The sequence below is a fragment of the Serinus canaria genome, chromosome 24 (assembly GCF_022539315.1).
Source record: "Serinus canaria isolate serCan28SL12 chromosome 24, serCan2020, whole genome shotgun sequence".
Classification (NCBI taxonomy): Eukaryota; Metazoa; Chordata; class Aves; order Passeriformes; family Fringillidae; genus Serinus; species Serinus canaria.
Window position 1 is genome coordinate 1,846,215 of NC_066337.1, and position 132,031 is coordinate 1,978,245.

The window sequence follows — 132,031 nt, forward strand, 5'->3', positions numbered from 1 at the left end:
CGTCTCCAATCACTATTTTTAAGCTCCTGCGGTTTGGCCGGCCACAAACTGGAGAGTCTGGGGGTGAAGATGAGGCCCCTTCCCACAAAAACCTTTGTGGCTCTTTTTGTACCACAGAAACCTCAGCACAGTCCGCAGGCAGCATCCCCAGTCACTGCCAGCCCTGGGGCTGAGAGCAGTGCTTCGGCCCTCGGGCTTTTTTCCTGCCATCGGTGAGAAACTATTTATTGTAGCCTAAATATTTATTTTAGCTCCAGCAGTAACTGCAGGCCCGGGGCTGAGGCGGAGGGGCTTTCGCCGGGTGCAGCGTTTGGAGGCAGCTGCCTCGCAGCCTGAGGCGCACAGGTGGGTGCTGCCGTCCCGTGGTGCGGGAGGGAGCAGGAGAGGGAAATAGGGAGCAAAAGCCGGAGTGGTCATGGTGTCGCTGTCACGGTGATGGTGACATTAACTGGGTCATCGGTGGTGCCTGGTGCTGCCGAGAGCGGCTCTGCAAGGGGTGGAGGAGCCCCGGGTGGGCGCTGGTTCGGCGGGGCAGGTGGCTCTGCCCTCAGCCCGCCCCGGTACCTGCTGCCGTGCCCGGCGCAGACGGGTCTCCCTGTGCTGGTGTTGCTTCGGCCCCCGCTGCCGTGCCGGGGGCACACGAGTCTCCCTGGGCTGGCCCTGCTTCCTCCTCCCCGCCTGCGGCTGCTTCAGCATCCTCCGCTGTCCCCACGGGCTCCTGGGCGCCAGGACCGGCCCTGCGGGGACACGGGGGGCTCGCTGGTGCCCGGGCACGGGAGGGCTGGGGTAGAGGGGTTTGGGCACTCACGTGCGGAACAGGAGGTCGTGCAGGCCTGGGGAGACAGATGGGTGTGAGGTGGGGGGGGCAGGGGTCGGGCCGTGGCCCCCGAGGAGCCGCCGCGGCCCCGGCACTCACGTGGGAGGGTCTCCCTGTGGCGGGCGATGCAGTGCACGGTCAGCAGAGAGGCTGCGGTGGCCACCAGCATCCCTGCCACCGCCGCCCCCGTCACCGCCGGGTAGGCCTCGAAGGGAGGCTCGGCTGGAAGAGAGCAGAGGGAACATGGCAGGCAGCAGGGACGAGCAGAGCCCAGAAAGGCCCGGGAAGGTGCGAGCCTGTGCCTGAAACCTGCTGACGGCTGCTCACACTCGGCTCCTCAGCTCCACCAGGATGGAAACGCTGCCCTTCTCCACTCAGCCCTCGCTCTGCCCCCACGGAGCAGCCCCTGCCCACTTCACCTGGCGTCTGCACCTCGGAGGGGTGCCCGGCCGTGCGGTGGTTGACGGCCAGGACGCGGAAAGCATAGAGCACCGCGGGGTCCAGCCCCCCCAGGCGCCGGTCGCGGGAGTGAGGCTCGATGTCGCCGGCGGCTGTTTCCCAGGGACTGGGGGTCTCCCGGAGGGGCTTCTTGGTTTGGCGCCGCTGCACCACGAAGCCGGTGAGGTTGCCGGCGCCCTGCGTCCGCCACTCCAGCCGCACCTCGGTGCGCGCCCGCGTGTACCGCAGCTTACTGATGGTGACGTTGGGCGGGGCTGGGTACCCTGCGGCGAGATGGCACCCGGCAGGAGGGGCTTGATGCCCCCAGCCCACCCTTGATACCCCCAACCCATTCTTGCCCTTCCCAGGACTCACGGTCCACGCGGAGGCGGACGGGGAGGCTGGCGGTGCCCACGGCATTGGTGGCGGTGCAGCGGTAGATCCCACTGTCTCCTGGCCACTCGGCATCCCGGACGGTGAGGTTGACCCACGCTTCTCCCTGCTCCAGCTGGTACTTTGCCAGCCCCGGTGTCACCTCCCTCTCCTTTGGGTCGTACCAAGCCACCGTGGCACGGAGATTAGCACTGCTGCCGCGTTGCCGGCACGCCAGCAGCGCCTCGCCGCCCTCCAGCACCGCCACTTCGCTCTCCGCCTGCAGCTCGGGGACCTCTACTCGGCGAGAAGGGGGGACACTATCGGCCGGGACGTGCCACCCCGCCGTGGCACGGTGGGGGCGCTGGGGACGGGTCCGGCTTACCCAGCCGCAGGCGGCACTCGGCGGCAGCGGCCCGCAGCGGGTGCGCGGCCACGCAGACGAACTCCCGGCCGCCCAGGCTGCCGTCGGTGCTCAGCACCAGCACGGCGGTGGAGGGCACGGGGTCGCCCAGGGTCCGGCCCGCACTGTCTCGCCAGTGCAGGGTGACGAGCGGCGTGCCCCCCTCCCACCGGCACCGCAGCATCACGTACTCGTCACCCTGGGTGGCCGCCGCCGCGCAGGTGGGGCTGCCAGACGGGACCCCTGTGGGACAGAGCGGTGTCGGAGTGGGGCACTGCCGCGCTGTGCCAAAGCACCCCCAAAAAGGAGATAGATTCCCCCCCCACCCAGGGCGAGGGGGGTTCCGCAATCCCGGCCGTGCCCCAGCGTCCCCGTTTTGGAGCAAGCTGGAGGTGCTGAAGGTCCCAGGAAAGGCAGCAGCACCCTGGAGTACCCGTCCATGGTTTGGCCACGGCACGGGGTCATTGCAGCTCTGCTGTGACATCGGAGGGTCACAAAGGGGGCTGGGGGGCAGATGGGCCCACTGTCACTCACACAGGGTGGTCCCACATGCAGCCCCCAGTGGCAGAGCGGGGTGGGAGGCCAGGCAGGAGAAGGAGCTGCCGTTCCTGGTGGCTACCCCTGGCTGGATCCTGGTGGCCATGGAAAAGCTGGTCCCCATCAACCCCTCTTCCTCCTCCTCTTCCTCCTGGGGGCCCACCCAGCGCAGCCGAGCCAGGGGGAAGCCCCCCAGCCAGCGGCACCGCAGAGCCACTTCGCGCTGATCATCGGAGGCCAAGGCGGAGCAGCTGGGGCTGCCGGCGGGGGGATCTGCAGGAGACCATCGGCACTGGGGGAGAGCGTGGGTTCCCCCCAGCCCCACCCTCCCTCCCACATCCTCACCAGGGAGCTGCGCTGGTCTGTCTCACCCTGTGGGGACCTAGGGCCCCCCCGCGGGGTTACTTACAGTAGACAGTGAGGACGATGGTGGCTTGGGTGCGGGTCTGCAGGTGGCTGTTCTCTGCCAGGCAGGTGTATGTGCCCGCCTGGGCACGGGCGATGGCAGTGATGACGTAGGTCTGGCCGACGTGCACCTGGGAGCCGTTGTGCAGCCAGACATAGCGGCTGGGGGGGTTGGAGGGAGCCAGGCAGCTCAGCACCACGTCCTCCCGCTCGCCCGCCGAGAAGCCCCCCTGTTCGGGGGAGAAGGGCTCCACACGGATGGCCGGCTCATCGGGGCCATCTGCGGGGACACGGGGCCCTTTAGACAGGATCAGCCCCATAGAGGGTACACAGCCCTCCCTGGGGCTTCCTCTTGCTGGTGCGAAGCTGGGCAGGAAAAGCCCCTTAGCACCATGAGGGCTGTGAGCACACCATGGCACACATTTGTCACAGATGCATCGTGGTGACAGCACACAAGCTGGCCATGGTGGCTAGAGAGGCATTATGCCGGTGGGGTGTGTGATGGCCATGAATCCATCAAAGCAGCAAGAAGCCATACCGTGGTGGCCACAGAGACAGTGGCGGCCACAGAGACATCACGGTGGCAGGATACATGATGTCCATGGCTGTTCCATGATAGCTATGGACATACCATGGTGGCAGGGTGCTCAGTGGCCATGGATAAACCACGCAGCATTGTGGTGGCCACAGACATGCCATGGATGGCACCAGCCCTGAAGATGCCCCCCCAGCTGGTGGCTGAGGGCCCCCCGAGGTGGGTGGCGCCCAGGGCACTCACAGACGATGTCCAGGTAGACGGGGTCGCTGGTGCGGTTGTTGACCTCGTTGTGCACGGTGCAGATGTACCAGCCCGTGTGGCTGCGGTTGGCAGGCGTCAGCTGCAGCTCTGCCCTGGAGCCCCCCAGCCCTGCAGGAGTCACTGAGGGACCCCCCCGGGGCTCCTGGTGCTGCCAGGAGAAGCTCAGCGGCTCCGTCCCCTCCCGCACGGTGCATGTCAGGGCCACCGCCGCCCCCTCCGCTGCCGCTGCCGCCGTCGGCCGCACGAATGGCTTGGAGACAGGCACTGGGGGCACAGAGTGTGAGCGGCCCCCCAGACACCAGAACGTCCCGGGGACCACCCATGCCCCCTCATGCCCCTCATGCCCCTCACGCCCCCCACCCAGACAGATTGTTTGGCTAGTGAAGTGCCATAGCAGCCAGTGGCTAGTGAGGACACCTGCAGGCTAGTGAGGGGCGTGCTGGCTGTGGGCACGGGTACTAGCTGGGGGAGCTACTGGGACCAGTTTGGGGTGGGGGGATGCTTGGGTAGCCAGGGCTGAGTGGGCTGCTATGGTGGCTCGTAGGGGGCTACACTGGTTCGAGGCAAGGGAAGTTTGCTGGCTGATGGTGTTCTGTGCTGGCTAGTGGAGTTGGCTGGTGGAGCTCTGTCTGGGTTGGCTGATGAGTGCTGTGCTGGCTTGTGTTGAGCTGCCTTGGCTGATGGGATGCTATATTGGCAAGCGGTGTGTTATGTTGGCTATAAGGATGCTTTGCTGGGTAGTAGCAGACTACATTGGCAAGTAGGGTACTCCACTAACTAGTGGGGTGCCTGGTTGGTAAATGGGGTACTACAGGTGCTAGTGAACCACCATGTTGGCTATTGGGACTCTGCATTGGCTACTGGGGCACTTTGCTGGCTTGTGCTACACTTTATTGACTTGTGGAGCCCTTTGTTGGCTCGGGAGGTGTTTTGTTGGCCAGTGGATGGTTCTGTTGGCTACTGGGCAAGGGGCTGGGCTTGACCACGATCTAGGAGAGTGTGATGCTGGCTGCTGCTGGCCAGCAGGTCCCCCCAGGTTGGCCACAGCCAGGGACTTACCCAGGACACGGCAGGAGGACGGCAGCATAGCCCACACGGAGCCGGCCCCGCTCTGGGAAGAGCCCCTGGCAGAGGAAGCGGCCCTGGGCGGCCATGCGCAGCTCCCGCAGCTCCAGCGTCCCGTTGCGCAGCGTCACCCGGCCCAGCATCCCCGTGCCGGGGGCCATGGCCACCTCCCTGCCCGAGCCCACGGCCACCGCCCGCGGGAGCCCCTCTCCCTGTGGCGTGAAGCTCCAGAAGACCACGGCCGGCGGAGGCTGCGGCCGCCGGCCCACAGCTCAGCTCCACCGCCCGGCCTCGCACGCCCGTCGCCCGCCATTCCTCGTAGGCCGCCTCGCCGGCCGCCAGCGGCTGCCCTGCGCCGGGGCAGAGCGGCCGTCAGGCCTCTGCTCGCCCCCCACCCGGGACACACTGGGACAGGTCGGTGCTCACCCCCCGCCAGTGCCGGCAGCAGCACCAGGATCCAGGGCCCTTTCCAAGGCGGTGGTGGTGCCCGACCACGCTCCATGGCGCCATGTCCAGCACCGGCACGTCGAAGCAGGGCTGCGCTCTCCGGCACGACCTGCTCTCTGGTTACCCCCAGGTAATTAAGCCCAGCCCTGATTAACTGTTAATTATTTATCAACCTGCCAGCACAGGGGGAACCCGACGCCACTGCCGCCTGGGCCCCTGCAATCTCAGGGCTGAGGAACAGTGCACTTGCTGTGGGAATGGCAGCATCCATGCATTCCCCCCACGTGGGAATTTAATCCCTGAGTGTTCCCTCCTCCACACAGTATTTTTTGGCTAAAGGAGGAGAAAATAAACTGCCACTCCCCTGTGATCAAAGCTGGGGGGTTTGGAGCTGGGGAAGCCAGGCAAGGAGCAAGGTTTGATATTTCATCTCCCACTGTCTGCAACGCCCCAGACCATCAAACATTCATAGGGGCGGCTGTGCCGTAACGCAATGCCAAGGGGCTGGAGTAAGCCAGGGGAGATTTGGGGGTGCACGTGGTGAGGGGGATCAGGGAACACCCAGCAAAGCCTGGAAAACTACCTTCCATCTCCCATCTCCCCTCTGATCCTTTAATTAGAATTACCAAAATCACACTGTTAATACTAAATGTGTGTACTCTCCACAAGGAGGCTTGAAATGCCCCAAAGGGTTAAAGCTGGCAGCAAGGAACTGCAGAGCCAGGGCCAGGCCCCCTCCTGCTACCACCAGGTCCTGCTTCCACCTCTGGCTGCACTCTCATCAGTTTTGGTCACTTTTTGTGCCCGTTCAGGTCAGGTTTGGATACAAATCTGGATGAGGAGAGCAGGGTACAGTAGCCAACCCGATAAATGACACCATTGTCAACACTGACCTAATCGAACCTCACCTGCAGGGGTTGATATATTTCAGAATTTTGGTAAAGAAGGAGCCACCCTGGTGATTACAAACAATTTCATTTATTAAAGATTAACAAAGGCACAAACACAGTCTAGTCCCTGAGTCCAACTTCTGTCCTCACACTGCTGGGACCCTGAACATTTGGGTTTCAGATCCCTGGGGTCCAACCTCTCTCCCTCACCGATGGGATCCTGAACACTTGGATTTCGGAACCCCCGGGGGACCAACCTCTCTCCTGCACTGCCGGGACCCTGAACACTTGGATTTTGCCCCGGGATCTGGGATGGCAGCAGTGGATTCCTGCTGCCATCTAGCGACACAAGGTTCGCTCCAGCCTCTCCTCAGGCAACACAACAAAACTCAACAGCTTCAGGATACAAGAGAACCGGGAAGTCTTCCCCTGTAACTTTTCCTCCTGTTTAGAACTGCAACTTAGATTTGGGAGAACGGATCCCTGCTCCTCACTCAGCTGCAAGCTTCTCCAGCTCGTCCATGTCGTATGGATCCAGCTGCTTGATTGTGGTCTCTGTAGGAAGGAAAGAGCAATTGTTGGGATGTGAGTGCAGAGCTCGCTCCCCTGCATGCTGTCTGTGTCACCTGAGTGCCCCACGCCAGCTGGGAAGCTCCTGGAGTGCTCACTGCAGCACTTCTCTCTTAAGGGAAATCAGCTGGGAGGAAGTGCAGGAGAAATGGGGTCAGCAGGGAAATCAGCTGGGACAAAGCAGGAAGGGAAGTGGATCAGGGCAGCAGGCAGCAAGCACCAGCAGCAGCCCCACAGCAGCAGCATGCAGAGCTCAGCCTCTGATGTACCCCTGCTCCCTGATCCCACCTCCACAGCCACGCAGGACAGGGAGGGTCTGTACCCTCCAACTGCAACATCACAACATGAAAAGCACATGAAAGTCAGATCACTGTGGGTTCATCCTCACACTAGCTCCTTCTGCCCATGGCTGTGGTTGGGCTCATCCACATGCTAGTTGTTCCAGCTGCTCATTGCTTCTACTCCACGGCAACAATCTTTGCCAGAATGTGTGTCTCATGTTTTCTCTGCCTGGTGTCTGCCTCAGGCTCACTCCAGGTTCCAAGGACAGGTGGACATTTGATGGAACCAAGAGGGCCAAGTGGCTCTGAGGCTGGAGATGTGGAAGGGACAGTTTCCTGCCCATCAGAAGGCTTCTATAACCTTCTTTCCTCTAGAAATCACAGGGAAAACAGGCACTGGGATTAAAAAAACCATCAGTGCAGCTCTGGCATCTGGCAAATCCCATGAAAATCCTCTTGATGTTAGGAAGTGACAATCAATTTCCACTCAGGAAAGATTTCCACAGCTGCCACCTCCTCTCCCACAGCCAGGGCTGAGCTGAGCTGGGGCACCAGGTCCCCTGGGACAAGCGCTTGCAAGGAAAGGCAAAAAAATGCCTGAAAGAGGGAAAAAAAGAAGGTGCTGAAGCATCCTGGGTACCGGTAACATCCTTTGCAAGCTGCACACAACCTCCAGGGCTGCTTCTTGGGAAATTTGCTAGCTGGGGAGCAAAAATCACCCTAAAAGCTGTATTTGTCACCCAGTGAGATGACCCCTGGGCAGGGGATCAGCCCGACAAGGACTATTTGCCAACAGGAAATGAGCTGCAGGGGATCACAGTCCCAGCCCTGCCTCTGGGAGTGGAGGATCCATGTGGATACTCACGGAAATACTCCTCAATCTTGTGCACGAGCCGCACGGTCTCCCTCTGCACCACGCTGAAGGCGATGCCACGGTGCCCGAAGCGTCCCGCCCTCCCAATGCGGTGCAGGTAGGTCTCAAAATCCGGCTCGCCGTCCTGATCCACGGGGAGGCCAAAGTTCACCACCGTGGTGACCTGCTGCACATCAATGCCTGGAACAGAGGGAAAGGATCCTCTTGGGATACCTTGTCCCACAGGATTTGCTGCTCAAGCCCATGTGGAAGAACAGCAGGCCTGGTGCATTTCAGGCCATCAGAGGGGCACGGGGTTTGCCAGGATACCTCTGGCACAGACGTTGGTGGCGATGAGGACCTTCTCCTTGCCCTCACGGAAGCGCTGGATGACGCTGGCCCGCTGCACCACCGTCAGCTCTGCTGTCAGGATGGCCACTTGGTGCCCGTCCTGGCTCATCTTCCCCGACAGCCAGTCTGCCAGCCTCCGGGTCTGCACACACGGGGAGAGGCTGAGGCCAACAGTTCCCTCTCCAGAGTCCCCTGCCCCTTTTGAGGGAGCTCATGGCAGTTTTCAACACTCCCTTGGGGTCTGCTCCCTTGTTTTGGGGTCTTGGGAGGAGCCACTGTGCCCACACTGTAAAATAACTCCTTCCTGCTATTCCCAACGGGAGAGGGGCAGTGCAGGGCTCTCCCAGGCAGGCCCTTTACCTGGCAGAAGATCATGACCTGACCGATGGTGAAACTGCCATAGAGGTTGCAGAGGGCCTTGTACTGCTCATCTGAGCTCTGGCACACCATGAAGTACTGCCTGATGTTGCTCAGGGTGAGCTCCTCCTCACGCAGCTTGATCACGATGGGGTCGGGGATGATCCGCTCCGCAAAGGCCCGCACGGGCTCCTTGTAAGTGGCTGAGAACAGCAGCACTTGGCAGCTCTTGGGAAGAGCCCTGGGGCAGGGAAAAAGCTCTATCAGCCCCGGAGAGCAGCTGCTGCTGTCCAGGAAAAGGACAGAAACCCTAATTTAAACTGATTTTGTGTTGCCTTCAATGGAAAGGGAAGCGAAGATGGCTGACAAGAAAGATGGAGAGGGACTTTTTACAAGAGTCTATAGTGACAGGAAAAGGGGGGAATGGCTTCACACCGAAAGAAAACAGGTTTAGATGTTAGGAGGAAGTTCTTCCCTGTGAGGATGGTGATGCGCTGGCATAGGTTGTCCAGAGCAGTTGTGGCTGCCCCATCCCTGGAAGTGTTCAAGGCCAAGCTGGATGGAGCTCTGAGCAACCTGGTCTAATAGAAGGTGTCCGTGCCAATAGGAAATGGTGGGAACAAGATGGGCTTCAAGGTCCCTTCCAATTGAGGCCATTCTATGGTTCTGTGAGTCAATCAAAGAACAGCTCAAAGGAAAGCTAAATAAGGTGAAATGTCTTCCTGTGTGTCCAGTGCACGCAGTTGTACAGAAAGACAGACCTGTGGACAAGCCTCTTTGGCACCATGGGCACACTCTCACAGCCCCTTGGTGAGACTCCTTTAAAGCTACAGAAGAGAAGGGAAAGTAGGGAATCAGGACAGCAGCTCTCAGCAATCCTCACCTGTGGATGCGGATGCTCTGACAGGAGAGGCCCTGCGTGTCGATCATGATGTCAGCCTCATCCAGCACGAACAAGGAGATCTTTGTCAGGTCCAGGATGCGTTGTTTGAAGCACCAGTCCAGGGTGGTGCCCGGTGTTCCAATGATGATCTGCTCCTCCAGCACTGTGCCCTTCAGAACTGCAAGGGGGCAAAAGGCATTTGGCTGCCTCCAGGCACGGAGCACTCTGCTGCTCTGTGTTTTCCCTTGGCTTGCTCAGACTCTGGCTGCTCAGCAATGCCTTCAATGGGTCATCATGACACTTCCCTACAGCCTTGGGTCATGGGAACCACCCCCATATGGGAAAAGGGAGTCTGCAAGCAGCCAGCGATGATGGAAAAGCCTCCTCAGCAGGAGAGGGGGACAGACACTATATTATTGCCCTTCATGGATGTCTGGGCAGTCCCTGGTAGCTCCAGGCCCTAAGAGATGATCCCTGTGCTCCCTCCCTGTTTCTGCAGCAGTGCTGGGAGCTGTGCTGGGCTGCACTCACCTCGGTTTCCCCGGACAGCGTAGTTCACCTTGATGTCAGTGCAGAACTTCCCAATGGCGCGCACCACCTGCCCGATCTGCAGAGCCAGCTCGTAGGTGGGAGCCAGGCAGAGGCACTGCAGGAGAGCAGAGGAAGGAGCTGTCAGGATAGGGCACAGGGCTAGAGGAGCTCAGGAGCATCCCACAGCACTGAGGCACAGGGGATGGGGCAGCATGGCACAGCTGGAGGTTCAGGAGCTGGGCTGTGTTCCCAGCTCCAGCCAAGGGGGCAGAAAGAAGTTGCTGCTGCTCTTTTTGAGGAGGAAATCAGTCTCTCAGAAGTGTGGTGCAGCTTGTTCCTGTGCCCTAGTTCAGCCACACTGTCCACACATACAAAAGGAGATCTTACATAGCTGGAAACAGCTGGCAAAGCTGATTCTGCACTCAGAGGGGGGACTGGGAGTATCTGACCACCAGAAACCAGAAGTGTCTGCAGCTGCTCCTCAAAACCTATATTCCAGGGAAACTGAAGCCTGGATTGATCTACTCTGGCAATCCTGAAGTGGGCACCATGCTTTTGGTCCTACCTGCCATTGGGCCCTGGTGGTTTATCATCCCACTCCAGTGGGTAAAGTCACACAGGAACTGAGACAAAGCTCAGAGCTCTGCCCCTGGCAGTGTCCTGGGTGCTTGGGCCAACCCCTCCTGCAGCAGCTCTCCCTGTCCTGCGTTACCTGCGGATATTTCTCGCTGGCACTGGCTCTGCTCAACATGGCCAAGACAAAAGCTGCTGTTTTCCCTGTCCCTGACTGGCTCTGGGCAATCAGATTTTGGGGCCTGCAAGGCAAAAGCAGCTTAGTGCAAAGCAGGGGTCAGGGCATTCCTGCCTGGCACCACAGCGCTGGGGTGCCGCGAGGAGCAGGGGCTCAGCCGCCTCCGCCGTGTTCCTACTCACGGGTATGCCAGCATCAGTGGCAGAGCCTGCTCCTGGATTTTGGATGGTCTGTTGAAGCCCATCATATAAACCCCCTGCAAGAGCTCCTTCTTCCTGTGGAAACAAAGCATCCAAGGGCCCACGTGAAGGAGGCTGGCATGATGGAGCATGGTGGGGCTGGGGGCTGCAGCAACTCACAGGGGCAGCTCCTCGAAGGTCTTGATGGAAAAGAGAGGGGAGCTGGGGTCTCGCTGCAGGATCTCCACATGCTGCTGGGACTCCACCAGAGACGTGTGGATCAACTTGTTCATCAGTGACAGCTCTGCCAGTGGCACTGAGAAAGGCAGTAACTCCGTAAATAAAACAAATGGAATCACAGAGTCATTAGGGTTGGGAGGTATCTCTGGAAATCATTCAGTCCAAACCCCCTGCCAAGGTAGGGTCAACTGGAGCAGGTGACACAGGAACGTGTTCCTGTAGGTCTGGAATGTCTCTAAGGAGGGAGAATCCAGGACCTCCCTAGGCAGCCAGTCCCAGTGCTCTGCCACTCTCCATGTCAAGAAGCTCTTCCTAATGCTAAGGTGGAACTTCTTGTGTTTTAGTTTACAACAAAGGGCTTGTAATGAAAATTCTCTTCTCTCCCCAGAGAATTTCTTATTTTTCTGTGGGTTCATTGGAAACACTGCAGGCAACATCCATTATTCCACATTTACTATCACCATACTCATAAATGAGCATCTAAACACACTGCACTGAGCCCTTCCCTCCTCTTGATTAAACACCCTCTTGATTAAATTACGGCTAAATGCCGTGGGCCGCCCCTCCCCCGGGACCCCGCGGGGGTCGGTCCGCGCTCGGCGGGGCTCGGAGGCGGCTGGCGCCGAGATCCCCTCCGGCACCCACCTCTCTCCTCGTCCTCCGGCTCGGGCCGGAGCGCGGGCGGCGCGGGGGGCGCGGGGAGCAGGCCGAGCCCGCGGGCCGTGCCCCGGCCAGGCCGCTCGGGCCAGCGCAGCCCGGGGCAGCGGGAGGCCGAGCGGCGCGGCGCGGCCCCATGCCACGGGCAGCCCGGGCCGGGACCGCCGCCCGCCGGGCCGAGCCCGCGGAGCCCGCGCTCCGCCCCCGCCATGGAGCCGTCCCACAGTGCCGGCAGCGCCGGATGGGGCGGGAACATCCGGCACCGGCGGCGGCGGGAGCGGGTACGGCCCGGGGAGCCCGGGGCAGCCGCGCGGAGTGCAGAGCCCGCGCTTGGGTGGGCGTCCTTGGGGTGCTGGGCACCGGCACCTCGTGGGGCGGGGAGGGTCCCCTGCTGCACACAGGGACTCCGTAGGGTGCCGGCACTCGTCCCTGTAAGGTGTAGGGGGCTCCTGGGGCACAGAGCCTGTCGCACAGGGTGCTGGGAAGCTCTGCGGAGTTGGGGACAGGGACCGTGGAGGAGGGAGAGTCCCCTGCTGGAGACAGGGACCCCGCAGGGTTTGGGGGCTGTGTCGCCCTCCCGTAGGATGCTGAATCCTGGGACACCAAAGGGGAAGGAGGTGTCCCCAGGATGATGGAGATGCAGGGATCCCATGGAGTTTTGGGGGGTCCCTGGGGTGTTGTGGAACAGGGACCCCATAGGGCAGTGAGGGTTCCCAGCTGCACAGAGGGATCGTACATGGTGCCAGCACTGGTCCCCATAAGGTTTTGGGTGTCTCTGAGGAATGGAGACTGTCCTATAGTGGACATGGTGGGGTCCCTGGGGAGTTGGATGACAGGGACCCTCTAGAGCAGAAAGGGTCCCCTGCTGCAGTCAGGGCCCTCACAGGCTCTGAGAGGGGAGGGAAGGGGCCCTTGGGTGCTAAAGGAACAGGGAAACTGTAGAATTGGGGTGCTGTCCCTCATAAGAGTTTGGGGAGCATTTCAAGTATTCTGGGGCACAAAGACTCCTTCACAGATGGATGAGGATCCACCGGGTGCTGGAGAGTCAGAGACCTCCAACCTGGAAGGTCCCCCACGATGCCAGAACCCCTTCACAGTGGGGTGACAGCCAGGTCCTCAAGCTTCTTTGTTCCCCATCTGGGATCACCTCCTGGGGAGGTTCATGGCAGGGCTGGGCACAGAATTCCAGGCTGTAGCTGTTACATGCTTCCCATCATCCTACTCTCTTTTCCAGCCATCCCACTGAGCTTTTGGGGACCCTTTCCTGCGCCAGAACTGCCACCTTTTCAGTCCATTCCCATATCTTGGAAAAGAATTAACACTAGGAATAGTAATAACACTGTTAGTAGTGCTAATAATACTTTGCTTCCATCCTAAACCTCCTTTATTTTAAAGATGAGGTAAAATAAGGCAAAGGCAGCAAAGTTAGTTGATGCAGAGATAAGTCTGGAATAATGGATGTTACCTGTAGTGTTTCTAATGAACCGACAGAACAATTAGGAATCTTTGCAAATGCTTTATTGAGAAAGGTACTGCTGAGACATTGCAAAGAAAACCTCCTCCACACCAAAACTTAAGATGCTTGAAGTGCACCAGAGGGATTTTCCAGATTACGGAGGATGTTGAGGAGCAGAAAGCAGCGGGGCTGTGGCTTTAGTAGGTGGTGTTCCGGCGGGGCATATTGCAGTGGGCCAGGTCCCAGCGCACGCCGAAGCGCAGGGAGTCGCGCTTCTTCGTCGTGGGCACCTCATACGTGTTGGGCACGAGGTGCTTCTGTGCCCGGCGCGGCAGCCCCGACTGCAGCATCTGTGTCCGCATGGCCCAGCGCAAGCCCTGGTGTGAATCCTGCCCAGGAAAGCGGAATCTTTCCCAGTCTTGCCTATATGCATTAAGTCTGGCCACTGGGTCAGTTCTCTTCACTCTCTCAGCCTGTGGAGCAATGTAAGCGGGCACCCTGAGCGATTGCCCACGTGGCAGTCGCCCACGTGGCAGTCGCCCACGCGGCACTGGCACAGAGCGCTCGGATACAGTGTCGCTCCCAAAATCCCCCCGGAGAGAGTAGGGCCTGTCCTCAAGGAACCAGTCATCATCCTCATCATAGTGCAGGAAGTCTTCCAAGGTGCCGCTGGCGGTTTCTGTTTCCCCTTCGGAGATGGTGCCATCCCTATAAGTCCTGGACTGCCTCAGGTTCCATGGATAGGTGTTCATATCTGACTTGATGCTTGGTGACTCATCGGAGACCTCTACCCTTCCATCAGGTCTGTGCCTCAGCACCTTCCTCTTCATCATCAACCTCCTGGTTTCCCTCTGATCCATGGGAAGGGCTGGCTGTGTGCCAGAAGCGATGGATGAGTCAGCATAGGGATCATCCTGGAAACACGATGGCACGTGGCTGCATCTCTGCCAGGAGCTCTGTGGGCTCAGATCAGCTGCCAGCTGCTCCTCGCGCTCTGCTCTTAGCACCTTCTCCATGGTTCCCACCAAACTGGGTGGATTCTGCAGAAAAAGAAACCAGGATTAATTTTTTGCAGAACATTCAGGTTGGCTAAAGATGTCAAAGGGGTTCTGATGCTCGATGCTCGAGTTTTTGGGTTCGGGGGTATTGATTTAGGTTGGGGGTGTTCTCAGTGCACTGTTAAACCTCCTGCTGCCAGCAGAAGGCTCTTCCCTACAGTAATACAAACACAATCCCTAAATTTCTTCTAGAAAACTACACTAAAATTAATTAGGTGATAAATTAAGTACTCATGGAAAAACAGAGGGCAGGTTCCGTGCACTGGGTGAGAGATTAATGGTCTTTGCTTGTACCTCTGCTTCTAAACCCACAATATTTAGTTATAATTTAATCAAGAGACATCCAAGAGGTTGTTTTACTTCCAGAGGAGGGAAGGGCTCAGTGCAGTGTGTTTAGATGCTCATTTATGAGTCTGGTGATAGTAAACCTCCAGCCCTGTGACAAAAAGGGATCCAGACACAGATTCCACTCTCAGCACAGGTTTAGGATCTCTTTAAGGCAATTTGAAAAGCCGCAAGTGTTGCTGGTGCCGCTGGGAACAGTGGGAGCAGATGGCGGGGCGGGATGAGTGGCAGCAGTCAGCAGCGGGGATGCAGGTGTGAAAATGACAAGGGCTCCGTGACGGCTCGCCGGGAACGTGCTGCTGCTGACGGAGCAGATCCCATCAGCTGGGGGAAGAGGAGTGTTTGAAGAGCCCAGAAAAAGAGATTTGAGTGAAATGAAGCTGCCCAAGCTATGCACACAGGCCCTGCCCTGCTTTGTGCTCCCCTGGGAACACCAAGGGGCTTAGACAATAAAGACCGACTCTGTTGGTAACAGTTATTTTGCAGAACAAGCCTAGAGAGCTAATAAAAGCCACATAAAAATGCAAATCCACCGTTTTTTTTCTTTTCCTGCAGACCCCAAGGATCCATCAGCAACAAACTGACACTCCAAGGTAGTGGCTATGGCTGAGGAGAGCACGGCTACTGACCATGAGCAGCTCCTGAGGAGGGTGCAGGAGCTGGAAGTGGAGGTGAAGCGGCTGCAGGAGAAGCTCCAGGAGGACAAGGAGGGTGCTGGGAGGAGAGAGGCTCCTCCAGCCTCTGGGAAAGCCAGGAAACGCCAACAACGGCCCTTTGATTTTGGTGCCCACAGCCGCAGACACGTGGCACTGCGCATTGCCTACCTGGGCTGGGGCTACCAGGGCTTTGCCAGCCAGGAGAACACCCCCAACACCATCGAGGAGAAGCTCTTTGAAGCCCTGAAGAAGACACGGCTGGTGGACGACAGACAGACGTCCAACTACCACCGCTGCGGGCGCACGGACAAGGGCGTCAGTGCCTTTGGGCAGGTCAGCATCTCCATGGGGGTTCCTGTCCCTTTTCCTGGGGGGGATGGAGTTCTGATTACTGCTTGGATTTGTTCTTTAAAAGCTATCAGCTCTTAACCCTGGAAGCAAACCTAGCAATGGATTCCTGCATGTGCAATGATGATTTCAGACCTTTGAAGCCTTTTTTAGTGCCATTTCCCCCCCCATATTACTTGTTTCCAGGGTTCTGTTTTAAGAGGATAAAATGTGGTTTAGGCTGCAGATTCCCCAATAGCTTGGTGATGCCCTGCCCTCGGCAGGGCCCTCTCAGCTGATTTAACTTGCCAGCCCTATAAAAACCCAAGATCTCGGGGAACCAGCTCACTTCCTGCAGCATCAGGCAGCTGAATTCCTGCACAGAAGGGTCTGAGGGGAGCTGCAGCCAGCGGAAGGGAGCGTGGGAGTGGGAGCTGGAGGGAGGGAAGCAAGCTGGCCTGCTTGGTGGGCATAGAGCCATCAGGCTGGCTGAGACATTGGGGAGAGAGCAACCTTGGTGGCTTCACCATAGGGCTGGTTCTCCTTTCTTCCCTCCCAGCACAGAAAGCAAAGCTGGCATAGGTTTAACTTCAAATGGCTGCTCTGCTCTCCTTCACAGGATGAGCTACATGTAATGAGGGCATTTGGTGCCTTCTCTTGCACCACTTCAGCACACGGCACCCACGGTGGGAATGAACTTGTTCCCACACCAGGCTTCCCAGCCATCCAGGCTGTTACTGCCTTCAAGTCATCACCTCTAGCTTGAGAAAAAAAAAAGCACATTACAACCCCGCGACTAAAGATTAAGCTGTTCCGAGACTGTGCTACGTAGGCAGCCTGCAACTTTCCCTGTTTTATTAATGGAATCCATGGCATCTGCTCGGGTCCTCAGAGGCACTCACAGCTCTGCCATGGCAGGATTGCCTGACTGAAGCCACCTTCATCTGTAGGAGATCCTGGATTTATTTTCCTAGAGGTGTGGGAAGACTTGACTCCACATGCTGCTGCGCCCATCCATCCGCACTCTAATCCTGGCTTTCCTCATTTCTGCAGGTGATCTCCCTGGATCTCCGCTCCAGCCTGCCAGAGGGGCAGCAGCTCAATGGCCATGAGGGTGAGGGGCAGCGGGAGGAGCTCCGCTACACCCACATCCTCAACAGGGTGCTGCCACCTGACATCCGAGTGCTGGCCTGGGCCCCCGTGGGGCCAGAGTTCAGCGCCCGCTTCAGCTGCCTGAGCCGCACCTACCGGTACTTCTTCCCCTGCGCCCAGCTGGACGTGGCCCTCATGGACACCGCGGCCCAGCACTACGTGGGCACCCACGACTTCCGCAACCTCTGCAAGATGGACGTGGCCAACGGGGTGCTCAACTTCCAGAGGACGATCCTCAGCGCCAGAGTGACGTGGGTGGACAGGGGAGGAGAAGCCAGGCCACGGGATCCCTTCCAGCTGTGCCAGTTCGAGGTGACAGGACAGGCATTCCTGTACCACCAAGTCCGTTGCATGATGGCCGTGCTGTTCCTCATTGGCCAGGGCATGGAGAGCCCGGATGTCATTGATGAGCTGCTGAATGTGGAGAAGAACCCTCGGAAACCACAGTACAGGTAGGGATTGGTCTGGAAAACCCAATGGGCTGCTCTTCAGAGCAACATCTGTGCCTGGAGTGCTGCTGGCAAGACATGCCAGCACATGAAGCAGTCTCTCGCATGGAAACAGACTGCCAGTGGCCTCACTGGAACATATCCACAAGGATCTCTGTTTTCTTGCTCTTGAGCGAAGTTTTGATAGCTGTAGTCCTTGGTATTTGGTGAAAATTAAGTTACTTTTTACTCAGAAAGGAAGTTCCATGGAGGTTAGGGCTGGTTTTTGGCAGATCCATTGTTCTTGAGCCTTTTTGTGGTCCCTCATCCTGTCCTTGTCCCCAGCATGGCAGTCGAGTTTCCCCTGGTCCTGTACGACTGTGAGTTCCCAGACCTGCAGTGGCTCTATGACCCAGAGGTGCAGGGCTTCAACGTGACACATTTGCAGCAGCTCTGGGCCAGCCATGCCATCAAAACCCACGTGCTCCGGGACATGTTGGCAGGGCTGGATGCTGCTCCCGTGGCCACCAGAAAAGGTAAAGGGAATATGGGGGGAATAACTTGGAATGCACACTGACAGACAGCCAGGTTAGATGGGATATTGGGAAGAAATTCTTCCCAGGGAGGGTGGGGAGGCCCTGGCACAGGGTGCCCAGAGAAGCTGTGGCTGCCCCTGGATCCCTGGCAGTGTTGAAAGCCAGGCTGGACAGAGCTTGGAGCAGCCTGGGGTAGAGGAAGGTGTCCCCTCCTGTTGCAGGGGGTGGAATGAGATAAGCTTTAAGGTCCATTCCAACACAATCATTATGGGATTCTGGGAATTACAAAGGATTATCTGCTTAAGAAAAAAAAAAAAAAAAAGAAAGAAAAAACGACGGGATAATTAAATGTTGTTTTTCCATGATGTCACAGGTCCAGAGAGCAGCCTGGTGCCCTGGGGTGAGCTGCAGCCCCCACTCCACAGCCAGATCAGCGGCTTCGTGGAAGGGGTCCAAGCCCGCACCTACAAGCCCCTGCTGGCCCGGCCCCGATGTGAGGGGCTGGAGGCCCGGATCGAGCATTTCGTGCGGAGGGGCCGCATCGAGCCGCCCCAGCGGCCGGGGCTGCCGGGGGACTGGGCCGGGGAGCCCCCTGAGGGCAAGCGGGGCAGCAGCGGAGCCCCCGAGCAGCTGCCCAAGAGGATCTGTATGGACCCCGAGTGACGGGGCACCTCGGCATAGGGGCAGCAGACGCTTCACCCTTTTTTAAAATTACTGTAATGGAAAAAAAAAAAAAAAAGTGCTTTTTCAGTGCTATTTTTTATAAATCTCAAGAAAACCGGCGTAGCGGTGTTGTGTTCTGGTTTGGGGGCAATGGGAGGCGGCTCAGCGCCCCCAGCGTAGTGAGGCAGCGCTGAGGGGATGGCCGAGGCTGTACGGGCTGGGATCCCCCACCCCGCGCTCTCCCCGGTACCTCCGGCCCGGCCGCGCCGCTCCCGCTGCTTCGTTGTAACTCGCAACTGCCGCCGAGGTTTAAACACCCCCCACGCGCCGCCATTGGCCAGCGCGCTTGTCGCTCATCAGGCGGCACCTTTCTATTGGGCGGGCCCTCCGCGGTGCTGCACCCGCGGCGCCGCCATTGGCCGGCTGAGGGACGTGGAGAAGGAGGTAGAAGATGGCGGCAGGCGGCGGCACAGCGAGGCGCTGTTGGCGGAGTGGCGTGGGGCTGGTCCAGGCCGTGCGTGGCGTTTGCAGGAGCGGACGGGCGACGGCGGCTCTGCGGGCGGAGGAGCTGGCGGAGCGGCTTCGGAAGAGTGAGGAGCAACAGCGAGAGGTGAGCGTAGTGCGGGCTGCTGGGCCTGAGGTCTCCGGACTACAACTCCCGGCGTGCACAGCGCGGGCCGGTACCGGGAGCGAGATTCGCGGGTGAGGGATCGGGTGGGATGGGAAAAAAACCCATCCAGTTCCACCCACTGCCAGGGGCAGGGACACCCTTCCCTAGACCAGGGTGCTCCCAGCGCCTTCCAAACCTGGCCTTGGGCACTCCCAAGGGTGGGGCAGTGCTCTCTGCAACTTGTGTCAGGGCCTCACTACCTTCACAGGGAACGTTTCTTCCCAGTATTTCCTCTAATTCCCTGTTTTGTCGGTGTGAAGCTATTCTCTCTTATCCTGTCACTCCAGGCCCTTGTCCCCCGTCCCTCTCCAGCTCTCCTGGAGCCCCTTCAGGCCCTGCAAGGGGCTCTGAGCTTTCCCTGGAGCCTTCTCCTCTCCAGATAAACACCCCCAGCTCTCCCAGCCTGGCTCCAGAGCAGAGGGGCTCCAGCCCTTGGAGCATCTCCGTGGCCTCCTCTGGGCTCCAGTAGCTCCAGCTCCTTCCTGTGCTGGGAGCCCCGAGCTGGAGCTCTGCAGGTGGGGTCTCACCTGGGGGGCAGAGGGGCAGAATCCCCCCTGCCCTGCTGCCCAGGCTGGGGATCAGCCCAGCACAGGGGGGTTCTGGGCCAGGGCCTGTCCAGCTCTCCCCCACCTGCACCCCAAGTGCTTCTCTCAGAGCTACTCTCCATCCCTTCATCCCCAGCCTGGATTGATCCTGGGGCTTGCCCTGACCCAGGTGCAGCACCTGCCCTTGGCCTGGTTGAACCTCATGAGATTCCCCAAGGCCACTGACTGAGCTTGTCCCAATCCCTCTGGATCCCAGGCTGTCCCTCAGTCATGGAGCAGGAGCACAGGGAAGGCGAGCACATTCCTGCAGGTGCCAGTGCAGGTTTGTGTGAGAGCCAAGAGCTGTTTAAACCCCAGCACTGGTGTCTCCTTCTCTCCTCAGATCCCCAAGGACCCGACACGGCGATGGCTCCGGGAACTCACTGCAATGAGCCAGCATCTGCAGCAGGTTCACCCCAATGTCCTGGCCAAGATCCTTAAGCAGAGAACTCTATACCAGAATGAGGAGATCGTGGTGATAGACAAACCTTATGGGCTCCCTGTGCATGGTGAGGGCGAGTGAGGAATGGAAATGGCTCCGTGGTGCTTTTGGGATCCTCTGTCCTTCCTGTTTTGGTGTTTCCCTTCCCAGGGAGAGTTCCAGGGGCTTGGTCACTGTCAGATCTTGGTCACTGTCATGCCTTCCTTGGCATTTTGGGGTGATTTAGGGTGCATGGGGAGTACGAGAGGTGAGACTCCTTGCTGCCCTGGGTCACACAGGTGGCCCCGGCATCAAGAACTGCATCGCTGATGTGCTGCCCATTTTGGCCAAGATGCTGGAAAACATGAAAGCTGAGCCCCTCCACCTCTGCCACCGGTTGGACAAGGAGACCACGGGTGTGATGGTGCTGGCACGGAGCAAGGAGGCAGCAGAGAAGATTCGTCTGCTCTTCAAAACCCGTCAGGTGGAGAAGATCTACTGGTAGGAAAGGCTTGAGTGAAGATGGGGGCTGTGAAAGGCCTTTAAAAAAAGGGTGAGGGGACAATCCCTGGGGTCTGGGGGCTTTGTGGAAATAGGGGGGGTGTTGTTTATCTTCCCCCTTCAGCACCATTTTATGGGACTGGATCGTGGGAAAGGGGCTGAGGGGAGGGTTCCCCTCCTGTGAGAGCACCACCCCATAGACCTCTGCTTTCCGTTTCCAGGGCAGTTGTCCTGGGGGACCCGGACCCTGTTGAGGGCATTGTGGAGATCCCCATTGTGGAAAAGGAGGTGCAGAGCCACCAGTCCCACTACAAGGTGAGTCCTCTGTTCCCTCGGCTGCCATTCTGGCCAGGCAGGCCCAGCATCGCCTCCTGTCTCCCCCAACTCCCCCTCTCACCACCCTTCAGATGACGCTGGCTCCCAACTACCGCCTGTGTCCGGAGGATGGCAGGGTGGTGAAAGCCCGTGGGAAGCGGCACGCCGAGCGTGCGGTGACGCGCTACCGCCGGCTGGCCGCTGCCTCCGCCTGCTCACTGCTGGAGCTCCAGCCCATCACTGGTGAGTGAGGCCTGTCCCAGGGCTCAATCTGCTCTCTTTGCAGCATGCAGCAGCTTTGGAAGGAGAAACTTGTCATCAGACAAGACTTTGTCCTGTTTTTGGGACAAAGCTCTGGGAATGAGCCCTGCTGGGGCGATGCTTTGCTGCCAAGCTGTTTGCTGGCTGCCAGCGATTTCGGCACGGCTTTGTCCAGCACTGAGGGTGAAGCCTGGCCCAGCCGGATGTCAGCTTTCTCTTTTTCCTCTTTTCCCCTCAGGGGTGAAGCACCAGATCCGGGTTCACCTGGCCTATGGCTTGGGATGCCCCATCCTGGGGGATCACAAATACTCGCACTGGAGCAAACTGGCGCCCCAGGTAAGGCAGGTCTTGCACTGGGGGGCAGCTGGAGCTGGATACGGCCCCTTGTGTCCCCCAGCTGCTCGTGGGCTGGGGATTTCAAGTCCCAGCTGAAAAGCTGCAGTTTTGAAGGGAACATTTTCTGTCCTTGCTGCAGAAGCTTCCTGAGCTCACCCTGAGGAGGCTGAAGCTGGAGCAAAGCAAGGCTCGGCACCTGCCCCTGCACCTGCATGCCCACCAGCTCTGCCTGCCCCTGGGCCAGCCCTTAGACTTTGTCTGCAAGCTGCCCCTCTTCTTCCAAAAAACCCTGAGGAAGCTAGAGCTGGACATCCCTAAGGACTGACGAGACAGGACTGGAATGGTGCCATGTATCTCCAGATCTCCAGCACGTGGCAGCAGCTGTGCCCACCTTGGAGCCAGTGGTGGGGTGAAGCCTGCAGTCTCTGTGCTGGTGCTGATGTTGCTGGATTCAGAGTGGGTGCCTACATGTGCTTCTGGCCCAGGAAAGCAGCTGAACACAATGAGGAGCCTCTAGTAGAGACGAACAAGGCTGGGTGAAAATTGGGCTTTGCCTGATTTGTGTTTTAAACTTGTGTCTGGGCAATAAAAGTTCTAGTTCCCTTGAGGGAAGGTGGTGTGTGTCTCTGTGCTCTGGCCGTGTGGGACTCAGTCCTGTGTAGGTTTGAGCAGACCTGGTTGCAGCCCCTTCTGGATTGTGGAACTGTCACTTGTCTCTCCAGAGTTGTTTAGCTCTGATTTGGAGAGTCCCTTCACTGGAAAATCCATCGAAAGTGCAATTTGGCAGTGGCTCTGGTATTTTTTTGCTGTGCTGAGACTGCACAGGGAGTTCCTTGGTTTGGCTGGGCTGAGCAGCTCTGAGACTGCCCCTGCTCTGTGCTGCCAGCAGAATTGCTGTGGGTTTCTCAGCACTGTGGTGCTGGGAAACTGTTCTGTAACTGCTCCTTCAGTTACCCTATTCCTTATTTTTAGAACCCTTTATTGGGGTCCCCTGCCCTTGGGAGCTTTCCTTGGAGACAGATCCTTCCCTCTTTGCCCTGAGAGGGAGGCAAGAAGAAGGATTGATGATTTGGGGAATTGCAGCTGATGTTCTGCCTCAAGCTTACCTCATTTGGTGTCTCCTGACCTGTCTGAGGAGCTTGGGGCTGGGCAGCAAGATGTTCTCTGGCCCCTCTGGCTGGTTTGGGTGCTGGAAAGGGCTTTTTATACCCCCCAGAGCCACTGTGTATCTGGCTGTGGCTTCTTGCTGTGGGAGGGCCCAATCCCCTGGCTACCTGCTGAAAATAGCTGGGGACCCCCATGCCCTTGGGCCACAGCGCCAGAAATCTGTTGGCTGATGAGAGAGGGACGTAAAACCACGGGGAGCCAGGAGCGGCTGCGGCCGGGCAGGAACGCTGCCCTGCAGGAATGCTGTCAGGGAGGAAAGCTGCTTTCCTAGCCTGCTGCCTTCCCCATTTGCTGCTGCGGCTGTTGGGGTGGGTTTTTCTATTTCTGTTTGTGAAAAGGCTTCCCCTGTAATTACGAGGTGATTTAACGCCATGCCTGAGCTGTCGTTCACAGCTGCCGGACACAGCGCTCTGCAGGCTCTCGGCAGGGACTCCTCAGCGCGGCAGGGACTCCTCAGCCCGGCAAAGTTGCTCCTCGAGCCAGCCACACCTCAGGCAGCCCTCATCAGTCTCTTCCTCACTTCAAAATGTCCCTCTCGCACACGGCTGCTGAGTACATGCTCTCTGATGCTCTGCTCCCGGATCCCAGCAGTTCCCGAGCCAAGGGCTTGCGGCTGGAGCTGCCGAGCGACCGCCTGCTGAAGTTTGTCACCGTGGGACTGCCCCTCTTCCTCGTCTCGCTGGCTTTTGCCCGGGAGTTCTCTGCTGGTGAGTTGTGGCTTTTCCAGTGTGTTCTTCAGGTCGTGGGCAGGTTTGGTTGTTGTGGCAAACCCCTCGTATTCTTGATGGTATTATGATCCAAAGCAGAACAGCCTGGAAGTCCAGTTTTAGGAGCTGTTCTGCCTCATGGGCGTTTATTGATTGTTTTTAATGGATCATAATTCATTGGGAGAGAGTGGGAACAGCTGAGCTAACCCCAGGAGCAGCACTGAGGCAATGCCCAGCCTCAGTTGCTTGCGCCCAGCACCTTTGGGTGCCATGGGCTTGTTTCCAAGGAGGAGGAAGAGAAGGAGAAGGTTGCCAGCAGCATGGAGAGATGCATTGTGACCTCAGGCTAAATCTGGCCTTGGACAAGATCTAACTGCTCTCCCTGAGGACTTGGTTTTACTCCAGTTTCTGGCTAGTTAGTCTATAATTCCCTACACTGTGTACACACTGCTACACACAAAGGGTTTGTGTTTGGGAAGAGATGGAAAAGTCCTGGCTAGAAACACAGCAGCTCCAAAATGACCATGAAAAAGGCTTTTTTTGATTCAAAGCAATGCCTGAGATATAATTACTTTCCTGTAAGGCATTTGGTTGTGGCTTTGGAGTGTTCTTCCACCCTCCATGGCTTAGATTTGCTCTCCTCCTCCTCACCCCAGGCTCCCAGATCAGCTGCTTCTCTCCCACCAACTTCACGGGGAAGCAGTCCGCCTACACCGACACGGCTTGCTGGGACTCCCTCATCCACCATGGCTTCGACGCCGAGGGACGTGCCGTCACCAAGTCCCTCTGGGCTCTCAAGGTAGGGTCAAAGATGGGTGCCCCTGCTGTGGCCACCCTGGATGTCCACAGCAAGAGTGACTCCACATTCTCAACGACCTTTTGTGTTCTTTGCCCAGGTCTTCCCCTACTCACTGCTGGTGGTGGCGGTGTTGATGTACCTGCCGTACCTGCTGTGGCGCTACGCTGCTGCCCCTGCCCTGCACTGTGACCTTCTCTTCATCATTGACGAGCTGGATAAATCCTACAACCGCTCCGTGCGCCTGGTGCAGCACATGAAGAAGGTCCAGCAGGCCAGTGCTGAGCCGGAGCAATTCTGGGAGGAGTACGAGAGGTGAGGCCAGGCCAGGTCACCGTGGCCCTTGGAGTCCCTCCATGTGGTGTTGTGGCTGCACCCAGGATGGACCAGGGTAAAATGGGGGGTGGCTCTCACTCCCCCTGTGTCCCTCCACCCCCAGGGCCCGCCGGGAGAGGTATTTTGAGTTCCCATTGCTGGAGCGGTACCTGACCTGCAAGCAGCACGCCCACGCCCTTGTGTTCATCTACATCCTGAGGAACCTGCTGCTGCTCCTCTTCTTGGCTGCCACCTGCCTCTACCTGGTCTTTCTCCACCTTAACATCTTCTTCCAGGATGAGTTCAGCTGCTCCATCAAAACAGGGTTGCTTGAGGCAGAGCCACACATCCCATCACTCATCCCTTGCAAGTTGGTCTTCTTCTCCGTGTTCCAGCTCATCAGCCTCTCAGTTGGCAGTGTCTATGTCCTCCTCATCCCTGTTGTCATCTACAACGCCCTGCAGCTGTGCCAGTGGGACAAGGGGCTGCTCTCTGTCTATGAGATGCTGCCTGCCTTTGACCTGCTCAGTCGCAGGATGCTCACCTGCCCCCTCAACGACCTCAACGTCATCCTTCTCTTCCTCCGTGCCAACATCTCCGAGCTGACCTCCTTCAGCCGCCTCAACGCTGTCAGCGCCCTGAGGGAAGCCACTGCCAACAAGGAGGACATCGATACTGTCATCGACTTCATGACGCTGCTGGCTGGGCTGGAGACCACCAAGCCCAAACATCAAGCTTGCACCCCCGAGGCCGAAGGCAGCACAGCCCTCTCCAATGGTGCAGCCCTAGGTAGGCTTTTTGGGTAGAGACAACTTCTTCCCTCTTCTCTTGGCTCCCACACCATTAGATCCCACCCTCAAAATGTGGCTGGACCACCTTTGCCAAGACCTTAACGGGTTTGGGGCATAGCTGGGGGTCACTGTGAGGGCTGACAAATCCTGAAAGGGGTTCTGGCATGCAGAGTGTGATGCTACTGCGATCCAAGGTGTGGGCAGGGGTTGCTATAGGAACAGCAAGCCAAGAGATTGCTGCTTAAATCCAAGCTCTGGGCAAACTGCAGGGCTGGGAGGGTCCCTGTTTTTGGCAGCTCATCCTGCTGGGATTGGGGTTGGGAGTTTTAAATCCTGGGGGGCTGATGCCAAGGATGCCATGCCCGCCCCCTTCTCCCATTTGTATGGCACTGGTGGGCACAGTGGTGCTGTGTGTGGAGATGGAGAGGGGTTCCAAGATAACATCACATTCCCAGGACCTGCATTGCTCCCTCTCCCATGTGCTTTGGGTTTTGGGGAGCTGTATGCCTCCTCTGGGGTCTCACAGGGACCCCCGGCACCCATGGCAAGTGGTTTGCAGGCTGTGTGAGACAGCCCAGCCCCACAGGTAGGAGCTGAGAGGCCTGGGTTTCACTCCTGGCCCTGAACACACAGTCTGAATTGTGGTTAAAAAAATCCACAGACTGAGCTGGATTCTGCATCCTCGTTACTATGGCAGCCCAGGACCAGCACAGCTGGCTCCTGGGCCAGTTACTTGGTGCTGGAAAAAGCCCAGATCCTGGTCTGCCATTGCCCAGATAATTAACTGCCTGCTCTTCTCCCCTTGACTAGAACCAAAGCCTGGAGTGGAAATGATGGGAAAAGCCTCACGGGACTCACTCGGCTCTGCCTGACCCAGAAGGAGGCAGCAGGCAGGAATCCCGTGATCCCAGGATCCACTTTTCTGACACAGCTCTACTGCAGCAGCCAGGCTGAACCCACATGTGCTTCCTGCACCTGGCCTTTCTCTACTTATGTACAATTGTCCAACAAAAAAGGGTTAAACAATCAATATTTTGTGCAGAACTTCTTGGGTCTCTTATTTTAAGTGCTGGGTGCTACGCTGTGCCTATTCCACACAAATTTCCCAGGTCTTCTGGCAAGAAGTGGGGCATGGAGGATTAGAAACACTCATCTGAAGGAAAAAAAAAGATCCAGGAATAAAATGAGAGATCCAGGAATAAATGAGTTGGTTTATTAACTTTTTATTAAGAGAGGGAGGTGGAAGACACTCACAGCCCTCCACAGCTCCCTGTCCCAGCCCAGTGTTAGTGTTTGGCCATGGTTTTTTGGCAGAGCTCCTCTCTCCTCCTCTCCACCCTGCAGCTGGAAGCTGATCCCTTGATCCTGTGAGAACCCTACCCTGGGGATTGGCGGTCTATGCCCAGAGAAATGGGTTGTCTGGGGGGCCAGGATAAGCTCCATAGGTAAGGGAGCAGCAGTGAGGGGTTCAGCTCCCATTGGTGTGTCCTGCTGCTTCTCCTTACATAATTTTTCATATATTTAATTGTAAATTGGCTTTTCCCCCTTCCCCCACCCTGTAGCCTTGGCTTAGTCCACAGAGGAGCTGAAAACTTGTTTAATTAATAAGGTAGTAATGAAATCTCTGATTCCCTGGCTTGGGAAGGGACAGTGCCAGGAGCCATGAATGCTTTGCCAGAGGTCTGAGCTCACTCATCTTCCTTATTTAGGGGGAACCCGGAGCCGGGGAGGAGCAGCAGCTCCCTCCCTTCAGCAGTGCTCCCTGCAGGGAGGGTGTCCAGCAGGAAGGGGGGTGCAGGCAGCCCCTGGGGGTTGTAGAAGGGGCAGGCCTGGTACTCACAGGGCCACTCAGCCCAGGCATAGCGCAGGCCCAGCACCAGCGTCCTGCAACCACTCAGGGCCAGTGTCACCGTCCGGGACCCCACTGCCACCACTGGTGCCAGCAGCCACTGGCATGGGGAGGCCTGGCTGGAGCAGCACACCTGGGGAGGGGAGAAACCCCCATCAGTGTTGCCTTCCCATTTGCAGCTCTTTAGAGAGGATATCCCACTCCTCACCTCAAATGCCTGTGCATCCCTCTGACGCCAGATGAGCTCCTGGCTGTAGGTGACATTCAGCAGTCCCCTGGTCACCTCCAGGACAGCCCGGGTAGGAAATGGTCCCTGGAACACGAGGCCCTTGTCCCCATAGGCCACAGCCATGGCACCCAGCAGCAGTCGGTGAGCAACGTTCTGCTTGTCCCGGGGATGGATACTGCCCAGGAAGAGGAGGAAGATGGAGCTGAAACCCAAAAACTCCATCCCTACCCCCTCACCCTAGCCCAGGACTCACCTGCCATAGGGAGAGTGCTCATCACCCAGATCCATAGCTACAGCCATGAAAGTGCTGGGCATCCTGGCATTGGGAACAACCCCCAGGTCGGCTGTCTGGTGCCAGCGGAGCCGGGCGAAGCTGTCGTCTGCACTCCCACGGCGGTATGTGGACAGCTGTGAGGCACAACGGAAATGGGGGAGTGGCTCAGATCCCCAAACTGGCCACTATGGTCCCTGCCAGGGATTTTCAGCACTTGGCAGGATGCATATGTGTTTACAGCATCCTCTCTCTGAGCATCCCCCAAGGACAATGAGGGATGTCACCCCTCTCACCCCCTGACACCTGCACAAAGCCAAAGGGGAGAAGTGGCTCCGTCTGTCTGGCTGATCCGGTGTGGAATGCCCAGCGCCAGTCAGCAATGAGTGCAGGGAAGGTGCAGTTGTACTGGTCAGTGTTCAGGAAGGTATTGGCCTCACCTGTCCTCCAGAAAGAAGGGCTGGTGAGAGCTTGGTGGGACAGTGGGGGCTGCTCCACCCCAGGGGATAGAAATGGGGGCTCACCCTGGTACCAAGCAACACCCCGTAGGGTCATGTTGAGCAGTGGGTGGACCATGGCATTCCAGAGCACGGAAGGTATTTGTGGGCCAGAGAGATGCTGATGTGGGGAGGTGCTGGAAGACAAAGCTAGGTTTAAGGGGGGCGCAAAGCACAAGGCAGCCTTTGGGTTAAAGCAAGCACCACGGCAAAGGGAGATCTGGGGTCCCTCTCTTCTCCCTTTACCCACCCAGATATGAGTGCTTATGCTCTTGGCATGGGAGGGGTTTTTATCCAGAGGGGGTATAATGATGCATAGAGGGGGCTGTGAGGCTCTGGGAGAGGAGGTGGGGTGGGAAGGGATGAGGATACTCCCCAAAAGCAGCATGGTACAGGGCAGGAGGTGTTTCCACAGCACCTTCTCTCACCTCCCCGTGTCCTCTGGGAGCCCACATGCCTTCAGAACCCGGTGGGAGGACCAGGCCTCGATGGGGGTCCCCCCCCAGGCCACCTCCACCAGCCCGATGGGGGACCCCAGAGCATCATACAGGGAGCGCCCCAACAGCCAGCACACGGCTGAGAAGTAGGTGAAATTCCCATGGCCCAGGTTTTCTGCTCAAGAAACAGCAGGCTGCAAAGAGAAACAATGGGAAAAAAACCATTTCCAAGCTCTCTTTTGGAGGCCCATTGTACTCACCAGCTGTTGGAATGGACCACGGCAAATCAATCTGCTCCAGGTCCTCCAGCTCCACACTGGAGCGGGCAGGCGCTGCAGCAAAGATACGGACGTAGGGATAGCGAGCGGCGGCGGCAAGCTCCTGGCTGGCATTGGCCACCTGAAGAAGGGCCAGGAGCATGCAAGGCAATTCCCTGCCTGATCCCTACCTGGTCCTGCCTGATCTGTGCTGTGGGGTCTTACCTGCAGGACTGTCATTGCCATGTTGCTCTGCCCACTGCAAAGCCACACATCTCCAAAGTAGATGTCCCGCAGTGTCACGTTCTCCAAGCCCTGCTCAGCTGTCAGTGCATAGGGACCGCCCCGATCCATTGGCTCCAGGACAATTGTCCAAGTCCCAGAAGGTCCTGGAGGAAGAGGATGGTGCTTATCTTCCACGACCCTTATGATGGCCTCAAGACCTTCACCAGAATGTTGGATGAGCAGCCATCAACCAGTGGTGAAGGACAGGCAACAGGGAAAAGCTTCTCCACCACAGAGACAGGTAGGGGAAATGGATTTCAGAAGCCCTCTGGCATCAGAGGGACCTTCCTCCTGCAGGAATTTAGGGGTTAAAAAAGAAAACCTGGAAAAAACAAATGTGTGTCAGAGCAGAAGCTGCTGGGAGGAACTGGGATTACAGGAGCAGCTTGGTGTGTGTGACACTGAGATGTCTCCAGCTAATTTTAGAGGCGCCAAATTGAAGCGTAAAGATATTCTGCTGGAGCTTAGCATGGATTTTCTCGCTGGATCCTGCAGATCTCCTGGATTGCTGCTTTCCCACAAGACACCTCCAGGCTCTTCATCTTATGGAGGTGCCCTGCAGCACTTTTACCCTCCAAAGGTGATGAGCTCCCTCCCAACTCTTCAGGCAGAGATGTAGTTGGGATTTGAGGTGCTCCTGAGCCCTCCCAGCTCCAGGAAGTTTCTGCTTGCAAAGGCAACATCCTTTGTGGCTTAGAGATCCCAGAGGATTCTCCAAGGGGGCACAGATCTACAGAGAACCTGGAAGTGCTGTGGAGGTTCCTCAGACCTGGTTTAGACAGGGAGAGAAGCTAAATTCCCCTTGTCCCCTCCACAGCCTCACTGCTCGGCTCAGCCTGTGCAGTGCCACCCACTCCAGCAGCAGCTCGGCTCCTGCTGGGCGCCCACATGATCCACTGCTGGCAACCAAAGTGAGCAAAGGCTGGCACTGCTGGGGAGGGGCATGGCTGAGCCCCCCAGGTCCCCTGGAGAGAGAAAAGCATGAGCTGGAGATGTCACCAGCACCTCTGTAGCCCCAGGGCAGCAGTATGACAAACACAGGATTGGTGCCAAACCCTAACCACCCATCCCACCATTGGCTCTGATTTGGGCTCAGACAAGTTCTTTGGCCACCAAAACCATCAGTGAAAGTCTGGGACTGACCTTTAACCTGGGCTGTTTTCTCCATGATGACGAGGCCACTGGCACCTGAGAGAGTCAGGGTCACCATGGCCCCCAGCTCCCCATGGCCCCACACCACAGCCCCTGATGGCTTCTGCTGCAGCACCATGTGGTCACCATAGTAGGAGGCAAAGCTGAGCAATCCCCCTGGAATCAGCAAACAGGGCAAACATCAGCTCCGAGAGAAAAACACCCTCAGCATGGCCTCTGAGGGCCGCTCTTAAATACAGATTATTTGAGATCCCACCTAATTTACACATTCCTGGTCAGCTTTAAGGTGGTTAAAATCAACACAGAGCCAGGGAAGAGGCAGAATTTAAATTCCACAAGAGGGAATTCACCTCCTAAAGTACAGGGACCATGTTATATCTTGTATTACATGGATTTGGATACAGATTTTGGTAAAAAAATTCCTCTAATAACAGCATGGGAGTGTCTCTCCCAGTCCAGCCTTGCTAATAAATGTTCTGATGTATTTTTCCCTTAGAAAAAGGTTTGTCAAGGGGTGGGATGGAAAACATCAGGTGTGCAGCACTGGCAAAGGCACCTTCAGTGGGGATGGAAGGAGAAGGCTCAGCCCTGGCACCCCCAAAAACCCCATTTTTGCAGTGTGAAAAGAAAATTCTATCTGAAAAGGGGGTCAGAAGTAATGTGTGAGGGGTGATCTGGGCAGAGAACCCCAGTGACCAAATCTCCCCAGTGACCCCAGAGCTCATGGAGCCTCATCTCCTCTGCAGCTCATCCTAGGCTGGGTTTTAGGAAGGAAAGGAAAGGAACAACATCCTTGGCCCCTCAGGAGTCAGCTGCATCGCTGGTCCTGCTGCCTCATGCCACAAGGCTCCGGGAGTTATATAAAAAACAAGTCGGAGGAGAAAAAAAAACCTAAAACTGAGACGCCAGGGAAGAGTGGAAGCTATAAAAAGCAGCTGGGAGGAGGGAAGGGAAGAAGAAGGGAGGAGGGAAGGGAGGAGAGCCCACGAGACACCACCAAGGAGCCACATGCGGCTCCCACCTTACGTAAAGCATCGTCCCACGGCAGCAGAGCTAGGCCAAGGGCGTTGGGGAGGGGCTGGGGGTGTGAAGGGCATCAAAGTGGGACTCAGGGTGTGCAAAGGGCATTGAACTGAGGCTTGGGGAGATGCCACGCTTGTCAAAGTGGGACTCAGGGTGTGCAGAGGCTGTCAAACTGTGGCTCTGGGAGTGCAGAGGGCATAGAAGCAAAGCTTGGGGGTGCAAAGAGTGTGAAAGATGTGTGGGGGGTAACAAGGGCATCAAAACTGGGCTAAAGGGGATGACAAGGGCCCCAGAGTGGGTCTGGGAGGGCACCAAGGGCCCCAAAGTGGGGCTCAGAGCAGTGCCAACGTCATCAAAGAGGGTCTGGCAGTTCAAAAGGTGTCAAAGTGGGGCTGGGAGGATTTACAGGATGTGCCAAGAGGGGCTCCCGAAAGCGGGGCTGGGAAAGTGCCAATGCACATACGACGCTCGGAGTGTGCAAAGGGCACCAAAATAGGGCTTGGGAGGGCTTAGGGAATTCCCTGGGCATCGGAGCCGGGCTGCTGTGATGCCAAGGGGTCTGGCCGTGCCAAGTGCCCCGAAGTGGGTCTCGGGGGGGTCTCAGGGGAGGCTCGCTCCAGGGCCCGGCTGCGGAGGATGCCCGCGGGGCTGGGGGTCGGAAGGTGACCCTCCCCAGCTCTTTACCTGCGGCCGCCGGAGCCAGAGCCAGCAGCGCCAGCAGCGCCCACGCCGCCATCCTGGGGGCACCACGGACTGCGAGGGAGCCGGGCCCCCGCGGTACTCCCGGGTCTGGGCCGGTACCGCCCGGTACCCACCGGCGCCCTCCGGAGGGCACAGGAGGGCCCGGCGCGGGGGGCGTGGCCCGGGCACGCACCGCCCATGGCGGGGGGGGGGCGGTTGCCAAGCGACGGCGTCCGCACCGCGGCCTGAGGTGCCGGCGCGGGCCCGTCCGGCTCTGACGGGAGAGGCCGAGAGGAAAGGCCGGAAGCGCGGGTCCAAAGGTTGCGGGGGGAGCCGGGGCACACCGGGGAAGAGGAGCCTGGGCACACCGTGGGACGGGAGCCGGGGCACACCGGGGGACGGGAGCCGCGGCCCCCCGCACCCGCTCACCCCGCCCAGGCCGGGGCCGCGCGCGCGCAGAGAGAGGCGGCCGCGCGCGTGCGCGGCGGGCAGGGAGCGTGTCTCCCCCTAGCGGCGGCTCTGGCCCCCTCAGACGTTGGTCCGTCGGTTCGAGTCCCGGTGCTGCCCGGTGGCACCGGGCGCTGTGTGCTGTGGTTAATCCCGGGCTGTGCCGCTGCAGAGGGTCCAGGAGAAACGACCATGTCCATCGCCGCCGCCAACACCAGCATGAGGGTGCCCGCCGGCTTCCGGAACCTGCTGGAGGGGCTGGCGCGGGAAGTGCTGCGGGAGCAGCCCACCGACGTGGTGGCTTTTGCAGCAGAGTACTTCCAAAAACTGCTGGAGCAGAGAGAGGGTGAGTGGCCTTGCCCAGCAGCCACTCCCACACTGCCGTCCCCTGCCCCACGCTGCATTGCCTGCCCAGCCTGCTCTGTCTGCCCATCACCAGGGCGTCAGGCCTGCCCCACATGTCCCTTGCCCAGGGTGTCAGTCCTGCTCCCCGTGCCCACCATCTACAGCATCAGGGCTCTCCTGTGTGCCCATCACCAAGGCATCAAACCTGCCCTTGTGCCCATTGCCCATGGCCTTGTGCCTGTCCCAAATGTCCACCACCAATGGCCGTTGGGCTTTCCCTTTGTGCCATCACCCAGGATGTTGTGCCTGTCCCATGTGCCCATCACCTGTGGTACCAGGTGCCCATTGCATGTGGCATCAAGCCTCCTCCTTCCCCAGCTAGGGGCATTGACCCAGTGGCGTGGGGAGCCATGCTGGAGGACGACCGTCTCACCTGGCCCCCTTCCAAGGTAGGCTGCCCTCCATTCAGGTGCCAAGAGCCACACTGGATCCCTGCTCCTACCCTGTCCCTGCTACCCTTGTGCCACAGCATCTAAATTTTCTTCTTTCCTCCAGGACCTGAAAGAGGCCAAGGACATGGAGGGGGAGTAGGCAGCACTGGGGGGCAGGCAGCACGCACAGCTCTGGATCACTGTGATTCCGCCCCAAAATGTGTGGAGAGGAGCCAAAGGGGAGCATGTCCCCATAACCCTCATGAACTGGGACACCTCTCCGGAGATGCAACCGCAGCGCTTGCCCCAAATCCCCCATTTCCCACTGTCCAACCCCAAAACTAAAAAAAACCCCTTGGTCCTCCCCTGGCTCCTGCCCTTTTCCCGTGGGTGGGTGCTCCACTCCCATCCTGCCCCTGCGGTGCTGTTTTAATGAGAAATTTTATTAACGAGGTCCCCGCTGTTATTAACGACGATCACCTGAGATTTCTCCCCGAAAAATCCTGGGTTTGGGGCTGAGCTGAGTACGGGATGATATTTTTAGCCTCTATATTTAGGCCCCTGCATCCCTGGAGGATGGAAGAAACATCACAACATCCCAGCGTGAAGGAAAGATGTGACATTGCTCCTCTCCTACCCCCCTTCATAAGCTGAGATACCTCCATGGAATTCTGGGGGGCACGCAAGGGCCCCTCAGTCCTATATCTACCTGTGAAATACATATTTTCCCACACAGTGTGGTTTCAAAATCCCCCCCCAAAAAGTGGGGTTTGCGTCGAAGCCGGCTGCTCTATTTTTGGAGAGAGCTGAACCTCCCCATCCATGCTCACCCCGTTTTTACCCCCTCTTTCCTGTTTTCCATCGCCATATGTGGTGCTCGCCCACGGCATGGGGCATGACAGCGGCTCCCCCGGGAAAAACAGGAAGGAGGGATGGGGAAAAAAAGCTGGCGGGGACCCCGTGCCGGGGCTGATGCCAGCCAGCTACGCCTTGACCCCCCCTCCAGCACCGCCTCGCCGGCTGCCGGCTCCTGCTTCGGCAGCCGGCAACACTGCCCGCCCAGGGCATCATTCCAGCATCCAATTCCCTTTTCTTTTAAGGATTTTTTCCCTGTTTTTAAAGGATTTTTTAACACCTCGATGCCACCATCTCAAACCACGACGGCGGGATGTTCTCAGCAGGTCTCGCCAGCTGCACTTCCCATTCTCCCCTTCCAAAATCTGAGTTGTTTCCTTGGAATTCAAATTTTGGAGGTGCTGGAGCACCTGAAAAAGCATCATCCAGATGAAGGGGTCCAGGGAGGAAAAATGCAGAGCCTGGAACAGGCTCAAAACCGCCATTAATGATTAGAAATGTTCTGGCATTTCGCGTCCCTCCTCCGCAGCCGCAGCCTGCGGGAGACGGCGGCGCTTGGCGGCTCTGCCAGGACCCGGCTGCCACGGATGGAGCAGATTCTGGGGGCTAATTGAGGGACTAATCCTAATTTTGGGGCTAACTTCTCAGATCCATGACCCCAAATGATTGACTCAGATCAATCACCCAAAAACCCTTCCCACTTAACAAACACCTGGTTTTCTCTCATTGGAGCAGGCAGTGAGGGATGTGGAGGGTCTAAAATCCAGGGAAAAGGATCTCTTCCCATCAAAAATCCCAGCAGAGCTGCCAAGGCTTCTCCTGGAACCTGCAGCAGGGTTTTCTGGAGCAGAGCTATTCCCACCCCCCACCCCCACCCACCCTGGTGTTCTGGTGTAAAGAAGCGATGGTGGAAAAGTGGCTCCAGTGGGAGAGCTGAGTGGCTCACAGGGGAATTTGAGGGATGCTTGGGAGCATTTCCCAAGGGGGAGTTTGGGTGCCTGGCATGTGCTGGGGCAGGGTGACCCCCATAAACCTCCAAGAGTGGGTGAAGCAGTTGAGGGAGATGGCAGTGGTTGGATGTGCCTGGGATGGGGTGGAGTGGGATGGGGAGCAGGGTGTCCCAGGAGCTGGGGTGTCAGGGGACAAGAGGTGTCACCACCTGCACCCAGCAGGAGTGGCCCTGGAGAGAGATGGAGATGGATTAGAATGGGAACAAGGATGCACAGGGCACAGGGCCACAGATGAGGATGATATTGGGGATGGGGACAGGGACAGGGGTGAGGGGGTTGAAGCTGGGAATGGGAGCAGGGATTGGCATTATGAAGAGGATGGGGACAAGAAGTGGGATAGGGATCATGACAGGGATGGTGATAGAGATGGGGACAGGGATGATGGTGGGGATGGAGAAGGTGGTGGAGGTGGTGGGAAAGAGGCCAGGGATGGGGACAGGGCTGGTGGCAGCAGACGGGAGGGTGCCAGTTCCAGTGCCAGAAACAGTGATGCCAGTAGGACAGGGATGCTAATGGGGATGATGATGATGGTGGTGGTGGCAAAGAGGAAGGTCAGTGCCACCATGCCCCCAAGCAGGATGACCGCTGTGAGCAAACTTAGCCAGGGAGAGCCAAGGGGGCCCAACAGTGCAGGTGGGCCGGGGGGTGCTGTGCCCGCCTTGGGGGGGCCAGGCTGTGTTTTGGGGGCTGGCTGGAGCAGCATCGGCGCGGAGCCCACGGGCGACTTGTGCGGTTGCTTAGCAACTCCCAAACCCGGATTAGAGGCGAGCGAGGCAGGCGATGGGGGGGCTGTGGGCTGCAGCCCCCCGCATTGCCCTGGGGGTCCCTCCTGTTTCCCAGGGTGCCCCAGCTCACCCTGCCAGTCCCAGCACCTCGGCGTGGTCTGGGGTGGCAGCAGGGTCTGCAGGGAGCACTGAGGGCTGGGAAAGTGCTGGGACTGTTCTCCCCTGGTTGGAGAACACCCCAAATGTGGGGGGTCAGATGCTCCTATGAGTAGGGAAGGGACCCCCAGACCCCAGAAGTGGAGCCCACTCCTCTGCTTGGAGCCTGCAGCTGGACACATCAGCCCCGGGGTTCTGCGGTTGCTTGGTAGGATGCTGTGTCCCACCATGCCCACCCTTCCTCACCATCTTCATCCTTGCCATCCTCATCCTCACCCTCCTTCAGGACCAAGTCCTAAGTAGGTCAAGAAGGATTTTTCCCCCCCGTGCAAACCAATCTGGGGGGCAAAATCTGCCTCCAGCATCACTGTGAGTCATGTACCCCCCAAATATGAACCCGTTACCCCCATTTGCTATAGTTTTGTCCCCCAAAACACCCTCCACGCCGAAGGCAAGGCTCATCACATCTTGGCTCGCATCCTCTGCATATGATGTTGTGTTCCACGAAACTCCAAAGCGAGCTGCCGGCTCCTTTAAGTGTTAGGAGGGAGTTGGAGGCTGCAAAATAAAATTGGAGGAGGGAAAATAAAAAAAAAATTAAAAAAAAAAAAAGAGGCGAAAGGGAGGAAAAAAAAAATAAGGCACCCCTCCTTCCCCCCCAAAAGCCTGGCAGGGGTGTCGGGCTGATAGGCTCGCCCGGAGGAAAGCGCATTACGTAGGCAAGCGGCTCCGCTCAACTTGCCACCTGCGCCGGGAGAGCTGCCGGGGAAGCGAGATCCTGCCGGAGCCCCTCGCCCGCCGCTGGCCGCCCACCCGCCCTCCGCCATGGACTGCTGCAATGTAGGTCCCCTTCCCCCGGTGCCCCTGCACCCGCTCCTGCCTTTAATCCGCTATCCCTGCTCCGGGCTGGGGGTTTGGGGTGGTGGGGGCGGGGGGTGCGATGGGCACTGCAGCCACCAAGAGCTCAAACAACTCCGCGACCCCCCAGCGCTGCTGCAGCCCCCAGGCTCTTCTTTCCCCCAGCCCCCCCCAAGTCCCCACTCCTGCCTCGCACCAGTACGGACTCCATCCCACTGGGGCCACGGCACGGCCAGCATCCTGCACCCCACAGCCCACTGAGCAAAGCCCCGTCCTCGAATCCTGCTTTTATTGAGCTTTTTCTTCCCCCCACCCCTCAATTGCTCTACAGGTGGGATCGGGGGTTGCATATGGATAAAGGGCTTAATTGGGGTTGCACCCCTCTCTCCTCACCCGAGGGTAATCTCCCTTCCCTCCCGGCCACCAGCCGGCTTGGGGAGAACACCACATCTTTTCCCCTTTCTCCCTGATTCCCTGACTTTTCCTGCCCCTTTCCCGCTTTTCCTCCCCCTTTCCCCTTTTTTTTCCCCTTTCCCCACTTTTTTCTCCCGTTTTCCTCCTCCTGCTAAGACAGCAGCACAGGGAAAAGCCCCCATCTCTCCTCCTGGGCACCTCCAGAGAGGCAAAGCCCACCCTGGATATAGGATTTTTCCTGCCTGGATATAGGATTTCTCCCGTACATATAGGACTTTTCCCTTCATATGTAGGATTTCTCCTTCTGAATACTGGATTTCTCTCCTAGATACAAGTTTTCATCAGCTGCATAGAGGTTTTCACCCCATGGATATGGTGTTTTTCCACTGGATATAGGATTTCTCCTGTGAATATAGGATATGGCCCCCTGTTTATGGGTTTATGGGTTTTCTCCCCTGAATATAGGATGTCTCCCCTGGATATAGGATTTTTTCTCCTAAATGTATGTTTTTTCCTACCTATACACAGGATTTTTCAACTTGGATATAGGTTTCTGCCACCTGTATGTAGGATTTCTCCCCTGAATATAGGATTTCTCCCCTGAATATAGGATTTCTCCCCTGGATATAGGAAATGCCCCCACATATATAGATTTCCTCCACCTGTATATGGTATTTCTCCCCTGGATATAGGATTTCCTCTCTCCTAATATAGGATTTCTCTCTTGGGTATAGGATTTCTCGCCTGGATATAGGATATGCCCCTCCATGTATAGGTTTTCTCCTCTGACTATAGGATTCCCTTCTCCAGATATAGTATTTCTCCCCTGGATGTAGGTTTCTCCCTCCTGTATATAGGATTTCTCCCCTGGATATAGGTTGTTCTCCCCCACCTCTGCATATATAGGATAGCTCTCTTGAATATAGGATTTCTTTCCTAGATATAGGATTTCCTTTCCCTGGCTATAGGATTTCCAGCCCTGGCTATAACATTTCCACCCTGGACATATCATTTCCACCTTGGACCCGTCCTCAGTTTTCACAATGGTAAAACAACCTGAACGACTTGGTGGAGCCATGGCACCTCCAACAGGATGAGCTTCCTCCCCCCCTAATCTACAGCCTCCAAATAAGCCCCCCAAAACTCCTTTAAGTCATTTAAGTGCTCGTGGGGCAACACAAAGGCTTCATCCCCACAGCTGCTGGCACTGGATCATCCAATGCCAGCTCATTTCCACCTCATTTCATTTTCCCGTGTTTTTCTTTTTTTCCTGTTGAACTTGGTGCTGAGTCCAACTGCTCTGGTGGGCTGTGGAAGGAGGGGAATGGGTTACAGTGATTTGTCCTTGGTGGGGCTTTTCCTCCCTTCTGGCATCACTGCTTTCCCAAATTTCCTGATGTTTCCAACCAAAGCCCTGAGGAGGGATGCAGGAGGATGCAACAGGCTATGAGGAAAGGGGAAACTGAGGCATGACCAGTTCATTTTGTGCAGGATGGCCCCCAGCCCTCTGCCAGAAATACCCCCCAGACCCCATTCCCTGCTCTCATGGATTTTCCTCTCCCTGCATCATAACCCTGGCTGGAGTCTGGCTTCCTGCAGCCATGTGGTCCAGGGTTGCCATTTCCCCAAAACACCTGCAAGAGACCCTGAGTTTTAGCAAAACCCATCATTTTTAGCAAAGGAGCCTAATTTTTAATGAGTAAACCTAATTTTTAGCAGCCTTCCACCTAATTTTTAGAACAGGGGCTCATTTAAGACCTTCTTGAACGGATTCATTTGGGGAGGGGGCTGCGCTGTTTGAGGTCCCACCAGCTGTAACCCTGCCATTGCCACCGTCAGGAGGGAGCCTGCACAAAGCTGGACGAGGACATCCTGGACATCCCTTTGGACGATCCCGATGCCAACGCGGCAGCTGCCAAGATCCAGGCTAGTTTCCGTGGCCATATGACCCGCAAGAAGATCAAAGGGGGTGAGATTGATCGGAAAACCAAGGACGCCGAGTGCGCCAACAGCACCCGCGGCGGCGACCTCCGCAACGGCGACTAGGTACACCCCAAATCCCGCTTCTTCCCCCCACAGCTGGGTCATTTCTGTAAGGATGCTGCTCTGAGTGTCCTTTGCTCTGTTGATTTGGGATGGGGCATCCTTCCCCATGCTGATTTGGGATGGAGCATTCTGCTCTGAGCAGATATGGGATGGAGCATTCTTCCCTGTGCAGATACAGGATGGAGCATCCTTCCCTGTGCAGATTTGGGATGGAGCAACCTTCCCTGTGCAGATTTGGGATGGAGCAACCTTCCCCACACTGGTTCAGGGTGGAGAAGGGGTTTTTCCTCCCAGGAGATGGAAACACACAGGCAGGCAGCCCCTGCCTTGCCCTAAATTTGGGTGCGCGCCGTAGTAGTTGGGAAGGATGGGAAGTAGGATGGGAAGGCGCAGCCCTAGATTTGGATTGAATCTCTCCCTTAGCAACACCACCCCGAGCGCCTCGCCTCAGCACATGCTATTTTTAAAAGCCTGTGTCACAGTCTCCTGGCAGGAAAAGGTAAATTTAAAAAGCGCCCACGGTGCCGAGGCCGCGTGGCATTGGAGCCCGGGTGGTGGCTGCACCGTGCCCAGGCCGTGCCCTGCGCCGGGAGCGCGGGATGGCCCCGGATACCGGCGGGGCCGGCTCGGGGTTAGCGGCGGGGACGGCGTGCTGCCGGCTCGGCCACGTGAGTGTGGTGGGGCTGGTGGAGCTGCAGCTGGGATGGAACTGGGATGCAGTGGGGATGGAGTAGGAGTGCAGTGGGGATTCAGTGCAGATACAGTGGGGATGAACTGAAGATGCAGCGGGGAGGAAGAGAAGGATGCAGTGAGGATGCAGTGGAGATTCAACAAGGCTGCAGCGGGAAGGAACTGAGAATGCAGTGGAAGGAACTGGAGCTCAGCTGGGACACAGTGGGAATGAACTGAGGGTACAGTGGGAACAGAACTGAGACATGGGGAAGCAATGGGGATGCAGTGAGAATGCACTGGAGATTCAGTGAAAATGCAGTGAGCATGCACTGAGGATGGAGAGGGAATTCAGTGGGGCTGGGATGAGAATGAATAGAGGATGAAGTGGGGATTTTGTGAAGATCAGTGGGGACAGTGTGGAACCACAGTGAGGCTGCAGTGGGACTGCAAAAGGGGGATGCAGTGAGGATGTGTGGGGATGAACTGGGGATGCAGTGGGGAAGCAACAGAGATTCAGTGAGGATGCAATGGGAATGAACTGGAGATGCAATGGGGATTCAATGGGACTGCAGTGAGGATTGAGTAAGGATGCACTGGGGCTGCACTGGAGCTGCAGTGAGGAGGTCAGAGGGCTGCAGTGAGGAAGTAGCTGCCAAGTGCAAGTGCTGTGCAGCTTCCTAGGGCCCAGAGACTCCTTTGGGATGCCTTGTTAGGGGGGCTGAGCAGGTTGGCAGCAAGGGAGCCAGGTTCCCCTCCTTCTGCCACGGTGCTGTGCCTAGGTGGGTGCATGCAGGGGTCCCCCCCAGGTTCTTGGGCTGGTTGAGGGCAGAGTGTGGGCAGCAGTGGAGGCAGGACAAGGGTGCAGGCAGGGTATGGGTGGGCTGCAAGTAGAGCACGGGCAGGGTGTGGGCAGGGGGAGGGCATGGAAAGGGTGCAGGCTGCAGAAGCAGCACGTGAGCAGGGTGCAGGCAGGGTGCAGGGCGTGGGCAGGGTGCAGTCAGGGCACAGGGTGCAGGCAGGGTGAAGGCTGCAGAGTGCAGACGGGACACAGGGAGCAGGCAGGCACAGGGTGCAGAGAGCACTAACGGTGCAGGCAGGGCACAGGGTATAAACAAGTGTTCAGTGTACAGGCAGGACACGGTGCAGGGAGCAGGCAGGCACAGGGTGCAGAGAGCACTAAAGGTGCAGGCAGGGCACAGGGTACAGGCAAGGCTCAGGGTGCAGGGTACAGGCAGGGCCAGGCTCAGGCTGACCACTCGCTCTCTCCTTGCTTGCAGGGGCCACCAGCTGCTCACCGGAAACCCCTCGCCACCAACTCCCTCCCACCGCCGCCCGCCGAGGCCCAGGAACCCCTGCTTCACCCCCTGCCCCTCGCATGCATCCCCCGGGGTTCCCCCACAGCCAGGCCCTGCCCCTGTCCCTGGCTGCCCCTCCCCACCCCAGACACCCCCTGCCCCAATAAACGCCCCTGCCAGAGCCCCGGCCTGTCCTCGGTGCCTTCTGATGTCACCGGCAGAGCGGTGAGGTCACAGCGGGCAGGGATGGGAGGGGTGTGGGGCAGGTGGTGCCAGCAGTGATCTCCCATGTGTATGTGCAACATGCTGCAGGCACGTGTGACATCACTGCCAGGCGTGGGATGTGACATCAGGGTGTGCTGTGACACCACTCGTGGGTGGGAGATGACTTGTGAGGTGCTGGCCTGAGATAGGTGGTGATGTCACTACTGGACAAGTGACACTGTATAGGTGTGTGTGACATCACTGCTGGATGTGTGACACTGTATAGGTGTGTGTGACATCACTGCTGGATGTGTGACACCATGCAGGTGTGTGTAACATCACTGCTGGATGTGTGACACTGTATAGGTGTGTGTGACATCACTGCTGGATGTGTGACACCATGCAGGTGTGTGTAACATCACTGCTGGATGTGTGACACTGTATAGGTGTGTGTGACATCACTGCTGGATGTGTGACACCATGCAGGTGTGTGTAACATCACTGCTGGATGTGTGACACTGTATAGGTGTGTGTGATGTCACTGCTGGATGTGTGGCACCATGCAGGTGTGTGTGATGTCACTGCTGAATGTGTGATGCCATACAGGTGTGTGTGATGGCTGGAGTGACATCATTCCAGCCATCACACACACCATCATCACTGTGTGTGATGTCACTACCAGGCGTGACTGTGGGTGTGACATCATGCAGGCACACATGACATCCCTGATGGACATGTGACATGCCTGTATGGCATCATCTGGGCACCAGTCAGGTGCTATGATGTCACACACTCATTGTGGCATCATACCTCCTGATACAGGGAGTGACATCACAGTCGGGGGTGTGACAACACGTGTGTCATGATGTCACCTCACCCTGAGGAGCTTGGCTGGTGCACTGTGACATCACCCTGCCCTATGACATCACCCAGAAGGTCGTGGGACATCCCTCCCCGCCTCGAAATCCGCACAAACTCACCCAAAGCACCAGTGCTGGGCAGCGCAGCAGCTTTTAATCAGAAAATCCCTAAAAAAAGTGTGTGTGTGTGTGTGTGTGTGTGTGTGTGTGTGTGTCCCCATCACCCCCCCTCCCCCACTTATAATGCTCTTTTATGAAAAATCCCTCATTTCACCTGATATATAGATATAGAAAAAAAAATCACAAGAAGGGGACCCCCCTGAGGCAGGGCTGGGGCTGGTTTGGGGGGTGATATTTATGGGGAGACTCGGTCCCTCCAAACGCAGAGAGCCCCTGCACCCATTAAATACACCCACGATGAGTCCAGCTGCTCGAGGCATCTGTTAAAAAGAAAAGGAAACCCAAAAAGGGACCAAAACCACCCCAGGAAACAGGGAGTGGGATGGGCTGGCTATGGGCACCCCTGTGTTTTGGGGGGTGCTCACACCAAGGAGCCAGCCCGGCTCTGTGCTGGCACCATGACTGGAACGGCACCGGCTCGTGCCAGGCTGGAGGGGGGCAGCGACCCTGCGGGGGCGGCGGCGGGGTCCGGGCGGCGCCGGGGGGTCCCGTTAACGGCTGGGGGTGAGAGGCTGGGGGGCCGCCCCCCTGCCCGGGGCGGGGGTCCCCGGTAGCTGCCGGTGGTGGTGAGGATGGAGGCGGTGTCGGAGGGGGCTCTGGCTCCGTAGGCTTGCCGCGTGCCGGCGATGGAGGACAGGGTGCTGGTTTTGGACATGGTATCTGAAGCTGGCCTCCTCGCCCATGATGGGGTTTTGGGTGCCACGGCGTCTTCCCTGCCAAGAGGAGAGAGTGTCAGAGAGATCAGCTCTGGGAACCCTTCCATCCCCCCCCACAGCGTACTCTCCCTGAGCAATGAGGTTGTGCAGACATCCTGGACCCCCAAACAGAGGGACAAAAGGGAAAGGAGAAAACAGAGGTCGAAAATGCCCTTGTTAACACTGAAACCTCATGACAACTGGCCAGAGGTGGAAACTTTCTTCCTGATTGTTGCCTCTGGAGCATATTGATGACTGGCCCCACTATTAACTCTGAGTCTGAGAAATGAGGCCAGAGGTGGACACACTCTCCTTGCCCATTAACCCTGAAACCTAATGATGATTTGAACCCCCTCCACAGGAAGAGCGCCTCACTTGATCTCGTTGGCTCCCTCCTCCTGGCTGTCACGTTTTTTCCTCCTGTAGCCAACAAACTTCTGGGCAAAGAAGATGATGGTGGCAAGGGCACCCAGGGAGCCCAGCACGGCGCCGGCAATGACTGCTTTGGTGCTTGCTGCCAGAGAGAGACAGAGATTCCCTTATTGCCTTATTCCCACAGGGACCTCATGGGGACTGTGTCCCCCTCCCCAACCCTGTGGACACGTACTCACTTGATTGTACCTCCAGGACAATGCTGCAGTTCTTAGAACCTGCTTGGTTTTCAGCCCTGCAGACGTAGACCCCCGACATTTCCAGGGAGAGGTTGGTCAGCTTGAGGGTGCCCCTGGCTCGGTCTGCAGGTGAGAAATTTGGGTGCTGCCTCACAGTCGCTCCTACACCCTCCACCTCCTCGTGCAGGAAGTGGTCAAGGGGATGAAGCCAAAGCTGAATCTTCTCAGGGTATTCCAGCCCATCCACCCACCCCACTCCCCAGCCCCACACTGGTGCCACCTTACCCTGGGCAGGGGGAAAGAAGACCTGCAGGGTGGGCGGCTCGCGCTGCCACTGGTACATGGGCGAGGGCTTCCCCTTCTTGGAGGAGCAGCTCAAGGTCACGTTGGCCCCCACGACGGCGTTGCCATGTAGTTGGCAGGTGGGGGTGGCTGGCGGCACTGTGGGCACTGACGTTAGTCCTGAGGGGCACCATGGGGAGCTCCAAGGGAGCCGGGGGGACTGGGGGAGCCTTACCCAGGACGGTGAGGTTGATGAGGCCGACGTTCTTGTGCATCCTGATGGTGTCATCCACCACATTGACGGTGCACATGTACTGACCCGAGTCTTGCTCCCGGGTGGCATTGATGAACAACGAGATGTTGTGGCTGAGGATGGGGTACAGGAACCCCACGCGGGACATCAGATCTGTCTCCTCCACCTTCACAACCCCGCCTATGAATGACAGGATCTGCATAGGGGAAAAACCACATGCTTTCACTTCCAGATTGTGCTGCTGGAGAGAAAAGCCCCTCAAATCTCAAATTTTGTAGAGCAGAGGTTGCTGCATAAGCCACCTCCAGCCTTACCTCCACTGAGCACCCTGGACATGGGAACTGCAGGCAGCTCCCCATCACAGGCACACGGTGCCCTGGTATGGGCACTATGAGCAACTGTCCCATCATGAGCATCTCCCCATCAGGAGCACCCCAAGTAGTGCCCCACTGTGGACATTTTCCCATTGTAGGCACCATGGGCACCAAGGACATCTCCCCGCCATGGGTATCTCCCCATCATGAGCATGACAAGCTCCTCCCTATTGCAGGCACCCTGGGCATGACCCCAGTGTGGGCATCTGCCCTCATAGGCACAATGAGCACCTCCCCACCGTAGGCACCTCCTGATCATGAGGACCATGGTCATCTCCCCAGTGTAAGCATTTCCCACCACGGACACCACAAACACCTACCTGTATAGGCATCTCCCCATCTTGGATGTCTCCCCATCTTGTGTCTCTCCCTGCTGTGGGCACCACAAGCACCTCCCTACTGCAGGCACTGTGGGCATGACCTCATCCTGGGCATCTACACATCACCATGAGCTCCCCCCATCAAGGTGGGCACCATGAGATTCCCCCATGGTGGACATCACCCTATCATAGGCACTACAAGCAGCTCCCTGTGGGTATGGGGATGGCACTATGGGTATGTCCCCATCATGGGCACCATGAGCATGTCCCCTATAGTGGTCACCTCTCCATGGTGGGTGCCATGAACTTCACTCCATCATGGGCCAACTCTCCACCATGGGCACCACAAGCATGCCCCCACTATGGGAACCCCACACATCTCCCCATGGGCACATCCCCACCATGAGCACCTCCCATTTGTGGGCATCATGGGCACCACGTCCTCACCATGGACATATACATTGTGGGCCACCATGAGGTTCCTCCCCTCATGGGCACTTACCCACTGTGGGCATCTTCCCTACATGGGCACCATGAGTGCCATCCCATCATGAGCATCATGGTGGGCACCATGAGCTTCCTTCCATCATGGCCACCTCATCATCATGGGCATCCTTCCACCACAGGCACTGTGGCCACTCCCCCATGGTGGGCACCATAATCTTCCCCCCATTGTGGGCACCACCAGCACCCCCTCCATGGTCACCGACCAGCTTGGCCCCTCCATCTCCAGTCCTGCAGCCCCTGCCCTCTTCTCACCTGGAAGGGAGCAGGTTTCTTGTTCAGCATCCAGGTGATGTAGGGCTCATTCTGGGAGTTGCTGGTGTACCAGACAGGCAGCACTGCCTGCTGCCCCTCCACGGAGAACACCAGGCTCGTCCCCACATGCACCTCCAGCACGGCCAAGGAGACACCTGCCCGTGGGAGAGGGAAGAAACCGGGAAATGACTCAACCCCAGGTGCTACTTCTCCACAAAACCTCACTGACTGTGAGAAAAAACCCCATTCCCAAGACAAAAACAACAATCGCAGGTTATCACCAGGAAGCTCGGCCAAGAGAACATTTTGCCTCCTTCCCTGCCACAGGAAGGGCTTTCCGCCTGCTCCGGAGGATGCAGGACATTGCTGCTCCCTCCCATCCCAGCTTCCGCCCCACACTCAGCTTGGGAATTCCTAAGGCCCGAGTCACCCTCCCAGGAGACAGCCAACTCCAGCAGGCAGACACCCCCCTTAGCTCAGTATTGGGGTACTCCCAGCCTCCCACGATGCTGCACCAGATCCCATGGGATTTATTTGTAGGGCTCCCCATGTGCACCCCCAAGCCTTTCCCAGCATCCAGTATCCCCCATTTTTGCTGCCAGCACTAAACTGGGATAATCCATCAGTGGCTTCCTCTGGTGCCCCATCTCATTTGACCCCAAATATCCCGTCCCAATCCCCTGTCACCATGTCCCCTGCATCCCAGCATCCCCCCCAGCCCCACTGAAGGAGGTGATGGGGTAAGAGCGGTACCACGGACTGGAGAGGGATGCTCAGCTCCTGGGGGAAGATCATTCCCCAGCTTTGCCCGTAAGGCTCAGCCAGAAAATTAATCAGCCCAGGCAAGGCTGAGTTTGTGCTGGGGCTGGTTTGTTTTTCCCAAGGGAACATCACCAGGCCCTGCATCCCAGCAGCTCCATGCCTGCATCCACCCATCGATCCGTGACCCCGGCTGGCCCTGCTCCTGCCAGCGCCCCAGGGATGCCTCACATCGGGATGCAGGGGGGAAAGGATGATGCTGCCCTGTCATCCCAAACCCTCAGTTTGGGGGGGAAAAACCCCTGGGTTTGAAGGATTTCGGGAGCTTTCAATAACCTCACACTTTTCCCTAAGAGCTCAGAGGTTTTAATTGGATTTTTCCGGGGTGGGAAGAGGAAAACAAGGAGCTGGGGGGTATTTTTAGCCTCCTCCCTCATCTGTTCATCCCCCCTCCTGGCAAGGCATTGGTGCCATTTCCGGACGGAGCCTTCCAGCTCCAGGCAGGAAACTCTGCTCCGGCTGATAAGTCTTCTCAGGAATTAAAAAAAAAATAATAATTACATTTCCTTTCTCTGGTGAAAAACTGGGAGAAATAAGGCCCAGTCTGGTGAGGATGTGTAAAAATAGCTCACCCGGGCTAAGAACATAAACCTTTAAATCCTGGAGGGTTTGGGGGGGGGAAGATGCTGGAGGCGCCTGCGGGTCCCAAATCATTGATAATATTATTTATTAAATACATAAAGCTGTGGTATCAGATCCAATAGAGAGTATGGAAAAATAATGGTAATTATAGTGTATTTATATGTAATTATACAGATAATTGTATTAAATTTAGAGAAAGTGGAGAGAAATATGGGATGGTGACTCGTTAAATTGGAATTTCCAGAACAAAAATAGATCATTGAGAACATATAATTTATAACAGTTATAAATATAGGTATATTTTTGTAAGAATAGGGACAATAGTGGGTATGTGAAAGTGATAATAGTGCTCAGAATAATGAGAGTAATAATCAAAGAGAGAATAATAATTATAAAAGTTGGAATAATAATGATGAAAGTTATATTAATAATAATAGTGATTATAATAATTATAACAATGATTCCAATAAATAATGATGACAGTCATAATAATTATAATACTGATAATAAGAATCGAAATAATAATAATAATAATAATAATAATAATAATAATAATAATAATAATAATAATAATAATGTTCATTAATTATGCAGATGGCGCAGCCCCTAAACCTCCCTGCATTCCCAACAACTGGGAAAATCCAGGTGTTTTCAGCCCAGATCCTCCATCATTAAAGTGTGTTAAATTGGGATAATCTAGAAGAAAATAGATTATATTCAATAATTGTATGGTAATTTCTATTAGACATATAAGAGATAATAGGTAATAGACCTGGTTGAAGAATTATAATTGTAATTTAATAAAAATAATTCTAACAGTAATAACAGTTACAAAAACAATAATAACAGTGATTATAGTGATATTAGTAATAAGGAGTTGTAAGTATAATTATGATAATGATAATAATAAAATTATTAATAATAATGATGCAGATGGCATCAATAAATGACTTCGCAGCTTCTGCACCCCTGTGCATCCCCAGCAGCTGGGAAAATCCAGGTTTTTCATCCTGCCTCCTCCATCAGCAGTATTTTTTGGGCACAAAAAAAGTGCTGGGCCAAAGGGTGCTGGGGATTCCTGGGGAAATCCAGGCTCCAGAGAGGGAAAAGTTCTGGCACCAGCCCGAGGATTCCCATCCCACCCCGAGGCATCAAAACAGTCCCGTGTGCCTCAGAGCTGCTCCCGGTTGCAAACCAGGGTGTGCTAACCCTGAAACCTAATGAGGAGCACGTTAATTATGTTAATTGTGCTTTGGGGCTGCAGCTTTGCTCTGTCATCCTTAAAACTCCTGCGGCAACAGGAGATCCCGGCTCCATCATCTCTCCTCCAGCATATGGGGGAGAGGGAGATGGATCCAGATCTGAAGGCTGCTCGCTCCCCAAAATCGCCTTCTTCTTGCAGAATTCACCCAAATTCCTCATCCCAGGCAGATGTGACCCCAAAAAAGGCTGGTGGAGCTGGGTTTGGAGCTGCAGGCACGGGACAAACCCCCTGGCACAGCTCTGGCTTTGGCCACCTCGACGCTCCAAATCCTCTAATGCTTTAACCAGATCGAAAAAATTAAGCTGCTCGTGGTGCTCATACTCATCCAGGGGGGCCTGGGGCCCTCAGCCCCTCCCGCTGCTCTTTGGGCTCAAAACCTGGATTTTTATCCAGCTGCCCTGAGCTAAACACCTGCCCGGGTGTTTTCCCCCTGCCCCAGCCCATCTGCTGGGGGTTTTTTTGCATATGGAAAAACAGAATAGACTTAAATTTACCTTTAAAAATAGCTATAATTTTTTCCCCCTATGGAATAAATATCTTACAATTTAGCATTCTAAAATACTTTAAATTTTCCTGTGACAAAAAATCTAAAAACAGCTTTAAATTTCCCTTTGAATTTATTCCCTATGGAAAAAAATCACCTTTAAATCCCTGCAATCTTAACATTAATCCCTGTGCTGATATCAACCACCCTATCCTCATCTAAAATTGCATCCTTTCACCCCCCAAAAAAGCTGTTTTCTGGCTCTGGCGCAGCCTGAACCCCCCAAAAAAGCAAACTCCTCCTGCAGCCCCCTCCCCAAGTCTCTAACCCATTAACTGCAGGGGAATTAAATCCCAGAGGCGCTTGGGGTTTGATGACCCTGGCTGATAGGATTAAGGCGCTGGAGTCATGTGAAACCCAGACCCAAATTAAATCCCAAAAGACCAAGCTTGGGATTTAAAATACACAGCGGGAATCTGGCCGGAAAAGGGACCCTTGAAAAAGCTTGGAAAAAGGTCAAGGAGCATCTCAGCACTGCAAGGCAGCCAGTCGCCTTCCCCTTTTTTTAAAAATTATTTTTGGGGAATTTTTTTTCCTTCTCTTCCCTTAACTTTGCCTATTTATAAACGGGCAGATAGGAGATGGCGAGCTGTGCAGCAGTGTCCCTTGGGAAAATCCACAGCGGCATTTCTCACGACCCCGGGGGCGGGGGGGCAGAAAGTGCCCTATCCTCCAGAGAGACCAAATTTGGGGAAAAAAAATTAAATAATGCAATAATCATATGTGGCTTTGCTATAGATGGAAACGTGCTTCACCCCTGGTGTGGGAGGGAGAGGCGGAGATGGGATGGGATGGGATGGAGATGGGCAGGGGATGAGATTGGGATGGGATTGAGGAAGGGATTGGGGTTGGGACTGGGGATGGGACGGGATAGGGACTGGGAAGAATAAAGGGATGGCAAACATCCTTCATTTTGCTTTTCCCCATCACAATCTCATGAGGATCCCACGGGACAAGGAAGTATTGCTTGAAAGCAAGACTAAGGGAAAAACACACATTTGGGGTTCAAAAGGGTCTTTTTGCTGCATTTTTGAGCTGTCAGTGCCTGTGATGTCACATCCCAGGGCACAAGAGCAATTTTTTGGTGGGAATCCATCATGATTCCAAGCAAAAAATACCATTGGGATGCGGCAAAGGAGCGCCCTGGTGGGATTTAAGGGCTGAGTGACCCCCATGCCTCATACAAACATGCTTTAATTAACTTTTATCGAGGAAGAAAACCTTCAAGGAGGAACAAGAAAACCTTCAAGGCGGCTCCAGGACCCCCACCCAGTGTTCTGCTGGAAGGAAATGCTGCTGCCATTGTTTTTGGGGCCGTTTCCTTTCTCCAAAGGCCTCTCCTTCGCTGGGAACGCCAAAGGATGTTTTCTTTTGGAGCAACCGTCGCAAGTTCCAAAAAGACTCAATAGGGTGGGAAATTAGGGGTGGAAGAAGGGAAAAACCCATGGACAGAGAAGCGTTGAGATCCCTCACCTCAAAACCAGCTGGAATGGCTGTGCAGCACCAGTAAACAAAGGAAAACAAGTGGATTTTTTCCTGCCCAGTGCCACGAAGGGAGGTGAACTGTGGGCTCTCTCTTTGGAGTCCCTGGTGTGTTCCCATATGGGGGCACATCGGCTTTGGGGGTGCTGGAAGTGGCTGTTTGGCAGCTCCAAGGTACAAATGGCTTTTCCCGGAAAGACTCAAATTTTCTCCCCTCCGGGCACTCCTAATAGGGGAGGGGGTGGATCTCTCCCCCCCTTTCCCCCCAACCTGCCTGCTGGGATAGGGGACTGGGGGCACAGAGACAGGTGGGTGCTGAGACCCCCACCCGTGGTACCCCCATGGTCCTTCCCGGTGCCACCCTAAAGCTTCCCAGGTCCTGCCCGGCAGTGCCGGGCTCCCGGGTGTCTTGCTCGGCGCCTCCGGCTGCTCCCACACCCTGCCCGGTGACCCCCTCGGTATTCTCCGGGTCCTGCCCGGTGCCCTCCCAAAAGCTCTCGCTCGTCCTGCCCGGTTCATCCCGCTTTTCCCGAGTCCCGCCGGGCGCACCCTCGGTACCACCGCGTCCTGCCCCGTACCCGCCGCGCTACCTCGCGTCCCTCGATCCCCCCGCGCCTCGCCGGGTGCAGCCGCCAGCACCGCCGGACCTCGCCCGCTGCATCCCGAAATCTCTCCCGCGTCCTGCCCGGCATCCCCCGGTCCCCCCGCATATCGTCGGGTGCCCCCCCGGTGCCCCCCTCGGTGCCCAGCGCGGTGTCCCCGGAGCCTCGCGGGTCCGCGGGGCTCACTCACCCAGCAGCGCCGCCAGCGCCAGCGCCGCCCGCCGCAGCGCGCCCATGGCCGGAGCCGCCGCCGCAGCAGGTGCCGGGGGGGCCGGGGCGGCGGGGGCGGGACCGCGCAGGTGGGGGCGGGCCCGAGCCCACCACACCCCGTGGGGGTGTCCCGGCCCCGCGCTGACCCTCCCCCAGGGGTCCGGCCCAGCCCTCCCCCCACAGCGCCCAGTTATTAATTAGTAACATGGGTTATTATTAGTTATATTAGGGTTAAGCGTGGGTTCAATGCGGCACCGTAATGTCAAATGTCGCCCCCCCAGGGGAGCACAGGGATCCCAAACTCTCCCATTCTCATCCCTCCCACGCCGGCAGGGGGGAGCATCCCGTTCTGCATCCCTCACACTCATCCAACACCCACCGCCCCTCAGATAAACGCATCGATCCTGAAAAATAAACAATATCCAAAAAAAGGGTAATTTTGACTACCTGGTTCTCGGGAGCCTCGGGTGGATCCTCCCCGGCTCAGCCAGGGTTATCCCGGTCCTCGACCAGAGCAGGGTCAGACCTCGAAGCCCCAGCAGAGATTAGACACCGGCGGAGGAGGAGGAGGAGGCGGTGGGGGCAGAATTAATCCCTCCTCGCCCTCGCCACCCCCCTGTAAATCCAGCCTGGCCTCCAGCACTGCAGGATCCCGGCAGCAAGGAGGCTTTGGGGGATCGACCTGGCTTGATCCCACCAGGACCCCACCACTCCCTGACGGCATCCTCACCCTCGGCTACACCCGATGCTTCCAACTCGGCAGCAGCTCCTTGGGGAACTCACCTCGCTGTCCCTCTGCCTGAAGGCTGGGAGCAGGGAGGGTGCGTTGGTGACCCACTGGTGACCTGCTCCCCTTCCTCAATCCACCATCTCAGGGCTCAAAGGCAATGCCAACTTCCAGATGGGCACTGATCCTCACTTCTTTCAAGGATTCTGGGAACCTCTGCAGGGAAAGCAACCGGCTCCTGCAGTGCTCACCCCTCATAAAAAAAATCAGCAACTCCTCTAACAACGACCCCAGGAGCAAAGCCCTGATGGGAAAATCCACAGAGAAGAGCTTGGCACCTCCCCAAACTGCCCCAGAGAAGGAGAAGGATGTGTGGAAGGCTCTGTACGTGTTTGTTTGATTTTATTAGGACCGACACATTCATCGTATGTCACAACGTCACCGATGGATGAGCTCCAGGAAATAAAACCCACCGGCCCCGGCAGCGGCGCGGGGCTGGAGCAGGAACACGCTGAAAAGGCATAAATGCGTCCTCCCCCACCCCCCTCCCACTCCCTCCCCCTCCCCACCTTCCCCTTCTCACAGCTTTGATTGTATCCATAAGCAATGGGTCGACAACAAAACAAATAAAAATAATAATTGTTTTTTCCCAGCTGCCAGGTTGTTCTCACAGAGAGTTTTGGAACTCGATTTAAAAAAAAAAGAAAAGGAAAAAAGGAAACTGAAAGGAGAAGAAGAAAAGACAAAAAAAGGGTAAAAAGTGAAAATAGAAATAATAAAAAAACACTAAATGAAAAGAAGCAAAAGAAAAAAAAAGGAAAATGATAAAGAAATTAAATTTTAAAAAACAAACAAAAATGACAAGATAAAAAAAAGATAAAAAAGAAAAAACAGGAATAGAGAAAAAAGAAAAAGAAGAGAAAAAGGAGAGAAATAAGAGAAAAAATAATGATTAATAAAGACAGTAAAGAGAAAAATAGGGAAAAAATAATGAGGAAAAAATAAAGAAAAAATAAAAAAGCCAGGAATTATTTTAATGTTATAAAAATAAAATAAAATAAAATAAAATAAAATAAAAGCAGATATGGCAACGCTACTAAGGATGTGGAATACATCACGGAACCCAAAGTCTTTGCAGGCAACACTGTTTGGAGAGAGGAGAACACTCGATGGTGAAAAAAGTGAAGTTCTAAATTATATACAAGATATCTAAGGGTGGCTTTGAAAAACAGTCCCCGGGCTGGGAGTTGGGGTTTCCCTCGCCGTTATCTATTGCTTATTGAGTCAGATCCAGAGTAACACTTAGAGACAGATGCATCCAAATGAGACACCGTGGAATAAAGGAAAGACCAAACCCTCAGTTCTGGTATGACAACGCCGTGTGCACGAGCCTGTCCCATGTGGAATGTACCGACGGTCCCGCGGGCCGGGCACTGCTCCCGGCCCCGCCGCTCCGGCCGCAGCCCCGGCGGGTGGGGAGCGCCGAGCTCCTCGCGGCCCCAGGCGCTGCCAGGCGGAAAAGTCCCTGTGCCCCGATGGGAACGGACAGGATCCGAGTGAGATGGAAAATGGGGCGGAAAGCCCTGATCCTTATGAAGGACGAGACTCAGTTGTTAAATTTTAAGGGGTACCCGATGGCTTTTTCCAGGCACTCTACCAAAGAGCCGGCAGACAGAAAATCCCTCTCCACTTCCACAAATTTGATGTAGATGGATTTGGGTGAGACACCAGGCTCTACGACGCAGTTCTGAGATAAAAAGGCGTTGATCCCGACCCAATCTTTGCTGAAGGTTTTGGTGTTTGCCTGGAAGTGTAAAAACAGGCACTGCTGGAGAGTCCGGACCTCGGCGATGCCGAGGTAACAGTAGATAATCCGGGCAGATTCCATATCCACCCGAAGGGAGGCCTGTGGAGAGGGGACCTCGAGCTCCCCTGGAGTCTCATTGCCGGGGTCAGGTGCCCGGTGCTCAGCCAGAGGGGAGGGGAGCTTCTCGTGGCACTCCTCATATCCAATGGCATACAGGCCAGGGCTTTTTGGGATCCCTCCTGGTAATAAATACTGCACCACGTTCCCTCCGGTGGGTTTGGAGTGAGCGATGGGAATCCAGTCGATCTCCATGTGCAGCTCCAAGCATCTGGCTTCGCTGATGGTGATCTCCAGGAATTTGTAATAAACATTTTTCCAGTTCATTTTCTGTACTCGGGTCATGATCACCCGACCCTCCGGTTTTTCCGAGTTGAAATATTCCCGGAGCCGCTTGCCCAGGGGCACCTGGGAGCTGATCTCCGCGTAGTGGTAACGGATATCCTCCTTCCAGCGGGTGTTGTACCCAATGCCAAAAATGGCCAGTTTGTTAGAAAGGTGGAGCCTGGAGAAGTCCGTCCAGCTCTGAAACAGCTCCCACTTCAACTGGACCGACTCCAAGATTTGCATAATGTTCTGCATGACGTCACGCTTCCTGGAAATTAAGAAACAGGGAGAGAAGGATAAAGGCATCAGAGCTGAAAAACCTTCCCAAGCAATGCACCAACATTCAGAAAATATTAATCCCCATCAGCTTTCTTGCCTGACTTTTCTTACTACTACATTTCTGGGGCAGTTTATGGGTCGTAATAACGTCCTGACGGGGGAATTTTAAATGAATCTTGACAAAACAAAAACAAACCCAACCACAACTCCTCCTGATATCAAAGCATCTCCAAGGAAGCATGTATCTGGCACTGCTGAATAAATACAGACTTAACAACTGGGTCATTCCTTACAATCCTGGGCTTCTGTCGGCACATGGTTCATGAGCTGCATCCCAAACTCACAACCGCCACTCAAAACACTTCTGCCTCATTGTTATCCCCAAATTAATGCCAGCAAATGGGACTGTAATTGTAAAAACCCCAATGGAAGCATGAAGCCACTCCCCAGGGCTCTGTCCCAGTGCTGGGGTAGAAACACAGCTCAAGGGACCAAACCCCTGGAGCAGAAGATGCTCCCAGACACATCCCAGATGCTGTGGGATGGACAGTGACAATCCCTCTAGACAGCCAATTCAGAAATCCCCACACTCCCAAAAATGTGTTTTCACTTCCAGCAGCAAGGTTTCAGAGAGGGATTTACATCAGGAGAGAGCATCTGCGTGCACCTGCAGCCAGCTGGAACAGCTTCCTCCAGGATAAATGAGACCATCAGGGTGTAATTAGCTGGTAGGGAGAACTCCTAATTTGGGAAGTTATTGTCCTATAATCAAAGCTGTAGAAGATAATGCAACTCGTTTGCTAACAGAGAAACCTCTCTTGGTCCAACAAATGGGATGTAAAAGATCTTTCCATGCAACTCTCCTTCCTTTATCCGTTGTGCCTCATCTGAAAAGCTGAACTGGGGAGGCCACTGTGCTCCCAGGAGGATTTCTTCTCCTTCCACATCCCACCAGGAGGACATACTGTACCATGTGACACAGGTCTTGTGCAGGGCACATGCAAATTTCCCTGCAGATTCCTCAAGATCACTTGAGCTCCCAAAATCCAGCCCTTCCCAACAGAGTCCTGCACCAGACTGGTGAGGGACACGAAGACTCTAAGAGCAGACATGACACCCCACAACCAAGGCTGACTGTGGCAGGTGCATTCCTGCCCAATAAATCCCTACGGGGAGTAGGTGTTCTTCCATCACAATGTATCTAAGGGTCCAAAGAAAACTGGACTGGGAGCTGCAGAGCCTTCCTGTGGTGCTGGGGAGGCCCCACTTTAGAGCTTTTCATCCCAAGAAACCTTTTACAGGTCTAACTCCAAGGCACGTGATTCTGACAAGGTTCTCCAACTGCTGGGTGTCCTCTGGGCTCAGGACACAGAGCTCTGGTTTGACATGATGGTTGGTGCACACCATCTGCAATCCTCACCTGTGCTGTCCAAGCCCCCCCCAAGCCTTTCTGAGCATCCAGGCTGGGACAGCTCCCTCCTCACAGTGACACTGGCACCACATCCATCACCATCTCATCAACCTCACCTGCCTTGTAGCACCAACCGTGTCAGAAATTCCCTGAAAAGACCTTCAAAGGCATTTTGGGAAGTACATTTCCACCCCAACTGGAGTGTAACTGAGTTTCTAAAGCACTGAGGAAGAACAGGCTAGACAAGCAGAGCCCAGAGGTTCTTAAAAACACTGATTCCATCAGCACTGAAGTTGTAACTACAAGTTATTCTGAGGAGTCAGTTCCACTACCTGGCAGCAATAGAGAGAAATCCCAGACATGTTTACCCCAAATCCATTTCCATTTACTCAAACACTGTGGCAAAACTCATTTAAAACTTCGGTGATGCTTTGCCATGCTTGGAAAATATCTTTTCTGAAGCTTCTGGAAGTGCAAGTTTACCTTCTGGGCACAAGGGGGTAGGACAGCCAAGGGGACAGGGCAGTGCTGGAGCACAACTCGGTGTCTCAGCACTGGCACACACGCTCCACTCCTGACAGCAGCTGAGCTCCAGTCATCCCCTTCCCAAGGCAAAGACAGGAGAGCACAGCGTGGGCAGGTTTTCATTCAACAGCTGAGGAGCAGAGTGAGGAACTGAAAGCAAAGCCCCCACCTTTATTAAGTGCACTATAAATACTCTGCTCGGTTTAGCTCGGCACAACCCAGACCCGAGCTTGGCTGCATTAGTCACTGCAACTGCTCCTGCAGGGAATGGGAATCACTGCATGAGAGCAGAGCTTCAGCAGCAGACTGAGAAGGGCTTTCCACAAAGTACCAACTGCTTCCAGCACAGAGGAGAACAGGGAAAAATGAATCTTAAGGAGTTTTGCTTTTCAGGTTTAGCATCTTCTCGCTTTTGCCAGGACCTGACTTGGCTGAGCTTTGAATTCCCAGGCTGTATCCAGGATCTTGACAACTTAGCCAAGCAAAGATATCATAAGCAGTAAGAATTACTATTATTGAATTATTAATTTCAAATGTAATTTTCATTCATTTAACAATTAAAAATTATTTATTAAACATGTACTTATGTATTTGCTTTATTTGTATTGTTAATATGATTCATTTTTCAGGAGGACAATGGGAGCTGAGCAGAGAGTTTAACCTGTTGTGTGTCTCAGGACAATCTCACTTTTCAGCTGCAGAAGGTGCCCTAGAGCTGGATTTTCCTTCATCATCAAACCATCACCTCCCTGCTGGAGTCTGGGACCTGCATTTCTTCCTCCTTGGAAGCTTTTGCAATTCAAATGAGGAAAATCTTGAGACAAGAGTAGGCGCAAATTTGTTCTAAGGCGCTGCTTCCAAACCAGGCAGACTTCAAAGGGCCCAGAACAGCTGCTTGCAGTAAGATCCACAAGCTTTCTCTAGCTCATCTTCCCAAAGCCAGCAGTGAATCAAACCACTTTTTAAAGTCTCTAAGTAGCATTTCACTTTTCAAAACTCTTTATTTGGAGACAACAGCCAAGGGCAGGCAACAGCAGAGCTGACATGGGGAAGGATCATCCTGATGGAGGATGGGACACGTACACAGGTTACATACTGCCCCTTGCTTCCCATACTGTCAAAAATAAAGTGAAAGTTGGGAAGTCCCTGTGTGTCACAGACTCAGAACACTTTGGCCTGCAAGGCACCTAAAAAGCCCATCTCATTCCCATCGCTACCATGGACAGGGACAGCTTCCACTAGACCAGGCTGATCCAAGCCCCATCCAGCCTGGCCTTGGACACTTCCAGGGATCCAGGGCCTCCCCACCTTCACAGGGTTATTCCTTCCCAATAACCCATCTAACCCTCTGGCAGTGGAAGCCATTCCCTGTGTCCTGTCCCTCCATCCCTTGTCCCCAGACCCTCTCCAGCTCTCCTGGAGCCCCTGCAGGCACTGGCAGGGCTCTAAGGTCTCCCTGGAGCCTTCTCTCCAGGTAAACACTTCCAGCTTTTCCAGCCTGGCTCCAGAGCAGAGGGGCTCTGGCCTTTGCAGCACCTTTACCATGTCTCCCTAGAGGAGCCCATGGCTGTCTCTGTGTCACCTGGAGACACTGCCTGAGTGGGGCAGCTGTGCTGTCCAACATTGTTGGGAAGCTCAGAGGACATGGGACACCTGCCCTCTGACACCTGCTGGAGCCCAGAGGAGGCCATGGAGATGCTCCAAGAGCTGGAGCCCCTCTGCTCTGGAGCCAGGCTGGGAGAGCTGGGGGTGTTTATCTGGAGAGGAGAAGGCTCTGGGGAAAGCTGGAGAGGGACTTGGGACAGTAGATGGAGTGACAGGACAAGGGGGAGTGCCTTCTCACGGCCAGAGGGCAGGGATGGATGGGATATTGGGAAGGAATTCTTCTCTGTGAGGGAGGTGAGGCCCTGGCACAGGGTGCCCAGAGCAGCTGGGGCTGCCCCTGGATATCTGGGATGGTCCAAGGCCAGGCTGGACAGGGCATGGAGCAACCTGGGATAGTGGAAGGTGTCCCTGCCATGGCAGAGGATTGGAAGGAGATGAGCTTTAAGGTCCCTTCCAACTCAAACCATTCTAGAATTCTGTTTCTCTATGTCCAAAAGCACACAAGTTTCACCCGGATTTGAATGATTTCTGGAGACAATTTCTGCTGAAAATCTGCCCTTGACCAAGAAGGCAGATGAACCCAACTTTGAAGTAGGCTATCTGCATTTTACAATGCCGTGCAAAGAGGTGAAAGAGTCTGACAACTATTTATCTACTGTGGCTTTTAGATGAAATTGTATTTTTTTAAGATAATGAATAAATAGCCAGCTTATCTTTGTATCAGCTGTGCATCTTCTGACTGCTTTTAACCTACTGAGTCGGAGTTTACAAATTCCTTCTCCTCACAGACAAAGGGAAAAGCAGCTTTTAGCAAATCCATGCATTGGAAAATGCTCTGTGCTTCCACTCTGCACGTAGGATGAGTTTATCACTGGCTTCACAAAATGCCCCAGAGTTCAGAGACTCCACTGCATTTTAGAGGGAATTTGGGGGGAAAAATGAACATAAAACTTTAAAAGGTCTCATTTACCAAAATCTAATTCAGCTGTTCACATACACATTAAAACTTGGAAGAGAAAATTCATGTGGTCCAAGCCTTTGCCTCAGGAAATTCAGGATTATTTGCTATGGAGCTCCTTAAAGGTAAAACTACTCCACAAGAGCATGAAGAAACTGTTCAAAGTGGCAGTAACAAAGTTTATATTGAAAAAGCTATTTTTCTCCAGGTTGTCCCTGAGTTGTTAAAAGGAATTTGCTCCATGTAAAGAAAAAAAGTCACCTTTGGCTACGTGAGTATACACTTGAAGTGAGGAGTCTGCCAAAGCTGCACCACTGACATGGAAGCATCTTGCTAATTATTTTTCTTTTCTTTTTCTTTTCTCAAGTTATTTTATTTTAAATTTATTTCTCTTTTTACTTATTTATATTTTTGTTAAAATTTTTAGAGACTTTTTTTTTCCACTGAGTTATAGTACAAAGCCTCTGTTCTTTATGACTCATCAGGGATGTTCTGTTGCTGTTCCCAGTGCTGGTGACCTCCTACCCTACAGCAGCTGATTTTCTACCATGGAAAATCCCAGAAACACTAAAACCCACTGGTGTGAGGGTTCCTGTGAGGATCCCCAAAGGATCTGTGAGCCTGGGCTCACTCCCACTGCAGACAGACACACAACCACCCCTAAAGGCTGGCAGAAAGCTGCCCTGGAGAGAGTAAATACAGCAGAGTTCCTTTCATTTTTGGGAATGCTCTGTGTTATTGTTGGAGAGGCAAGGGAGAGTCGCATGCCCAAAGCATTCAAAAGGCTCCAGTGTTTGCTAGATTAAACCTAGCCAAAAGGTTACCAGTAAGGTCTGGAAAGTTATAAAAATGAAAGTCAGAGACTCCTAAGCTTTGGCATGCCTTCCCACCAAAGAAGGGAGCTGCTCTTGTGGATTCTATCCGTGGTCTAAGTCCTCACACCCATGTAGTAAGTCTCGTTTTGTTTGCTGAATGGCAAAGCCAAGGAGAAACAGAGTTGTGAAGCTTTTCAGCTGTTCTGAGGTAATGGGAATAATGCATAAAGCAGATTCAACTGTATGAATAGCCTTGCACAATGTATTTATAATTATAAACAGAAGTTTCAAATATCCTCCCCTCCTGCACATTATCCCCAGGGAAATACATTCCAGGGTAAAACATTCATAAATTACTTACTGCGTGTCTTCTGAAGATTCCTGTTTTATCTTTAATGTTCTTTTCGTGGTAGGCATTTCATCTGAAAGGTAAAATTCCAACACATAATTAGATTTTAAATAATGTTCTTAGGGTTTTTTTTTTTTTAAGAGCTTGAAATTAAATAAAAAATAAATCTGAGTTGCTTCCTAAGCCAGGCAGTCTGCTGGAGTTCTGCATGAGGCAGCTCCAGCTCCTACACGCTCTGTAATTGATTGTAATTTGGAAGAGATATGTTTAGTTAAGATCTGAATCTCTCTCAAAACCTTTCATGGACAAGGCTCCAGTCCCATCCATTAAATCACACATTGACAGAATTGAAAACTACATTGTTTCAAGGAAAAAAATAAGAAAAAGCAATTCTGCTTCTAATGGCACATTTCAAGAGGAAGCAGCAGCAGAGCTGCATCTGTGTTCAATTCAGCCGTTGTGTGCCAAGTGCTTTGCTCACAACTTCTGAGCGTGAAGGGCATCGTCAGCCCAAGCGCACGCAAATGTCCCTGAAAGTGGTGACAAACCAGGAGATCCCAGCCTGACTCACCACAACAAGCCACACCAGACAGAATTAGCCATCATTTACATACGTTTTGTAACGTTTTCTTCTCCCCACTGTTTCTCTCCTACATATTTCTGACTTTTAAAGCCCCCAGGGAAGGAGTCTGAGGAACTGGAACGCGGTTAACAGCCAACTTGCAAATTTTAACATTAAACGGCGATCTCAGGCTCTTCCAAAGCATCCTGACTCACCAGTCCCCCAAACACAGATGTGTACAGATACCCAATTGCATCTCCTCTCCCTCTTTCATCCTATAAATTGGGAAATTTATAGGAAATTTTTCTCCTTTAGGGGAAAAAAAAAAGCCTTTATACAATTCGCCTTCTTCACGTGCATCTCCAGTGGATCTGATTAACTAAAAGCTCCTGCTGTGAAAAAAACCCTGCTCAGGCAAGGGAGGAACACACACCCATAAGAGCAGTAGCTTCAGAGAAATATGCCTCAAGAAACCCACTTCTTCCCAGAACTGCTCAGATTGGAGAGTGCTTTGCATCAGGGATGTGGTACCCTGATCTGTTTAACAAAGTTCAAAAAGCCATGAGCAACAATTAAACCTCCAAATTAATTGAAAATTTGACTTTCAGGCAGAGACAGCAATAATTCAGGCAAGAAAAGTACATAGAAGTTTGGTTTAGGTCTCAAAAATCAAGTGTGAGTTTGCTTGCTATTTTTTCATTTTAAAAAAGGCCATACCTCTGAATATAGATATACTGACATGCTTAATATCAATATATCAAGGTAAATAAGAAAGAGCAACATTTTTTTACAGTTGTTGGTGTTGCCAGCAGCAGGCTGAAACCCTGTTCACAATTAAAGCAAATGGTGTTTGAATGGTAACACCCAGGTACCACTGGGAGGGAAAATATCTCCTGAATCCCAAGAGGGAAAGTAAAACTGGGAGTGAAAGGACAGACAGGGAAGCTGTCACCTCTGCTGTTCCTGGGCAAACAGCCCTTCTCTCCTCCAGTCCTGATCCATGGCTTGCTTTTGATTAAGTGAGGAATTTCTGCCCCTTTTCTCCCCAAGGATGTGTTTAGCCCAGCGAGCACATTCTGTCCAAGAGGTGAAAGCTGGTACAGAGATCTGTGTGTGCCAGCCAGCCAGGAGCACAGGTGAAGCCCAAGGAGGGAGATGTGCCAAGATGGGATTTCTTACCCAACTCCTGCTCGCCGGTCTGGTAGCAGTGAAGATCCTGACTGTGGTTTCCCCAGTCCTCCTGAGAGTATTCCTCCATCGTGCTGCCATCCGACTCCAGCTCCTGGTACAAGCCACTGCTGTTGATGAGGACGGGCTGGCAGGGCTGGGAGTCCCATCCTCCCTGCCCAAACACCTGCTCCAGCTGCTCAAACGTGTAGCTGCTTTTCCTCTTGCCAACGCCGTGCTCCTTCACGCGGCTGTAGCACCTGCGGAGGGTCTGAGAGAGAGAAGCAGCTCAGTCAGGGCTGTGGGGCTGGACAAGCACACAGGCACTCACACACAGTCACACAGGCAGAGTTTAGGGCTTTGAGGGTTATTTCTGTTGGTCATATTTGCCCCACGCTCATGAGCAATGCTGCCAAATTAATCTACACCCACCAGGAAGCATCACATAAATCCAACATTCCCGCTTAGCGTTAACATCTATGACACAGGACAAGTTGTGTAGCAGCTACAGATTCCTCAGATTTAACTTGGGTAATTTATTCTCTTTCTCACTTAAAAAAAAAAAAATCCCCAGATGTCCTATGGATGCAGGGAAAAAATAAAATAAAAATACCAAGAGCCCCCCAATCAGAGACACCAATCAGCCAGGAAAATGCACACCTACTATGAGGAGGAGTAAGCAGAGCTGGTGTTGTGCCCACAGCTTGGAGAGGGGAAAGCAGGGAGGAGAGAGAAAGGAAAACAGAAAGATTTCCCCCAAAAGCAAAGACAGTCCAACCTTCCTTACTCTGGTAAGAAGACACAAGTTACAAAATGGATACGCCTAAGCTATTCAGCTAGGAAAATATTTATTACTTACATATTTTTGCATTCCTTACTAACTCACTCTGTCTCTTGTGAAGCTGCTGAAATTTAAAAGAGGTCAAATCAATAATGCTCCCAGTTCCCAGACTTTGATATCAAGCATCAAGTAAGTAACAGCACTGAGGTGGCTTGGTAAGAGCAGTCTCTCAAACAGAGCTGGGGCAGAACCTCCCACAGAGATGCCAAAGCCTCACCCACTTCTGGTGATCCCTTTGACATCCCACATCAAGGGCAAAGCCACTTCATTGCTGCTGGATAAGCCTATGGTTCCATCCATGTTTTCCCCCTAATCTGGAGCAAAAAGACATCAACTTGGGGGTAAAAACCTAAAGCTTTCTACACAACCCTCAATGTGGTTTTAATTCTACCACTGCTCTGATTTTGAAAGACAATGATATGCCCCAGGTTTTCTGGGTCTTGGGTATTTTTTCAGATTGATAAACTGCTAGAAAACATTAAGTTTTTTAAAAATTAGATTCATCAGATTACTGAGGTTCTAAGTTGAGTGGCAAAGCTGTCTCCAGAAATCAAGAGAGGCATTAATTTGGGAAGGACTAATCCTGCTCCCTTGCTTTCTGCAGGAGGACTGTAATGGACACATCATTACAAAAACTACTTGGTGTTTTTTCCCCCCAAAGAAAGGAACTTTTAAAACTCCAGAAAGCTGGAACCTACCTAATGCTCCTCATACACTGGTTTAACAGCATCAGCAGCAAAGGGATACATTTCTAACCAGTTTCCTCCTGAGATTCAGAGCCCTGGGGGCAGAAGCAAAACCGCTAAGCAGCAAGTCAGTATTACCCTGCTGTTTTAAACAAAAACACACGAAAACAACACAAAATAAAAAATAACCCAGATAAACACACAGGCAACAACAGGCATGAGTTATTCCACGGTTTAAGGTGGAACCCTTCTCACGTTTGCCATTACTACCTCAGGAGAAACAGGCAGATCCTCTTTGGATGGACACCAGCACATTTTAACTTTCTGTCTGTGAGCAGGGTGGAAAACAACCTGCTGTGGCAACCCAGCAACAGAAACCTGTTGGTATTTGCTGGTGCAAAGAGGGTTCCCTCAGGCTGGGGTATAGATACACTTGGTTGTTAGAACTCAGCTTTCTCACTCCAATTTGTCCACTTTCAGCTCAAATCTCACTGATCAATAAGGGCAAAGTCATTTCACTCCCAGACTCTAAAATCCACCCAAGTTAGATTTTTTAAAATATATTTCCCAGGCCCCAGTTCTTGTACCTGTGCCAGCTTCTCCATAGGAGTTAAACATGGATTTAGAGCCTCCAGCTGAATTTATTAGCAGCCTTCAAGTGAAAGAAACTGTTTCCAAAGCATCCCTATGCTTGGCCAAGCCCTCTGGGAATGCCCCACACTCACAGTCACTCTACTTTCACACCCTATTTTCAGCATGTGCTTCAAACATCTCTCCCCACCAATGAGGTTATGGAGAATCCCACACTAGGTTGTAGCCTAGTTGTAATTAATTATTTCAGTCAGTCTGCAATCTGGCTTATTTTACTATCAAAATAATTTAGCAGCAAGTCAATGCAGACAAGTAGAAAAACTAAAGGGAGCAACAGAGGAAGGGGGATGAAAATAAATGAGCAATAGTGTGACTGCTCATAACTCTTAAAGGTGAAGACACTTTTGGGGGTACTGCCCAGATGCTCACCTGGTTGTGTTACCTCTGCTTCTGCAAGCAGATAACCTAAAATTTGAGGGAAATAATCTCAAATGTAGGGATTTCCAAAGCACCAAAGGGCCTGTGGCTAAGCAGCTGGTGGCTCCTTGGTCTTGTGTGCTGGACAATCAAGATTCCTGCTAGCTCTTTCTTCTTGGAGGCTCTCCCCACTGTCTCCAACAGGCAGTCCCTACTACTTCTCCTGATGTTCCCTCCAAATACCACGAGTCAGCCTTGCTTCACATAAGTCTACAGGCTTCTCTTCTGAGAGCCTGGTAAGAACTAAATAATTGCTCAGACCTCAGGAAACCTGGACATTTTATAATCCTCAACCTTTCTCTCACCATTTTATTCTGCTCTCCAAGATCTAAGATCTGGTTTTTCTTACGCACCTCCTCTACTCCTCCCGGTGTCCAGCTCAACTCCTGCTCCGTGGTTCCTGAAGTGCACATACACAGATTGATACAGATACAGAAAGCAGGAAATTTAGGACAAGTAACTGAAAACAGACCTGATCACTGCCCAGTGACTGCTCAGACTGGAAGAGACCGAGGCTTTTGCTTATTGTTCTGCAACACTGCCTGCAACACGAACACACATTATCCCCACTTAATTTATAATCAGGAAAACCAAAGGAGGAGACAGTCACAAAGCTCATTGTGGATTTTCTCACCATTTCTAACTCACGAGTCCTCATCTCTACAAGTGAAGCCACCGAAGAACCTGGAGCTCTGCAGAACTGCAGGATGAGGATGAGAAAAACCTTTAGGAAGGCTGCAGACATGGTCCTCCTCCCAGCAAAAAAATAAGATGAGGGAGGACCAGACCACAGCAAGCTTTTTATATATAACCTAAGGTCATTCAACATGGAATTCCAGATCCCTGAACTGAGACATGCTTTACTCAGAGAGAAGCTATGGGCTCTGCAGAGCAGTTTGGTGGCCTGTGGCTGTGTGTACATTCACCTGTTTAAGTTGATTCATTTATAGCAGCCTAAAGGGGTCCAGATGTCCCAGAGCACCACCTAGCACAACACTCAGCTTCAAAGAGGCTCTTTTACTTAAAGCAGAGGAGTTCTCAGCTTTATATCCCGAATAAAGAACAGCAGTGCCAAACAGCTCCCTCCCTCAGCATGCCAGGATACTCACAGCAAACACAAGACGAAACTACACTTTTCAAAAGAAAACAGCTTTTGAAGCCTGGAGTGGTTGTAGGGGACAGTGAAAGGTCTCAAAGCCTCCATTTTTAAGTTCCTGGGAGCAGAAGGTAACAAATCTGTGCAATAACTTCAGCTTGTGAACTTTTAGGTTAAAAGCTATGTGCAAGGTAGGAGAACACAAGACTTACATGGGGTACTGCCTCAACAAGCCCCATTTCTGTGGTTTATCAAAAACAAAATGAGAAAAGCAGCATCTCAAACTCTTGGGAGAGCCACACACCACTACAGGAAGGCAGCTGATGACACCAATGCATCTCCAGCATGAGGCCCCAAATAGGAATACCCTCTGCAGAATGTGAGAGCCCAGCACCCAGACCCCCAAGAGCTCAGGGTCAGTCCCAGGAGCTGCTGCAGCCTAGTCTGCAAAGGCTCCAGCCCCACAGCTGGCTGCACATCTGCACTGTCCCCAAGCACAGCACTGGGGCCATGATGGCTGTCACAGTGAATCACTCTCTATATCAACAGCAAGGCCTTGGTTGTGTCCTGATTTACCCAAACACACAAGGACTTCCTGAAGGATTTGGCTCTGGTACAGCGGAAAAGTGATGGGAATGCCCTCACAAGAGGGGAGAAGGGCTGGGGGTAAATATAGACAAGCTGATTGTCTTGACTGAGGTAAGAACAAATCTCTCTTTGGACCATGAAGAAACCAAGTCACCCTGGCAGACACAGGGAGGGGGATATCAGCTGAGGCAGGGCAGACTCGGGTTTTTGTCAGGGAGAGCTGGAACTGAACAAAAAACTCACAGCCACCACTGCCAGTTTCTAAACCACAATTAAATATAACACAAAACAAACCCCTCTTGCCTGGACAGGAATTATTTACAGAAGCTCCACAGCCAATTGCAGAGGTCAGCCCCCAGGAGACAGGACTTAGCCAAGAGTGAAAGAAGCTGGGGTTTAACAGGCTGTGTCCCATCAGGGTGAGGAAACCAGTGACCTGTGGGGCTGTGACAACAGAGCCCACAGTGCTGTGAGCTCAAATCAACCTCCTGGGAAGATGCTCCACTGCTTGCTGCTATCAGAATGCTGAGGATACTCAGACCCTCATCAGGGATTTGTTGCTAATTGAGTCAGACCCCTAGAGAGGAGACTCCAGCACTGCCTGCAGAAAGGCTGGCAGGTGGGCACCTCTGTCTCTCGACGCTCCTGGTTTTCTTAAACCCAAACTAGATGAAAATAATAGGAATGAACTTGTTAGAGCTTGAGAAGGCAGAAAAGCACCACTCTCCTCCAGATCCACCAAGCCAATGACTTTGTAAAGAGTTTGGATGTAGTGGGTGATCCTCCAGACAGAGCTCAGCTTTCAGAGATCACTGAATCACAGAATACCCCAAGTTGGAAGGGACCCACAAGGATCATCCAGTCCAACTCCTACCCTGCCCAGACAACCCAACAATCCCATCTTGTGTCTGACGGTGCTGCCCAAATGCTCCTGGAGCTCTTGCAGGATCAGTGCTATGACCATTCCCTGGGAAGCCTGTGTAGGTACCCAACCACCCTCTGGGGAAAGAACCTTTTCCTGATATCCAGCCTAAAAGGATGAGATGTCTGAGTAAGCTTCAACCTGCTCCTGGCACAACCTGTTCAAACATTACTTACTTTGGAGCAATGAAAGCCACACCTGAGCAGGTCACCTTGCCTTTGGAAACAAGCTCATCAGGACAAACATCATTACACCACTAACAAAACCAGGAAAACCCAAACTGCAGCAGCCTGGATGAAAAGAGGTCTGAGATGTACTCCAGAAGCCATGTCTGTGCAAGTCTCAAGAGATCAGACTCAAATCCCTGCTGGTCCTCACTCTCAAGTGAATGGAGGGAGACCAGAAGCCCATTCAGCAGAGGAAGAGCAGCACAAATCATTCCACAGGTGGGAGGGAAAACACTCCTCTCCACAATAAGCTTTGCTGAAGTGGCACAAAGCATCAGCATGGGCAGCACCACAAGGGAAATGGCTTCTGTCATTCAGAACCCTAAAACACTTGACATCCTTGACATCCCACACTGTCCCAGCTGTGTGATCCTGAGGTCTCTACAGGAAGGTCCACATCACTTCAACTGTGCTGTGAAAATGTCACCAGGGAGACCTATCCCTAAATCCATGGGAAAAGCTGGAACTGAAACACCCAAAGTGACTCAAATCCAAATTTTCACCACAGGTGGTGAAAGGTTTGGTAACAGGTGAGACCACAGCAGCCCAGAAAGCTTTGTCTGCTGGGCCCAGACAAATTTACATACTCAGCAAGAGAGAGGTGAGCAGGAATCTGCCCCTGTGACAACACCTGAAGCACAGTGCAACAATCAGGAGGATTTTTAACATCTTCCCAAGTCCTCCATGGTCAGAGAGCACTACAGGAAAAAACTGTGTGTGCCCAGTCTAGGATTTAATGTTCACAAATCTCCCTCGACGAGATTTAATGCTCAAGTTTTGCAAATCTGTCCTCCTGCAATGAGTTCCTGACCATCAACTGTTTCTGTCTTAACAAGACAACCTCCCAGCTCCCTCTGGGAATCATTCTGCACCCATGGAACGAGCAGTGGATGGCCCAGGTCCACCAGAATGATCAGACCAGAGTATTACAGACACACTACAGGACTGCAGAAGCCACTGGATTGTAAAGACACTAATCCTGTATGTGCAATTCAAGCCAGATTCTTACCAGTTCTTACCACAACAGCACTCTGCAAATACCCCAGCTGAGAGCAAATCCAAGAGTGTTCATTCCACATGACACTCACATCCCAGAAATGCTCCTCTGCCACAGACCCACAAAGGATTGAAACAATTAAATCTGCTTTTTGTCACTGAAGGATTTATTTTTTTCTGATATAAATGTCAACAAAAAGTTGCTCCCACCTACCAGAGCACATGGGAAGCTGGGCTGCTGGGAAGGATTCAAGGAATGGCAAGAAACAGCCCAGCCTGGAAAAGCCAGCACATCTGAATCTATTTAAGCCAAGGGAAGAAGGGGAGGTAACCTGAAGACTTACACACATGACAGCCCAGGGAGTTAATGGGATGGGGACCTGGGACTGAGATAAATTCAAGATAAACACATCACATTCAAAAGAAATAGAAACCCAGAATCATGGAATTGGGTTGGAAGTGACCTTAAAGCACATCTTGTTGCAACCCTCCTGCCATGGCAGGGGACACCTTCCACTATCCCAGTTTGCTCCAAGCCCTGTCCAGCCTGACCCTGGACACTTCCAGGGATGGGGCAGTCACAGCTTCCCTTAGACAGCCCATGCCAGGGCCTCACCACCCTCACAGAGATGAATTGTTTCCTAATATCCAATCTAGCCCTGCCCTGTCACTGGGAAGACATTCCCACTTGCTCTGCCACTCCAGGCCCTTGTAGAAAGTCCCTCTCCATCCTTCTTGTCAGCTCAAATCAAAGGCAAAGTTGCTTTGAAGGTGGAGGGTTGGCAGGTTGCCATGAAATGCACCAAGGTTCCATCATTTGACATTCTGGAATCACAAAGACAGCCCCTCCACTCACTGGACCCAAGGAGGGAATGCTGCTGAAATCCTCTAATGTCCAGCAGCTCACACTAGATCACAGCAAGCATTGCTTCCAAGACAGTTTAGCTGGAGCAGCTTTTGCTGCCTTAAAAAACAATTCCATGCAAGGTTTACAGATTGTTTACATCACAGAGCAGCTAAAACCACAGCCCCCTTCCAAACAAGCCCCACCATCATCATGTTTGTGTTGCCTAAAGCAAGAAATACCAAGAGCTGATAGTCAGGTGTGATTTTCCATCCCTTCCCATTTCATGTGGGTTTGTGGCTCCCTTCTTCGATTTGTTCTTTCTGAAGCACTCAACCAGCATCTTCAAGGTAAATATTTTCCTTCTGAAAAACAAATTACTTCTGTGGACAACCACAGCCCATCCAAAACCTCCAGTCACCCATCTGGAGGGAGGAGGAAGTTGCTACACACAAAAAAAACCCAACAACAGTGGAACTGGATTGGCAGTGATACTTGGGAATTCCTGCAGTCAGGAGTTCAGATGATGGAACTGCTTCTCTTTGAATCAATGGGCTGGCACTAACTCTGGGAAAGGCAAAATAAAAGCAGAACTCACATTTCTGCAGTAGCTGAAGAAATGACATTTTAAAAATGCCCTGAAATTAGTTTTAACAGCAACTTCTAAGAAGGGATTTGTCTCTGCTGGGGAAAGGCTCTCCAGCCAGAGGATTTCCAGCCCTGAAATGCTCTCTCAGCCCAGCTGAGCAATGTGCCATCAGGAGGACGAGTCTTTGATTCCACCTTCCATACAGATGCAAGCAAGAGAAGCAGAAAATCTCCAATGGGTTTTAAAAAAGACCTAAAATCTGGAATTGAAGAAACAACTGGAGCCTGTTATTTCAAGAACATTCTTTTAAAACAAAACAAGCCTTTACTGCCTGAAAACAGCCTTTGACTCACACAGCTCTGACTGCAGCACCTGAGCTCACCTGGGCCTTCCCAGAGCATCCCCTCCCTGCAGCACCTGGGGTGGCTGGAAGAGGATGAATTGATGGAGTTCCAGCACACTGAGGGAACATGTTCCATGGACCCCATGGACTGTGACCTCCAAGCTGTGTGGCCTTCACACAACATCTTCACAGCTCAAGGCAAGGGCTCATTTTCCCATGCTTTAATTCCCAGCAAACCTCCTCCTCCTTTGTGGAAGCATCACCCAGAGCAGAGCACAGGATCCCAGCAAGGCTGGAAAGGGTTTGGCCAAATTCTCCATCACCTGCCTTAAAATCCCAGCTCTAAGGTCAAACCTGAAAACAAACAGCTCTGCATGTGCTGCTGTGGGAAGGTGATGAGTTTCAGGAGAGAAAACCAGGCTAAATCCTTGCTCAGGTACACAGGGAATAGGAAAGGGCTGGATGGAAAGAACAGAGAGTGTCACTGAACAAGGATTAAGGACAGGACACGATTTGAAGGGATGAGGATGCTATGGCACACAGGACAGCTTTTCTGGGAATGCAACAGGCAGAAATCAAGATGTTCCATTCTTCCTGCAGTTCCCAACTGCAGAGCAACCCAAGCCACAAATCTCAGAGCCACCAAGTCGGACTCAAGGTCTCTCTCCAATGAAAAAGCTGCTGGAACAGTTATATGTGAATCCCTAAATTTGAAACAGACCCTCCCAGAGTGGCTCCAACCTGACAGCGGCCTCATTCCAGCTGCTGATGTGCAGAAAAGCAGATGCAGATGGTGAGAGACAGGCAAAAATCTGCATTGGGACCTTTCTGCACACCCTGTTTGAATTAAGAGAGAATGCACCCATGCCATACAACTGGAAAACCCTCTGCTTACAAGCTGACTTGTTCCTTCCCAGCTCAGCTGGCTGTTGAGACTCAAGATTTGGCTGTGTCCAGGGAATGCAGGTGTTGCCAAGGAAAGCAGTATGGCACCCTTGTCTAAAATTCATTTAAAAACTACCTGAACCTGGAATGTTTGAAGCACCATTGATTATCCAGCAGCAAAGCCTCAAGCTTCTGTCCCCTGATGGGCATTAAGCATCCTACAAAATCATGGAAACACAGAATATTTTGGGTAATAAATGGAACAATGCAGCTCCTTCATCACCATCTCCCCAGTTCTGTTTTCAGTGTGGAGGATTCCAAGGTGCCTGTGCCCTCCTCTTGTTCCTGCAGCACATAACAGTTCTCCTGCTCCATCTCAGAAAAATCCATGCATGACCCCTCCACATCCAGGAGTAACTTTTGTTTGTGGTGGACCATGGAAATGTCAAGCAGCCAATCCTGCCTGGAGTCTTACAAAAACTGGGACTTTAGGGTTGGCAACAGCTACCACAACTATCTTGATAATCCCTGTAACAAGGGAAATTCTTGACACCCAGGAGAGCTCACAGCTCTCAACAAGGGCTCATTTCCCAGCAGTTCTAGGCCAAAACCCACTGAGAGCACAGAGGGTTTGGAAAAGCCACATTTCTGCTGCTGCAGATGACTGTGCTGAGGAAGGCCCTCACTGTGGGGATTCAGGATATGCAAAGTTTGGGAGGATGGTGCCAGAGACAGCAGCATTCAGGCAGCTGTTCCTCCCCTGCACGTGGCCTGATGAGAGGCCAGGCTGTGCACAGGAACACTCATGGATGGAAGACAGATAACTCCCTTCCAGCTGGGCATTACAGTGTTGAAGCAGAGCCCACCCCGATGTTCTGCAATCTAGAAACATCTAATAGGTCTGTCAGGAGCTGCTCTTGGTGATAAATATTAGCCTTGAGCTCTTTTACTGCTCTTTGATGGGTGGTTTCTTCCAAGCTTGAGCATTTTAGGAGCAAAGACAAGCTCAAGCCTCACTTCTGAAAGGAAAGTGGGAGAACCTTCAGCTACAAGCAGCTCAGATGGATGGGAATCACCAAAATGCTCCCAAAATCAGCTCCATCGCACAGCACCATCCAAACCCAAACAGCCAGTTCTGGGCTGTTCTGACAGCTAGGTGACACCTCACAAGCTGCCAGCACACCCCAAAACTGGGGCTGGGAGCCTCAACAGCACTGACTCCCATCACAGCCCAAAACCACTGGACAAAGACTGAGCACCTCGAGGAACTTTTCCATCATGCAACTGCCTCTGGCAAAGCTCACAGGTTTGCGTAAGAGCTGATTCAAGCAACAAGCACCTTGAGAGCCACCAGGAAAATTCACAGAATCACTGGGTTGGAAGAGACCTTCAAGATCATCGAATCCAACCCAGCCCAAACACCTCAACTGAACCCTGACACCCAGTGCCACATGCAGGCTTTGTTAAACACACCCAGGGATGGGGACTCCACCACCTCCCTGGGCAGAACATTCCAGAACTTTATCACCCTTTCTTCCTGATATCCAACCTAAACTTCCCTTGGTGCAGCTCAAGGCTGTGTCCTCTGGTTCTGTCAGTGCTGCCTGGTGAATGAGGGACTCCAAGAGGCTTTGCAGTGCAGCAACATTCCTCTCCAGAAAGATTTGGGTGTGTTCAAGGGAAAAAGGTCCCTGAGCAGCAAATGCACAGAGATGAGGGAAATACATTCAGAACACAAAACTTCTACAGGAAGTGAGTTTGTTTTGAGTATCTATTTCCAGGACAGGCTGCTCTAATCAACAGGCATCAAAGTGAAAATCTCTCACTCTCGGACATTCCTGATGCTGCAGCATCCCTTATTCCATGTATTTTCCAAATTAAAGGCAGCCCAGGTGTACACACCTGAACAGCCCCAGCTCAGTTTGGCTACCAGGTGTTTTTAAGGGATGGGAACAACCACTGAGCCTCAGCAATAACAACACATTTATTTCTCACTCCATCAGCATTTGAAGTGGCTGCAGGAGCCTAATGGGTCAGGAAAGGAGAAATCAGAGCCAGAGGGAGGGATCCTCCCAAACATCATCCACATTTACAAACTCAAACCCCACAGTGATTTCCACATCACCCAAATGTCTCCTCTCTCTAAAAGCAGGATGCACAAAGCAGGAACCAAACCCAGTCCTTTTTCCCCAGGGAATGATGGAACTGGAAAGGCCCCTCTGGAAAATACAGCCCATGGGGCTGTTTATCAATTACTCAAGAGGTCTGTGAAGCCACCGAAAACGTTTCTGTTGAGCCAGACTCTACAAAACAGCTCCACAGGAAAGGACAGAGCCAGGAGTGCCAGAGCAACCAGAGCCACCCCTTCTTACTGGGGGAACTGGGAGCCCTGTTTTCCCAAGGGGGCTACAGGGAGCAGCCAGGGCCAGACCCTCATAGACAGAGGATGCTGAAGGACACAGGAGGGGACAGATCCAAGCACAGCACCCACAACACTTGGGGCCAAAGGAGGACACCCACGGGAAAGATCCTGCTGGGGCTGTCCCCACGAGGGGACACAAACAACTGGGATGGTCTGTCCCTCCCCACTCAGGACCACGGGATGCTGCCAGAGCCCACCCATACGAGAGGGACTGAACCCATGGGAAGCAGTGCCTGTGTCCCAAAGGTGCTGCTGGAGACCACAGGGGCAAGGGAGGGACCCAGAGGGCATGGCAGCCAGGAGACACCAAGGGAACCAGGGGATCCAGGCAGCTGAGCCAGGGAATGGGACACCCTGCAGCCAGGGCAAGGGCTGCCCTCCGTGCTGGGGACAACCGTGCCACGGCCAGAGAACGCTCCAGAAAACTGCAGCAGGGACACCCTGAAAGCCAAGCCCTGGGGACACGGTGCTCCCAAAGCCAGGGCCAAAGGACAGGCTGACAACCAGAGCCAGCGCCAAAGGATGCTCAGGACAGATCCTGAGGGACTGAACTCCCGGGACATGATGCCCCAGCCCCAGGAGAAGAGAATGCTCGGGAGAGCAGCTCTGCGGGGAAGCGACCCCAGAGCGCCCCGGGAGCTCACCCAACCCGCGGGCGGGCGGCCGAGCGCGGAGACCCCCGGCCAGCCTCCCCTCCCGTCCCGGGCCGCGCCGCCGCCTCCCCAGGGTACCTTGATGCGCTCCCGGCACTGGGACGGGGTGCGCTCGTAGCCCAGCTCGGCCAGGGCGCGGGAGACGCGCTCGTACATGGCGGGCCCGGGCGCTTTGCTGCCGAACACGGTGCCCGCTCCCTCCAGCTGCTGGTACCGCGCCTCCACCAGCCGCTCATTGCCCCACACGGCGATCAGCGCGTTGGTCTCCGCCGGTGTCCAAGACATCCCGCGGCAGGCGGCGGCCGCGGCGGCGGCGGCGGCGCCGCCGGGCGAGAAGGAGACGGAGGGCGAGGCCCCGCCGCGGGCGCCCAGCGCGGCCCCGCCGGCCGCCGGCCCCGCGCCCAACGGGGAGGCGCCGCTGGGCGTGGAGGGGTCGGACAGGCTGGGGTTGCCGTCGCTGAGCGCGCCCGGTGAGCCCGGCGACAGCACCTCCATCTTGGGGACGCGGAGCGGTGGCTCGGCCGGTGGGAGCTGCGAGGAGCCGCAGGGCGCCGCCATGATGGGGGTGCGCACCGAGCGGGCGGAAGTGACGCGACAGTTGGGGGAGAGACTTCCGGCAGCACGGGGGCGGAGCGCACTTGGGAGGGGCGGTGCCAGAGGAGGCGGTGCCGTGACGCAAAGAGGGGGCGTGATCGGGGGCGTGACCATGACAAGGGGAGAGTGACTGGCGGGGCGGGGGGCGTGGTTCCGCGGAAGAGGCGTGGTCACAGGCGGGTATGGGGCGGGGCACAGGCGTAGTAGGCGCGGTTATAGAATGGGCGGGCACACAGTTTGTGTGGGGAGTGGGCGTGGTCTGTTAGTGGGCGTGGCTCATAGTCTGTACCACCCGAAGTGGGCGTGGCCCTGTATGGGCGGGGCCCCCAGCGGGCAGGGTCCCCTCAGACCCCTCAGGGCAGGGGCCCTTCGACCTCTCCCTCCCATCGCCCGGGATTTGCCTTGGCCCGAGGACCGCAAATGTGCGGCCGAACATCCCAAACAAGTTTAGCCCCGCCAGCCTTGGAGAGGAGCATTCCCATCGTACTGGAGCTGAGCTCGCCCCTCCGGGCGGGGCACCCCCGTCCCTGGTGTGGGCACCCCTGAGACCTGGGCTTCCAGAGCTCCAAACGTCGTTATTGAGCATCCCCCAAGGACTGAGGCTGAGTCCGGGGAGCGGGGACCTCTCTTTTCCCACCGCTTGTCGGCCGAGGCCCTGGTGCCTCCAAAACCCCGGGACCCCAATTAATGGTGACCGTGATTGATGAGCCAGGGCGCAGCTCGCGGGGGGTGGGGGGACACCCCAGCTGCGCCCCAACTCTTCGTTAAGCCAAGACTAACGAGCGTCGGGGAGATTCCACCTCTCCAGACCCCCTCAAACCCCCCCATCCAAGGGGGGTGGTTAGAGAGGCCCTCTGGGACCCCCGCCCGGGTTGGCTAATTAAACGCTTTAATTAGGGCCGTGTTGGTTAAACAAATGGTGGGGTGGCGGGGGAGAAGGATGGAAGGGGACATCCCCCCTGCCTCTGTCTGTCCTGCCCCTGCCGTCCCCGCCTGCAGCGGCGCGAAGCGATCAGGAGTGTAATTATACCCCTCTAATTAGCGGGATTAGGGGCTAGCGGCGGAGCGAGGCTGCGGATGTGGGGGAGGGACCCCACACTCCATCCCCCACCCCGACCGAGCTCTTTGTCACTGCTGTCCCCAGGGAGTGTCCACAAGGGACGTCCCCAATGCCTACATGTCCCCAAACGGATGTCCCTGCTGCCACCACATCCCCGAGGGTGTAATGAGGCGGCGTGCCCCCAAAGGGATGTCCCAATGGCAGTCCTGTGGCTTGTCCCCAAAGGGTTGCATCTGCCCCTGGCATGTCCTCGGTGCCACCACATCCCCAAGGGGTTGTCCCTGTTGCCAGCATGTCCACCCACTGTCACCACTGTGACATGCCCCCAAACGGACACACAGCTGGCGCCTTCCCAGAGGGATGTTCCCACTGCCTGCATGTCCCCAAAGGGGTGTCCCCAATGTCAGCCCCGCATCATGTCCCCAAAATTATGTCTCTGCCACCACCACGTCCCAAAACAGAAGTCCCCACTGCTGGTGTAACCACAAGGGGATGTCTCTGCTGCCACCATGTCCCCAAGGGTATGCCACCCACTTCCCCGGAATGTGCTCAAAGAGGTGCCCCCACTGATGTGTCCCCACTGCCACTCCTGAGGCATGTCCCCAAAGGGATGTCTCCACAGCCAGCTCTGCTCTGTGTCCCCAGAGGGCTGCACCCACCGCCACCCACCCCAAGTGGGGTCTCCGGAAGGGTGTCCCCGCTGCTGCTGTACCCTCAGATGGCCATGCCAGCTGCCAGTGTCCCTGCAGCTGTAGACCCTCAAGCCCCCCGGAGCTGGCCAGACCAGAATTAGAGACCCGGGGAGGAGGGGAAGGGGGGGGCGGGCCGGATGCAAATGAGGGTAGCGGTTAATTAGGGCCTGAACACTCATTACGGCCGAGAGCAGCTGATTGCGATGCAGCTCCGAGTCCCGGCAGCGCCATTTGACCGCGCGCTAATGACGCGGGGGTGGGGGGCGAGGGTTGAGCGGGGGGACAGGGGGTCCCCCCCAGCCCGGCTCAGCCACGGCACCTCGGCAGGCATTCCTGGGAGGAGCAGGGTCCGCGCTCAGCCCCGCCGTGAGCCGGGACCGTGCCCGACCACGGCTCAGCCCTGCCGTGAGCTGTGGCAGTTCCCAGCTAAAATCGCCCCACATTCTTCATGTTCTGGATATTGTGGACGTTCTCAGCTGGGTTCCCTTGTGAAACGGGCTCTGGGTGACCTAAGCCAGGACCACCCACGCAATGAGTTGTGTCCATTTTCAAATGAGACCCACCTGTGACCGTTCTCAGACAAGGCATATCCGTGCAGAGAACTGTGTGTGTTTTCAGCCCAGACGGAGCTGTGCAAGGATTTTTGGGTGTTCTCAGTCAGGGCTCACCCATGCAACTAGCTGTGGCCGTTCTCAGCTCCTGGGGATGTGCGGACAGCGGGACGAGCAGCTTGGGGAAGCAGTGGGGAAACACCCCCTGGTCCCCAACACTCCTCCGCCGCCTCGTTCTAGTCAGCCTTCCAATTCAATAGGCATAATTAAAAGTCCGCCAAAAAGCAGAGCGGACAAGTCATTAGACCCACAGCAGTGTGTTCTGCAATTTACTGACCTGCGTGTAATTAACCTCCTTCCGCCAAAATACGCCGCTGAAAAGAAGTATAAACTTATTAGTGGCGACGGAGGCTAATTAAAGCGAAAGCTGTAATTATCCCGAGATGTGGCCGCAGGCAGGAAACTGATGAAAGGGGAGAGAAGGCGCTCGATGCAATATTCGGAAGGACGCGGGGATGCCGAGCGAGGCAGCGCCCTGCTGCCGCGCGCCAGTGCCCATCAGCATCCTGAGCGCCTGCATCCCGATCCAGCTGCCCTGCCCGCTGCACAAAGGGGACCCAGGCGGGCTAATTCGGCGCGGGGGCAACCGGCACGCCCCTCTCTTTGTCTCCCTTTCACAGCCAATATCCCGACCCCAGATGGGTTAATACATAATGCAGACAAGCAAGTAATTGCTTGCCTTTGTGAGGCCGTCAGCGCTGGGTCCCCGGCCCTCTGATCCCCCATTAGCGGCCATGCAAACAAGCCTTCCACCCAATTAAGCCCAGCTTTGATAAAGCCTTTCCCAATGATGTGGCGGTCCCAAACTAGCGATTCGCACATGAGCCACTACCTGTTGAACCCGGCGTCGGCTTCCTTCGGGGACGAGCATCCCTCGCCTCTTGCCGTGACCCAGCTGCCGAGCTCTGCCCGGCTTCCCCCGGCCCTGAAGGGAGGCTCGGCTGATAAATGATCTCGACAAACTCTATATTAAAGAGGTGGAAATGGGATGTTAATATACCCCAAGCCGCTCGTCTCGAGAACACATGGGCTCCGGCTTTCCAAAGATGCTGGTAATGAGGCGGGCTGGGATGCCCGCGAGGAGATCTCGACGCACCGGCCTCCTGCGCCTGCCAGGTGCGGAGGACAGACAGACTGACACCCGTCCTCTGAGGCATCCCCACACCGTTCCACAGAGGCTCCATGGGTCATCCCCTAAAGCATCTCAATCTGCTCACTGAAAGCATCCCAGCAGCATCCCCTAAAGCATGCCAGCGCACTTCCCTGGAATATCCCAGCTTTATCCCTTGCACACCCTGGCATCATCCCCTAAAGCACTTCAGTGCTCTCCCCTAAATCTTCTCAGTCACCCCCTAAAGCATCTCACTAAGCTCTCCTAAAGCATCCACTAAAAAATTCTGGCACCATCCCCTAATATATCCTGGCATCAACCCCTACAGCATCCCAGTGTCATCCCCTAGATCATGCCAGCATGTTCATCTGAAACATCCCAAAGTTATTCCATCACACACCCTGGCATCGTCCCCCAAAGCCTCTCACTGTCGTCCTCTAAATCATTCCAGTGTGCTTCCCTAAAGTTTCCCAGGATTATTCCCCTAAAGCATCCCAGCACCATCCCCTACAGCATTCCAGCATTATTCCTTGCAGCATTTCAGTGTACTACAACACAGTGTCTTACCATCATCCCTAATACATCCTGGCATCTCTCAGTGCATCCCAACACATCCCCTAAAGAATCTCAATGACATTTTCTAAAGCATGATAGCTTACTCCCCTACAGCATCCCAGCATCACACCCTGAAGTCCCATAAGGTTCCCTAAAATATGCTGGCATGTCTCCTTAATTCATCCCACCATTATCCCCTAGAACAGTCCAGTCTGTTCTCTGAAAAAATCCCAGTATCATTCCTTAGGGCATGCCAGCATCATCCCCTAAAACATCCCAGGGCACGGCCCTTAGAGAGTGTTATCCATGAGTGCATCCTGACACCATTCCCTACAGCATCCTGATATCATCCCCTACAGCATCCCAGTGTCATCCCCCAAACTATCCCAGTGTCATCCCCTACAGCATCCCAGTGTCATCCCCCAAACTATCCCAGTGTCATCCCCTACAGGATCACAGTGTGCCCCCCAAAACTCTCCGGCTCCATGCCCTAAAACATCCTAGCATTATTTGTTAAAGCATCCAAGCATCATCCTCTAAATCATCACAGTATCATCCCCTAAAGCATCTCAGAGTCATTCTCATATGCTCCCCTAAAACATCTCAGCATCTTTCCTTAAAGCATCAGTTAAACAATCCCAGTTTTGTCACTCCCTGAAGTATCCATCATCATTCCCAAAGGATCCTACTTTTATCCTCTAGAACATCCACTACATTCTCCTAAAACATCCCAGCACTGTCCTCTCAAGCAAGCCACCGTCATCCCCTACAGTACCCCAGAGTCATTCCTGACAGCATCCCAATGCCACCCCTTAATGCATCCCAGTGTCATCCCTAAAGCATCCCAGCATTATCCCCTACAGCAACCCAGTGTCATTCCCCACACCATCCCAGTGTCATCCATTAAACTATCCCAGTCTCATTGCCTACACCATCCCAGCATTATCCCCTACAGCATCCCAGTGTCATTCCCCACACCATCCCAGTGTCATCCATTAAACTATCCCAATCTCATTGCCTACAGCATCCCAGCATTATCCCCTACAGCATCCCAGTGTCATTCCCCACTCCATCCCAGTATCATCCCCTTCAGCATCCCAGTGTCATTCCCCACTCCATCCCAATGTCATCCATTAAACTATCCCAATGTCATTCCCTACAGCATCCCAGCATTATCCCCTACAGCAACCCAGTGTCATCCCCTACAGCATCCCAGTGTCATTCCCCACACCATCCCAGCATGATCCCCCACACCATCCCAGTGTCATCCCTAAAGGATTCTAGCTCCATCCCCTCCATCCCCACTACCCCCAGTCCTCAACCTTGCTTTCCCCACCCCCCAGCAGCCCCCCTGCTCCCCTTTCCCTCCTCCCCCCCCCCAAGTGCTGCCACAACCTCTATAAATATTCAAAAAGCCGCATTTCCCGGCCAAACGCCTGGCTTGGGGTGGGGGGCTCCCGGGGGGAATGTTAATAACGGGGCTGCCAGGGATTCCCCCCTGGCAGCGGGGAGGGGGGGACCCAGCCGCTCATTTGCCCAGACAAATATCTTGTCGCTCCTCATTATGGCCAAACTTCGTGCCTCAGTTTCCCCCCACCAGCTCCCCGATGCCGCTCAGCGAGGGTTGGTTGGGAAAAAGCAGGAGGAATAAGAAAGCAGCAAAAGAAGAATAATGAGGATGACAAAGTATGGAGGAAGCCTCCCCCCATTTAAAAACTTTGAGGAGGGTGATTTGGGCAAAGCTTGGGCAAACAGGCGCTAATCGCCAAATCAAGCAGCAATTAAATGCCGTGGCAGTGAGAATAAATCTGCTAACGAGGAGGCGATGCCCCCGCACTCGCTGTTTGCCCAGCTGATTAACGGGATGGATCTGAGGGGGATTATCCATCGGGATGAGGCGGCTCCTTTGTCTCCATTCCCCATCAGAAGCTCTCTCAGAGGAACACTGGATGTGCGTGTGTCACCCCTGGGAGCCCGTCGCTGCAGCCTCAGGCCTCAGAGTGGGATTAATACAGAGGTGCTTTAATCCCTGAGGTTCCCAAAACCTCCAGGATTCCCATTAAAAATTCTCACATTTTCCAAGGACTCCATGAAAAGAGGCCCAAGGGTTTTCCGTGGATTAACATCCTTTTCCATCCTGTAGTTCCGTGTTGGAGATGTCCCATTCCTCAGGTCAGCTTTTCAGAAGGACCCAAAAAGGGAAGGTGGGGGAACATAGCAGCAGGCAATGTTTAGATATTCCAGCAATGCTGTCAATTCCCATCCCACAGAATTATTCAGGGAATAGTTGGATAAACCTCTTCTTTCATGGATACTTTTTTTCCTGATCCTACTGAGAAATCCCTATGCTGCCACATTGCCAGCAGGAGAAGAGGAAAAGCTTTGTGCTCCGACTAAATTAATATTTATTTACTTTCTCTGTGCCTGGCTCCAAGGGACAGATGAATAATGCATTGCCCACCGGACACCTGGCAGATTCGGTGGGATGTGGAGAGCCCAGAGGATGCTGCTGAGGCTGAGTGGGTCAGATGTGCACCATGCTGCAGCCTCAGCACAGCTCTGGCTGTGCCTGGGCAAGCTCTCCAGATGTGCAAACTCCAGATGTGCACTCACCTTGTGCCTCCAGATGTACACAAACGGAAACTGCCTGGTTCTCCAGATGTGCTTGAGCATCCCTGTGCACAGCTGTGTGCCCAGCTGCGACATCAGGGACCTCTCCAGCTGTTGGTCTGAATGCAGCTGCATCCCCCACACCACCTAATCCTTCAGGATGTGAACATCCTGGAGATCCTTGGTGCCCCAGATGTGTGTGGAAAAGCCTCCCCCCCCCGCCACCAGCTGTGCCCCAAGTGTCCTCCATGTGTGAACGCCCTTGGGGACCCAGATGTGCAAACACATGTGGGCACACTTCCCCTGCTGCTGTGCATGCAAATGTGAGGCCCTTTTCCCTCCCAATATCCCAGATGTGCATACCCAGTCCCCCTGGTCCTCCCCCACTGCCCCTTCCCCACCTCTTCTTTTTCCCTGAACTCCCTCCAGCTTCCCTACACTCCCAACTTCCCTTTTGCCCCACTTTTACCCTATTCCAAGTGCCACCGTCAAAAAATCCTGTAACGAGCTCCCCCCAGGAGCCCCCCTCCCCCCTTAATGAACCTCCCTAATGAATTCCCTCAACCCCCCCGCGGTGCTCGCTGAAGGAGGCTCATTGCTTTCCACATCAGCCCCAACGCAATAATTAAACGGCCAATTGCTACTTACGGATTCAATGGTGCTGATTCCTCCCTGTTTCCCCCCTGACCCCACAAATTCAAGGCCACTGGTGGTCCCAGCACCCCCAAAGTGTCCCTCACTGTGTTACTCACTCCAGCAGCCGCATTTCCCCGTGGGGTGCGGGGTGGTGCTGCCTTTCAGGGTTCAGTGAGGGAGGATCCTGACTGGGGGGTGACAGCAGCCCCATGTGGTGTCACGTAAATTTGGGGTGAAGCCAGGGAGCTGCTGCGTCTCCTCCTTCTCCTCCCTCCAGCCCTAGGACCCCCCCTTTCCTCTGCCCCCTCAAAAATTCATCCCAGTTCCACCCCACCATGAAGCCCCCACCCCATACGGGACATCCCCCGCCTTCGTCCCCATCCCGCTTCTTAGGGACGGGGAGGGCACACAGGGACACCCGCATCACCCCGCCCCAGCACCGCCCTGGCCCGTCCCCTACCCGGGGGCGGTGCCGCAGGCTGAGCCGAGCCGAGCCGAGCCGAGCTGAGCCGGACTGAGTCGGGCTGCCCTGAGCCGCGCTGGACTGAGCCGAGTCGAGCCGGGCTGAGCTGGACTGGGCTGAACTGGGCGAGACTGGGCTGAAACTGAGCTGAGCCCAGCCGAGCAGAGACGAACTGAACTGAGCCGGACCGGGCTCAGCCGGACCGAGCTGAGCCGAGCCGGACCGGGTTGAGCCGTATCGGGCTGAACTGAGCCGGATGGGGCTGAACTGAGCGGAGCACAGCCGATCTCAGCCGAACTGAGCTGAGCCGGATCGGGCTGAGCCGGATTGGGCTGATCTGAGCCGAGCCCAGCCGAGTTTAGCCGAACTGAGTTTAGCTGGACCGGACTGAGCCGTATCGGGCTGAACTGAGCTTGACTGGGCTGAACTGAGCCAAACCTAGCCGAACTGAGCTGAGCCGGATCTGGCTAAGCCGGATCGGGCTGAGCTAAGCCAGTCTTTGCCGTGCCGGGTAGTGTCGTGCAGAGCCGACCCGAGCCAAGCCGATCTCAGCCGAGCCGAGCAGAGCCGGGGTAGGATGCTGCGGTACCTGCTGAAGACGCTGCTGCAGATGAACCTGTTTGCCGACTCGCTGGGAGCCGAAGGCTCCAACTCCTCACTCCTGCTCGGCATCAACCGCTCCATCGCCGCGCTCCACCTGCCCGATCTCACCCCCGGTAACGGTACGTGCTCCCCGGTCCTTCTGCTCCCCCGTCCCGGAGTTCCTGCTCCGGCTCCAGCCAGGATGCTGGAAGTACCCACAGACCCCAGCCCCAGCTGGGATCCCACCAGCACCGACGCTGGATTCCCATCCTGTCCCATGTCCCCAAACAGGGATCTGCCCCATGTCACAGCTCCAGAACTGACCCAGTGTCCCCACACCAGCCCGGTGTCCCCATTCTGGGACAGCTCCCTGTCCCCAGACCAACTCCCGGGAGTGATGTGGTGTCCTTAGGTCATCTACAGGACCCCAAACCGAGACCAGCCCGCTCTGCCCAAGGCAGGACTGTCCTGGTGTTCCCAAACCAGTCCTGTGTTCCCAAATCCTGAACTGCAAGCAGCTCACTGTTCCCAAACTGTCCCGTGTTCCTCATCAACTGTCCAACTGCGAGCTGGGACAGACACAAAATTATCCCCATGTCCCCAGACCAGTCCCCAGACCCCAAACCAGGGGCAACCCAGTGTCCTCAAACAGCCTTCATGTCCCCACACCCATCCCCAGTCTCCAAACCAGGACCAGCCCTGTGTCCCAAAACTGTCCCAGCATGCCCAAACCAACTCCCAGACAAAACTAGGAGAGGCTCCACGTCTCCAAACCAGTCCTGTGTCCCCAAGCCAATCCCCAGACTACTAACTGGAACTGGCTCCGTGTTCCCAAACTATCTCTACATTCCTAAACCAACCCAGTGTCCTCCAACCAGCTCCGTGTGCCCTAATCCTCCCCATGTCCCCAAACCAGCCCCATGACCCCTAGCTGGGACAGAGTGGGGGTGAAGGAGGGGTAGGGGAGAGGGTGTCTGAGTGAATTTTGACTCAGTTTTGAGCCTCTCCCCTCTTTTTTAGTCTGTGCCGCTCCAGCTGGCCCTGGGTGGCTGGGGAGGGGGCGGGGGTGTTCCCAAACCTCATGGGAGCCCCTGCCCCTGCACAGCCAGCTGGGCACAGGAAGGGGTCTGCCCTGACCCCCTGCTTGTCCCAATTAGTCACTGGGCCCAGCTGCGGCCCCCTCAGTCCCTGCTGTGCCCCCCGGGGTACCCAGTACCCTACAGCATCGCTTCTGTCCCCATGGCAGCCACATCCCATCCCCATGGCAACCCCCTGGGCATCCCAAACTGCAGCCCCTCATGCATCCTGCCCCAGGGTGGCGGGGAACAGGGGAGGGGAGTGTGAGATGAGTGTGGGCTGTGTGTGCATGTGTGCATTTATGGGCAGTGAGCATGTGTGTGCATGTGTGTGCAGTGTGCATGGGTGCATGGGTGTGTGTGGTGTGCATGTGTGCTTGTGGGTCCGTACATGTGCATGTCTGTACAGTGTGCATATGTGCATGGGCGTGCATGCGTGCATGTGTATGCAGCGTGCATAAGTGCATTTATGGGCACTGTGCATGTGTGTGCAGTGTGCATGCGTGTGCATGTCTGTACAGTGTGCATGTGTGCATGTGTGTGCATGTGTATGCAGTGAGCATATGTCTGCATGTGTGCATTTATGTACAATGTGCATATGTGCATGTGTGTGCATGTGTGTTCAGTGTGTGCATGTGTGTGCACGCAGCAGTGTGGGTAAGCATAGGCTCATGGCCCCACCTGAGTGTTTGTGGATGTGCATGGATGTGCATGCTCCTGTGTGTGCCCCTGTGCACATGCAGCTGCCTGTGCAGCCTGTGTGTGCACGCACACCCCTGTGTGAATGTGCATGTGTGTGCGCCCCTCTGCATGCCTGAACACGTGTGTGTGTGTGTGTGTGTGTGTGTGTGTGTGTGTGTGTGTGTGTGTGTGTGTGTGTGTGGACACCCGCCCTGAATACATGCATGTGTACAGATGTGTGTGTGCGTGTGTATACACCTTGCACGAATGCACACACACATGCATGCATCTGTGCATGTCAGGGCATGCACACCCCTACCTGAATGCACACGTGTGCATGTGTCTGTGGTTGCATCTCTGTGTGTGTGTGCATACCCCTGCGTGACTGCCCATGTACATGCACCTGTGTGTGCAATGCACATGTGCACACACGCACCTGCCCTTGTAATGCACATGTGCACATATGCACATGTGTGTAATGCATATCAGCACATGTGTGTGTGTGTGTGTAGTGCACCTGTGTGCGCACAGGTACCTGTGAGTGCCTCAGTGTGCGTGTGCACCCCTGCATGGCTACCCACATGTGCATGCACACCTGTGTGTAAACACATGCAGTGCATGGCTGCACATGTGTCTGTGCAGACCCTGTGTCACACATGTGGCTGGGCATGAAGGGGTTTGTGCCTGTGCCACTGGGCCAGCAGTGGCACTTGGGGACCGAACTACCAAGGCACCCCAGGCAGTGTTGGGGACACACGTGGTTCAGCCCAGCTGGCCCCAGCATTAATGAGCATTAATTTTGCTGGCATTATTGACCATCTATTAATTCCTGTGCCCTAGCAGGATTGGGTTTTTTTTCTGGAACGGCCCCACAACCCCAATATTTAAACTTTTTAAAAATTAAAATTAAGCATTTTATGCAGCCCAAAATGACCAGCTCTGCTACAGAAAGTCAGCACTTGCAGCTGATGGAAAAATCCCTTTTTGGGGAGAATTTAGCCCCAACCCTGTTTCTTCAGGGTGGAAACTTGGTGGAAAAGGCCATTACTGGGAGGAAAGCTGCTTTGTCCCACTGGCCTTGCCTGACACCCTCCCCATCTGATTTAAGGTGCACCAAGGAAAATTCAGGTTGGATATTAGGAAGAAGTTTTTATGGAAAGAGTGATAAAGTTCTGGAATGTTCTGCCCAGGGAGGTGGTGGAGTCCCCATCCCTGGGTGTGTTTAACAAAGCCTGGATGTGGCACTGGGGGCCAGGGTTTAGGTGAGGGGTTGGGGCTGGGCTGGACTCGATGGTCTTGAAGGTCTCTTCCAACCCAGTGATCCTGTGGTTCTGTGATCCTGTGGTTCTGTTCTGTGATCCTGTGGTTCTGTTCTGTGGTCCTGTCCTGCTCCCTCCCCACAGCACCCACCCTGGAATATGCTGGGCTGGGACCTGGCCACACTTCATCTCTCACCTCGTACAATCCAAGCAAAGCGGGTCTGGGGCCAGGAGAGCCCCACACAAGCCAAGGATGCTCAGCCCCCAAAGCCATCCCTACCCCTCCCGATTCTCCTGCAGGATCCCACGCCCAGCTGGAGGACACGGCTCCCCGCATCGTGGAGCACCCCACGGATGTCCTGGTCTCCAAGGGAGAACCGGCCACGCTGAGCTGCAAGGCCGAGGGGCGCCCGGCCCCGGAGGTGGAGTGGTACAAGGACGGGGAGCGGGTGGAGACGGACCGGGAGGATCCTCGCTCCCACCGCACCCTCCTCCCGGGCGGCTCCCTCTTCTTCCTCCGGATCCTGCACGGGAGGCGCGGAAAGCCCGACGAGGGCGTTTATGTCTGCGTGGCCAGGAATTACCTGGGGGAGGCCACCAGCAGGAATGCTTCCCTGGAGGTGGCCGGTGAGTCCTGAAGGGGTTGGGAGGATTTGAGCAGGGGAAATTTGGGGTTCTGGCATCACGCCTAAGCCCAGCCTGCTCCAGTGGTTGTGGCTTTCACATTCCCAGACCTCTGTTGCCAAGTGAAGAGGGGAAAATAAATGAAAATGAGAGGAAAATAATTAGAAATAAATAAAGTGAAAAGAAATGATAATAAATTCAAAGAAGTGAGGAATATTGGAAATCAATGAAACTAAGTGAAAACAAATGGAAAAAGAAAACAAGTGAAAAATAATGAATATAAAAGTAAGGAAGTGAAAATTAATATAAATAACAGAAAATAAATTAAAACATGGAAAAAAGAGAAATTAAAGAAAGTGGAAATAACTGAAAGTAAGTGAAAATAAATGAAAAAAACAAGTGCAAATTAATGAAGAGAAACAATGAAAAAAGTGAAAATAATTGGAAATAAATGAAAATTACTGCAAAGGAGTGAAAATAAATGAAAACATGGTAAAAGAAATTAAGAGAGGTGAATATAATTGGAAATACATGAAAATAAATGAGAACAAATGAAAATATTTGAAAGCATTTGAAAATCGAGTAAAATCAATGAAGATAAATGAAAATCTTTTAAAGCCAATTCAGATCCCTGGTGCTGCCCCCAGCCCTGGGGCGCGGGGCTGGCAGCTGAGGCCGCTGTGTCCCCGCAGTGCTGCGGGACGATTTCCGACAGCCCCCAGGGGACGTGGTGGTGGCGGCGGGAGAACCGGCCGTGCTGGAGTGCGTCCCGCCCCGCGGGCACCCCGAGCCCAGCGTCTCTTGGAAGAAAAACGGAGTCCGGGTCAGCGACAAGGATGAGCGCCTGACGGTGAGGGGGGCCAGAGCTGGGCTGAAGGTGATGTAGGGGGATGGGGAATGTTACAGGGACACAGGATGTGACGGGGATGTGGGGTGACATGGATGGGTGCAGTGAGGATGAGGGATGCAGCAGTGAGGATGAGGGATGCAGCAGTGAGTTGTGTGATGGAATGGATATGGGATGAGATGGGGATGTAGGATGGGACAGGGATATGGGATGCATCAGAGATTTGGGATGCAATGGAAACATGGGATGTGATGTCAGCGTGGGTGCAAATGTGAGATGCAGTGAGGATACAGGATGTGATGGGGATATGAAATGCAATGGGGATGCAGGATGCAACGGGGATGCAGAATTTGATAGGGCTGGGAGATGTGTATGTGTATGCAATGAGGATGTGGGATGTCATAGAGATACGGGATGCAGTGGGGGGTAGGATGCAGCGGGGATGTGGGATACAGGGTGGATGTGGGATATGATGGGGATGTGGGATACAGGGCGGATGTGGGATGTGATGGGGATGTGGGATACAGGGTGGATGTGGGATGTGAGGGGGATGTGGGATGAGCTGTTCCTCCTGCAGATCCGTGGTGGGAAGCTGATGGTGGCCAGCACTCACAAGAGCGATGCTGGTGTCTATGTGTGCGTGGCCACCAACGTGGTGGGGGAGAGGGACAGCGAGCCGGCCGAGCTGGTTGTCTTTGGTGCGTGGGGATTTAATGTTTGGGGTGTCAGGGAGGTGGGTGCTATCCTGCTGGGACTGACAGCCACCCTGCAGAGCGCCCAGCATTTGGCAAGAGGCCCCAGAACCAGGTGGTGCTGGTGGAGGGGACGGTGGAGTTTGCCTGCGAGGTGATGGGGGATCCGCAGCCGGCGGCACGCTGGCGCAAGGAGGAGGGTGAAATGCCACTGGGAAGGTGAGTAGGGGGCAAGGGGGGTGGCTCAGGGATACCAAGGCCAGCCAAGGTCTGTGGTGCAGCTGGGCAGCTCAGTGTGTGCCAGCCTGGTGTGCTTGGAGCGCCTGGCATCCGCATGGCATCAAGTAATTCCATTCCATGACCCTGGTGCATTCTCCATCCTCAGCACATCCCGTGTTCCCTAAGGCATTCCACATTCCCATGGTGTCACATCTCCATCAGATTCCAGATGCCCCTTTGCATCTCAAATCCTTGTTGCATCCATCTTCTTTGCATCCCACACTCTTATCGCACCCCAAATCCCAATCACATCCCATATCCTCACCACAACCCACATCCCCATTGCATCCCACATCCCCATCACATTCCAATCACCACATTTCACATCCCCATCACATTTCCCATTTTCCTGCATCCCAGCTTTCCACTGTACCCATCACATCCCACATTCCCACCACATCCTCTATCCTCACTACATCCCCACCCCATGGCACCTCACACCCTCCTGGTGCCCTAGCACTCGGCTGGTGCCGCAGCCTCATGGTGTTCCCCAGGTGGGAGGTGCTGCCAGACAACACCCTGCGGATCAGCCGGCTGCAGGTGGAGGACGAGGGCACCTACACCTGTGTGGCTGACAACAGCGTGGGCAGGTCGGAGGCATCGGGCACCCTCACTGTGCACGGTAAGGGGGGCCCTGGGGAGCACCCTTGGATGCTGGTGGAGTGCCTGGACAAGCCCTTGTCTCTCCTCACACTGCTGCAGTGCCCCCCCAGCTTGTCACTGGGCCCCACGACCAAGCTGTCACCCCTGGCCAGAGTGTGACTTTCCAGTGCCAGAGCAAGGGCAACCCACCACCCGCTGTCTTCTGGCAGAAGGAGGGGAGCCAGGTCTGTCACCTTCCCTCATCCTTGACCTCACACCCAATCATAGTCCCATCCTTATCCCAATCCCATCACCATTTCCATTCCATTATAATCCCCATCCTAATTCCCACACCATCCCCATCTCATCTCCATCACAATCTCATCCCAGCTCAACCTCACACCAGTACCAATCCTCATCCCTACATGTCCTCATCACCATCCCATCACAGTCCCTATTAAATCTCTGTCCCCATTCCTTTCCCATCATGGACCCCATCATACTTCATCCCATCCCATCCCATCCCATCCCATCCCATCCCATCCCCCAATTTCATTCCCACTCCTAACCCTGTCCTCATCTCATCCCTCATCCCCCACTAATCCCGCTCCCTCTCAGACCCTGCTGTTCCCGGGCCAGCCCCCAGTCCCTTCTGGCCGTGTTTGGGTGAGCCCCAGCGGTGCTTTGACCATTGTCAGCGTCCAGCCCAGCGATGCTGGCCACTACCTGTGCCAGGCCATCAGCGTGGCCGGCAGTGTCCTGGCCAGGGCAGGCCTGGAGGTGACAGGGGGTAAGTCCAGTGCCAGTGGAAAGCTGGCACATCCAGCGTATGAGTGACACCTACCCCACCACTCAGCAATTCCCAATTTTCTCCCTGCAGCACCCACTGGACTCCACCCACTGGTGCTCAGCCTGCTTCCCACTAACCGGACAGTGCTGCCAGTGGGGGCCACAGTGCGGCTGCCTTGTGGGGTGGGGGCCCATGACCCTCCAGGCAGCGTGGGGTGGCTGAAGGATGGCAGGGCCCTGGTAGGTGTCCAGCCCCGTGCCAGCCTGCTGGAGAATGGCACCCTGCAGATCACCGGCCTCCGGGTGAGCCGGCCCCGGCAGGGGCACCCGAGGGGGTACTGCAGGGAGGGAGGGGGCAGTGGGTGCAAGGGATGGAGCAAAGGGACATGGATGCTCGTGGTGGTGGGTGCAAGCCATGCTGGGGCTAAGGGTGGTGGGTACAAAGTGTGGTGGGTGCTCAGGGTGGTGGGTGCCGAGGTGATGGGTGCTCAGGGTGATGGGGCAGGAGCTCTTCCCCCTGCAGGTGAGAGACTCCGGGCTCTACAAGTGCGTGTCCACCAGCCCAGCGGGTGAGACAAGCTGGGGCGTGTCCTTGGAGGTTCAAGGTGGGTCATGGAGATCTCATTGCAGCAGGGACTCTATGGCACTGGGAACAAAGCCACCCAGACCTCCATGCATCTCCCTGTAGGTGATGAATCCGACTTCTCCCTGCCTTCCCCTGCACCCGATCTCCTCCCTGGGCCACCCTCCACCCCTGTGGTCACCAACGTTACCAAGAGCAGTGTCACCCTGAGCTGGAAAAGGAATGAGGACAGTGGTGCCACTGATGTCACCTCTTACATAGTGGAGGCTTTCAGGTATCACACAAGCCTCTTGTCTGGCTGCTGGGATGATGTGGTGTCCTGATACCACCCTGTCATGAGTCACCCCTGTCCCCTGGCAGCCAGGCAGTGGGTGGCCCGTGGCGGACAGTGGCAGCTGATGTGGAGGGTGAGACCCACACAGTGACCGGCCTTGTCCCTGACACTGTCTACCTGTTCTTGGTGAGGGCGGTCAATGCCTACGGGCTCAGTGACCCCAGTGGCATCTCGGAGCCTGTGCGCACCCAAGGTGAGACCCAGCAGTGACATCAGTGGAGGTGTCCACAAACCCCCCCACCCTTGGGTCCATCTCCACTTGGTGACACCAATGGAGGTGCCCATGCACCCAAAGTCTTTGGGTCCATCCTTGCCCAGTGATGCCAGTGGAGTTTCCCATGAACCTGCCATGGGTATGTGCTGTCACCATGGCTCCCTGCCTTGGTGACACCAGTGGAGATATGCATGCACCCTCCACCCTCTCATGTTTCCAGCAGACACCAACCTCATGCAGCAAGGGCTAGATCCTGAGCAGGTGCAGCAGGAGCTGGCACAAGTGGCTGTGCACCTGAAGGAACCTGTGGTGCTGCCACTGGGCACCGTCCACCTCTCCTGGACCGTGAGTGCTGAGCCTCCCTACCTGTACAGGGCTCCCAGTGTCGATCATCCCCACATCCCACCCTTCCCTCGGGTCCTCAGGTGGAGCACCAGGCACCCTTCCTTCAGGGCTACCGGGTGCTGTACCGGCAGCGCGGCGGGCACTGGGAGGAGGCACGGACGGTGTGGGCTCCGGGGGAGCGGGGGGCCCTGCTCACTGAGCTGCGCCGGGGCCAGGACTACGAGGTCAAGGTCCGACCCTATTTCCATCACCTCCACGGTCCCGACAGTGCTGTGCGGGCTCTGCGCACCCCTGAAGCGGGTGAGTGCAGGGATGGAGGGGATAGTGTGGGTCCCTGGGGACAACCTGGAGGTGATACCCATGTGTCCTCCACTGGCAGCCCCCAGTGCCCCACCACGAGCTGTCAGTGTGGCTGGGAATGGTACCAGTGTCCGCATCTCATGGCAGCCACCACCTCTGGCAGAGCAGAATGGCATTATCCGCGATTACCGGGTAAGCGTGGACAGCAGCAGGGGTGTGGCAGCTCCACTCTGTCCTCTCATGGCACCACGTCATGGCGTCCTTACGGATGTTCCCCGTCTTTTCCTCCTGGTCCCCACCAGATTTGGTGCTTGGGCAATGAGAGCCGCTTCCACATCAACCAGAGCGTGGAGGGGACGGTGCTGGCGACAGTGTTGCGGGGACTTGTCCCCGGGGTCCCTTACCGTGCTGAGGTTGCTGCTGCCACCAGTGCTGGTGTGGGTGCCCGCAGTGCCCCTGTCCCCATCCACATCGGTGAGTCCCTCATTGTCACAACTGTCCCCCATGGGTAGGGGATGATGGGGTCATCCACTGCAGTGCTGGGGATGGCTCCCTGGCACCCTGCCGGTGTGTCCCTCTTTCCTGTGTCACTTGCAGCTCCCCTGGTGGAGCGAGATGTGGGACCAGCAGGTGGGAGCAGCTTGACTGAGCATTTAGCAGAGGTAGCCAGGCAGCCAGCCTTCATTGCCGGTGTTGGTGGCGCTTGCTGGGTCATCCTTGCTGCCTTTGCTGCTTGGCTCTACAGCCGCCGCCGGAGGAAGAAGGAGCTCAGCCACTTCACCGGTACAGGGGGGTGCTACCCCTGGGACCCCTCACCCTTCACCCCCCACCCATCAGCCACCCACTGTCCCTCTCTTTACAGCATCCTTTGCCTACACACCCACCGGTAAGCCTCTAAGTGCTGCGGGGTCCCAGTATGGTCTCTCGCTGCCTTCACCCCCATCTCTTTCCACAGTTGCCTTCCCGGCTCCAGTGCGCAGCAACCCCAGGTAATCCCCCTGGCACCCCCTGCCCTCCCCAGAAGACCCAGGACCGACCACCAGCATTCCTTCACCCCATCCCCCTGCAGGGCAGCTCCTGGAGGTGGTTACCCGTGGCTGGTGGATGCGTGGCGTGGTGGCAGCACAGGCAGTTCTGCCGGTTGTTTGGGGACCACTGAGAGATACTACAATGGTGAGGGGTCAGCATGGGGCTGGGTGGCTCTTGAGGGGGTGATGATCAGCCCTGATGATGCTGGCCACCCTCTGCAGATGCTGGCATCACCCGTTACATCGCCCAGACGGAGCAGTTTGGAGTGGGGGCTGGTGAGGGGCCGGTTTACAGCACCATCGAGGTTGACAGTGAGGAGCTCTGCACATTCCCCCGTCCCTTCTCACAGTATGGGACCTCCTACCCTGGGGGGGTTTCCCAGCCAATGGATGCTGCAGCCTCCCAGGTGCCCCGTGACCGGGCTGAGCACGGTAGGGTGGTCGGATGGGTGGGGGCACACGTGGGTGCTTGTGGTGCGGTGCCCTCCCCACAGCCCCCCCAGCATCCCTCCTTGGCACAGGGGCCAGAGCAAAGCTGGGGCAAGCAGTGAAACCGCCGGCGGTGAGCTGGACAGAGCTGCTGCCCCCACCGCCCTCAGCCAGTGAGCTCAGCCAGTGTGCCCAGGAGGAGGAGAAGGAGGAGGAAGAGGAAGATGAAGAGGAAGAGGCAGCCAGAGGGTGAGGTGGGGGCTCGGGGGCTGGGCATGCTGCCTCCAGCAGCTACCCTGTGGTCTCCACCCTGCAGGTTGGGGATGGAGGTGTGGTACCCTGGTGAGGACATCCCCTGTGCCACTGCTGCATCCTCACCCACCACCTCCTCCGGCTGCCGCTCCACCGCCACGCTGACACCCTCGCCTCGCACCACGGAGGACATCCCTCGCCTCCGCGACTTCGATAGCTCCCTCCCGCCCCGGTAGGGGATGGCCCTTGCTTGGTGTGGCCGTGCCATTGGGGTCTGGATGTCCTATTGGGATCCAGATGTCCCACTGAGGTCCAGACGTCCCACCATGGCCTGGGTGTTCCATCGTGATCCAGTCATGTTGTCACTACCCAGCCCTGCCATGCCATCATGGTCCAACTGTGTCATGAGGGTCCAGGTGTCTCATTGGGTTTCAGATGTTCTGCTGGGGTCAAGATGCCTCACCATGGTCCAGATGTTCCATCACAACCCAGCCATTTTGTCACCATTTGGCTCTGCCATGCTGTCATAATCCAGCCATGCTGCTGAGGCCCAGATATGTCATCTGAAGTCCAGGTGTCCCATTGGGCTCTGGATATCATGCCCAGTCATGTTCACATGATCCAGTTCCACTATTCCACCATAGTCTGGCCTTGTCACTGTACTCTGAATCAGGCTCTGGATGTCCCACCATGGCCTGGGTGTCCCATCACAATCCAGCCTCTCTTATCATGATCTGGTCCTGCTGTGCCACCATGGTCTGGCCGTGCCATTGGGGTTTGGATGCCCCAGTGGAGTCTGGATGTCCTGCCATGGTCCAGGCGTCTCTTTGTGATCCATCCGTGGTGCCACCATCCACCCCTGCTCTCCAGCTGTGCTCTGGCCATGCTGTCATGACACATCCATGATGTTGTGGGTGACTGGGGCATTGCAATACAGCTGCACCATCACAAGACAGGTGGGCCATCATCACCCAACTGTGCTGCCATGACCCCACTCTGCCATAGTCCACCTGTGCCATCACAATGCTGGCATGTCCCTGCACTCCAGCTGTGCAGCTGCAACCAAGGTGCATGGTTGCAACCGAGTTGTTCTACGATCTAGGTGTGTCATGATTTAGCTGTGCAGCTGAAATCTGCCAGTGTGCTTGTGATCCAGATGTGTGGTCATCCAGATGTGCCACTGCAATCCAGCTGTGTGGTTGTAATCCAGCTGAGCAGCCTCTATCCAGCTGTGCTCCAGATGTGCCACTGCAGGCCAGCCCTGCTATCACAGCCTTGCCAGGCTGTGGTCCTCCACCCTAGCTGTGCCACTGCACTCATCCAGCTCCCCTTTGCTACCCCAGCTGTGATCCAGCTGTGGCACTTCTACCCAGCTGTGATGCTTCAGCCCACCTACACCACTGCCATCCAGCTGTGGCAGTACCACATGGCTTCTTCTGGCTCTGGCACAGCTCTAGGGGGCTTGTGCCAGCACTGTGGTGGCCACTGAGCTCCCATGCCTCTCCCCCCACCCTGGCTTCACTCCCCCCTCCTCTTTGCCAGGAGACCCCCCCACGGTGTCAGCACCCCCCCACAGGCACGCAGTCCCTCGGTGACTCCGGACACCAGCGAGGGCCACCCACCCCGAGCCCTCTGCCCTCCCGGCACAGGTGAGCCCCGAGGGGCCCAATTGGGTGGGAAGGGGGCTCCCTGGCTATGGAGGGGGCTGACGCTGCCATCCCCACCTTCCCAGGGAAAACCCGCGGGGTGATCTCCAAAAATCGCCTGAAGCCCAAATGCAGCCGCTACCGCCGGGAAAAGCGGACGGGAGGTGAGAGTGAGGAAAAACCCGGGGAGTTCAGGAGGCTCAGCAGGGGAGCTGAACCCTCTCCTCCCTCTGTGCCGCAGACCTGCCGCCGCCGCCGCTGCCGCCGCCCGGCGAGACCCCCGGCCCCTCTCCGGAGCTGGAGCCGAGCGGGGCCGAGCGCAGGGTCCCGCACCGCCCGGCCCGCGGCGGTAAGCCAGAACCACGGACCGCGCCTCGAAAGGGCTGCGGGTGCCACGGCCGAGCCCCAACCTTGTCCCTCCCCTGCAGATGAGGTCACCCCCTATAGCAAACCCTCCGGCCTGCCCCGCGGGCAGGTGTCCGGCAGCTGCTCCACCACCGGCAGCGTCTCGTCCCGCGGCTCCAGCAGCTCCCGCGGCCACGGCTCGGGGCGCAGCCGGACCCCGGGGGACCGCGGCGAGGGGACCGCGCACGGCCGCCGCCCCGGGGCCCCGTTCCCCTGCCCGCCGCAGGAGAAGCGATAAAAGGGAGGGCGAGTCGGTGACAGAGTTGGGGACATGGGGATGGGAACACAGGGCACAGGGATGTTCTTTAATTTCTGAGTGGCTCTGCGGAAATAAGGTTACACAGAGATCGCGGCCAGCGGGCGTCAGAGTGAGGGGGGACAGGGATTCTTGGGGTGGGGCAAGGAATTCACAAGGAATGAGGACCCTGGGGAGGGACAAAGATGCTCGAAGGGACAAGGAAGATGCTCAAGGAAGGGCATGAACCCTGGGGACAGAAACCGTTGGGACAGATGAGCAGAAGAGGAAGGAGGGCGGTGGGGGGTTGAGGAAGATGCTTAAGTGGGACAAGGATTCTGGAGACAAGGACAGCTGGGAGGAACAAGGATGCTGGGAAAGGACAAGGACATCTGAGAGGGATGAGGTGGTTGAAAAGGAAGGGGACAGTTGGTGGAGGACAAGATTACATGGGGGGGACAAGGACACAGCAGATGGATGAGGGTGCTGGTGAGGGACAAGGAAGCTGGGGGACAAGGATGCCTGGAGGGAGGAGGACGTGGAGGAAGGACAAGGATTTCTCGGGGATTGAGGATTGCTGGGAGGAAGAGAAAAACAAGATGGCTTGGGAGGGACAAGGACAGTGCTAAGGGACAAGGAGGATGGTTGCAGGGGGATGAGGACAGTGGGGACACTTGGCATGAGGGACAAAACAACTGATGAAAGATGAGGACACTCAGGAGGGCTGAGAAGCCTGGGAATGAGGATGATTAGGAGGGACAAGGACATTTAGAGGGAGCACAAGGCCACTCAGGTGTCTTGGGAAGGATGAGAACATTGGGGAGAGACAATGGTAGAAAAGGTGGGACAAGGATGATCAGAAAGGACGTGACTATCAGAGATCACAAGGACAGTTGGAAGGAATGGGAATAGTCAGTGGGAATGGGGATGGTTAGGGGGTCAAGAGCCCTAGGGAAAGACAAGGACATGGGGTGGACAACAGTGCTTGGGCTGGAGAAGGATAGTTAGGGGGGATGAGGATGCTGGTGAAGGAGCAGGACACTGAGGGAAGACAAGGACACTTGGAGGGATGCAGACTCTTGATGAAGACGAGGATGCTGGGGAGAAATGAAGAATTTGGGAAGGGGTGGGGATGCTGAGGAGGGATGGGGACACTGTGGAAGAAGGAGGACACTTGGGAAGGACAAGAACGCTGAATAAGTAGGGACACCCACCCACCTAGGTGCCACCCACCCTTTGTGGGTGGCTTTTCCTAGTAAAGAGCCCCTGTTTGGAGAGCTGCCTAATAAAGCTGGATTTTAGCTGAGCCAAGGGGTCTGGCCTTGCTGCATCCTGCGCCCTGGGAATTGCCACGCTCCTGTCCCTCCTGTCCGCAGCTCACCACCTTCCCCTGGCCAAGGGACTGCCAATCCCTGACCCTTGGCCACCTGGAAAGAAAAAGAAACATTTCTCAACACCCTGCAACACCTCACCACCCCCAGTGCCCCCCACCCTGGTATTGGGGCACTGCGCACCATTCTGTGAGCTGCTGTTCACGGCTGCCTCTGTCCTGGTTCTCTGTGGAACCTCCAGCACTTTCCACCAGTCCCAGGTGGCAGAGTGGACTCCGGGTGGGAAGACCCGCTCCAAGGGTGATGGTGGTGGTGAGGGACCTGCAGGGAAGAAGGCAAGAGATGGTGGCATCACCATGGTGTCCCGATGGAGCCATCTTCCTTGAGTGTGGGGGGTCCAGCTGTGGGTTTCTCTGGGTCTGGATTGAAGGCACTTGAGACAGTAGTTCATGTCAGGACTCAGGTGTTTATTATTTATCAGTAAAACAGTTTCACTGCTGTGAGTTCGCCAGCTTTTCATTAGAAGGCACAAAATGGCAACAATCTCTTGTTCCAAGGTCTTTTAAGACTAAACTATCCAATTAAGAGCTGACACCTGGATTATTTTCCTTTTAACCCAGTAACTGATCCCACAGAGCTGCAATGGGGACTTTCCTGCCCAATTACAAAATGCCACCCAAACCCTTGGAGAAGGAGGAAGAAGCAGCATGAAGAAGAAACCCAGGACAGCACCCTGTGCCCTCCATCTTGCTTCCATCCACAGCACACTAAAAATCCTAAACCCTCATTTTCTCACCCAGTGACACACCCACACTGCTCTCTATAATCTATTTCACGCTTTTGTGGGTTCCAGTCTATCTTGGAGTCTGAGAAACTTTCTCCATGAATGAGGGTCAGAGTCAGTGCTGCCCTGGGGGTCAGGGCACCCCAGAGCAGACAGAGAAATATTCCTGGTGCCCTGGGTTTCCACACTTGAGGAGGTGACAATGCTCGGGGTCAGAGAGGGCATCCAGGGACCTTCACTCACCCCCGTAGGCCCCGTCAGTGTCCTCAAGGCTGTAGCAGAGGCCATCGACAGCCAAGGCCAGTGCCCGGGCAAAGCTGGCATCCAGGAGGAAGGAGCCGTCGCAGGAGCTCACCAAGCTGCAGCGGGTGCTGGCAAAGTTGTCCTCTGAGACAGACCCCCAGCCGTTCAGCAGCGACCCTCCTGGTGAGCCCCCCGTTGCTGTGTGCTCTTCCTCCTCCTCCTCCTCTTCCTCCTCCTCTTCTTCCTCCTCCTCCTCACCCAGCTCAGAGGCTGGTGGCCCATAGATGTAGCCGTAGGTGTGTGGCGGTGAGAAGGACCGTGGTGTGGTCGGTGCCGGGGGTCTGTGGGGAACACAGTGGGGGTACTGCTGGCACCAGGGGATGCAGCAATCATGGGAGTGTCCCAGGGGGATGGGGAATACCTGCAGCAGGTAGTGTCCTGGTCCATCTCCAGGACCTCAGCCACCTGCTGTTGGGTGAGGACCCCGTCGCTGAGTGCTGGCGAGAGGCGCCCAGTGGCCAGGGACATGTCCTCGGTGTACCTGGTAGCCAGGAATATGTCCCTTGAGTGCCTGGCCTCCAGTGACATGTTCCAGGTGTGGCTGGGGGTTGGGGACATGTCCTTGGCTTACCTGGTGTCCAAGAACACGTCCTTCTGGTGACCAGTGACTGGAGACACCTCTTCGGGATGCCTGGTGGCTGGAGATGTGTCCCTTGGGTGCCTTACTGCTGGTGACATGCTTTCAGGGTACCTGCTGCACAGGGACATGTCCCTTGTGTGCATGGTCACCAGTGATGGGTCCCTGGGGTTCCTGGTGGCCTGAGGTATGTCCTCAGAGTACCTGGTGTCCAAGAACTTGTCTCTGAGGTGCTCGGGGACTGTTGACATCTCTTCAGGGTGCCTGCTGGATGGGGATGTGACCCTGGGGGGCCCACTGGCTGGCAATATGTTGTTGGGATGCCTCAAGGCTGATGACGTGTTTACAGGGGACCTGCTGCACAGGGACATGTCCCTTGTATGCATGGTCACCTGTGATGGCTCCCTGGGGTACTCGTTGGCTGGGGACATGTCCTTGGCATACCTGGAGGCCAGGAACTTGTCCCTGCAGTGCCTAGTGGCTGGGGACATCTCCTTGGGGAGTCTCGTGCCTGGTGACATCTCCCTGGGGAGCCTTGTGCCTGGGGATGTGTCCTTTGGGTGCCTGCTGGCTGGGGACATGTCCTTGGGGTGACTGGTGGACAGTGAGATGTCCCTCTGGCACTTGGCTACTGGTAATGGGTCTCTGGGGCACCTGGTGACCAGGGAGGTGTCCTCAGGCTGCCTGGTGGCCAAGACTGTGTCCCTCTGGTGCTTGGTAGCTGGTGATGGATCCTTGTGGTGCCTGGTGGCTGGTGACATGTTCCTGGGGGTCCTGGTGACTGAGGACACATCCTTGGGATGCCTGCTGTCCAGGAACATGTCCTTGGGCTGCTCAGTGACCAAGGACACGTCCCTAGGGTTCCTGGTGGCCAGTGACACACCCCTGGGGCTCTCAGTGACTGGGGACATGTCCCTGGGGATCCCAGTGACTGGGGATGTGTCCTTGGGATGCCTGGTGACCAGAGATGTGTCCCTGGGGCACACGAAGGTCGGGGACCTGCAGGTGCAAGGGACATGCTGGGTTTTGCAGCAAAGGGTTGGGTTGCAGGGCACCCACATGGATGGGGACACCCAGACTCACCGTGTCACTGGGGGGTGCCAGGCATGGGGTGGTCTCGGGGGTGTCACTGGTGACGTGGTTACACCAGAGGCCAGAGAGGTGCAGCCCCGATGTGGTTTTGGAGAGCTGAAGACTGGTAGCCGTGGGTCCCTGCTGTCCATCATGGCAGCGTTGGTGTCACCCTCGTGTCCCCTTTGCTGAGGCTGCCTGGCTGCCAGCCCAAAATCTGTCCCCCACTCGCCTCCAGTTCCAGTGACAGGGGTGTGGCTGGTGCCAGCTACGAGCACCGGGGTGCTGTGCACTTGGTGCAGCTCTGTGAGGGGAGTGAGGGACACAGAGCCATGGGCCATCACCCTGGTGTCCCCCCTGTCCCCCCATGTGCCCCCCACACCCACCTCTCTTGCGAACACGCTCCCAGGGTGCAGGGTTTGGGCTGCTGGGTGAGGAATGCACCCCGGGGTGCCCCCCACTGCAGCACCCCATGTCCCCAAGGGGTGGTGGGTGTCCCCCACGGAGGCTGCTGTGGATGGGGGGCGTGGGGGGGCCAAGGCTCGGCGGCTCCAAGGAGAGGGCTGTAAGAATAAGAGAGGTCAGGGCACCCATGAGGCCATGTGTCCCCCGTCTCCTCTGTCCTTGGGTCTGTGTGTCCTCGCTGCCTGCAGACAGACAACGGGGAACACCAATGGGGAACCCCCATGGCACTGGGGGTCCCTGGCATAGGGTGGGGGTCTTGGTACACTTTGCTGGTCCCATGGTACTCTGTGGGGGTCCTAGGCCTGGGCTGGGGGTCCTGTTGCAGCAGGTCAGGGTTCCATGGAACTGGGTGGGGACCCAATGGCATCACATGGGATGGATGAGGGTCCCATAGTACTGGTGGGGGGTTCCATGGCAGAGAGTGGGGGCTCTGTGGCACTAGGTGGGGGTCCCAACCCTAGTGTTCACTTGGGGGTGGAGGTCCCATGGCAGTGGGTGGGGACACCAGTCTCCACAGGGCTCACTGGAGGGGTGGGGGTCCCTGCCATCACTGCCCAGAAGCCGGCTGCTGAGGCTGCTGCTGCTGCTGAGGTTTCGGGGGGCACAGCTGGGTTTCCAGGGGCCACCAAGCCACGGAGAGTCACCAGCCACCAGCCTGCAGGGCAAGAGGTGCTGTCAGTGCATCAACCCCCACCACACCAGGGACCTGCTGTGTCCCCCACTCCATGGCCTCTCACCTGTGGCGAGCTGCAGCGTCCTGGCTGGCACGGCGCTGGCAGAGGAGGAGGAGGAGGGCGAGTAAGGCCAGCCAGAGCATGGAACCAGCAGCTGCGATGACAGCAGGCTGCTGCAGTGCCTGCACCACCCTGCTGCTCCCTGCTGCCAGTCCTACAAGGGTCCCAACAGTGTCACTTCATGTCACCACCTTGACCCCCACCCACGCCCCACCTTGCTCTCCATCTCCTACCCAGGACTCCACACGTGGCATTGCTGGGGACCCCCAGCCCTGCGCTGTTGAAAGCTGCCACCTGGACACAGAATTCGGCCCCGGGGTGTGGGAGCAGGGTTTCCAGGTGGCGGGTGGCTCCGTCCACTGTCCTGTTGGTGGGATGCTGCCAGCCCTCACCCATTGACCAGACCTGGCAGACACCAAGAGGATGTGTCCCCTTAGACCATTAGCCTTGATGGACCCCCTTGGACAGACTCCTTCAGATGAACATCCCTTGACAGACTCCCATTGATGGATCCCCCATGGACCAATTCACTTAGATGGGTCCTCTTAGATAAATCTTCTTGATGGACTCCCCTTGGAACGACTCCTTTGGATGGGCTCCCTTCCATGCCCCTAGGATGGACCTCCTTGGGTGAAAACTTCTTGGATGGACCCCCACTGATGGACCCCCCCTTTGGATGGACCCCTTCTCTGAATCCCCTAGCTGGACTCCTTTGCATGAACTCTCTTGGATGCCACTAGACAGATGCCCTGGGTGGGACTTCCCCTTTGGTTGGCCCTTTTGGATGAGCCCCCTCCTGGACAGACTCCTTGGATGGTGCCCCCCTTGGATAGATCCCACCTTTGACAGGCTCCCTTTTTGGATGGATCCCCTTGGATTGACCCTCCTTGGCCAGAAGACCCCAGCCCTGGCCCCTTGCCCCACTGCCCCAAACCTGGTAGCCCCGGATGATGCCGTTGTGTGCTTCAGGAGGAGGTGGCTCCCAGCTCACGACCACAGTGCCGTTCCCTGCCTCAGCCTGGCTGACGGTGACACGCTGGGGCGCTGCACTTGGCACTGCCGGGACAGGGATGCTGAGACCCCTGGGACCCCCAGCTGACCTCCCCATCCTCTACCCAGACAGCCCAGGGGACACATGACGCACCTTCCTCGGGTATCCAGAGGTGCCTGCTGTTGCTGTCTGAGCCCTGGGTCCCTCCGGTGTAGGGTCGGACCTTGAACTCGTACTTGTAGCCCCTGCGGAGCGCAGGGATGATGGCGCTGAGCTCCCTGCCTGCATCGTGCTGGACCCAGGAGGTGGCGACCGGGAGCAGGCTGCGGTACAGCACCACGTAGCCCACGGGCAGCGGCACCGGCATCAGCATCTGAAGGAGATGGGAAGGATCCCAAATTAAGGTGGGACACGGGGATGTGTCCCCCCCTTCCCCGGGGAGTGGCATCACACCAACCTGCCAGCGGAGCTGGACAGCGGCAGTGGGCAGTGCAGTGCCATTGTCCAGGTGCAGCCGCACGGCCAGCAGGTCCCGGGGGGCAGTGTCCTGCTGGCCTGTGGCTGGCCGGTCTGTGAGGCAGGAGAAGGCAAATAGCAGCACCAGGCTGGACCAAGGTCCCCAGGCACCTGCCCAGACACCCCCCTCAGATACCTACACACAGAGATCCTGATGTCTACCTGGATGGACTCACTCATATGAACCCTTTTGGACAGACACCCTTTGATGGGTTTGTCTTGAATGGACCCCTCTTGGAGGGGCCGCCTTTGATGTGCTGCCCCTGGCGACATGGGAGGGGATCCCATGATGCACCCCTCCATGATGTTCCTCTTAGATGGACCCTTTGGATGGATATTTCTTGTTGTATCCCCCTTTAATGTACTTCCACCTTCCATAGATCCCCATAAATGGATCCCCTGGGAGGAACCAGGTTGGCTGGATCCCCTTTAGGTGGGTGATCTTGATAGAATCCCTTTGGATGAACTCCCACCTCAATGCATTTCCTTAGATGGTTTCACTTATATGGACCTTCTTGGATGGATGTGTGTAGATGGACATACCTCTGGAGTTCTCCCTTTGATGGATCCCCTCAAATGACTCAGCTGGATGGACTTTATTTGATGGATGATGGATGGCCTTGGATGGACCCCCATGGACAGCCTGCGCTTGGATTGACCCCCATGGACAGCCTGCCCTTGGATGAACCCCTTAGATGAACCCTGTCAGGTGGATCCCCTTGCATGAACCCCAAGATGGCCCTGGGTGCCTGTGGTGTGGAGTCACAGAGGTCCCAGCACTGACCCTGCACGTGCAGGAAGGTGGTGGCGGCGGCGGTGCCCAGCTGGCTCTGCGCTGTGCACACGTACGCGCCGGCATCGGCGGACGTCACGGCATAGAGGCGCAGAGTGTTCTCCCGGTCCACCTCGTGCCTGTGGGTCACCAGCTCTCCATCAGCCTCATCCCCACACCAGGGATGGGACCTCTCCCCCCTGCCACCACCTACCTGGCCCAGGGCAGGTCTCCGTGCTCCTTATGCCATTGCACCTGTGGTGCTGGGTCACCTCGGGCGCTGCAACCCAGCTCCACAGTGCTGCCAGGCACTGCCATGGCATCGCTTGGGTGCCGCATGATGCTTGGCTTCTCTGCAGGGGGACATCAAGGACATAGCAGCATGGCTGGGTGTGACATGCCCACCACCTGGGGGAGACCCTTGGCTTACCCAGCACAGAGACGCGGGCACCCCGGCTCTCCCTCTTGCCTGCTGCATTGGCCGCCACACAGATGTAGAGACCTGAGTCGCTCCGTTGTGCTGATGCCACCTGCAACTTCCCCTTGGTGACTGTGTACCTGCCACCTACCAGGTCCAAGGTCACCCCGTCCTTCTTCCAGGTAATGTAGGGTTCGGGGTACCCCGAGGGGGGGACACAATCCAGCTCCAACGCCTGTCCCGCTGTGGTCACCAAATCCCCCGGCTGCAGGCGGAAATTGTCCCGCAGCACTGTGGTGGGGAGGGCACACTGTGGGTGGGGGGAACAGGATTTTCTGGTGTCTCCCCACCTGCATCACCCACCCACCAGGTGTCCTTACCAGCTGCAGTTTGGGGTGCCGTGGTGACGCTGGGGAGGCGGCAGCCTGTCGGGTTAGAAGGAGGTGGGGGAATGCCAGTAGGTGCCCCAAGTGGGCATGGTCTGAGATCCAGGGTGGGGCAGGGTTAAGTGGGTTTTGGCCCCCGTGGGCTGCACTCACCTCCGCGGTGCAGGGCGGCGAGGCAGAGCCCCAGGCCCAGCGCTGTCTCCCAGCCGCCCGCCATGCCGGCCCTGGCCAGCCTTCCCGTTTCCTCCCGAAATCCCGGTTCCTCCCGCCTGCACCGGGGCTGGATCCGGCCCCGGATGGGGGGGTACAATAGCCGGATGCGGGGGCCGGGAAATGCCGAGGGGGGGAAGGTGACGGTGAACACAAACATCTCAGCCATCCTGGGGCAGTGGGAGTGCCCGGCCACCGTGGCACTGGCAGCACTCAGAGACAGTAGAGTGGGGGACACCAGTGGTTAATGAATTTAATTAGTCAGAACAAATTCCCCTTTTCCTTCACCATGTTCAGAGGAAGACAAATTAAGAATAAACGGGCTCTCAGCTGAGGATGCCATCAGTAGGTACCAGAGGGAACAGCCCAGGGCCTCCCATGCATTAAAGTGCCAGTTTGAGTGCCAGCCAGGTGTCTCGGGTTTGTGTGGTCTTACCTGTCAGCCACTTCTCATGTGTCCCCCCCACCCTGGGGGACCCCTGTCCCACAAAGACACCCAAGGGTGCCACCACCAGATGGGTAGTACGTTTAGTTTATTGGTTAGTAGTGCACCCCGAGCACTCCGGGGTGCCCCGGCACCCACCCCGGGAGCCCCAGGGCCCGGCTTGCTTGGCCGGCCGCTCTCTGCTTTTCATCCTAAACCTATTTCCCGTGAAGGCTTGGGGAGAGACAGTGCTGTGTGCCCCAAAACCGGGGGATTTTCACAGAAAATCCTACCATGGCAAAGGGGCAATGCTTGGACTGGGGCTTCCAGCCCACGTTTAGGGGACATTGCAGCTGGGGAGCTGGGGGCCAGGAGGGAGCCCCCTGTTTAGACCGCCTGATGTGTGTTGTGCCCTTGGGTGAGCTTGTGTGCCAGTGCATGTCCTGCTCCATGCATGGGGGCTGTGCCATGGCAGGCAGGCTCCGTGCTCTTGCACACATGTGTGCATGCAGGGACGCTGGGCGTGCAGTGTGTGTGCTCCCCGTGTGCATATGCATGCTCCAAGCATGCTCAGCTGCTGTGTGCTGGCTCTCTCCACAAGCACCACACACACCCTGTGCAAGCACAGCACACACTCTTTGCACACTCACTGCAGGCTCCAGACATGTGGAGGTGCAGCCAGCACTGCAGGTTCACTCCTGCACATGCTCTGAGCACACTCAGCTGCTCGCTTTGTGCACACTCTTTCCACACACACCCTGCACGCTCTGTGTGTGCTTCGTGCAAGCACTGCACACACCCTCTGTGCTCACCCTCTTTGCACACTCACCACATGCTGCATGCATGTCCTGTGCAAATGCTGTGTGCATGCTCCCTCCCCACACTCCCTGCACACTCTGCACGGGCGCTCTCTGCATGGACTCTGAGCACTCTGTGCACGCTTGGAACACACACGCAGGGCTGGCACGCTCACAAAGGCCGTGCAGGCTCAGTGGACACTGCACACTCCATAAACGCTCTGTGCACACTCTTTGCAGCCTTAGCTGCACGCTCCGTGTGTGTTCTCTCCAAGGGCTCCGCGTGTTCTCTTGCATGCTCTGTGCATCCCCTTCGCACACTTGCGGCACACCCTCGTGCCCGCCCCTATGTGCACAGTCCATGTGCCCTCCTGCACGCTCCATGCACGTGTGCAGTGCTCCAAGGCTCCCTCTGCATGCACCAGGCACCCTCTGGCACGCTCTCTCCGTGCACTGATTGCATGTTCTCTCTGCACACGCGTGTGCACACTCGTCCCGGCGAGAAAGCCATTAAAGCGATGCCCCAGGAAGATGGGGGACGGAAGAGGGGAGCTCTGGGTGGGATCAATAGGAAATTAGTGACTTTACGCCGAGCAGAATGACGCCCAGTGGTGGGAGCAGGGCTGTGCCGGTGTCCCCGCTCGCTCGGTGGTGGAAGTGTGGCCGTGCTGGTGTCCCTGCCGCTTGCCCCCTGCCACCGAAGCGCGCACAGTCCGCCTGCTCAGGCACTGATCTCCACGGCGTTGGCCTCCTCCTGCTCCCGAATGACGTGCACGCCGGCAGTCCGCAGCAGCCGCGGAGCGCCGCGGGACCGCGCCGGCGAGCCCGGTGGTGACCTGTGGGTCCGCGTCGAGGCGGGCGAGCGAGCTGGCGAGCGATGGTAACGGCGAGTCGAGCGCCCCACTGGTCCCGGCGAGCGGCCGGCTGCTGGTACTGGCGAGCTGGTGTAGCCGGGCTCCACCGTGCCGCGGGGTTCAGGCAGTGAATCCTCCTCCGCCTCCGGCGAGTCCTGCCGAAAGCCAAGAGGGGAAAATCGTGGGACGTGTGCGAGACCCTGTGCTGGGACGCTGCCAGCGTGCTACTGGTGCTACTGGTGCTACCGGCTACTGGTGCTACTGGTGCTACCGGCTCTCACCTTATCTTTAAGGATGTACAAAGCCACTGGGTTCTTGCGCTCGTGCTCGCCGCTCCGTGGGATGCCCTCGGCTGTGTGGAAGCAAGGTGCTGCTCACCATGCCAGGAGCATTGGTGCCCCCCAGCCCACCGCTGCCACGCCAGGCCGGCACTCACCCTCGTGCTTCAGGCACTCCTCGCCCTGCTCCGCGTAGTCAGAGGTTGGTTGTGTCTCTGCTTGTCGCTTCTCCCTGGAAAGGGGCAGGGGATGGATGGGGCAGCACTGGCATCATGTTAGAGGAACACGGCAACTGCCTGTGGCTCATCCAGGGAGGGGTCAAGTACTGCAGGGATGGGATGGGGTGGGATGGGATGGGACAGCACATCATGGCATGGCATGGCATGGCATGGCATGGCATGGCATGGCATGGCATGGCATGGCATGGCATGGCATGGCATGGCATGGCATGGCATGGCATGGCATGGCATGGCATGGCAGGGCATGGCAGGGCACGGCAGGGCATGGCAAATCTTGGCATAGCATGGGATAGGATGTGTCGAGATGAGATAGGATGGTAAGGACTAGATGGGATGGGAAGAGATGAAATGGGAAAAAACAGGATGGGATAAGATGGGACAACCCCCTTTGTCTCCCATGTTATCACCACACGTACTTCTTGGAGGGTTTCCAGCAGGCACAAACTGTCACCAGGGTGACAAGAAGGAAGATGCCGCCCGTGGACAGGATGATGTAGAGAGAGCTCCGGCCTGCAGGAGAGGAATGAGGGGGGACAAACCCCCCCAAAAATTTTAGCTGAAATCATCTGCAAGGGATGGCCAAACCTGGGAGTGCCAGAGGGGAGAAGGGGTGGCTTACGGTAAACAGTGAGCTTCACGGGGACACTGCGGCCATGGCTGATGGGGTTCTCCACCAGGCAGCTATAGACGTCATCGTCGGCCATGAGAACACGGGTGATGGTGAGGATCTTCTGGTCAGGGGAGAGCAGCAGGCGGGAGTCGTTGCTCAGCGGCCGCCCGTCCTTCAGCCAGGTGTAGGTGGGCTTGGTGCCATTCTCGTGTGAGCAGTTGAGGGTGAAGAACTCACTGAGCTCCAGCACCGTTGAGGAGGCCACCAGCACTTGTGGCTTTGAGATGGGAACTGTGGGCAAGTAGAGGAACCACAGTGATGCCACATTTCAGGGGATGGATGGGCTCAGGGGGCAGGAAGAGAGACATCAAAACCCCACCAACTTGAGGTGGCTGAAACCCCCAAAACCACCTCCCAGCTGGAGAAAGCCCCCCCAGTATATGCTCAGGGAAGACATCCCATGGATAACCCAGTCTCCCCTGGATGTCCTTGCCCTTACTGTCCACCGTGAGGTTGATGGTCTTCTCGCCGGTGAAAGTGTCATCGGTGATGGACACCTCCACCTCGTAAGCGCCTTCATCGGCCAGCTGCAGGGGGCTGATGAGCAGCGAGCCGTTCTCCAGCACGCGGATGCGGTCGCGGTAGTCGGGCCGGAGGTTGCCGATGATCTCGGTGCCGATGGACTGAACGACGGTGACGGGTTTGTCCCTCTTCAGCTGCCACTTGACCACTGGCTTGTCCGCGCTGGCGCTGGCATAGCGCACCGACAGCAGCGCCGCCTTGCCCGCCGTGCCCCGCACCAGCGGCGTGGGGCTGGTGATGTTCACCCCTGCCAGCAGACCTTGGGGTGTGGGGAGAGACAGCGGGGTGCCGAGCATGGAGGAAACAGGGAAACCCCAAGCTGGAGCAGTGCTGAGTTCCCCCAAGGTGCCCAGCTTGGTTCCATAACCTTTGCAAAGATGCACGCGTGACCCCAAAAGTGCATGACGGGTGGGAGCCCTCCTGCACTAAGATCAATGCAACATGAAAAAAATCAAGGAATCACCCCCAAAATTGCTTTGGGCATGGGAGGTTGGTCAATACAACCCCCTGTGAAGATGCATTATCGCCCCCCCAAAGCTGCATTGGGGGTGGGAGTGCTCCTGCAGCCAGGTCAACATAATCAACACCTTGCAAAAATGCATGCGTCACCCCAAAAATGCAAGGAGAGGAGTGGATGGCACACTTCCTGTTGCTAGGTTCTGCAAAAATGCATGTGGTGTCCCCAAAATGTGCAGGGCTTGAGCAGGAGCTCTCTTGCAGCTGGGTCAATGCAACCCTTTGCAGAAATTCATCCATCACCCCCAAAAATGCAGGGGGAGTGCTCCTGCAGCCAGGTCGATGCAACCCTTTGCAAAAATGCACACATCACTCACAAAAATGCAGGGGTGGGAGGCAGGTCGAGGCAACCCTTGGCAAAGTTTTATCATTGCCCTGCAAAAACTTCCTGAGAGTGAGAGATGCCAGTGCTCTGATCAGTGCAATGCCTTGCAAAGACACCTTAATTCCCCCAAAAATGGTGGGGGGAAGGATTTTGTATCCCACCCCCTTCCCCATTGGATGCTTCTGTCCAGACAAAGCCCCCTCAGATGCAAAACTGCATCACGAGAGTCTATGCACGTGCATTGCTCCTCATCTCTGGTTTTAAGCCAAAAAAGGCAGGGAAAAAGTGTAAAACCATGATTTTCTGGGGGAGGGCACTCTCCAAAAGATTCTCCCTCCCCAAAATACCTTAGCATCCCCGTCCTGGCATCCCAGAGGTGCCATCCGTGAGCCCCCCTACGGACACTGTCATCGAGAGCGAACAAACCCCATATTGAAGAGGAGGGGAGAGTGGGAAAACCAGCTGGGCTGGGTGAAGCGGGAGCAAGAAAGGCCTTAAACAAGCCCGAAAAGTCATGGGACCTATTGGTATGCAGCGTCCGTCCGTCTGTCCTCCCCGGCAGCGCCACAAACATGCCCCGACTCGCCAAATTTAGGGGATCCCTCACCCCACGGGGAAGGCCAAGGCATGGGATGGGGATGTGGCCTTCAATGCATCCCTGCCCCCTCCCCGTGCGCCACTCTTTAACTATTTCTTCCCCTTTTTTAACCCTATTTCTTGTTTTTTCTCTGCTCTGGATAAACAAGAATTTGGGTGTTCATTAATAAATCAGGAAATGTTTCATTTTCCTACAGCACCCTTGGCTTAGGGATGGAGATCTCCTATCAACAGCTTTTGTTGAAAAAGCCCACCAAAAATCCTCATTTTCACACTATTTTGGGGCACAAATCCTTTTTTTTTTTTTTTTTTTTTAAAGCCCTGCAGTATTTTTGGGGTGTCCACGCCACAGCCCTGGCTGTTTTTAGGGTCTAAATCAAAGCCAGCAAAGAACCCAGTCAGTTTTATTTTTCATCCATTCTCCCCATCTGAAGGGAAATGGGGCCTCCCCAGAGCTGCTTTTGGGCACAAACTTTGGTAAAATGGAACAAAATTGTTGAAGATTATTTTCTGTGTCTCCAGACCTGGGATGGGGTGGTTTGGGGCTCATTGAATTCCAAAACGTGAGAATTTAGAGAAAAAATGATGGAGAAAACCAGGGTTGCAGTGGGATGAGGCTAGACTAGAAATCGGATGAAAAATGACTTTTTAAGGGAAGCTGAAGAATGGGTGAGAGAAAATATTTGGAGATGCTAAAAAATTGGGAAAAAATGGGGTCCAGGGAAGGAAAAGAACTGGGGAGAAGCTCAGGGTGGGGGCAGTGCCAAATCCTACCCCACATCAGGACCTGCTTGGCTCCAGAAAAGTGTTTTCCCCAGTTTTCATTCCAATTTTACCCCCTTTTTTCCCAGCTCCCAAGCAGAGGGTACGCTCGACAGCGCAACAACCCTCCCTCCAACCCCCCCCATAGGGCATCACCACCCTCGTCACCCCCCCGGCCCTCACCCTCCATCTGGATATCCCCAAGAGCCATGGAAAAAACGGGAAAACGGTGGGGAAAAAGGGAAAACTCCCTACCTGCGTGCAGCGCCAGAAGCCAGGTCACCGGCAGCAGGCAGGGGGGAGCGGGGTGGCCCCGCGGGGCAGCCGGCGCTCCCCACATTTCGGGCAGGCTCGCCCCCCGAATTGCTCCGCTTCCCCACTCCGGGCACGTCCCTCGGAGCTCCCGGCTTGGCGCTTCGCCCGGCTAATTTATTTTTTTCCCTTTTTTTTTTTTTTTTTTTTTTTTTTTTGTTCTTTCTTTTCTCAATAGAGCCCTGTGTCCTGGTGGCTTTCGCCTCCTCGGAGGCCTCGAGCTGACATTTATTTGAGGAAAAACCACTCAGATTTGCAATTTTTTCCCCCGGTTACAGACCCCCAGTTCCATGTTTTCCCAGTTCCCGGGACACACTTGGGGTGGGGGGGCATCACCCCATCGAGCCCAGCTGAGGTTTGCCATCCCCTCCGCCGACAATCCAAAGGGATTTTGGGCTCTGAACATCCCATTCAGCTAAGTTGGGGTTTTCTTTAGGAAGGGTATTTTGAAAAGCTGAACCCCCGCCCCAAAAAAGCTACCCCGCTTTTTTTTTTCTTTCCCCTCTTCCCAGGCTCTAAAGCGAAGCCCGGTGGCATCCAGGCTTCATTCCAACTCCATGCCAATTAGCGCTAGTTCCCCGGGCACCGCTGAATAGGGCAGCGGGATGTGAGGCAGGATGCCCGGAGCCACTTCCCACCCCCCTCCCGAGCCCTGCCAGGCTCATCCCCCAGTGAGCCATCGCCCACCCCCCGGGGGTCTCCTGACCCCCGGAAGGGGTCGATGCCTCCGAGCATCCTGTCCCAGAGGGAGGGAGATGCTTTGGGGGAGACGCGATATGGGGAGATGGTACAGGGGGGGTTGGGGGATGCTACAGAAAGAGGCTTTGAGGGAGTTTTGGGGAGACGTTAAGGGAGGCAGGCTCGTGAGGCAGCTGCTTTGGGGTCACCCTGTGGGGAGGTGCTTTGGAGGCCTTTGGGGGGATGCTGTGAGGAGATGTTGTAAGGGGGTACGCGGAGGGGGTCAGGGATGCTGTAAGGATATTTGGGAGCGACTTGCACGGGGAGGCTGTATGTAGGGTGTTCCAGGGATGCTCAGGGGGCAGATTCGGGGATGCTCTGAGGCAGACACGGTTCCTCCACCCCCGTTCCTCCAGAGGCGGGGCTCGAACCGAGGGCCTCAGAACCGCGAGGGGCGGGGGCAGGGGCTGGGCCTGGGCCTGGGGCAGGGGCAGGGGCAGGGGCAGGGGCAGGGCCTGGGGCTGGGGGCTGGGGGCTGGGGGCTGGGGGCTGGGGCTGGGGCTGGGGGCGGCCTGCGGTTGGCTATGGCGGAGGGGCGGGGCTTGAGGCGGGGTGGGGATGGGCGTGACCGAGATGTCTGGGGGCGTGGTCGTGACTCCTGGGGGCGTGCCCGAGGCGAGATCGGGGCGTGACCGGGACTTCTGGGGGCGTGACCAGGATGCAAGCTGGGCGTGTCCGGGACTGCCGGGGCGTGGCCAGGGCGTGACCGGGATTCCTTTGGGCGTGGTCGGGACTCTCTGGGGCGTGGCCTTGCGGCGGAAATGGCGCCAGGATTCAAAGCTCCGGTGGCGGCGGAAGTGGCGGTTGGTGCGGCCTGAGGGGCTCCGGCGGGCTCGGGGCGGGGGATTGAGGGGAGTGAAGGTGCAGAGGCCTCCGGGGGCGTGTGGGGGATACGGGAGGATGGGTCCGAGGCCGTGGGGTAGTGCCCAGGGGTGGGTGAGGGTACACAGGGGGTGAGGAGGTGCTTGGGGAGCAGCTGGTCGGGATGGGGGGCGGTGGAGGGGGGTACCGGGAGGTTGGAGCGCGAACCTCGGGGGAAGGGGGAGCTGGAGGTGGGGTGCCGTGGGGCTGGGTAACTGCGGGAGGAATGGGGAGAGGAGGAAGGGGGGGCAGTGATGGGGCAGAGGAGCTTTCAGCCCCCATGGGCCGGGGGTCCCCGCTCGGAGCTGCGGGAGGAGGTGGGGCGGCTGCGGGTTGGGCTGCCGGGAACACAGCCTGAGCTCCTCTCCCGTCCCCAGGGCCGGGCCCGCGGCGGTGCCGGGATGGTGCTGCCCTCGAAGGAGCCGCGCCGGGGGCCCGGGCAGCCCACGGGGAGGCCGCAGTGCCGGGTGCTGGCCGAGAGGAACCAGAGCGGGGCTGCCGTGGGCGTCTGGGTGGAGAGCGCGCCCGGGCAGCAGAGCCCGGCCTTTGTGAGTGCGCCGAGGGCACCGTCTGCCGGGGCTTGAACCCTTCGGTGTGCCCCTAAAACCCCCAGCGGGACCAGAGCCAAAAGGGTTCTTTTTCACAGCCTGAGGGCAGCCAGGAACGTGGCTCCTAAAAATAATAACTTGTTTTAATGTGATTTAGCGGGGTCAGAAGCTGCTGTGATGTCTATGTAGTCTGGCCTCCCCTTTGCGCAAGCCCTCAGCATGTCTCTGAATGGATCCCCCTCCAATAAACTGTGTTTTTTGAGGAGCAATGCATCAGTTTTAAACATCAGTCAGGGGAGGAACACAGCCAGTGCTGCTTCTTGCTTTCCCACTCATCCATTAAGGATGTCAGGGAATCGAGATTTTATTCTGTGTTGCTGATTTAAAAAAAAAATTAAAATTCAGCTGAATGTTTCAGGGTCTGGAGCCAATCTCTGCTGTACCCTGTTAGAAACACATAAGGAAATCTTCATGGATGCTTATCTAAGGGATTTCTGTTTTGAGGGTTATTCTAAGAGGACTAAAAGTGCATTAAATATTGGATGATGAGTTCAGTCCCCTGTAATTAATGTCTGAACATTATAGAAGCTCCTGCCCTTCTGAGATGATTTATTTCTATATTGTAATTTAAATCCTGAAAGGCTGAGATAATTTATGGAAATCAATCATCTCCATATTCCACAGGACTTCCATCTTGGCACTATGGAACTTCTGGGGGAGCTGATCTTTTCCTGACAGCTCCAGGGGGCCTGGATGCTCCTAGGGCTCCCCATATGAGGCTTCTGGAGGTGAATGAAGCTGCCCAGGGTTATCTGAGCTTATTTAATGCACTTAATTACTCCATAGTAATGCCTCATGCATCAGAGTTGCTGCTGAGCTGGGCAGTGGATGAGCTGGCTGTTCCCTGGAGCACTGTCTTGGTTTCATCCCTAACAGTGTGGATTTCTCCCAATCTTGGAGTTTTGTTGGGCTGTGTTGACCCTGCTGTTCCAAGTTCATCTTGGGCCTCACCCCTTTCCTCCATCCCTTCAGTCTCTGGTTTCTCTTGCTGTGTTGGCAGCCAGGAGAGCAGTGCTGTTTTAATTTAAGCCATGGTGGTGCTGCTTGGCAGAATTGCAAAGAAAACAAGATGGGTTTTTTGGGTTTTTCAGGTCATTGCTCTTAATCTTTCACTTCAGATGGTAAAGACGTTCTGAAGCAGTGCTGTGCTCTGTGAACTGCTTCCCTGGTGTGCTTCCAGCCTTGCAGAACATCTCCAGGGTGAGGGGCTGGCCTGTTCCTTTTGGATCCAGGCTTTGGATAGTTGAGCATCCCTTAATGGGTGCAGGAGCTGGGAGCTGCTCCGAGGGTCTCCTTTTTCTTTCCTTCCCTGTGTGTTGCAGAGAGGCAAAGGCAGAGGTGTGCATGATCTCTAGTCAGACTGAGTCCAGCCCATAATAACAGATATTGTCCAAGCTGTTATTCCACATATTTTGAAACAAAACGTGAAGTTTGCTCTGGGTGCTGCTTGTCTGCCTGGTCACTCTGGGTAGGGGAAAAGGGATTCCAGGGAAGGCTGCTCTAATGCTGCAGTTTAGCAAAACCCTGGTGAAATCTGCTTCCACCTCACCCAGGCTTCAGCATCCCGGGTGGAGGAGGAGCTGAAGGAGCAGCAGCGGAAGAAGGCAGCCAGCCTGAGGAGATTCCAGGGCGAGGTGAGGCAGCGGGTGAACCGGCAGGCCAGGCTGCGCCGCAGGCTGGAGCTGCAGAAGGCCTATGAAGCAGTAAGTGAGGCTCTGTCAGGAGAAACTCCTCCAAACCCAACATAAATTGGCAAAAACCCAAACGCTGGAGCTTAAGTCAACACCTTAAGTCAAGGTGCTAATAAGAAAAAATGAGAAAATCTGAGGTTCCAGCCCCTGTGGTGGCAAACAGTGCCCAAGGCTGGGTCAGTGTGACACTTTGGTTGGTGCTGGAGGTGCTTTGAAGCCTCCCCAGGGAAAGGTTACTGGCTCCCTCAGGCAACAGCAGAACAGAGTTCTGAAGCTCTCTGTGGAATTGCCTGGAGTTAAAAAACAGCCAGGCAGGAGTTGGGAATGATGTGGATATGTCCTGGCTGCCATTGAAGCAAAGCAGTTTTTCTGCTGTTTCTTTTCCGATCCCTTTTCCAGAGCAGCCAAGTAGTTTTCAAACAACACTTTCACTCTGTCTCCACATTCCCTTTCCCCCCATGGGCTTGTTTTGGATTATTTTGTGAATGTATTTAATTCTTTCTATTCTCAAACAAGTACTGGGGAGGCTTGCCAGGATCTGACTGTGGCAGAAAAGAGAATGCACTGACATGTCACCAGCTTTGGCCACCCTTGGGGTGTTTGAGCTGTTTCCATGGCTGGCTAGGGATGTCCTCATGTAACTCTGCCAGCTCCAAGCGGGAAGCCCGCAAATACCCTCAGCCTCAAAGAACCTGATGCTTCTTTGTATTCTCAGCATGGAGAGCCAAAACCTCCCTCTCAAGAAATTTCACCCAAAGGTGGTAAAATGTCACCACGGTTGACATCTTGCTGGGTCATGGTTGTAGATCCCTGTGGCTTTTTCCTGGCAGGCGGAGAGGGAGAGCTGTGCTGCTGTGCAGTACTCGACCCCCTGGAAGAACACGTGCCTGTTCCAGAGCTTCCCTGCTCCCATCATCCGTGCACCCAGTGCTGGCTCTGGCCCAGTCCAGCCAGAAGAGGAGCATGGGGAGCCTTTCCAGCAGCAAGCTGCCGAGGTGAGCCCTGCCCCTCCTGTGCTTCCGTCGCTGCTTCGGCATTTTGGATCCTTGGGGTTTGAAATGGGGAACGGGCCATGTTTTCTTTTTTTCTTCTGCAGCACATGCCCCGTATTTGGGTTTAGCTATTGAATGAAATGTTAGCTCACACCGTCACCCTGAACGTAGTGGTGCTCCTCAGAGCATCCAGCTGGGTGCTCGGCCCAGATGCTGTGGCTGAACTGGTCTGGCTGCTGGCAGGCCCGGTGTTCTCCCAGCCGTGTCCTGGCGCAGAGGTGGCACTAGGTGGTGCCACCTTATTGCAGCTTGTCTTGTGCAGCCCAAAATCTGGGAAAAACTGCCTTCAGGACTGTTCAAGCTTCTTTTTTTTTTTTTTTTTTAATAGTGATGTTTATGGTGCATTTGGTGGTTTAGAAAGCCTGTGTGTGCTCGCCTAGGAGCTGGAGTTATTCCAGCTGGAGCACCATGGGATGCATTCCAGTTGAAGTACCTTGGGGCGGAAAATCACTTCTGGCTGAATACCAAGCAAGAAAATTTGGGATCTGGCATCTCAGCAACATGTTTTGGGAGCAGAGGGGTTGCCTAGATCAGAATTTCAGAACCTTGGGGCAGCTCTGAAAGACCCTGATTGTGTATTGGGTCGTGCTGCCTTGATGGAGCTCCTTGGCTGGAGCAGACTGACTGGGAGATGTCTCCATGCAGCTGAACTTGTGCTGTGTTTCCTTTGCCTCTCCTCTGGGCTCAGCTCAGCAGGGCTGTGCAGCAGGTGCGGCGCAGGCTGGCCTCCCGCAGGATCCTGTCCCGCGTGTCCCCCGGTGCCTGGAGGCAGGAGGTGAGGATGGCTGGCTGGGCCGAGGGCAGAGAAATCACCTTGTAAAGTGCTGAAGGTTTGGCTCTAAATAGCAAATCCAAAACATAATTCAGGAACTTTCTCCAGCAGGAATGAAATAAACTGTGCTTTCCTGATGCACCTTGTGGGTAACCCCTTTCAGAGAAGGCAGCAGGATAAAGTGTGTGAAAACATCTCTGAGATGAACTCAAGAATGCCAAGTAGACTTTTAAAGGCTGAGATTGTGATCTGGGTGTCTGGGAGGAATGTGATGACCAGCCCTCCCTTCAGGTGCCTTTATTTCTTGAAACCTCAACAGCTCTTTCCATTGCATCAATTACTTGGTTTGTGTGGGTGGCAAAGATCTGGAGGGTTTTTCCTCACCTGGGGCTGGCTTCTGGTAGAGAATGGTTGGCATGCAGCTGCTTTCCTCAAAGCAGTGCATGGAAGGAGGTCAGTCCCACCTTTTGTTCTGCTGAATTTCATCCTGTTTTTGCTACTTCAGTTTTCAAGACCACTTTTGTGTTGTAGCTATTTTCCCGGTCTCTGTGCCAAGACCTTTCTTGAACTGATGTACTTTGGAGAACACCAGGAGCAACCCAGCCTGTTGTTTTGACTTATTGCCTCTGGAGCCAGTTTCCTGCCCATCCTGTAAATCTTCATTCCCTTCTCTTTTTCAGGTTCACCAAAGGTGAAGTAGATGTTTGCTGATTATCTAGAAACTACCCTTCATAGAAGGGCTGCTCTGGCTCTTCTTTGTACTCTTGGATTTCTGATGAAGTCTGTCAGCTCTGCAAATAGGACTCAGAGAAACACAATAATTATGGTCTCAAAAACTTTGTTACCTGTTTTCAACAGCAAACATCCTTCTTGTTTGAGCTTCTAATGCATTCAGCGGGATAAGTTGATTTATCACCTCACATAAATAATAAAGCCACTGCCCAGGTGAGCCAGAGGGTTACAGGAGATCCCTGGGAGCCCTGGGCAAGTCATCCACAGCAATGAGAAACTGGGAGGGGTTTGGGACCATCCTCCCATCCCAGCCTCAATGCACCTACAGTTATAAGGAAGTTTAACAGCTTCCCTGATTTATTCTGGGAGGAATATATTGATTTATTGCATTGCTCTGTTTTATTACTCCATAATATATGAGGAGAAAAACAAGCTCCCATATTAAACTAAATCTCTCCCTGTATGAAGGTTTGGCATGTTCCCAGCCTGGCAGGAGTGCAGCATCTTCTCTTCAGGTGCTAAGGGCTGCCACATGGACCTGACCCCCTTGGTAGTGCTGCCTCTGCTTTTGTGCTCCCTGGATTTCCCTGCTCTTTGTATTCCAGCTCATTTCTTTGGTTTTATCCCAAGGGTTTTTCACCCAATACTTCCACAAGGCAAGTGGGGTCAGTAGCTTAATCAAGATGCTTCTTTCTTCCTTCATAATGAAATCAAAGAGCAGAGCCCACCTAGTTCTTACCCTATTTCTGTGCAGTGAACTCCTGAGACCAAATCTGGGCCATGTTTTAATCAGTTTTGTGCATCCCACATCAGACTTCCATCTAACCGGTTTTGCTTTACCCCAGTGTTGAATTAGGCCACATCAAGAGCTCAGCTGAACCCCAGAGTCTTCTGCTGCTCTTTGCCTGAGGCCTCTTCCTTCTATTGTAGGAGACATTCAGCTTATCCTGGCCTGACTCTTGACAAATTTATGCTGGTTGCTGCTTATCTTGTTTTCTTGTGGTTTACAGATAGTTTGCAAGGTGATTTCCTCTTGTTTTTTCAAAAGTCACAGTTAAACTCTTGAGGCTAAAATCTTCTATTTGGTATTTCCTTTTCCTCCCCTTTAAATAAAGAAAGACACTCCTTGTGGCCTTTGCTGATAATCTGGACCTCCATAGATTTCAGGGAGCTGTTTGCACCTTAGCTGCTGTTCCTGGCCCAGGGGAGGTCTATCTTCCCTAAAACCCTCAGCTTTAGGAATAACCTGACTTTTTCTTCCCGATAATAGTCCCAGCATTTTTCTCCCTGCTGTTGCTAACTCAAAGCAAGTCTTTGGCTAAAATGTTTTTTTCCCCTCAGTCCTGTTTTCTGCATTTTTCTTCTTCATTTTCCTTTTTCCCTGTAAAGTGTTGCATTCCTTGTGATAATAATCCATGTTCCTAAGATTGCTGCTCTTTCTCTCCCCCCAAGATTTCTCTTGAGGTTAAAAGCACCCAAGGAGTTAATTGTCTGTTTTCCCAAGCAGATACTGGAGTGGTAATTGCCTGGAAATGACCTGTCCAGTGTTCCAGCTCATCCTGTTACTGAGTCTTTGCCTTCAGGCTTTGATGGACAGCTGTAGCTCCCCAGCATTGCAGCACCCAAATTCTTTCCCCAGTGTCTCATTCTACCAAGCTGGTGTTGTTTTTCCACAGTGTCATGTCTTTCTGCCTTCAGTGCTCCTGAAAGCATCCAAAGCAAGGGCCCTTCCCCTCTGTTCCCTTATCCTTACCAAAGCAGCTATTCTGACATGTTTCTGTCATAATGGGGTTGATGGAGTAATTCCTATTGTGCCTATCAAATAATTCCAGACTATTCTCTGTCCTTCCCATACAGCAGCAGAGCCATATCAAGGAATTCTTGGCATCACCTGTTCTCCTACTGATCCATCCTTTCCCTCTGTCAGCAGTCCTGCACTTCCCTTCCCACCATGCTGGAGGAAGAAAGAAAGCAAGGGAAAAAAAATATTATCCTGGCTTCAAGCTTGCTTCTGGCATTTTAATTCTTTATTTTGTAGGAAACAATCTGCTGCCTCTCAAAATATTGTGGATTGCCACTGGGGAGCCTGCCCACTTCCCATCTGAAGGAGTGTACTCCGTACTCAGTGTCGCTCAGAGATTCCAGCTCCTTGCCACTGTGAAACAGTGCCTGGGGAGGTTTCTGCCTTACCTTCCCTTCACCCCACGTCTGTCCCACTCCTTCTGCACTTGGGGAGGGCACAGTCTCAGTCACCCTGCTACATTCCTGGTTCCCAGCTCGGGTGGCCCGTGGTGCTGCTGAGCACATGGTGCTGCCAGATCACATCCAAGTGACAGCACACACAGCCTCCTGTGTGATAAAGCTGCTCCAAGGGTGTTCAGTTTTCCCTTGGCACCAAAGCAGCCAGATTTCAATTCCATGTTTACAACCATGTCCTCCCTTCTCCAGGAACCAGACCCTTGCCCAGCAGCTGAGGTGCCCATGGAGGAGAGTGAGGAGCTGCTGCTGGCAGGACACCACGATCTGCCTGCTGAGCTGCTGGAGCAGGGCACAGCTGCACATGACACTGGGCAGGATGATGGCTTCTACCTCAAAATTGAGTTTGAAAAAGTAAGACTCATGCAAAGTTGGTCTTAAGTGGTTTGGATCATCGATTTATTTTGGTGTCTGGAAGAGGGTGCTTTTGGAGTAGAGCATTTGCTCCCTCAGGCCTGCTTAACTCTTAAGCCCACCATCCTCAGAGTAGGCTCAGGAGCAGTACTGGAGCTCAGTGAGGTCAGCACTGCCATTCCCTGCTTTCATGGCCTTGGATTCCTGCCTGCTTGTGATGCCACTTGGCAGCTGCCCAGGTGAAAGCTGAAACCAGGGCAATGCAGTCACATCCTACCCAGAGCCATGCTTGAAAGACCAGAGGGTGGAAGAGATCAAAAGAGATCAGTCATAGACCTTGAAAAGAGGAGGAAACCCCCCCCCACCCCCCCAAAAAAAAACAAACCAAAAAACAAAAAACAAACAAACAAAAAAAAACAAACCAAAAAAAAAACAAAAACCAAAAAAAACCCAAAAAAAAAAAAAAAAAAACCAAACCAACCCCAAAGCTTTGTATCAGGTGAAGGAGATGGCTGTATGGCTGTGGCTGTCCCGGTGCCTGGGGATGGCAGGCCCTGCCCTAGGAGGGGTTGAGGAGGGCTTGATGTATTTATCCTTCCTCTTTTGTTTTCAGGCAGCTGTTTTTGAGCATCTGGGGGGTGGAAATGGTTCATCCTGATTACCTGGGGTGGTTGGCTAAGGCTTTATGGCTGTGGTAGTGTGTGCCCAGCCTTGGCTGGGGATTAGTCCAGCTTGGAGCAGAAATGCTGGCTGGGCAGATAGGGACACAGCAGAAGTTGATGCTGAGGTTTACACTGAGGTTTTGGGAGATGTTGGCTGTGGAATTCCTCTTACATTTAGGTTTTTTTGGTTTTTTTTTTTTTTTTTTTTGCACTTCAAGTAATTCATAATAGAAGTTTGGGATGGGGAGATGTGCATCCATGTTTAAAGTAAACCAGAGCCCTCCTCCAAGGATACATTTAGAGGTGTTTTGACAAAGCTTTGGTGCTCAGACTCCTATATGGAGGTGTGGCACATTTCTCCTGTTCATGGCCAGCCTGGACTCCAGATAAAGCCCGTTCCAAGGTGGGTCATCCCATTGAGGTCTGGAGGGATCACACAGAGGCCCTGCCTCCAGTGAAGAGCCTTTTGCTGGGGGAAGATGAGAAAGAGCTGTGGTGATGCTGATGCTGCTCCCTTCCATTGTCTCTCAGGTCTGTGGTGGGTTGAAGGACTCGAGCCTGCCTGGGCCCCCTGGGAGGCCACACAGTGAATGCCAACCTCCCCTCAAACTCTGGGCTGGTGTTGACCAAGAGGAAGCCAGGAAGCAGGTCTGTCCAGGGGAGCCAAGCCCCTTGTGGTTTTGTTTGAAAGAGATTGGGTGTTAGGAATGCTGCTGGCTCTAATAAGAAACCTCAGAGGAGCTTTGATGTATGAAACCCCTACTGGGTTTAGTTTGTCAGCTTTTGGTCTCAGGTCTTGGGCAAAGCTACCATGTTATTTTTTAAAATCTGTTGTGACTAAGTGGAACTGTTCCCTACTCCTCCTACAAAATCTGGGATCTCAATAACACCAGAAATTTGAAGGAGAAACAGGATCCTTTCATTCTGCCTGGCAAAACTATGGGGTGCTTTCTGTAGTTGCAAGGAGCTCACGAAGCTGCCAAAAATGCTTAAAAAAAAAGAAGAAAGAAAGAAAGAACAAAGCCAACTTTATCTTGTTTAAATACAAGGCTGAAATATAAAGGTTTCTTTGCTTTTGGGAATAGCCCCAAGCTCAGCCTGCAGGCCAAGTGGATGATTTCACAGTGAGGGTTTACAGCCTGTGTCCTGGACAGTTTGGACAGTTTGGCTCATGCTAATCTCAGAATGATACAGAATGATGATGTTTCTCTTGGATGCCTAAAGCCAGTGACTTTTATTTTCCTGCTTCCTCCTGCCATGAAGAGGAACATTTCTCTCTCCTTTTGTCACCTTCCTTGCAGTTTGCAGTGTAAAGTGATGAACAATTTGCATGGTTTTTGTTTCTTACAAGTGTTTTCAAACCAACTGATCCCAAATATGGTTGTGGTTTCCCACATTGTGACAACAGCTGGGGCTTCTCAGGCTGCTCCTCCTAACTCTGCTGTTCTCTTCCCTTTCCTCTTGCTTTTAATCTCCTTGGCTCTGATCCATCCAAGATAACTGGTTTTGCTGCACTCTCCTCTGCCTGGGTTTTTTCCATCCGGTTTTCTTCACTGGCAGCCTGGTGATCTCTTCTCTTCCTCCTTTATCTCCAGCTGTGCTGGGCTCTCCACCAAGTGAGGTGGACAAACTCAGCTCAAAGGTTTTTGGCATTCATGAGGAAAAATCTGTGCATTAAACTTTTGGGAGTCATGGAGCTCAAACTATCTCTGTACCCCACAGCAGGAGGGCTTTTGATGTGAGCTTTAGCCAGGAGGTTTCCCTGCCCTCGCTGCATCAGTGGGATCAGCCAGAGCCCAGACACTAAACCCTCAGTATCCATATGGAAGTTCTTCCCTGCAGGGCCTCTGGATTTGTCTCAGCAATGGTTTTGCCACCTTGGTGGTTCTCCTGCATGTAGAGAATCCAGCTTGGTGTCATACTTTGATTTTTTGGAGAAGATACAGGGTTCCAGTGCACTGCAGGGGAGCACCAGTGTCTGGGTGGTTCCAAATTCAAGCAGGCTGAGGTTGGAATTGGCTCTTTTCCCCTCAGCAAAGCGAGAGTTGAGGGATTTGCCAGGTGGCAGAGCTGCCATCCACGGGCAGTGTCAGTGGAGGGATGCTGGTGCAGAGCTCTCCAATGCTCTGAGATCACTTCCTACCTTGGTGCCATCTCTCCAGCTTCCCAGTGCTGGCTCATGTGCTCTCCGAGATGTTGAGGGTCTTTTGGGGAAGGAGCAAGGTTCCATCTTCCAGCAGTCAAGCTGAGCACTGATATCACTGGACATTTATCCCAGGCATCCTTCCCAAATGTCCTTCTCTTGTTCTCCGAAGCGGCAGAGCGAGTTCCTGCGGCGCCGGCGCCTCTGCATGGCCCTGGAGCGGGAGCGAGCGCGGCAGCACCAGCGGCAGCAGGAGAGGCAGCAGAGAGTTGCCCAGTGAGTCCGTGCACGTGGTGGGGTCACCTCCTCCATCAGGGTCCTTCAGAAGGTTGGAAAAGTCTTGTGAGTTTGTCTGGTGTAAACCAGGCACTGGTGTGTAACCTCCCTCCCCGGGGTGGGATTCACACACCCTTGGGCCATGTTGGGTCCTTTAGCACTTCTCTATCTAGTTTTGAAGTCCCTGTGCAGCTAGTTTAGGAAATGGGAGCCAAATCATGGGGCTGGGAGAGGTGCAGCTTCCCAAACCATGACTCTGGGAACCTAAGCCTGTGTTTAGAAGCTTTGGGGTGAGGTTATATCGTTGTGCTAAGCTGTGACATCCCTGGCATTTTTAATATCAGACCCTTCACCCTCACAGCCATAAAAACTTGCACAGTGTAATAAAATATTTTACAGGCATTTGTTCCAGAGTTGACACTACCTATCTGTGTAAAAGTATCGGCTGTGGTGGAGTTTTCTCAGCTTCTCCCATGAAGGGCTTCACTAAGGAGAAGCTCTGCAAATTCACAGCAAAATTTTTGGGGTTTTTTCCTGGCTTTTCTTTGAATGAGTTGATCTAAATCTGACCATCCTGGCTCCTCTGTGATAAGGCTTTGGGGGAGTGGGAAAGGCACCACAGGGCAGGATTTCATGGGCTTTTTTTGGGAAAAGCTGCCAGTCTAAAGCAGTGCTCCTTGAGCCACATCCTGACATTCCAGTGGTGATTGGGAGTGCTTGTCCTACCCTGTGAGTGCTGGCAAGGCCCCAGGGATTCCTAGTTAGGGCAATACCTTTTTATTATGTTTTTTTCCCTTGAAGTGTGTGCAGAGGGGAACTGGGTTTGTAATTACAAGGGTACAAACCCCCGAGCTGGCCTTGGCCTAGACTGGATTTATTGTGCTGTACTTAAGGTTCATTTAAAAACATTTCATTTAAAAACATTTCCAATTTTATAACTCAACTGGAGAAGGTCAACTTAAGCACTTTCTTTCTGGATGTAAAGATTTGACCCCCTACATGAAGTGAGGTCTGAAATGTCTTGTCCTGACTTCTTCCCAGCCTTGATTTTTGTTTTAATGCCCCCTGGCAAGGAGTGGCCTGGGACACATTGCTGCATTTGGGCAAAAATGTCAGACACTTTGGTGTAAAGTCTTTGTGCTTTGCAATTGCTGCTTGTCAGGGGAATGGGTGTTGTGTTTGGTGGAAATTACACAACCCAGGTTCCACTAAAAGGTTGGAGGGCCACGTAGGTGCAAGGGAGACTGAGGAAATAGAGGAAAACTTGGTTAAAAGTACATTTTAAAGCCTGTTTTGGAGTAAAGGTGGGATCCTTGGAATGTCTCTGCTTTACCCAGCCCTGTCACCTTCCCTGTCCTGGAAGGTGCTTACAGAAGGATCCAAGCTGCTTCATAATCAGAAACAATGGGAAGTGGAGAAAGCTGGGAATCCAAGGTGTTGGTCTTTTCTGGGGGGTATTAAAGAGCCCAGCCTACTTGCTTTGTGTAAGGACAGAAGTGCAGCTTTGGGGAACTGTGTGTGGCAGGAGCACTTGTGGATGTGATGCAGGAGGGAGCTGGAAGAGGAAATTCAGGATGGTGAGAAAACAGGCAGGCAGGAAGAGTTTGAGGGCAGGAGAGCATTCACAGGCTGGTGTTGCCATGTGGGGGGAAGAATGGAGGCTCGGGAAGCTTTTTTGACCATTCTATGTTTAAAGCCAATTATTTGTTTATATTTAATGCTGTAATTAGTGTGGAATTACTTTTGCTTTGAAAGCAGCAGCATCACCCAGATTGCTGTGCCCTGACCTCACAGCCAGGAATGGAGGTAGGGATGGGAAGCTCCTTCTCTGAGCATGTGTGTTCCTGCAGGATTAAGAGGCAGAAGGAGAATCAGCGCCGGGCAGAGGAGCAGAGGATGAGAGACATGGCTGAGCAGAGAGAGCCCTCCCCAGGAGAGGGAACCTGGGAAGCCCTGGCCCAGCTCCAGCTGGAGGAGAAGAGAGTGAGGGACAAACAGCAGCGGGATAAGGAGCACATGAGGTACAGGCAGTCTGTGCTCCTTGTGCAAAGCCAGGTGCCACTGCCAGAGGTGAATGTTTGATCCCTTGCAGGTATGTTGAAGCTCTGAGAGCCCAGATGAGGGAGAAAGTCAAACTCTGCAAAATTGACTTGCCCCCACTGTGTTCCTGTGGGTCTGATTTCTGGGATTCCCACCCGGATACCTGTGCCAATAACTGCATCTTCTACAAAAATCACAAAGGTAGGAGCTCCTGCTTTCAGAGAGGAGACACCTGGGCCTGATTATACAGGGAGAAATCAAACCAGGATAGGTGTTTCTGTGCTTGTGGGCTGCTGTGCAGAGATGCTCCTCCAAATATGCTCTGGAGAGGGCAAGTCAGGGGCTTTGCTGCTTGACCCAGCCTCTGTCACTTAGGGGGTGTAGTGGCATCCTCAGCAAGGCACCAGCCCCTACAATGTGTTAAATTACACAGCTGTGACAGGGCCACGTGTGGCTATGGACATAGCCATGAGGAAAATGCTGCAAAGCATCTCATTAGGGACACAGAGCCCTCTGTCTTAAATGCTCCTCTGCCAGGAGGATGCACAAAGGTCTGGAAATGGCCTTCCTTAGGTGATGGAGTGCTCTGACCTTGAGCACAGTTTGGGAAAATAAATACCTGACTGGGCAACTGGGAGTTATCCAGGAGGGAAAATAGAAACGTTTGGGTTCATATAATAATCATTGGCTTGTGTACTGATTTATGTTCAGGAGTGTTCAGAGTGTGCAAATGGGGCTGTGGAAAACTACAGGCTTGTTGATTCACCTTAAACCCCAATCGTCTCTCTGCTCTGGTGAAAGGCTAGAGCCAAGCCCAGGTTCAGGCCATAAGTGCAACTCCCATGGCCTGATAGTGTTTGTGTCCCCGTCCTGCTCAGCCTACAGCCAGGCGCTGCACTCGGTGATCTCCTCCTGTGCCCATGCAGCCGCGCACTCTCTGCAGGACTTGGCTGCTCCCTCTGCTCGCTCGGGGAAGCGTCTGGGACCGAGGAGCTCCGTGTGCCAGCAGCTGGGGTGAGCAGGGAGTGGGGCTGTGCCGTGTCCTGCCTGCCCCTCCATGCCAGCTGCCAGGACGGCATCACCTTTGCCCTCCTGGATTGTGCTGTGCCTCTCCCACTGTGCCCCAGGGGTGCAGCTGGCCGGGGCGATGGTCGAGGTGAAGGAAGCAATTGCTCTCTGGGGTTGGTTTATGGCAGGCACGTGCATTCCACTAGCTGACTATTGACAACATATCCTTATTGACTGATCATTATTGTGGAATAAACTGCTTTTAAAGATTGTTTGTGTCATTTGAAGTGTGAAAGGAAATGAGGTGCCGGGGTCAGTATCTCTTAGGGGAGGATTTCTAACCTTTCCCTGCTCCCTTCTCTCCCTTTTCCTAGGGTTCTGCCAGCCCTTGCCACTTGGATCACCTTCCAGAGCCAGGTGTATATTGTTCCCTCCTTCTTTTCTGCATGAGGACCTCTCTTCCAGAAGCAACCACATAGCTTTGTACCTGACCCATTCTTCCATAACCTCTACTTTGCTCCTGAAAGGAAGAAGCATTTTTCTAGTAAAAAACTTTTCAGGCCTTTGCAGGAGTGACTAGAGCAAGATGGGTTTTCCCAGAACTGCCTGTGCTGAGGTAACGTGGCGCTGGGCAGAGGTTACTCCATACCCTGTCATTAATATTTACTCCTTGCTGGCCGCCCTCTCCAATATTAACCATGGCAGGAAGGATGGGTGGCCGAGCGTGCCGGATCATTTCTTGTCCCTGTTCCCATCCCATTGGGCACAAAGCAAACCCACCTCCGGTCCAGAGCTGGCACAGAGCTAGGGAGTGCTCCTCGGTTCCCCCTGCAGAATCATTCACTGAGGGATCTGTCGTGGCTAATGCTGTTTATTAACAGCTGCTTGCGTCAGCACTGCAGCCCTAATTCAGGGTGTTGGAGTGGGTTTGGAAAGGGCAGGATCTGCCCCGTGAGGGGGCAAGGAAGCAAAGGGCTAAAGCTGTAAATGGGTTTCTTGTAGCTGATTGTGGCTCTAGGGCAGCTGAGGACAAGCAGTTCCTTGGCATGTCCCCAAGGAACTCGCTCAGGCCCTGGGGACCCCTGTTCTTACCTCTCTGGAGTGATCCCCAAAGGGGCTGTCGGCTGATTCGAGGCTTGGTTAAAGGAATAAATACAGCTGTTGCTGCTCCTCACCCTCAATCTGCCCCTAGCGAGATAAATGGGATACTTTGAAAGGGGGGTGGGAGGAGAGAAGGACTCCCGACATCCCTGGCAATAACCCCAAACCATGTCTGGGGTAGCTCAGTCACCATCAGGGCAGTGAAGCCTCTTCGGGGTTTGCTGGGATGGGAGTGGAAAAGTTAAATCCAGGGTTTTTTCTGCTGGAAAGTACAGCATCGGGGCAAGCTCACGAAGCCCCGGGGCATATGCAAAGGGCTGCTCGGTGCCTTCGCGGCTGTGCCGCTTCCCTCGTTCCAGCCGGGCTGGAAGGCGATATTTGTTTTAGAGGGAGCGAGGACAGCCCGGTTCACCCCTCGCGGCCGAGGAACCGGGGCCGTGCCCGGGCAGGGCCGGGGCGGGACCGGGGCCGACGGGGCGGGAGCGGCGGCCCCGGGGGCGGTGAAAAGGAGCCGGGGGTGCCCGAGCGCCGCCGCCGCCGCCCGCCATGAGGGCAGCGCTCGCCCCCGGGGTCCGCCTGCTCCGCGCCCTCCCCCGGGACAGCCGGTGAGCGGGAAGGGGAGCGGGACCGGGAGCGGGACTGGCTCCGGATATAGGGACCGGTTCTGGATATAGGGACCGGCGCCGGGATCGGGACTGGCTCTGTTCATAGGGATCAGGGCTAGTCCTGGACACAGGGACCGGCACTGGGGTCGGGACTGTTCCCGGGATCGAGACGAACCGGGATAGGGGCTGACATCAGGCAGGGAGGGTGTCGGCACCGGGATGGGGACGTTCTCTGGAACGGGGCTCACTCTTTCGCGGACCAGCACTGGAATAGGGACTGTTCCCTGACCATTGGAGCCGACACCAGGATGGGGACCAGAACGGGCGCAGGGATCAGCCCGGGGTTGGGGAGGAGGGGGTGTCATTCCACCGGGGACTGGCAGCGCTGGAAGTGGAACCGGGATAGACCCTGGCCCTGGGCAGAGGGACTGGCACTGGAATGGAGGCTGGCCCGGACCAGCGGACCGGCAACAGCATGGGGCCAGCCCGGGACCAGCGCCAGGCTGGAGACCGCTTGTCTGGAGACTGACACGGGACAGGGGTGAGACCTGGGCTGGGGACATGGATGAGAGGTCACTGCCCCAGGGCCCAGCATCGCCCTCAGGCACTGGACCCAGATGGGATCAGCCCCACTGACAGCAGCCCAGGGCTTGGGACTCGGCCTGGGAGGGGGGAACCTCGAGAAGGGCAGCAGGACCTGCCAGTCCAGATGTCTCAGGCCCTCACACAGAATAAAGTGGGATGTGGCCTAAACAGAGACCTCGCCTGCTGCCTTCTCTTTTGACGAGGTGATGGGACTGCTGCCCATTTAATTTCAAGTAATAGTTGGATTTTTTTGGAAGCCCGTTGCCAGATACCCCCCTGCTTTTCCATCTGCTGGAATTTTCCCTGCCAGAGCACGAAGGGTAAAAAGAAAAAACCCGACACCCAAGTGTCTGGCCCAGGGGGGCGCTGCATGTGAACTTTATCGTCCCCTTCCCTACCGTGGCCTCTCTGCTCCTCTTGGATCAACCCTGCAGTCACTAGCAGTGATTTGGGGCGGTTTATTCATTTTTTGGGGTGGGAAGCAGCAGTTTCTCAGCCACAGTGCAGCCTCGGAGCCGGCACCACAGCACAGGGAGTTGCCCTGGATTTGCAGGACACCCGTCACTGCTGCAGCTCCAGGGAGAAGTGAAACTGCAAAGAGGAGCAGGATGGGCCAAAACCACCCAAGAAAAGGTTGTTTTTTTTCTAAACTTGGAGCAACCCCGTGACATGTCTGTGTGCTGCAGCTGCCCCAACTACTTGCATCCTCTGTGCTGCCATAAAACCCTTCCTGAAGGCAGGATAGCTCCTTCCGATATACTTATCTTGCTCCAGAGAGTGCTAGATCCTACTTGGGATTCTCCAGGCTTTATCTGTTAGCTTTGATGGGTGCAGCATCCCCATTTCCTGAGCTCAGACTCCCCCTTTCCCAGCGTTTAATCCAAGCAAAGGGGATGAAATGGCTTTTTGGTGGAGGAAGGGGAGCTGGTATTGCCCCCTGCTTTTTTTTCCAGCTTATCTTTGATTAACCCTGGGAGTGATGATGAATCAGCACAGTTTCCACTCATGACACCAGGAAGGCACTTGCTCACCCTGTGTTTCGGTGGGATGTAACTGCTTGAGGAGGTGGAAACACTGCTTGATGTTCCCCACGAAACTCAGCTGATCTTTTTAAGCCACATCCTGGGCTTTTTTGGGGAGGTCTGCTCACTTCCTGACCAGCTCAGCTGTGCTGGTTCAGGTCACCAATCCAGTAGAAGAGTCCCCAGTCCCTCAGACCCTGACCTCTCTGCTTCCTTCCTCCCCCAGCTATCGGGGACTGACTCTGGTGCTGACCTTCCTCTCCTATGCCAGCTACCACCTCTCCCGAAAACCCATCAGCATCGTCAAGGTGAGCTCCAGCCTCACCACTGCTGTGGGGACAGGGAACCTGGAGAGGGCACATAGGGAGAAGGGAGCTGACAGCACTTTGATTTCACCCCCTCTCTCTCCTCCCCCTGCAGAGCCAGCTGCACCCCAACTGCTCAGCCTTGGGCCCAAACCCCCACAATGACTCCAACAGCACCACATGGTGCAGCTGGGTGCCCTTTGGTAAGGCTGAGCCCCTCCAGGCACCCCAAAACCCACCCTTGTGGCAGCTGAGTTGGGCTGCCCCCATTCCCTAACACCAGGTCGTGGCCAGGGTTTGTCAGGGAGCCAGCTGCCCATTAGGCCTCCGGAGGTAATTAAGTGATGAAGATCTGTCCCATGTCCCTGGTCCAAAGGGCAGCAGCGGGTGGGGAAGTCCAGGACAGGACCAGGTCCCAGTGCTGATGGCACCTGGCCATGCCCCCAGAAGCCTCCATGGGGACCAGGCTTTTGGGAATGGGGGACAAGACCCAGCCAACAGCCACGAGGAGGGGACACAAGATGGGGGCCAGGCTGAGGTGACCCTAATATTTGTTTTCCAGATGGGGACAACTACAAGGAACTTTTTGGGGCGCTGGATAATGCCTTCCTGGTGGCCTACGCCATCGGCATGTTTATCAGGTACCCAAGGCCTTTCCCTTCACTCACCAGTTTGCACCAGTCTGACAGAAACTGGTTTCCATGGGGATGGGGTCGTGCTCACAGGGAAGCAGCCAGGGATCCGCTCAGGATTCGGTACTGGCTCGGTGTGATGATGCCCATTGCTGGCATCACCCGTGACAGCTCCTGATGTGCTCTCCCCTCTCTCTGCAGCGGTATTTTTGGGGAGCGCCTCCCCCTGCGCTATTACCTGTCGGGGGGAATGGTGCTGAGCGGGCTCTTCACCGCCCTCTTCGGCCTCGGCTACTTCTGGGACATCCACGTCCTCTGGTACTTCATCGTCGTGCAGGTGCGTTGTGCTGGAGGACGCCCAGGCTTTACCACCGTGGCCTCATCCCGGATTTTCAGTGGCCTTCAGGGTGGCCCAGTTTCTAAGCAGGGCAGCCCTGAGCATTTCCTCTCCCCACAAAACCTGGCTGTGCGTGGCGTGGGCGTCGAAACCTTTGGGCGCGCCCGGCTCCGAGCGGCGCGGGCAGCTGGTTTGGCAACACCAGCCACTCCCAGCTCAGCCATGGCAGCGATGCAAACGGCCCCAGGATTGCCCCAGCAGGGAAAAAGCCGAACAAACCAAGTGTTTTCTTAGCACTTTGGGTAGGGGTGGCTATTTTGGAGCCCAGTTGCCCAAAGGGGTGCAGGGCTCTGTGGCTGTGGTCGGTGCTTGCTGGGTGATGCTCCCATCTCTTGCAGGTCTGCAATGGGCTGGTGCAGACCACAGGCTGGCCTGCTGTTGTGGCATGCGTTGGAAACTGGTTTGGCAAAGGAAAGTGAGTTTTCCTCCTATGTGTCTCATGCCAGTCCTGGTCCCTGTTGACCGTGGCAGCCCCCCAGTGCCACTGACCCGGCTGTGTCCCCACCAGGAGAGGTTTGATCATGGGCATCTGGAACTCGCACACCTCCGTTGGCAACATCTTAGGGTCGCTCATCGCCGGTGCCTGGGTTTCCTCTGCCTGGGGCCTGTCCTTTGTTGTGCCTGGCATCATCATCACCGTCGTGGGCATCATCTGCTTCTTCTTCCTCGTGGAGTGTGAGTGTTGTCATCTGGGGCACAGCAGACAACCAGTGTAGTGTATACAATTTTCCACCTTGTCCATCTCTAAGCATTTTTGGCAATCCCAAATACTTATTTCCAGCCTCTGGCTGGCAGGGATGTGGATCTGACCACCATGGGGATGCTCAGCATCTTTGGGGTTGTCCAGGCAGGCTCATCCCCCATACCAGGCACTCCTCTGAGCCTGTCTTTCTAGGAAATATCAGGGGAGTCTTTTGGGTTTTTACTGGGAAAGAGAGTACCCAGAGATGCAGCCTAGACCTGGGGGTTCCCAGCCCCTGTGAGATGTTGGAAGGACAGCAGGTGGAGTGGGGTTGCTCCAGGCTCTCCTCACTGGGTATTCTTTCTCCCTGCAGATCCTGAGGATGTTGACTGCAATCCACCTCTGCATCACGTGAGTGGCACCGATTCCCAAGGGGCCTGTCCTGGGCTGGGTGAAACAACTGGGTCACCAGGTTGTAAGGGCAGGAATTAGAGCAATGTTCAGTTGTCACAGGGGATGGTTGTTGCTCTTCCACTGGGATCATCCTCTGGGTCATGCCCCAGCAGCAGAGCCAATGTTTCAGTCTCCTCCAGCCACAAAAGCCACATCTGCTGCTTTCGGCTCAATTTTAGATGGCCGCTGATGAGGATCCTGGAGGAGTGACCACCAGTGAGAAGGATCCTGAAGCAGTCATCTCCAACGAGGGCCCACTCAGCCTCTCAGGCCAGAGCAGTGTGGATCACTCCAAGAGCTCCAAGGAGCCAGCTGAGGAGCCCGAAGCCATCAGCTTCCTTGGGGCACTTCGCATACCTGTGAGTGCTGGGATGGAGGAAAGAGCAAAGCCAGAGCAGCTCAGAGCATCCACAGGGAGATGGGAAAAGCCCACCATCCAGAGGAGGCTGGGGTAAGAAGTCTCCTCTGATGTCCCCTCCTCTCCTCCCAGGGCGTGGTGGAGTTCTCCCTGTGCCTGCTCTTTGCCAAGCTGGTGAGCTACACCTTCCTGTACTGGCTGCCCCTCTACATTGTCAACGTTGGTGAGTTTTGGGGACAGCGAGGCAGGAGTGAGCCTTGCAGGGGAAGCATCTCCTCACCCCTTTTCTCTCCC

General features: G+C 55.1%; 16 protein-coding genes across 44 annotated transcripts in view; 8 read left to right on the plus strand and 8 right to left on the minus strand.

Moving 5' to 3' along the window:
• Positions 1 to 413: 413 nt before the first annotated feature.
• VSIG10L2 (V-set and immunoglobulin domain containing 10 like 2) lies at positions 414 to 5,338 on the minus strand. The gene is given in 13 exon segments (XM_050983599.1): positions 414 to 487; positions 565 to 737; positions 809 to 833; positions 917 to 1,039; positions 1,237 to 1,539; positions 1,631 to 1,924; positions 2,013 to 2,273; positions 2,565 to 2,840; positions 2,977 to 3,252; positions 3,751 to 4,035; positions 4,838 to 5,084; positions 5,086 to 5,186; positions 5,263 to 5,338. Coding segments are annotated over 13 exon segments (2,514 nt in total).
• A 904-nt stretch (positions 5,339 to 6,242) lies between these two features.
• DDX25 (DEAD-box helicase 25) lies at positions 6,243 to 11,996 on the minus strand. The gene is made up of 10 exons (XM_030233438.2): positions 11,815 to 11,996; positions 11,110 to 11,245; positions 10,933 to 11,025; positions 10,712 to 10,814; positions 10,000 to 10,114; positions 9,469 to 9,646; positions 8,589 to 8,826; positions 8,208 to 8,370; positions 7,890 to 8,078; positions 6,243 to 6,728 (listed from the first exon to the last, which is right to left on the minus strand). Exons 2-10 carry the CDS (start codon positions 11,220 to 11,222, stop codon positions 6,664 to 6,666), a joined length of 1,257 nt encoding a protein of 418 aa, XP_030089298.1. The 5' UTR covers positions 11,223 to 11,245; positions 11,815 to 11,996; the 3' UTR covers positions 6,243 to 6,663.
• A 70-nt stretch (positions 11,997 to 12,066) lies between these two features.
• On the plus strand, positions 12,067 to 18,566 carry PUS3 (pseudouridine synthase 3). 3 transcript variants are annotated; one of them, XM_030232659.2, is made up of 5 exons: positions 12,067 to 12,107; positions 15,241 to 15,674; positions 16,722 to 17,272; positions 17,594 to 17,784; positions 18,158 to 18,566. In XM_030232659.2, exons 2-5 carry the CDS (start codon positions 15,288 to 15,290, stop codon positions 18,445 to 18,447), a joined length of 1,419 nt encoding a protein of 472 aa, XP_030088519.1. In that variant the 5' UTR covers positions 12,067 to 12,107; positions 15,241 to 15,287; the 3' UTR covers positions 18,448 to 18,566. The 3 variants fall into 3 exon arrangements, with proteins under 3 accessions (XP_030088519.1, XP_030088521.1, XP_009096088.2); XM_030232661.2 differs by lacking the exon at positions 12,067 to 12,107 and adding an exon at positions 12,113 to 12,160; XM_009097840.4 differs by lacking the exon at positions 12,067 to 12,107 and adding an exon at positions 14,235 to 14,366.
• Positions 13,330 to 19,040, minus strand: HYLS1 (HYLS1 centriolar and ciliogenesis associated). The gene is made up of 2 exons (XM_009097860.4): positions 18,698 to 19,040; positions 13,330 to 14,322 (listed from the first exon to the last, which is right to left on the minus strand). Exons 1-2 carry the CDS (start codon positions 18,779 to 18,781, stop codon positions 13,480 to 13,482), a joined length of 927 nt encoding a protein of 308 aa, XP_009096108.3. The 5' UTR covers positions 18,782 to 19,040; the 3' UTR covers positions 13,330 to 13,479.
• Positions 18,899 to 22,142, plus strand: RPUSD4 (RNA pseudouridine synthase D4). The gene is made up of 7 exons (XM_009097808.4): positions 18,899 to 19,057; positions 20,045 to 20,210; positions 20,422 to 20,623; positions 20,845 to 20,938; positions 21,031 to 21,181; positions 21,438 to 21,535; positions 21,675 to 22,142. Exons 1-7 carry the CDS (start codon positions 18,899 to 18,901, stop codon positions 21,858 to 21,860), a joined length of 1,056 nt encoding a protein of 351 aa, XP_009096056.3. The 3' UTR covers positions 21,861 to 22,142.
• Positions 22,143 to 22,430: 288 nt separating this feature from the next.
• On the plus strand, positions 22,431 to 26,499 carry PANX3 (pannexin 3). Its single transcript, XM_050983524.1, has 5 exons — positions 22,431 to 23,409; positions 24,066 to 24,208; positions 24,306 to 24,520; positions 24,645 to 25,309; positions 26,122 to 26,499. The coding sequence occupies exons 1-5, from the start codon at positions 23,229 to 23,231 to the stop codon at positions 26,181 to 26,183; spliced, it is 1,266 nt and encodes a 421-aa protein (XP_050839481.1). The 5' UTR covers positions 22,431 to 23,228; the 3' UTR covers positions 26,184 to 26,499.
• Positions 26,500 to 26,502: 3 nt separating this feature from the next.
• SIAE (sialic acid acetylesterase) lies at positions 26,503 to 32,244 on the minus strand. Its single transcript, XM_030233198.2, has 10 exons — positions 31,996 to 32,244; positions 30,280 to 30,444; positions 29,077 to 29,240; positions 28,855 to 28,993; positions 28,586 to 28,769; positions 28,185 to 28,294; positions 27,967 to 28,100; positions 27,643 to 27,797; positions 27,369 to 27,564; positions 26,503 to 27,293 (listed from the first exon to the last, which is right to left on the minus strand). The coding sequence occupies exons 1-10, from the start codon at positions 32,045 to 32,047 to the stop codon at positions 27,000 to 27,002; spliced, it is 1,593 nt and encodes a 530-aa protein (XP_030089058.2). The 5' UTR covers positions 32,048 to 32,244; the 3' UTR covers positions 26,503 to 26,999.
• A 2-nt stretch (positions 32,245 to 32,246) lies between these two features.
• Positions 32,247 to 33,895, plus strand: SPA17 (sperm autoantigenic protein 17). Its single transcript, XM_009097805.4, has 3 exons — positions 32,247 to 32,785; positions 33,163 to 33,233; positions 33,340 to 33,895. Exons 1-3 carry the CDS (start codon positions 32,632 to 32,634, stop codon positions 33,373 to 33,375), a joined length of 261 nt encoding a protein of 86 aa, XP_009096053.1. The 5' UTR covers positions 32,247 to 32,631; the 3' UTR covers positions 33,376 to 33,895.
• A 2,781-nt stretch (positions 33,896 to 36,676) lies between these two features.
• Positions 36,677 to 41,430, plus strand: NRGN (neurogranin). The gene is made up of 3 exons (XM_009097806.4): positions 36,677 to 36,801; positions 39,073 to 39,279; positions 41,229 to 41,430. Exons 1-2 carry the CDS (start codon positions 36,787 to 36,789, stop codon positions 39,277 to 39,279), a joined length of 222 nt encoding a protein of 73 aa, XP_009096054.1. The 5' UTR covers positions 36,677 to 36,786; the 3' UTR covers positions 41,229 to 41,430.
• Positions 41,431 to 42,445: 1,015 nt separating this feature from the next.
• On the minus strand, positions 42,446 to 52,532 carry ESAM (endothelial cell adhesion molecule). Of its 3 annotated transcripts, none has more exons than XM_050983562.1 (7): positions 52,071 to 52,532; positions 45,785 to 45,939; positions 44,314 to 44,527; positions 44,082 to 44,237; positions 43,797 to 43,919; positions 43,561 to 43,699; positions 42,446 to 43,203 (listed from the first exon to the last, which is right to left on the minus strand). In XM_050983562.1, the coding sequence occupies exons 2-7, from the start codon at positions 45,812 to 45,814 to the stop codon at positions 42,852 to 42,854; spliced, it is 1,014 nt and encodes a 337-aa protein (XP_050839519.1). In that variant the 5' UTR covers positions 45,815 to 45,939; positions 52,071 to 52,532; the 3' UTR covers positions 42,446 to 42,851. The 3 variants fall into 3 exon arrangements, with proteins under 3 accessions (XP_050839519.1, XP_050839521.1, XP_050839518.1); XM_050983564.1 differs by lacking the exon at positions 52,071 to 52,532 and adding an exon at positions 51,735 to 51,842; XM_050983561.1 differs by lacking the exon at positions 52,071 to 52,532 and adding an exon at positions 51,268 to 51,361.
• A 39-nt stretch (positions 52,533 to 52,571) lies between these two features.
• MSANTD2 (Myb/SANT DNA binding domain containing 2) lies at positions 52,572 to 74,612 on the minus strand. Of its 11 annotated transcripts, none has more exons than XM_050983559.1 (6): positions 64,825 to 65,080; positions 63,416 to 63,498; positions 62,736 to 62,778; positions 61,889 to 62,147; positions 60,160 to 60,220; positions 52,572 to 54,473 (listed from the first exon to the last, which is right to left on the minus strand). In XM_050983559.1, the coding sequence occupies exons 3-6, from the start codon at positions 62,745 to 62,747 to the stop codon at positions 53,621 to 53,623; spliced, it is 1,185 nt and encodes a 394-aa protein (XP_050839516.1). In that variant the 5' UTR covers positions 62,748 to 62,778; positions 63,416 to 63,498; positions 64,825 to 65,080; the 3' UTR covers positions 52,572 to 53,620. The 11 variants fall into 11 exon arrangements, 5 of the variants coding, with proteins under 5 accessions (XP_050839516.1, XP_050839514.1, XP_050839517.1 ...); XM_050983557.1 differs by having other exon boundaries at positions 62,736 to 62,781; XM_050983560.1 differs by having other exon boundaries at positions 62,736 to 62,781; positions 64,944 to 65,074.
• An 8,333-nt stretch (positions 74,613 to 82,945) lies between these two features.
• ROBO3 (roundabout guidance receptor 3) lies at positions 82,946 to 95,553 on the plus strand. The gene is given in 25 exon segments (XM_050983517.1): positions 82,946 to 83,090; positions 86,267 to 86,593; positions 87,283 to 87,440; positions 88,015 to 88,135; positions 88,210 to 88,348; positions 88,903 to 89,030; positions 89,111 to 89,235; positions 89,609 to 89,780; positions 89,871 to 90,082; positions 90,303 to 90,384; positions 90,468 to 90,636; positions 90,723 to 90,889; positions 91,131 to 91,255; positions 91,336 to 91,555; positions 91,635 to 91,747; positions 91,858 to 92,338; positions 92,418 to 92,544; positions 92,625 to 92,728; positions 92,806 to 93,015; positions 93,105 to 93,261; positions 93,329 to 93,496; positions 94,807 to 94,913; positions 94,997 to 95,074; positions 95,152 to 95,259; positions 95,339 to 95,553. Coding segments are annotated over 25 exon segments (4,158 nt in total).
• Positions 95,554 to 95,593: 40 nt separating this feature from the next.
• Positions 95,594 to 104,268, minus strand: ROBO4 (roundabout guidance receptor 4). 4 transcript variants are annotated; one of them, XM_050983630.1, is made up of 20 exons: positions 104,052 to 104,268; positions 103,893 to 103,937; positions 103,525 to 103,803; positions 103,309 to 103,447; positions 103,107 to 103,234; positions 102,264 to 102,376; positions 101,960 to 102,179; positions 101,750 to 101,871; positions 101,049 to 101,220; positions 100,819 to 100,969; positions 100,606 to 100,736; positions 100,003 to 100,179; positions 99,629 to 99,920; positions 98,990 to 99,349; positions 98,750 to 98,902; positions 98,540 to 98,662; positions 98,330 to 98,449; positions 97,909 to 98,249; positions 97,065 to 97,202; positions 95,594 to 96,977 (listed from the first exon to the last, which is right to left on the minus strand). In XM_050983630.1, exons 1-20 carry the CDS (start codon positions 104,266 to 104,268, stop codon positions 96,928 to 96,930), a joined length of 3,471 nt encoding a protein of 1,156 aa, XP_050839587.1. In that variant the 3' UTR covers positions 95,594 to 96,927. The 4 variants fall into 4 exon arrangements, with proteins under 4 accessions (XP_050839587.1, XP_050839586.1, XP_050839585.1 ...); XM_050983629.1 differs by having other exon boundaries at positions 98,750 to 98,899; positions 98,990 to 99,544; XM_050983628.1 differs by having other exon boundaries at positions 98,540 to 98,659; positions 98,990 to 99,544.
• Positions 104,269 to 106,047: 1,779 nt separating this feature from the next.
• On the minus strand, positions 106,048 to 110,469 carry HEPACAM (hepatic and glial cell adhesion molecule). The gene is made up of 7 exons (XM_009097802.4): positions 110,348 to 110,469; positions 107,810 to 108,151; positions 107,320 to 107,601; positions 107,117 to 107,210; positions 106,620 to 106,693; positions 106,465 to 106,535; positions 106,048 to 106,338 (listed from the first exon to the last, which is right to left on the minus strand). Exons 1-7 carry the CDS (start codon positions 110,430 to 110,432, stop codon positions 106,051 to 106,053), a joined length of 1,236 nt encoding a protein of 411 aa, XP_009096050.1. The 5' UTR covers positions 110,433 to 110,469; the 3' UTR covers positions 106,048 to 106,050.
• A 1,215-nt stretch (positions 110,470 to 111,684) lies between these two features.
• CCDC15 (coiled-coil domain containing 15) lies at positions 111,685 to 125,867 on the plus strand. 9 transcript variants are annotated; one of them, XM_050983590.1, is made up of 11 exons: positions 111,685 to 112,003; positions 112,381 to 112,551; positions 114,165 to 114,314; positions 115,133 to 115,297; positions 116,043 to 116,129; positions 119,307 to 119,468; positions 120,662 to 120,778; positions 122,446 to 122,549; positions 124,400 to 124,570; positions 124,642 to 124,790; positions 125,468 to 125,867. In XM_050983590.1, exons 1-11 carry the CDS (start codon positions 111,701 to 111,703, stop codon positions 125,605 to 125,607), a joined length of 1,719 nt encoding a protein of 572 aa, XP_050839547.1. In that variant the 5' UTR covers positions 111,685 to 111,700; the 3' UTR covers positions 125,608 to 125,867. The 9 variants fall into 9 exon arrangements, with proteins under 9 accessions (XP_050839547.1, XP_018778305.2, XP_050839548.1 ...); XM_018922760.3 differs by having other exon boundaries at positions 111,685 to 111,949; XM_050983591.1 differs by lacking the exon at positions 125,468 to 125,867 and adding an exon at positions 125,301 to 125,460.
• A 1,348-nt stretch (positions 125,868 to 127,215) lies between these two features.
• The window catches only part of SLC37A2 (solute carrier family 37 member 2), a 9,976-nt gene continuing 5,160 nt past the window's right edge, over positions 127,216 to 132,031 (plus strand). For all 4 annotated transcript variants that reach the window (XM_018922755.3, XM_018922757.2, XM_018922756.2 and 1 more), the window contains exons 1-10: positions 127,216 to 127,303; positions 129,137 to 129,218; positions 129,331 to 129,418; positions 129,778 to 129,856; positions 130,049 to 130,184; positions 130,583 to 130,659; positions 130,753 to 130,919; positions 131,300 to 131,337; positions 131,559 to 131,738; positions 131,870 to 131,960. In XM_018922755.3, coding sequence (XP_018778300.2) covers positions 127,245 to 127,303; positions 129,137 to 129,218; positions 129,331 to 129,418; positions 129,778 to 129,856; positions 130,049 to 130,184; positions 130,583 to 130,659; positions 130,753 to 130,919; positions 131,300 to 131,337; positions 131,559 to 131,738; positions 131,870 to 131,960 — 997 coding nt within the window. In that variant the 5' untranslated portion in view covers positions 127,216 to 127,244. The remainder of the gene's footprint in view (positions 127,304 to 129,136; positions 129,219 to 129,330; positions 129,419 to 129,777; positions 129,857 to 130,048; positions 130,185 to 130,582; positions 130,660 to 130,752; positions 130,920 to 131,299; positions 131,338 to 131,558; positions 131,739 to 131,869; positions 131,961 to 132,031) is intronic.

Bases quoted from the DNA above. Each gene is read 5' to 3' on its own strand.
- DDX25 (XM_030233438.2), bottom strand. From the start codon at position 11,222: ATGAACAAGTTGATCCACACGTCTCTGGTGGAGTCCCAGCAGCATGTG. The intron at 11,026-11,109 runs GTGAGTTGCTGC...TTGTTTCCACAG, and splicing joins ACCTTCGAGGAGCTGCCCCT to GAAGAAGGAGCTCTTGCAGG. The intron at 6,729-7,889 runs GTGAGTATCCAC...TCCTTCCTACAG, and splicing joins CAAGATTGAGGAGTATTTCC to AGACCACAATCAAGCAGCTG.
- PUS3 (XM_030232659.2), top strand. From the start codon at position 15,288: ATGGCTGAGGAGAGCACGGCTACTGACCATGAGCAGCTCCTGAGGAGG. The intron at 15,675-16,721 runs GTCAGCATCTCC...TCATTTCTGCAG, and splicing joins GCGTCAGTGCCTTTGGGCAG to GTGATCTCCCTGGATCTCCG. The intron at 17,785-18,157 runs GTAAAGGGAATA...ATGATGTCACAG, and splicing joins TCCCGTGGCCACCAGAAAAG to GTCCAGAGAGCAGCCTGGTG.
- HYLS1 (XM_009097860.4), bottom strand. From the start codon at position 18,781: ATGGCGGCGCGTGGGGGGTGTTTAAACCTCGGCGGCAGTTGCGAGTTA. The intron at 14,323-18,697 runs GTACCGGGGAGA...CTTTTTCTGCAG, and splicing joins GCGGCGCGGCCGGGCCGGAG to AATCCACCCAGTTTGGTGGG.
- RPUSD4 (XM_009097808.4), top strand. From the start codon at position 18,899: ATGGCGGCAGGCGGCGGCACAGCGAGGCGCTGTTGGCGGAGTGGCGTG. The intron at 20,211-20,421 runs GTGAGGGCGAGT...TGGGTCACACAG, and splicing joins TTATGGGCTCCCTGTGCATG to GTGGCCCCGGCATCAAGAAC. The intron at 21,536-21,674 runs GTAAGGCAGGTC...TCCTTGCTGCAG, and splicing joins GGAGCAAACTGGCGCCCCAG to AAGCTTCCTGAGCTCACCCT.
- PANX3 (XM_050983524.1), top strand. From the start codon at position 23,229: ATGTCCCTCTCGCACACGGCTGCTGAGTACATGCTCTCTGATGCTCTG. The intron at 23,410-24,065 runs GTGAGTTGTGGC...TCCTCACCCCAG, and splicing joins TGCCCGGGAGTTCTCTGCTG to GCTCCCAGATCAGCTGCTTC. The intron at 24,521-24,644 runs GTGAGGCCAGGC...CTCCACCCCCAG, and splicing joins TTCTGGGAGGAGTACGAGAG to GGCCCGCCGGGAGAGGTATT.
- SIAE (XM_030233198.2), bottom strand. From the start codon at position 32,047: ATGGCGGCGTGGGCGCTGCTGGCGCTGCTGGCTCTGGCTCCGGCGGCC. The intron at 30,445-31,995 runs GTAAAGAGCTGG...TGCTGATTCCAG, and splicing joins TCTGGCTCCGGCGGCCGCAG to GGGGATTGCTCAGCTTTGCC. The intron at 28,770-28,854 runs GTGAGTACAATG...TTTCTTGAGCAG, and splicing joins GTGGTCCATTCCAACAGCTG to AAAACCTGGGCCATGGGAAT.
- SPA17 (XM_009097805.4), top strand. From the start codon at position 32,632: ATGTCCATCGCCGCCGCCAACACCAGCATGAGGGTGCCCGCCGGCTTC. The intron at 32,786-33,162 runs GTGAGTGGCCTT...CTCCTTCCCCAG, and splicing joins ACTGCTGGAGCAGAGAGAGG to CTAGGGGCATTGACCCAGTG. The intron at 33,234-33,339 runs GTAGGCTGCCCT...TCTTTCCTCCAG, and splicing joins TCACCTGGCCCCCTTCCAAG to GACCTGAAAGAGGCCAAGGA.
- ESAM (XM_050983561.1), bottom strand. From the start codon at position 51,313: ATGGGCGCGCTGCGGCGGGCGGCGCTGGCGCTGGCGGCGCTGCTGG. The intron at 43,700-43,796 runs GTGAGTACGTGT...TCTCTCTGGCAG, and splicing joins TGTCCTGGAGGTACAATCAA to CAAGCACCAAAGCAGTCATT. The intron at 43,204-43,560 runs GTGAGGCGCTCT...TCCTCTTGGCAG, and splicing joins GAGGGAGCCAACGAGATCAA to GGAAGACGCCGTGGCACCCA.
- MSANTD2 (XM_030233357.2), bottom strand. From the start codon at position 74,594: ATGGCGGCGCCCTGCGGCTCCTCGCAGCTCCCACCGGCCGAGCCACCG. The intron at 62,148-74,114 runs GTACCCTGGGGA...TCTCTCTCTCAG, and splicing joins AGTGCCGGGAGCGCATCAAG to ACCCTCCGCAGGTGCTACAG. The intron at 60,221-61,888 runs GTAAGAAATCCC...TTTACCTTTCAG, and splicing joins GACCGGCGAGCAGGAGTTGG to ATGAAATGCCTACCACGAAA.
- ROBO4 (XM_050983627.1), bottom strand. From the start codon at position 104,268: ATGTTTGTGTTCACCGTCACCTTCCCCCCCTCGGCATTTCCCGGCCCC. The intron at 103,804-103,892 runs GTAAGGACACCT...TCCCCACCACAG, and splicing joins GGCACCCCAAACTGCAGCTG to TGCTGCGGGACAATTTCCGC. The intron at 103,235-103,308 runs GTAGGTGGTGGC...GGTGACCCACAG, and splicing joins GGAGACCTGCCCTGGGCCAG to GCACGAGGTGGACCGGGAGA.
- HEPACAM (XM_009097802.4), bottom strand. From the start codon at position 110,432: ATGTGGGGAGCGCCGGCTGCCCCGCGGGGCCACCCCGCTCCCCCCTGC. The intron at 107,602-107,809 runs GTAAGGGCAAGG...ACTTGCCCACAG, and splicing joins CATCAACCTCACGGTGGACA to TTCCCATCTCAAAGCCACAA. The intron at 106,694-107,116 runs GTACGTGTGGTG...GCCCCTTTCCAG, and splicing joins TGCTGGAAACCCTCCAAGAA to GGAGAAGCGACAAGCAGAGA.
- CCDC15 (XM_050983590.1), top strand. From the start codon at position 111,701: ATGGGCGTGACCGAGATGTCTGGGGGCGTGGTCGTGACTCCTGGGGGC. The intron at 124,571-124,641 runs GTACAGGCAGTC...GATCCCTTGCAG, and splicing joins CGGGATAAGGAGCACATGAG to GTATGTTGAAGCTCTGAGAG. The intron at 124,791-125,467 runs GTAGGAGCTCCT...CGTCCTGCTCAG, and splicing joins CTTCTACAAAAATCACAAAG to CCTACAGCCAGGCGCTGCAC.